Source organism: Bufo gargarizans, chromosome 1 (assembly GCF_014858855.1).
Source record: "Bufo gargarizans isolate SCDJY-AF-19 chromosome 1, ASM1485885v1, whole genome shotgun sequence".
Classification (NCBI taxonomy): Eukaryota; Metazoa; Chordata; class Amphibia; order Anura; family Bufonidae; genus Bufo; species Bufo gargarizans.
The window spans coordinates 488,228,204-488,372,382 of NC_058080.1; the positions used below are offsets into that span (position 1 = coordinate 488,228,204).

General features: G+C 44.5%; 1 protein-coding gene across 3 annotated transcripts; it reads right to left on the reverse strand.

Moving 5' to 3' along the window:
- Positions 1–17,874: 17,874 nt before the first annotated feature.
- Positions 17,875–103,355, reverse strand: CEP78 (centrosomal protein 78). Of its 3 annotated transcripts, none has more exons than XM_044273819.1 (16): positions 103,237–103,355; positions 101,409–101,681; positions 89,088–89,263; positions 86,775–86,847; positions 83,894–83,997; positions 82,314–82,488; positions 79,209–79,322; positions 78,398–78,462; positions 67,305–67,404; positions 45,234–45,366; positions 44,409–44,439; positions 39,144–39,290; positions 37,733–37,810; positions 31,083–31,249; positions 24,141–24,288; positions 17,875–20,578 (listed from the first exon to the last, which is right to left on the reverse strand). In XM_044273819.1, the coding sequence occupies exons 2-16, from the start codon at positions 101,659–101,661 to the stop codon at positions 20,186–20,188; spliced, it is 2,157 nt and encodes a 718-aa protein (XP_044129754.1). In that variant the 5' UTR covers positions 101,662–101,681; positions 103,237–103,355; the 3' UTR covers positions 17,875–20,185. The 3 variants fall into 3 exon arrangements, with proteins under 3 accessions (XP_044129754.1, XP_044129751.1, XP_044129762.1); XM_044273816.1 differs by having other exon boundaries at positions 89,088–89,266; XM_044273827.1 differs by lacking the exon at positions 103,237–103,355 and having other exon boundaries at positions 89,088–89,279; positions 101,409–101,525.
- Between the last annotated feature and the right edge of the window lie 40,824 nt (positions 103,356–144,179).

Below are 144,179 nucleotides of genomic sequence, written 5' to 3' on the forward strand. Positions count from 1 at the left end.
TGCGTGCGGACTCGTGGCGCGCCTGTAGTGGATCAGCTTGGGCAGGGCCGTCCTTAATATTGATTGGACCCTGGGCGACAATTTACTTGGGCTCCCTGGATCCCGCCTTCCCACACCCTAGCAGGCAATCATGCCCTCTACCACTGTATATAATATAGCTTACAGTGAATGACTGTAAATACTTACAGTTCTGAAGACTCCAGCAGGGTCAGGGTCAGTGCTCTGGGCAGCTGGGCTCAGGCTGGAAGTGGGCACCTCTCTGCAGTTCAGGAATAAGACTGGGGCTCGGCTCACCCTAGCGTTACAGTGCACCCCACAATATGCAGTATAGCACCCTATAATGTATAGCACCCCACAGTATGCAGTATAGCACCCTATAGTATACAGCACCCCACAGTATACAGTAGAGCAGTATAGCACCACTCATCTTAACGGAAATAAGCAAAACACGCCATATCAGCATGGCTTCGTGAGGGATCGATCATGTCAAACAAATTTAATCAGTTTCTATGAGGAGGTAAGTTCTAGACTTGACAGCGGCGAATCAATGGATGTCGTGTATCTGGACTTCTCCAAAGCATTTGACACTGTACCACATAAAAGGTTAGTATATAAAATGAGAATGCTCGGACTGGGAGAAAACATCTGTATGTGGGTAAGTAACTGGCTGAGTGATAGAAAACAGAGGGTGGTTATTAATGGTAAATACTCAGATTGGGTCACTGTCACTAGTGGGGTACCTCAGGGGTCAGTATTGGGCCCTATTCTCTTCAATATATTTATTAATGATCTTGTAGAAGGCTTGCATAGTAAAGTATCAATTTTCGCAGATGACACTAAACTGTGTAAAGTAATTAACACTGAAGAGGACAGTATACTACTACAGAGGGATCTGGATAGATTGGAGGCTTGGGCAGATAAGTGGCAGATGAGGTTTAACACTGACAAATGTAAAGTTATGCACATGGGAAGGAATAATGCAAGTCACCCATACTTATTAAATGGTAAAACGCTCGGTAACACTGACATGGAAAAGGACCTAGGAATTTTAATAAACAGCAAACTAAGCTGCAAAAAACTGTGTCAGGCAGCTGCTGCCAAGGCCAATAAGATAATGGGTTGCATCAAAAGGGGCATAGATGCCCGTGATGAGAACATAGTCCTACCACTTTACAAATCATTAGTCAGACCACACATGGAGTACTGTGTACAGTTCTGGGCTCCAGTGAACAAGGCAGACATAGCAGAGCTGGAGAGGGTCCAGAGGAGGGCAACTAAAGTAATAACTGGAATGGGGCAACTACAGTACCCTGAAAGATTATCAAAATTAGGGTTATTCACTTTAGAAAAAATACGACTGAGAGGAGATCTAATTAATATGTATAAATATATCAGGGGTCAGTACAGAGCTCTATCCCATCATCTATTCATTCCCAGGAACTGTGACTGTGACGAGGGGACATCCTGTGCGTCTGGAGGAAAGAAGGTTTGTACACAAACATAGAAGAGGATTCTTTACGGTAAGAGCAATGAGACTATGGAACTCTCTGCATGAGGAGGTGGTGATGGTGAGTACAATAAAGGAATTCAAAAGAGGGGCCTGGATGTATTTCTGGAGTGTAATAATATTACAGACTATAGCTACTAGAGAGGGGTCGTTGATCCAGGGAGTTAGGCCTCATGCACACGACCGTTGTGTGCACCCGTGGCCGTTGTTCAGTTTTCCGTGATTTTCTGCGGATCCATTGACTTTCAATGGGTCTGTTGAAAACTCTGAAAATGCACCGTTTGTCATCCGCCTCCGTGATCCGTGTATCCTGTCTGTCAAAAAAACTCAGATCCGACAGTATATTCTAACACAGAGGCGTTCCCATAGTGATATGGAACTCTCTGCCTGAGGAGGAGGTGGTGATGGTGAGTACAATAAAGGAATTCAAGAGGGGCCTGGATGTATTTCTGGAGCGTAATAATATTACAGGCTATAGCTACTAGAGAGATATCGTTGATCCAGGGAATTATTCTGATTGCCTGATTGGAGTCGGGAAGGAATTTTTATTCCCCTAAAGTGAGGAAAATTGGCTTCTACCTCACAGGTTTTTTTTTGCCTTCCTCTGGATCAACTTGCAGGATGACAGGCCGAACTGGATGGACAGGTGTCTTTTTTCGGCCTTATGTACTATGTTACAATATACAGCCCCCCAGTATATAATCCCATACAGCAGCCCCCCCAGTATATAATCCCATACAGCAGCCCCCCCCAGTATATAATCTCATACAGCAGCCCCCCAGTATATAATCCCATACAGCAGCCCCCCAGTATATAATCCCACACAGCCTCCCCAGCATACAATCCTCAGACCCTCCCCAGTAGTTACATCCACCTCTCCAGCGCTAACAGACTCACTCCCCTCTACAGAGGCTGCTGACTGATGATTTGTGGGCACCTGTGCACTCAGGGGTAGGGATATCTGATGCAACATTTTGCGCTGCAAAATTTCTATGCCCCTAAGTGCACACGCGCAGTGTACGAAGTACTTCTATCGCGGCGCTGCAATAATTCTTTGCTAAGCTGGTGGATGTGCGCTTGCGCAGCGCCGTGCACACCCTCCTCTAGCCGATTCCTTGACGATCTCCTCACTTCTGGTGGCCGCGTCACTTCCTATATAGACTTTTGGCAAGGCATAGAGATTTGGCAGAACACCGGTGTTCTGTAAGGGCATTAAAGGGTTTCTGTCACCAGAAATACCTGAATTAAACTGGCTGACATTATCGATGTCAGCTGAACCTAAATAGCCTATTCCTAGTTTTATCCATGCCCCCGTTACTCCATAAATGTAACTTTTATAATATGCTAATTATCCTCTAGGAGCACGGGGGGCGTTGCTGCTGCTCCTAGAGGCTCCGAACTCCAACCTCTGTCACCTCCCCCCAAGTCTTGATTGACAGGGCCAGGCAGCATTTGCATCCTCCTACCGGCACTGAGTGCATGGTAAATCTCACGCCCGCACCGTGCCAGGCAGGCGCAGTAAGGAAGTCGGCAGCAAGTGAGCGTCCTTCCTTCACTATGCCTGCGCCAAATACTGAACGGCACGGCGCAGGCACAAGATTTACCATGCACACAGGGCCGGCAGGAGGATGCGAACACTGCCTGGCCCTGTCAATCAAGACTTGGAGGGAGGTGACAGAGGTGGGAGAACTGAGCCTCTAGGAGCAGGAGCAATGCCCCCCTTGGCTCCTAGAGGATAATTAGCATATTATAAAAGTTACATTTATGGAGTAACGGGGGCATGGATAAAACTAGGAATATGATAGTTAGGTTCAGCTGACATTAGCACATCGCTAATGTCAGCCAGTTTGATTTAGGTATTTCTGGTGACAAACTCTTTAAACCCTCCTGAAGGAAATCTAGGATCTTGGACATAGGTTGGGTACTAAGAGAATTACTAGTACAGTCGTTTTCAAAATAATAGCAGTGTGTTGAACAAAGCTCAAAAAATCCTTCTAATAGCTTTTATTTCCACACACACAAATGCATTGGGAACACTACACATTCTATTCCAAATCAAAACATGAAGAAAATATATCAAATTTGTGTTGTTCTTCTAAAAAAAAAATTTGAAGAAAAGTGAATATTAGACTGTTCAAACAAATAGCAGTGTTTGAAGAATGTTTGAAGATTTTGCTTTCCTTTGAATCACTTAACTAATATGTAGTTGTATAACCGCTGTTTCTGAGAACTGCTGTACATCTGTGTTGCATGGAGTCAACCAACTTCTGGCACCTGTGAACAGGTATTCCAGCCCAGGATGATTGGACTACATTCCACAGTTCTTTCTTGGTTTTGCCTCAGAAACTGCATTTTTGATGTCACCCCACAAGTTTTCTATTGGATTAAGATCCGGGGATTGGGCTTGTTTGTCTGGAACCAAGATGTTGCACATTTACTGGTGTTTGGGGTCGTTGTCTTGTTGGAACACCCATTTCAAGGGCATTTCCTCTTCAGCATAAGGCAGCATGACCTCTTCAAGTATTCTGATGTATTCAGACTGCTCCATGATCCCTGGTATGCGATAAATAGGCCCAACACCGTAGTATGAGAAACATCCACATATCATGATGCTAGCGCCACCATGCTTCACTGTCTTCACAGTGCACTGTGGCTTAAATTCAGTGTTTGGGGGTCATCTGACAAACTGTCTCCGGCCACTAGACCCAAAAAGAACAATCTTACTTTCATCAGTCCAAAAAATGTCTCTTTAGGCCAGTCAATGTGCTCTTTGGCAAATTGTAACCTCTTCAGCACATGTCTTTTTTTCAACAGTGGGACTTTGCGGGGGCTTCTTGCAGATAGCTTGGCTTTACATAGGTGTCTTCTAATTGTAACAGTACTCACAGGTAACTTTAGACCGTCTTTGATCTTCCTGGAGCTGATTGTTGGCTGACTCCTTGCCATTTTGGCTATTCTTCTATCCATTCAAATGGTAGTTTTTCGCTTTCTTCCACGTCTTTCAGGTTTTGGTTGCCATTTTAAAGCATTTGCGATCATTTTAGCTGAGCAGCCTATCATTTACTGCACTTCTTTATATGTTATCCCCTGTCCAATCAACTTTTTAATCAAGGTATGCTGTTCTTCTAAACAATGTCCTGGAACGGCCCCTTTTCCTCAGCATAGAGAAATGCACTGTAACCACCATGTACAACATTTGCTGCCTTCCTTCCTTAAATAAGGGTAGTAATTATCACCTGTTTTTCAAAGAATAAATGACCTAACTAATTGAACTCCACAATGCTATTATTTTGAACATGCCCCTTTCAATTAGTGATTAAATTACACAGAATCGGCAGCATGCATGTCGGGACTGTTGGATTTCTATTACTCTACTACATCTGCTAGTAAATTATTTGCCATGTAAAAATCTAATTTCTACCAAACACAGTGATTGATCAGGTTAGTGATGTCTGACTGCTATTATTTTGAACACAACTGTACCTTTGGAAAAACAAAGGAAAGCCATCCAAATTCTAAGGTAGATACTAGAAGTACCATAACTGGCTTCCTGCTGGATAGAAGGGTAGAAATAACTTAATCTGACAAACCCCTCTCCTTCAAAATCCTCCTCTCAAGTTCAAAGCAGTTAGGTGAAGACTCTCTAACTCAGGTTAATCTCAAGGTGTCAGCCTGACGCATCCGAGATAAAATCTACCAATTTAAAAATAGTAGGAAAAACAGACAATAATTGATCTCTAAGTTTTTTCTGAATATGTGCCTCCAATTCCTGCAACCATAATTTTAAAGTGGTTTTCCGGTATTTTAATATTGACCCTCAGGATAGATCATTAACCCCTTTCCGACCGCAATCTGTATATATACGTGATAGCTGCACATACTCCGTGCAGCTACCACGTATATATATGTTCAGGCAGCTCTTTAATCCAAGCGCTGCAAAGCTTCTGCCCCTGCCCTCTATGCTGTCACGGACAGCATACAGTGCAGTAATGCCGGCAAGGGACCAATCAGAGTGGTCCCTTGCCGGCAATCGATCCGATTGGTTAGTTAGTGTTAAAGCAGTGTTAAAATGCCGGTTTCAGGCTCTGATCTGCGCTCTGAAATCAGTGTCCTCGTGGGCCCCCCCCCCACGATCCATGCAGCCCCCCCCATCTGTGCAGCGCCCCCCCCGCCCCCGATCTGTGCGTGCAGACACCAAATCCCCCCCCCTCCGATCTGTGCAGCCAATCTGTGCCCCCTGCATGTGTTCCCAGTGCTGCGGCGCTGCCCCCTCCTTGAGTCCGCCCCCTGCCGGCGTGACATACCTCCTCCCCCCCCCCCCCCCCCACTTCCAGCGCTGACCCCCGTCTGCCCCCTGCTGTTTGATGGCGGCGGCTCTATTCCTGAGCCGCCGCCATCATCAGAGTGTCAGCTCTATGCTGACACTCTGCTGTAAGTTCTGTAACCCCATAGATGCCGCGGCAGTGGCATCCATGGGGTTAATAGAGGGAGGGGGCTCCCTCTCTCCACCATCGGGGCTGCTGCACTGCGATGGTAGCCCCGATGGTTGCCCTGGCAACCGGACGCTTTGCAAAAGCGTCCGCTGTTGCCACCTACAGGGCATCTGAATGTATTACACTTTACTTTGCAAGAGCATTGCAAAGTATAGTACAGCCATCAGCCCCACTGGATCTTCATGATCCAAGAGGGACTTGATAAAAAATGAGAAAAAAAATAAAAATAAATAAAAATGTAAAATTAAAAAAAATTGCCTTTTCCTATAAAAAAAAATATGAAAAATTAAAAAACTACACATAAAACATATCACCGCGTCCGTAACGACCGTCTCTATAAAGATATCACATGATAGACCCCGTCCGATAAACAGCATAAAAAAAAAAACTGTAAAAAAAAACGTATGGCATTCCTTCCCTTCTGCGCCCTGCCGTGTGCCCGTACAGCAGTTTACGACCACATGTGGGGTGTTTATGTAAACCGCGGAATCAGAGTAATAAATATTGAGTTTTGTTTGGCTGTTAACCCTCAATGTGTTAAAGATTTTTTTTTTAGAAAATGGAAAATCTGCCAAAAATGTGAAATTTAGAAATTTCATCTCCATTTTCCTTTAATTCTTGTGGAACGCCTAAAGGGTTAACAAAGTTTGTAAAATCAGTTTTGAGTAACTTGAGGGGTGTAGTTTCTACAATGGGGTCATTTATGGGGGGTTTCCACTATGTAAGCCCCACAAAATGACTTCAGACCTGAACTGGTCCTTAAAAAGTGGGTTTTGGAAATTTTCTTAAAAATTTTAAGAATTGCTTCTAAACTTCTAAGCCTTCTAACGTCCTAAAAAAAATAAAATGACATTTCAAAAATGATGCCAACATAAAGTAGACATATGGGGAATGTTAAGTAATAAATATTTTATTAGGTATGACTTTCTGTTTTAGAAGCAGAGAAATTGAAATTTGGAAAATTGTGAATTTTTCAAACTTTTTGGTAAATTTGGAATTTTTTCATAAATAAAGGTGAAATATATTGACTCAAATATATGACTATCATGAAGTACAATGTGTCACGAGAAAACAATCTCAGAATGGCATGGAAAAGTAAAAGTGTTCCAAAGCTATTACCACATAAAGTGACGCATGTCAGATTTGTAAATTTTGACCTGGACACTGGGGCATCAATGACCCTTGGTCATGAAAGGGTTAATATCAGATAGGCAGGGGTCAGAAACTCTGAAACATAAGTCAAAACATAATAGCTATATAGGAAAGATGAAAGATTGTAGAACTTTTTTTATTTTCTAATGTTCAGGAAATAAACCAGCAAGCAAGATGTGCACAGGCAGACATGAACCACATGAACCCAAAACTCTATTAAGCACGAGATACTACCTGTGGTCTAAAGGTTGAACATTACTTACAGCAAAACCGAGCACAGTCTAGCTACTAAAGTTCATGAAAACACCTCAGTATGCACATTCATTTGTGTAATTATGATAAAAAGGAAACTGCTCTTTTTTGCCTTTGTGAGGCTACTTTTTACATTCGCGTTTTGGGCGGATCCGTTACAATAATACAACCGCATGCATCCGTCATGAACGGATCCGTTTGTATTATCTGTAACATAGCTAAAACGGGTCCGTCATGAACTCCATTTAAAGTCAATGGGAACGGATCCATTTTCTATTGTGCCAGATTGTGTCAGAGAAAAAGGATCCGTCCTGGCACACAATGCAAGTCAATGGGGACAGATTCATTTTCTCTTACACAATCTGGCACGTTTGGCTCAGTTTTAGTAAAGCGGACAGCAAAATGCTGTAGGCAGCGTTTTGGTGTCCGCTTCCAGAGCGGAATGGAGACTGATCGGAGGCAAACTGATGCATTCTGAGCGGATCCTTTTCCATTCAGAATGCATTAGAGCAAAACTGATCCATTTTGGACCGCTTGTGAGAGCCCTGAACGGATCTCACAAAAGCAGAAAGCCAAAACGCGAGTGTGAAAGTAGCCAAAAAGGAAAATACATTGAAAAATTTATTTTATGCTGACTATATACAGGTCCTTCTAAAAAAATTAGCATATTGTGATAAAGTTCATTATTTTCTGTAATGTACTGATAAACATTAGACTTTCATATATTTTAGATTCATTACACACCAACTGAAGTAGTTCAAGCCTTTTATTGTTTTAATATTGATGATTTTGGCATACAGCTCATGAAAACCCAAAATTCCTATCTCAAAAAATTAGCATATCATGAAAAGGTTCTCTAAACGAGCTATTAACCTAATCATCTGAATCAACTAATTAACTCTAAACACCTGCAAAAGATTCCTGAGGCTTTTAAAAACTCCCAGCCTGGTTCATTACTCAAAACCGCAATCATGGGTAAGACTGCCGACCTGACTGCTGTCCAGAAGGCCATCATTGACACCCTGAAGCAAGAGGGTAATCAAGGCACCTCAGTGGGAAGTCTGTGGGAAGGAAAAAGTGTGGCAGAAAACGCTACACAACGAGAAGAGGTGACCGGACCCTGAGGAAGATTGTGGAGAAGGACCGATTCCAGACCTCGGGGGACCTGCGGAAGCAGTGGACTGAGTCTGGAGTAGAAACATCCAGAGCCACCGTGTACAGGCGTTTGCAGGAAATGAGCTACAGGTGCCGCATTCTCCAGTTCAAGCCACTTTTGAACCAGAAACAGCGGCAGAAGCGCCTGACCTGGGCTACAGAGAAGCAGCACTGGACTGTTGCTCAGTGGTCCAAAGTACTTTTTTCGGATGAAAGCAAATTTTGCATGTCATTCGGAAATCAATGTGCCAGAGTCTGGAGGAAGACTGGGGAGAGGGAAATGCCAAAATGCCTGAAGTCCAGTGTCAAATACCCACAGTCAGTGATGGTCTGGGGTGCCATGTCAGCTGCTGGTGTTGGTCCACTGTGTTTTATCAAGGGCAGGGTCAATGCAGCTAGCTATCAGGAGATTTTGGAGCACTTCATGCTTCCATCTGCTGAAAAGCTTTATGGAGATGAAGATTTCATTTTTCAGCACGACCTGGCACCTGCTCACAGTGCCAAAACCACTGGTAAATGGTTTACTGACCATGGTATTACTGTGCTCAATTGGCCTGCCAACTCTCCTGACCTGAACCCCATAGAGAATCTGTGGGATATTGGGAACAGAAAGTTGAGAGACGCAAGACGCAACACTCTGGATGAGCTTAAGGCCGCTATCGAACCATCCTGGGCCTCCATAACACCTCAGCAGTGCCACAGGCTGATTGCCTCCATGCCACGCCGCATTGAAGCAGTCATTTCTGCAAAAGGATTCCCGACCAAGTATTGAGTGCATAACTGAACATAATTATTTGAAGGTTGACTTTTTTTGTATTAAAAACACTTTTCTTTTATTGGTCGGATGAAATATGCTAATTTTTTTAGATAGGAATTTGGGGTTTTCATGAGCTGTATGCCAAAATCATCAATATTAAAACAATAAAAGGCTTGAACTACTTCAGTTGTGTGTAATGAATCTAAAATATATGAAAGTCTAATGTTTATCAGCACATTACAGAAAATAATGAACTTTATCACAATATGCTAATTTTTTTAGAAGGACCTGTATATTGGTGACCTATAGATACCAAAACTAAGTAGCCAGCAGCAATTACTGTTGCCTTTTGTCTGTATTTAATATGGGGGTTTTTCAATTTTTAGATGTTTTTGTATGTTTTAGATGTTTAGATGTATGTGAAAGATAGCATGAAATCTAATTTGATACAAGTTAGCGAGAGCATAACTCGTGTAGGTGTGATATATAGACCATCTAGCCAAGTCAAAGAATTAGATGATCTACTAGTTGAGGAAATAGCTAAAATTACATTGAAGGAGGAAGTTATCATCTTCCTGATGTAAACTGGGAAACCAAAAAAGCTAGTTCTGCCAGGAGTACAGATGTTCTAAATACCCTACTGGGATTATCTCTACAGCAAGTAGTTGAGGAGCCAACCCGGAAGGAGGCCATTTTAGATTTAGTATTCACAAATGGGAATTTGGTATCTGATATTACTGTAGGGGAAAGCTTGGGATCTAGTGATCACCAGTCAGTGTGGTTTACTATAAGTACAGTGACTGAGTCACACCACACAAAAACTAAAGTTTTACATTTTAGAAAAACTGACTTTTCTAAAATTAGATTAGTGGTATACGAGTCCCTATCAGATTGGAACAGTTTCAATGGAGTCCAGGAGAAATGGGTCTACTTAAAAGTGGCACTATTGAAGGCACCAGATAATTGCATTAGGCTAGTCAGTAAAAGCAAAACAAGGAAGAGGCCACTGTGGTAGACAGCAGAAGTGGCCAAAATCATTAAAAACAAAACAAAAAGATAGCATTTAGTAATTATAAAAAATAAAAAACAAGGATGACAGGCAAATTTATAAGATTAGGCAGAAAGAGGCCAAACAAGTTATAAGAGCTTCTAAAGCACAGGCAGAAGAGGAATTAGCTCAGTCAGTGAAAAAAAGGGGATAAGACATTCTTCAGATACATAAATGAAAAAAGGAATTACAAAATTAAAAACAAAAGAAGGAAGGTATATGGAAGAAGATAAAGAACTAGCTGACTGCCTCAATGAAAACTTCTGTTCAGTTTTTAGAAAGGAAAATTAAGGAGACCTCAGTTAGGAAAGAAGACTAATGAATCTTTTGATGCATGTGTCTTTACAGAGGAAGAGGTTCTAAGTCAGCTGTCTAAAATTAATACAAATAAGTCACAGGGGCCTGATGGGATACACCCAAAGCTATTAAAAGAGCTCAGCGGCGAACTAGCAAAACTATTAAAAGATTTATTTAACCAATCACTGGCAACAGGAGTCGTCCCAGAAGATTGGAAATTGGCAAATGTTGTGCCCATTCACAAGAAAGGTAGTAGGGAGAAATCGGGCAACTATAGGCCAGTAAGCCTGAAATCAATAGTGGGGAAATTAATGGAAACCATACTTAAGGAGAGGATTGTGGAACATCTAAAATCCCATGGATTGAAAGATGAAAAACAGCATGGGATTACTTCAGGGAGATCATGTCAAACTCATATTATTGATTTTTTTGATTGGGTGACTAAAATAATAGATGGCAGAGGTGCAGTAGACATTGCTTATCTGGACTTTAGTAAGGCTTTTCATACTGTCCCACATAGAAGGCTTATCAATAAATTGCAGTCTTTGTGCATAGACTCCCATATTGTTGAATGGATTAGGCAGTGGCTGAGGGACAGACAACAGAGGGTTGTAGTCAATGGAGTATATTCAGACCAAGGTCTTGTTACCAGTGGGGTACGTCAGGGATCTGTTCTGGGACCCATATTGTTTAATATCTTTATCAGCGAAATTGCAGAAGGCCTCGATGGTAAAGTGTGTCTTTTCGCTGATGACACAAAGATTTGTAACAGGGTTGATGTTCCTGGAGGGATACACCAAATGGAAAACGATTTAGGAAAACTAGAGGAATGGTCAAAAATCTGGCAACTAAAATTTAATGTTGATAAGTGCAAGATAATGCACCTGGGGCGTAAAAACCCAAGAGCAGAATATAAAATCTGTGATACAGTCCTAACCTCAGTATCTGAGGAAAGGGATTTAGGGATCATTATTTCAGAAGACTTAAAGGTAGGCAGACAATGTCATAGAGCAGCAGGAAATGCTAGCAGAATGCTTGGGTGTATAGGGAGAGGCATTACCAGTAGAAAGAGGGAGGTGCTCATGCCGCTCTACAGAGCACTAGTGAGACCTAATTTGGAGTATTGTGCGCAGTACTGGAGACCATATCTCCAGAAGGATATTGATACTTTGGAGAGAGTTCAGAGAAGAGCTACTAAACTAGTACATGGATTGCAGGATAAAACTTACCAGGAAAGATTAAAGGACCTTAACATGTATAGCGTGGAAGAAAGATGAGACAGAGGGGATATGATAGAAACTTTTAAATACATAAAAGGGAATCAACAAGGTAAAAGAGTAGCGAATATTTAAAAGAAGAAAAACTGCTGCTACAAGAGAACATTGTTTTAAATTAGAGGGGCAAAGGTTTAAAAGTAATATCAGGAAGTATTACTTTACTGAGAGAGTAGTGGATGCATGGAATAGCCTTCCTGCAGAAGTGGCAGATGCAAATACAGTGAAGGAGTTTAAGGATGCATGGGATAGGCATAAGGCCATCCTTCATATAAGATAGGGCCAAGGGCTATTCATAGTATTCAGTATATTGGGCAGACTAGATGGGCCAAATGGTTCTTATCTGCCGACACATTCTATGTTCTATGTTTCTAATACCTGGAAGTCTATCTTGACTGAAGAAAAATACAACAAAAGTAGCATTCAAAACTGCACACTGTTCTTCTGATATGTGTAAATAAAACTGTTGCTTTATTTATGTCCATGTTACAGCTGACTATAAGACACTCTACTATTTCCCTGCCTGAGCATTACTTTCCAAAAACTAAAACATACATAATGACGTAGAGATTTGGGGTAAGTTTCACACAAAGCAAAAAGCTGCCCAACATAATTTGTCCATTGATTAAAATGGGATCTTTGATGTAGTGGAATGAACATCAAGGGAAATAAAAGGAGTTTGTTTATTCCTTTATTATTTCTGCACAGAAACCGCAACAAGTGGGCGCTTGATGATAAGCACCATTGTATGAGGCTAAATTCATGTAACGGAAAACCATGTAAAATTTTGTGACCATACCCTTATTTGGTACTTTTTTTCCTGAACAGAGGGACAAGATAAATTGGATCATATATACAGTTAGGTCCATAAATATTGGGACATCAACACAATTCTATCATTTTTGGCTCTATACACCACCACAATGGATTTGAAATGAAATGAACAAGATGTGCTTTAAGACTAGACTGTCACTTTTAATTTGAGGGTATTTACATCCAAATCAGGTGAAAGGTGTAGGAATTACAACAGTTTGCATATGTGCCTCCCACTTGTTAAGGGACCAAAAGTAATGGGACAATTGGCTTCTAAGCTGTTCCATGGCCAGGCGTGTGTTATTCCCTCATTATCCCAATTACAGTGAGCAGATAAAAGGTCCAGAGTTAATTTAAAGTGTGCAAATTTCATTTTGAATCTGTTGCTGTCAAGTCTCAATATGAGATCCAAAGAGCTGTCACCATCAGTGAAGCAAGCCATCATTAGGCTGAAAAAACAAAACAAACCCATCAGAGAGATAGCAAAAACATTAGGTATAGCCAAAACAACTGTTTGGAACATTCTTAAAAAGAAGGAACGCACCTGTGAGCTCAGCAACACCAAAAGACCTGAAAGACCACGGAAAACAACTGTGGTGGATGACCGAAGAATTCTTTCTTTGGTGAAGAAAACACCCTTCACAACAGTTGGCCAGATCAAGAACACTCTCCAGGAGGTAGGTGTATGTGTGTCAAAGCCAACAATCAAGAGAAGACTTCACCAGAGTGAATACAGAGGGTTCACCACAAGATGTAAACCATTGGTGAGCCTCAAAAACAGGAAGGCCAGATTAGAGTTTGCCAAACGACATCTAAAAAAGCCTTCACAGTTCTGGAACAACATCCTATCGACAGATGAGACCAAGATCAACTTGTACCAGAGTGATGGGAAGAGAAGAGTATAGAGAAGGAAAGGAACTGCTCATGATCCTAAGCATACCACCTCATCAGTGATGCATGGTGGTGGTAGTGTCATGGCGTGGGTATGTATGGCTGCCAATGGAACTGGTTCTCTTGTATTTATTGATTATGTGACTGCTGAGAAAAGCAGCAGGATGAATTCTGAAGTGTTTCGGGCAATATTATCTGCTCATATTCAGCCAAAGGCTTCAGAACTCATTGGACGGCGCTTCACAGTGCAGATGGACAATGACCCAAAGCATACTGCAAAAGCAACCAAAGAGTTTTTTTAAGGGAAAGTTGTAATGAGTGGAATGTTATGCAATGGCCAAGTCAATCACCTGACCGGAATCCGATTGAGCATGCATTTCACTTGCTGAAGACAAAACTGAAGAAAATGCCCCAAGAACAAGCAGGAACAGTTGCAGTAGAGGCCTGGCAGAGCATCACCAGGGATGAAACCCAGCGTCTGGTGAGGTCTATGCGTTCCAGACTTCAGGCTGTAATTGACTGCAAAGGATTTGTAACCAAGTATTAAAAAGTGAAAGTTTATAATTATTATTCTGTCCCATTACTTTTGGTCCCTTAACAAGTGGGAGGCACGTATGCAAACTGTTCTAATTCCTACACCGTTCACCTGATTTTGATGTAAAGATTTTTAAATTAAAGCTGACTGCAGTTAAAGCATATCTTGTTCATTTCATTTCAAATCCATTGTGGTGGTGTATAGAGCCAAAAAAAAATGTGTATTGTGTCGATGTCCCAATATTTATGGACCTGACTGTATATGTATATATAATATCCGAAAAAGAGAAGCACTCCAACACAGGATAAAATAAATAACAAAAGTTTATTCACCCATGGTGTAGCGACGTTTCGGCTCCACAATTGAGCCTTTCTCAAGCAATAAAAGGGACTCAGTGAACAGAATATATACCCCCACATCATTAACAAAGTGTCACATGATCATTGCAAAACATAAAATTTTTAACCATTTGATACATCAACAAAATGAATAAAGTGTCTCTGTGCCATTAATCAAGTGTTACAACTTATTAGTAATGTACATACCATATATACACACAATTCAAATACTGTATAGGAATAAGTCATCATAAAAATACATATAAAAAATTATTATGGGTGAATAAACTTTTGTTATTTATTTTATCTTGTGTTGGAGTACTGCTCTTTTTTGGACATTATACATTTGGGTAAGCTTTTTTTACCCAGAGCGTGCACCCTGCCATTTCCAATTTGGATCGGTGCTGCCTCCCATTTTTCCTTTATAATATATAAAACAAAATTATCTAATATATAAAGCTTGAGTGTATGTCCGCTAAAGGAATCCGCACCGTCGCATTTATAGTCACGAAATTTGGCACACGGGTACATCAGGTGTCCGGGAAGGTTTTAGACCGGGTCTCAGCTCTCTAGCACGTACCTTTCCTGAGATATTCCCCGAAAAATGCATTAGCCAATAGAAGCCTGGTCACATGACCCTTATCAGCCAATAGAAGCTCACAGGCCCTCAGTCTCCACATACACACAGTTTTACACCAGGTTTACATAACAACCCAGCCATTTTTCTTCACTGCTGTAGGCAAGCTTTAAAGGGCCAGGGCGCTGTGGATGACACTCTTAAGGGAGTGGAGTGCTGTGGAGGTCATAGTTCAGGGGGCAGGTAGGGTGGCCATTCAGGCCACCCTCAAATGACAAACTTAAAAAAACCCTACGCAGCTGACAGGGATTAAAAAATGAAGGTAAAAATCAACTTCTGTCAGCTGCAGGGGTGGGAGGGAGGGTGACTTTCTCCCTACAGCTCACGCTCAGACAGCACAGTGAGTCTTAAAGCAGGACTGTCCGGCCTAAAACTGGACCTCCAGCCACCCTAGGGGCAGGTTGCTGTGGAGATCAATGTTAAGTGGCAGATTGCTGTAGAGGCCACTGTTAAGGGGACGGGGAGTGGTGGGAATCCCTGTTAAAAAGATAGGGTACTGTGGAGGTCACTGTTAAGGGGGCGGGATGCTGTAGAGGTCACTGTTAAGGGGGGCGGGATGCTGTAGAGGTCACTGTTAAGGGAGGCGGGATGCTGTAGAGGTCACTGTTAAGGGAGGCGGGATGCTGTAGAGGTCACTGTTAAGGGAGGCGGGATGCTGTAGAGGTCACTGTTAAGGGAGGCGGGATGCTGTAGAGGTCACTGTTAAGGGAGGCGGGATGCTGTAGAGGTCACTGTTAAGGGGGGCGGGATGCTGTAGAGGTCACTGTTAAGGGGGGCGGGATGCTGTAGAGGTCACTGTTAAGGGGGGCGGGATGCTGTAGAGGTCACTGTTAAGGGGGGCGGGATGCTGTAGAGGTCACTGTTAAGGGGGCGGGATGCTGTAGAGGTCACTGTTAAGGGGGGCGGGATGCTGTAGAGGTCACTGTTAAGGGGGGCAAGGAACGGTGGAGGTCACAGTTAAGGGGACGGTCCACTATGGAGGTCAGTGTTAAGGGGCGGGGGTGCTGTAGAGGTCACCGTTAAGGGGGCAGGGTGTTGTGGAGGTCACATTTTAAAGGGAACCGAGCTCTGTGGAGGTCACTGTTACGGGGGCAGGTTATTGTGAAAATCACTGTTAATGAGACGGTGTACTGTGGAGGTCACTAATAAAGGGGCAGCCGCTGTGGAGGTTACTGTTAAAGGGGAGGGAGCTCTGGATGTTACTGCTAAGGGGGCAAGCTGCTGTGGAGGATCTCCTTTTCTTAGGGGGTTATCCCTACTATAGATCATACTTGACGCGGGTGTCTGGGAGCGGGGTAAGTATGATCTATCGCAGGTGCCTGACATTTAGAGGAGCATTTTTAGGGTTGGATTAGCCCGACTACGTTTTTTGCTTTTGGATGAAGAATTTAAAACACACCTGTATAATACACTTCGTATCCACACAAAAGTTAATTCTTACAGTCAGTTAGAAAATACAAGTGCTACTCTAAGGCCCCTTTCACACAAGTGAGTTTTCCGTCCGGGTGCAATGCGTTCCGTGAATGCATAGCACCCGCACTAAATCCTGACCCATTCATTTCAATGGGTCTGTGTACATGAGTGTTTTTTCACGCATCAGTTCTGCGTTGTGTGAAAAACGCAGCATGTTCTATATTCTGCCTTTTTCACGCAGTCCTGGCCCCATAAAAGTGAACAGGGCTTCAGTGAAAAACGCATTGCATCCGGAAGCAAGTGCGGATGCAATGCGTTTTTCACTGATAGTTGCTATATGTTGTTTGTAAACCTTCAGTTATTTATCACGGCGTTAACGCATCAAAACGCATTGCACTCTCGCGGAAAAAACTGAACGCAATTGCAGACAAAACTGACTGAACTTGCTTGCAAAATGGTGCGAGTTTCACTGAACGCACCTGGACCTAATCAGACACGCTAAGGGAAGACAATCCGTAGCATTGTAAAGTAGCATAAAACAGGGAGATTTATCATCTCCCCCACGCCAGAAAAGTGGTATTAAAAAGTCGTAAGCAGTGTGTGAGGTTTTATGCCGCCCAAAAGGAGACGTGACAAGAACGGGAAAGGGACAGCAACACACTGCATAAAAAAATCAGCAGCATAAACTGACTTGAAATCTGCAACACGTCACTCTGGATTTCACCCTTTGCAATGCATAGGGCAAAATGTGTGGCAAATCCACAGCTGATTTTCTAAAAAATCTGCATGCGCTACAATTGGGTTTTTCACAGGTCTTGATGCCGATTTGTTGCAGCCTTTGCTGCATAAATGCAACAAAATCTGACCTGTGTGGCCATAAAAATGCCCACTAAAAATGCCCCACTCCACTCAAACATTTTTACACATATTTTTGCAAGTTTCTTTATATATTCATATTTCAGGACCTACATGCTACCTACCCAACCAATCATAAGTCCTCAGCTACACAACAGAGTACTCTCTGATGCTCAAGCTTCATTCACTGATCTGATCTACTCCAATGTAAAATGTCCTAAAAAAAAAAAAAGTGACAAGAAAAAGTGACGCCATTTAGCTGAATATTCTAAAGACAATATACTGTCTTTAGAATATTTAATGGTGAGGTGACAACATTGTACTTAAAATATAAAGCATCCCATTGGTATAATGCATAATTGTGCTTTGTGATTTAAATGTCATTTTCCTCATCCATATTCTTTTCTATATTGTACTTTCCTGAATATGCAGTGAAGAAATGTTAAAAAAATACAAAAACTATAAAAACAGTTTTATTTAAGTTGACAACTTAGAAACATATTGCATTAAACATTTCATAAGGTAAAAAAAGAACACACAATGTACCAAACAAATTGAATTTAAATATATTCACAGCATCTTATAAAAGTTTTATTCTATTTCCATTTTTTTTTATACATTTGGTTCGGTTTTCCTAGTACAGTAGCAGAAAATGAAAAAAATAACTGGAAAATGTAATGCAATTGAGCTCAGATTAACAAAGCCTAGGCAGTGCACCCTTTTTTGGGGGTTCTGCAACAGGGTATATGGTGAGGCAGGGTCATATTAACACAGGGTGGCATCTCCTCGTGCTGCCACACTAGCATGGTAACAGTCATACAGGTGCTGGATATCCTCCTGTGGTGTGTAAATTCAGGCTTTTTTTAACTTGGAACTGTAGTTTAGCCAAGGTAGTTGATGGCTGCTGTGCATGGGAGATCTGTCACCTCATCCAGTCTCAGATCGATGGAAGGTGGTCTGGTGATCAAGCTGGCCAGAGGGGCTGCTGGATACCCTGCAGAGCATGTTGTATAGTGCAGACAATGTGTGTTATGGCGTTGGAATACCATGTATCCTAAGTAAAAAAAAAGGCAGTGGGACTAGTTCCACGATGTCCTAGACATACCGAGTACATATCACAGCTTCTACTGCCCTCATGTATAGTGAAGAGACGCACAGCACAAAAAACAGGTATGGTGTGGGGTGCCATTAGCTACCATTGCCATTCCAGTATAGTATTTGTGGAGGGAACATTGAGCAGCCTTTGGTATGTCCAGGACATTGTGTAACCAGTCCTATCGCCTTTGTAGACCGAGTTAGGTGGTCTTCAAACTAGACAATGCTCGCACTAAACAACATGCTCTTCGGGGTATCCAGCAGCTCCCTTGGTAAGCTTGATCACAAGACCTCTCCAGCATGCACAGCTGCCAACAACCATCCTGGCTAAAATATGGGTCCAAGTTGAAAGTAGTGTACTCTTGCATGGGGGGGGGGGGGGCTACTCCTGGTGGATCCCTTCCAGTTAAAGACAAATGGGAAAGAGATCTGGGTGCTATCTCCCAAGAGCAATGGAATGATACCTTAGCCTTAATACCCAGCCTGACTCTTAATGAAGCGCAGCGCCTGTCTCAGCTGTATCTATTACATAGGGTCTAAAGGGCCCCTGCCTTCCTCTATAAAATTGGTCTTCGCCCTAACTCCTGTTGCCCTCGCTGCGGGGCTGAGAATGCCTCTCTGGTACATATGTTCTGGGATTGTTCTAAGTTAGGTACATACTAGTTTGGTTTAATGATTGGGTTTTATTATGATGTATGTACGCCCTGGATACATTGTGATTAATGTGTACTCCTTGGAAATAATAACACAACAACAATGTATTTATATTTAAAAAAGGGAACAAATTTATTTTATTGTACATGCCGTTGGATGCTGAATTATATAGTATGTGTATATGTCGTACACTGTGTTTTACTCTTTCAATAAAAACTATCTTGATTTAAAAAGAAAGTAGTGTACTCTGTCCAGATATATGCCCTGCTGCAGAAAGCAAAAGGGTCCACCACCTTGGCTGTGTGAATATTGACCAAGCATCACCTGCAGATTTTGTCAATCTCAGCTCAAATGCGTTACATTTTCCAGGTGGTCTTTTCCCATTTTCTGGTAGTTTATGTTTTTATTGTAAACACTACTATTGAAAAAACTGTTGACAGGCCTCCTGTATCCTGCTCCAATGATCAAGGATGCAAGGGCCTCCATTGTGTCCAACAGTGGACAAATAAAAGGGTCCAGCATATGTTAAATTCTTTCATAGCTTTATTCAGGCACAAATAAACTTGTTACATGCGGTTGCTGATGCCAAATGACGCTTATGTGTTTTATAACATAAGAACTGTCCTTCATAGTGAAAGACTGTAATGTATGCCGGACCCTTTCATTTTTCCTCTTAATATTACGATTTGCAGAATATAGCAAAATTATACATACCAATAGGTTTGAGGGGGCAGAAGTTGGGATTTTGGGAAGTTTCCCTACATCATTGTAGTGTATTCCTAAAACTTTTCTGCTGCTAAAAGCTGAAATTTTGATTAAATTATGTAGCTTAATTGTTGTTTATGCAATTTGAGTCACTTTATATTTCCAGATTTTTGGCATAACATCTTGTTAGACCTCAGCTCTCTAATTTGACCCCCTGTGTTTACCCCCTATCCACTCAAGGTTATCTAGGATCTCCGATTCTACACTGGTATCAGAAAAAATTTGAAGTTTTGTAAGTATTTTGATTTCCTAAGTCATGGGGATGAGCTCTGCTTGTTGCGCCTTTTTGAAGACTGTTTTCGAAGCTTACTGCTGGCGGATTCCTTAGAACTGCTACTGGCATGACTTTTTCTACTTCTGCTAGAATCTGATGCTGAGCATTCACTATCGGCCCTTTTACTGTCAGACAGGATAGCTTTTTTCAAAACGTGTGCATCTTTGGTATTTTGCTGTTCAGCAGCAACCCTGCTGTTCCTGCATGCCTCCACATCCTTTATAGAAAGATCAAGGCCCACTTCTCCTTTGCTCTTCTCGCTGTTGGTAGGAATTTCATCAGATGCACAAGGTGGAGGGTTAGTTGTTGCATCCGCTGTAAAGGATCTCTCTAATGAATCTGCAGGAGCAATCTTATTATCGCTAATGTCAACCTGAAAATGACAAATTTAAACAGAAGACACATGAAAAAAAAATCAAGGCCTCAATTTACACTTGAGTATTTGGACAGTATCTTCAGGATTTATTTTTATTATTTAAATCAAAACCAGAAGGGAAACCGAAATACACATATGTATATTGCTTTTTGCATCCTCTTCTGGATACTGACCAAAATGCAAGTGTGAACAAAGCCTAACTCACAAATGACATTTATAGTCGAAGCTCAAGTGTTTAAAAAAAGATTAACAATCTTCAGCAGTTAAAGGGTTTCTATCACCTCATTTTGACCTAGGAAGGGGTCATCCAGACAACCCCGAAACGCGTATGGTTAATACCTTGTACAGGCATGCTGGGACAGTAGTTCCCCTGGATTTTGGAATCGAATAGCTGTGACTGAGAATGACGAACACCGGAGGAATCCCTGCACAAATAGCCACAAACACAGTTTCGCGAGCGGATATCCAGGTGACGTCGTGTCCACAGCGTATCCTCCTAGGTCCGGACAAAGGATAAGGTTATACCGGCCAGGTAAAATAAATCAACATAGTTGCTTAAACAGGTGGGACGCCACCTTGGTGCACGGCTGCACTTTGTGACTACCGATCCAAGACCGGCAAACATTTAAAGTGGATCATAAGACTTTCCACATCACATGGAACTGCAGTTTTTTCAGACCGAAATAAGGGTTGCGGTTTCTTGAAATCCAAGCCGCATAGATCGCTGCTATAATGATATGAATCACATTGCTGCTATTGATCAGTGTTTCTCTCATGTGCATTTATGTGATTTTATAGTATTTTATATTGTTTTATTATATCGGTATATTTTATTGTTATCGTGGGAACCATCCCTTATTAAATAGTTTGACCAATTTCTCCATACTGAGTGCCTGGTTTAATCTTGGTATTTTTTGTCATTTTGACCTAATTAGCTCTCAGACACTAACGATCTGCTAGTGTCTGATCTACCTAACCATGCTATTATCAGACCTTTGTGTGGATCCATTTCCCTAAAAAACGAACGTTTATTGATATGCTAATGAGCCTCTAGGTGCTATGGGGGAGTCTTTTCAGCACCTAGAGGCTCGGTCTACTCACACTCTATGCCGCCCAGCTCGTCTGTCCAGCCCGCCCATCTCCTCTGGAATGCCATCCTCCATCTCAGCCAGCGGACGAATTCTCGCGCCTGCGCCGTGTGCGTCTGTATTCGGCGCAGGCGCAGTGACTGTCTGAATGCTCCCTTCGCCGGCATCTCCACTGCGACTGCGCCATCTGTTCCTCGGAGCGCTCTGACGTAATCGGCACAGGCGCAGTGAAGATGTCTGTCCAGGGAGCGGTCAGACATTCATTGAGCCTGCGCCGAATACAGACGCTCACAGCGCAGGCGCCAGAATTAGTCCGCTGGCTGAGAAAGAGGATCGCATTTCAGAGGAGATGGGCGGGCTGGACAGACGAACTGGGCGGCAGAATGTGAGTAGACTGAGCCTCTAGGTGCTGAAAAGACGCCCCCATAGAACCTAGAGGCTCATTAGCATATCAATAAAAGTTCGTTTTTTAGGGAAACGGATCCACACAAAGGTATGAGAATAGCATTGTTAGGTAGATCAGACACTAGCAGATCGCTAGTGTCTGAGAGCTAATTAGGTCAAAATGAGGTGATAGAAACCCTTTAAGAGCCTCATCTATAAGGGTATGACAACATGGCGCGGTTGTGGCCTGTATGATGCACAACGGGCTCTAATTAAACTAATGAGGTCTGCACCGTTTAGTTGGTCTGCAATACCTCATGGCCATTAACAATGCAGACCAATTAAAGGGAACCTGTAAGCTACAGGCATCATATTATAAAGCAGGAGGAGCAGAGCAGAATAATATATAGGGGGTCAATTATATATCAGTCGCGCTGCAATCTGCAACTTTCCCTGCTCAAGCCAGGTGTAAAAAAGTGGGCGCTGCGTGGGAGGGAAGGGCACTCTGGCCCATCTCATTTATCATTTTCTGGTTTCTGGCTTGTATTTAGAACCGGCGCTGGATGCGCCTCTACATAACTTCGGTGATCAACTGCCAGAGCAGGGGCTTTATTAAGAATGCCGGTCTTAATACATGACCCCATAGTTTTATGGGATAAGATTCAGTATAACTTGTATTTCATTCATGTAAATTCCTGCTCATTCTGGGCTTTGAAGTGCAGGCGGCGGTTCTATCAGTGATTGACAGCCTTTCCTCTATGACTGTGTATACAGAAATAGCTATCAATCACCGATAGAACCGCCTCATGGAAGGAGCAAGAATATAAAAGGAATAAATGACAGGTTATACTGAATATTTTTCCATAAAACTGTATATTAGTCTGCTTTGCTCCTCCTGCTCTATAACATGCTCCCTGCTCAAACACCATGTTTAACATGACAGATTCCCTTTAAACAGTGCGGACTAGTTTAATTAGAGCCTGTTGCCGCTTGTCTGGCTACATGATACTGGCCTGCCACACTAGAACACGACTGCGCAGTGCAGTTATACCCTTAATGGTGAGTCACTTAAAGTTGCAACACAAATAAAGAAATAATCAGCTCACTGCCGTGTCCATATGAGCACCCATGTTCCTTCCTGATCCTCAGTGCAAGGATGATCCTGGGTATATCAACTTCTACGTACCTCACTTAAACTTGCTTTACTCATCTTGAACTAATAATGTTGCTGTTATATATTTTCTCCTCCAATCATGTCTAAAGTTACATTCAAAATGATGTGGATTGCTACCAGAGAACAATGCATTGTGGGAGCTCAGCAAAGGAGGTGTTAAGAGGCTGACCGTTTTTAACTGCAAGCAGAAGAATACTGAAAGCAGCTAAATGTGTGAAAATAAATAAATAATTGCCAACAGATAACAGCCCCAATATAGGATCATCATCTATTACCTAGCTCTGGAGGATCTGTCATGTTCCTACCCACTGACTTCAATAGGAAGTGGAAAAGAAAACTGAACACTTGCTGTCAAGGGCCCCAATACAAATTACAGTTGACAGCAGAGGGGCAAACAAGCAGGACACCTTCTGCTATTTCTATGGTTAGGAATGATGTGGGTTGGTCATAATCAGTGACGGTCAGCTAACTCTGCATGATTACGCATATCGAGATAGCGGTCAGTCAGCGTACAAAACAATGACCTGAAACACAGTGCAATTAATAATGCCATCATACCGAACACCCATTGATCATGAAAACAGGAACCCCTGAAATGGATTTGTTGGTCGGTCAAGCATGAGAACTGCTGTTCCAGTCATCTCTGTAGGACTGCTGGAGATAAGAGCATACAAGCAATTGACTATTTCCATTAGTCCTGTAGAGCAGCAGTGCACAAGTTCAAACTGCCGTTCCATTCATATCGGGGGTTCCGACAGGGTGCAGGGCCCCCATTCTTGTGACTGGTAGAGGTGGAAGCATTTGGACCCCCACTGATCTAATAGCTATTGCCTATATTGTGGCTAGAGGATAACTTGAATGTAACAAGGATACCCCTTTAATAGTGACAAACTACTTCTATGTTTAGAATTACCTGGTCAACCAAGTAGGTTCTTTGTAGGTTATGGAATATCTCAGATGAAGGTTGTCGAGTTCTTTCAATTGTAGAAGACAATTGAGGCTCTCCGGGTATGGCAAAGTCTGACTGATCAATGCCAGCCAAACTTGCAAGCTGTCCCAACCTAAAAAAACAAACAGCTTAATGGTTATCAAAATTAATCTGTACCAAGCCAAAAAGAACTAAAAAAAAAATATATACTTAAAAGGAGACATGCAAAAAATAAAATTAAATGTTTAATGTCATTTAAAGACAAATGTGTGACTATTGTCTGCAATACTATATCAGTACTACTGCGGAGAAGGAATTCAGATTGTTATTTTTCTTTCTACTGCCCCCTGTTCTTCAGCTGTCAGCGTTCAAAGCTGCACTGAAATATATTGTCAGGACTGCTGTGCATGCGCACAGCTTTAAGCACTGACAGCAGGGAAACCGTGGGCAGTAAAAAAATAAATAGCGATCCAGGCTCTTTATTTCCAATACTACTCATGTGGTACTGCAATTAACACTCCAAGATCGTGGTGACATATTGCCTTTAAAGTATGTGTTCTTTTAGTCTCCATTAACATCTGAGTTGTCGTTTCTGTAATGAAAAAGGAACCACAAAGCAGTGTCAATTCCGACACACACACAACAGAAAGCACTGACTTATACTGGAGGCCATCATTTGGCGGGAAGAATAGTGCTATAGGGTGTGCTATTTATTCTATCAAACATCAAAAAATCAGATGAAGCCTCCAACAGTATAGGAACAAAGTTACAAGCTGTCCATGGGGTTGCCTGTCAAGAGTCAGGAGCTCATGAATATAAGGACTCCTGAGGTTGTGGACTGTACCGAGAGGACTCCAGCACTTGGCTCACTCTGGAGGTGCTCAATAATATATCTACAGGGCCAGTGTTTCAATCAGGGTCTCTGTCACCAGGTTATGTTGCCCTCAGACAGCACCCATCTGAAGGAGTGTCAAGATTTTGATGACAAGTCCTCTTATGACAAGTCACAGCGCTGTCCTCAAGATGCTTTTGATCATGTGTTTTCAGCTGGCTGCACATGAGGACACCATATTGACAAAGTCCCCCTCAAATATGTTGCAATCAGTTTGGGTTTTAATTGATAAACCTATAGATCAACATTAAAAACTATTTCTAATAACCATTCTGTGAGATTGTGTGGACCTGGCATGTGAGTGATAAACAGATAAAAGGAGGTAACCTGGAGGCTAATTTCAGTGACACGGTGTCACTGATAATAAGGAATGTTCTAATGTGCCCACTGCAGTTAAATATTACCTTTTCATAATCACAGGCTGGAAAAGATAAGGGTATGTTTTACAGCTACATGTACATGTGTTCACACCAACATTATATGATACTAGAGAAAAGTGTTAACTAGCTATTTAAATAGATTTGAATGGCACTCGGGTTTCATAGGTAAAGGCCATTTTACATGGGCCGAGGATATGGGCAATTATCAGTTATGAGCATTCCCAATAATTGGCTTGTGTAAATGTGCCACCAATCACTTGATGAACGAGCAAACCTACATGTAAATGCATAGGAATAGAGAAGCAAAGTTAAAGGGAGTCTGTCACCAGATTGTGACCTAATAGATCGCTTACATAGCGCTCTAGCATGGCAGTCTATGATTCTAATGGTACCTTTGATGTTTGCTTGTGATGTTCCCCCAAGGCAAAAACAGACTTTTATTCAAGGGATCGCAAGTGCCCAGGGAGGGGTTCACCTCGTTGGAGCCCAGGCTGTTCTGCCTATTTTCGTCATATCCCCGCCCCAGCCTCTTCCTCTGCCCGCCCCGCTCTTCCTTTGCGTCCTCCTTCTCTGCAGCGAGATCCCGCGCCTGCGCTATCCATTGCTTGGCTGGGGCATGCGCACTGCGATGCCCATTGTGGGCACGGCATCGCAGTAGCTACTACGCATGCGCCGGCCAAAGGCGAGAAATAGCAGCGAGGAGGCAGACCAGAGACACCCACAATGGGCATCGCAGTGCGCATGCCCCGGCCAAGCAATGGATAATCCAGGCGCGAGATCTCGCTGCAGAGAAGGAGGACGCAAAGGAAGAGCGGGGCGGGCAGAGGAAGAGGCTGGGGCGGGGATATGACGAAAAGAGGCAGAACAGCCTGGGCTCCAACGAGGTGAACCCCTCCCTGGACACTTGCGAGCCCTAATTTACATATGAATAAAAGTCCGTTTTTGCCTTGGGGGAACTTCACAAGCAAACATCAAAGGTACCATTAGAATCATAGACTGCCATGCTAGAGCACTATGTAAGCGGTCTATTAGGTCACAATCTGGTGACAGACTCCCTTTGAACGGTGCCACTCAGTACGGATACTAGAATAACTCCTCAATTACTGCTAAATGTATGCCTCAGACCGGTGATGAAGCAAATGCTAATATATATTCCAACACTAAATCAATACAAGCAGAGAGAGCAGACTACATTTTATTTGCAATCTGAATTATCTGAGTTGAGCTTTTCTATCCTAGAAATATTTGCCAGTGTCCTGAAGAGATGACATCTTGCCTTAGTAACACTGCAGACATCAAACATTCATATAAACAAATTACAGGGATGACCTGATATGCACCGTCGGTCGGCCACCAGGATAGTTAATGAATACCAAAATTAGGTGGTGTGCATAACAATAAAGTAGGCCTGACACTGCTAGTGTACATACTGCGGCCAAGTGTTTACTTGGCGCTGCTCTGCTGCAGACTCTAACCACGCAAAGTCTGTTTGTATTCCTCAACATTTCCATGTCCTGCTTCTAATTTTAACCCTTAGGTTACGGGAAGTTTTCTGGCTTTTGTGTTTTCATTTTTCTTCCCCGTCTTCCTGAAGCCATAACTTTTTTATTTTTCCATTCACATATACATATGAGGGCTTGTTTATTTTGGGGGACAAGTTGTACTTTCCAATGCCCCCATGTAATATGGCATACCATGTAGTGTTGAGCGCGAATATTCGAATATCGAATTTTTTTCGCGAATATCGGCACTTCGCTAATTCGCGAATATTTCGAATATAGTGATATAAATTCGATATTTCGAATATTCGTTTTTTTTTTTTTTTTTATATATTTTTTTCTTTCCCACTTCCCTAAAGTTGTTCTTACCTGTCCTTTGGATTCCTGGCTGCTCCAGTCAGTGCCCGTTGCCGCTTCTGCCGACTTCCATGCTCATGGAGCGTCCCCATCACCATGGGAACATCTCCATATACTAGAATGTACTGTCGGATTTGAGAATTACGTTGAAATCGCAATTCGATTTTTTCAAGTTATAATAATCGAATTTCGATTTTAACTTAGCACTGCTATATGCCATATTAGGCTAACTAATATGGCATATAGCAGTGCTAAGTTAAAATCGAAATTCGATTATTATAACTTGAAAAAATCGAATTGCGATTTCAACGTAATTCTCAAATCCGACAGTACATTCTAGTATATGGAGTCGTTCCCATGGTGATGGGGACGCTCCATAAGCATGGAATATGGCTTCAATGGCTTGGTAGAATTAGCGAATTGACGAATATATTCGTTATATTCCACAAAACGAATATAACGAATGTATTCGTCATATTCCACAAAACGAAGATAACGAAGTATTCTGCATCTTCATTTTAGCTACCTATTCATCAATTTCGCTAATTATAGCAATGATATAGGAAAGTTGACTATAGAGACAGCTAAGTTTAATTCGCTATGCGATTATATGACTGCTTTTTTTTTATAAATAGTATAATTATAATAATTATCAGGTATTATAATTATTCTATTTATTTTTAAAAAAAGCAGTAATATAATCGCATAGCGAATTAAACTTAGCTGTCTCTATAGTCAACTTTCCTATATCATTGCTAGAATTAGCGAAATTGATGAATAGGTAGCTAAAATGAAGATGCAGAATACTTCGTTATCTTCGTTTTGTGGAATATGACGAATACTTCGTTATCTTCGTTTTGTGGAATATGACGAATACATTCGTTATATTCGTTTTGTGGAATATAACGAATATATTCGTCAATTCGCTAATTCTACCAAGCCATTGAAGCCATATTCCATGCTTATGGAGCGTCCCCATCACCATGGGAACGACTCCATATACTAGAATGTACTGTCGGATTTGAGAATTACGTTGAAATCGCAATTCGATTTTTTCAAGTTATAATAATCGAATTTCGATTTTAACTTAGCACTGCTATATGCCATATTAGTTAGCCTAATATGGCATATAGCAGTGCTAAGTTAAAATCGAAATTCGATTATTATAACTTGAAAAAATCGAATTGCTATTTCAATAGGAGAGTAGCCTTTAAGTTAAAATCGAAATTCGATTATTTAAATCGCATATTAATCGCGATAACAAGAATAATGACGAATATTCGATTTCGGCTAATATAAAACGAATATTCTATTGAATATTCGCGAATTTCGTCGAAATCGAATATGGCACCTGCCGCTCATCACTAATACCATGTAGTGGGAAGCAAGAAAAAAGTTCAAATGGAGTGAAATTGGAGGAAAAAAAACGCTATTCCGCCACAGTTTGACTGGTTTTGTCCCTACAGTATTCCTTTTGCGGCAAAACTGACCTGTGCCCTTTATTCTCTGGGTCAGTACGAGTACAACAATACCACATATGTATAAATACTGAAAAAATAAATAAAACCTTGAAAACATTTTTTTGGGGACAAATCATCATATTCTGACCCCCATAACTTTTGTATAATTATGTATACTGAGCTGTGTGAGGGCTCAATTTTGCGGGATGATCTGTAGTTTTTATTGTGGAGTGTGTGTGTCTTTTTGATCACACGTTATACAATTTTTGGGGGTAAGAGAAAAGATTAAAAAAAATGGCAAATAGGCCAGTTTTATACTTCATCGTATCTGAAAAATATTTTTATATTTTAATAGTACAGGCGTTTTCTGATGCGATGATACCCATGATGTTTATTTTTGTTATTATTTATGTATTTACTTTTTTATTCTAAGGAAAGGGGGCTGATTTAAATTTTTATATTTTTTTTATATTGTTTTTTTAAAATAAATTAATTTGTAGCCTCTTTAGGAGGCTACAATATCCACTACTTTGTTTTTTATTGAATATTTCTATACTCCCATAGGGAATATAGAAAAACATAGATTACTGATTTCCTATGTTGGCCTGCCACCGGCTGGCCAACATAGGAACTGCTGCTGTAATATGGTGGGTCTCTTCAGAGAGACCAAGCCTATTAGAATGAATTACCGTCATCCCCGACTGCACCACACGGCATCACACTTGATCATGGCATCTAAAGGCTGTAATGTCCGTGATTGGCATTTGGCATTATTGCTGGTCACTGAGATTAGCCACAGGCATCTGCTGTTAAAAACAGCAGAGACCTGCCAGCTACGGCGGCTGCTGAATGCGCTATGTTTACAGACCGCATCAGCGCTGTTCATGTACGGCACTAGTAGCGAAAGGGTTAAAGTGAAATATCACCTCTCATGGCTGATTAGTATGCTTTAGTTTTACTATAAACTACAATTTGGAAAAAACATAACCCACAATCCACACCTGTCTTCATTTCTAATAAAACACCAGATGTGACTTATGTGAATTGATAAAAGTCTTAGGGCTCTTTCACACTTGCGTTGTTCTTTTCCGGCATAGAGTTCCGTCGTCGGGGCTCTATGCCGGAAGAATCCTGATCAGGATTATCCTAATGCATTCTGAATGGAGAGAAATACGTTCAGGATGTCTTCAGTTCAGGACCGGAACGTTTTTTGGCCGGAGAAAATACCGCAGCATGCTGCGCTTTTTGCTCCGGCCAAAAAATCCTGAACACTTGCCGCAAGGCCGGATCTGGAATTAATGCCCATTGAAAGGCATTAATCCGGATCCGGCCTTAAGCTAAACAGCGTTTCGGCGCATTACCGGATACGACGTTCAGCTTTTTCTGAATGGTTACCATGGCTGCCAGGACGCTAAAGTCCTGTTTGCCATGGTAAAGTGTGGTGGGGAGCGGGGGAGCAGTATACTTGCCGTCCGTGCGGCTCCCGGGGCGCTTCAGAGTGACGTCAGGGCTCCCCACGCGCATGGATGACGTGATCGCATGGATCACGTCATCCATGCGCATGGTGCGCTCTGACGTCATTCTGGAGCGCCCCGGGAGCCGCGCGGACGATAAGTATACTGCTCCCCCGCTCCCCCGCTCCCCACTACTACTATGGCAACCAGGACTTTAATAGCGTCCTGGCTGCCATAGTAACACTGAACGCATTTTGAAGACGGATCCGTCTTCAAACGCTTTCAGTTCACTTGCGGTGTTACGGATCCGGCGGGAACTTCCGGCAAATGGAGTACACGACAGATCCGGACAACGCAAGTGTGAAAGAGCCCTTAGTAAGTATTAAAAGTATGAACTGTTGAAAGACTTCATAGGACAATCTGCACATATAAAAGCAGCAAACTATTGCACCACAAAGTGCAGTGCAATCTGCAGGCAGCATGTTATAGAGCAGAAGACGCAGAGCAGCTTGATATATAGTTTTGTGGGAAAAGATTGACGATTAAGGTGTAGTGTAGCTTTGTCAACGTCAATGGAGCTACACAAATAATCTGACCGGCAGGGGTGCGAGGTGTCTGATCCCCTCCAATAAGTTTTCAATATGATAATATACATAACCTTTTAAATCAGCCTAAGTGTAAATGCTACAAAAGTAGCATTCACTATAATCCATGATACGCTGACATTGCAAACGCTCAGTATTTCTTAAAATGCCATTTTCCTTTGAAAAAAGTCATACATCATAGGAAATCCATGTGTGCATTTCTCTGTGCCGATTACCATACTGATTGAAGGGGAAAGGAAAGAAATCACTCATTCCATTGTGGGCAGCTCCCCATACATACCCAGCATCTTTTAAAAGATCCAGGAAAGCATGGAATTTATTAAATGATTTTTCTATGCTGTCAAGAACACCATCATCCTCAAGGAGTACGGAAGTTACATTGCGTGCTTCAAGGGCCTCAGAGAGAGTTTGATTTATTTGTCGTAATCGAGCATTTTCAACTTCCAGCTAGAAGAAAGAGCATAACATGAAATGGTTAAATAGTAGCATTTCTCTTGCTGCTATCCTTGTGCCAATAAGCTTGTATTGCTCTTTAATCAAATAATTGTTATTGTCTGCCCCACAAATTAAATCGGAATAAGGGTCCATTCACACGTCCGTAGTGTATTGCGGATCCGCAATACACCCGGCCGGCACCCCCCATAGAACTGCCTTTTGCGGACAAGATTAGGACATGTTCTATTTTTTGCAGGGCCGTGGATCGGAAGTTCGGGGCCGTGGCATGGAAATGCGGATGCGGACAGCACACTGTGTGCTGTCCGCATCTTTTCTGTCCCCATAGAGAATGAATAGGTCCGCACCCGTTCCGCAAAATTGCGGAACGGATGCGGACCCATTTGCGGACGTGTGAATGGAGCCTATATGTTAGCTTTCTTAAATATATATCTCAACAACTTTTCTTCACCAGAAACACAAGAGTTTTGTATAGGTTTCCTAGTATGACTAAAAATACAACACTTCTGCCAACTTTACATCATTTTGACAGGCTCCAGAATTTGCTCAAGATGCGCATGTTGGAGTAAGAAATGCCACTTTTAGTCCAATCATTTTCAAAATATATGCCGGTTTTTAATATTATGAATCCTAAAATGCTAGTCAAGCATGTTTTAAACCTAATATAATTGTGTTTCCCTGTTAAATAAAATCTTCATCTGTAAAAAGCAAGCCAACTATTATAAAGTGACACTTTTTTTAAATCAGATTCTTTTTATTTAAGATTTTCCAATTTAACAACAGACAGAACACTGTCCCCCACTGTCCCCCCCAGTCCCCCTCCCCCCAACATATCCCATGGGACAAGAGCAAGTGTACATCATCGCATCATAATATCCGACAAATCATTGCCTTAGTTTTACATATCACATTACTGTAACTCAGAATCGTGCAGTTGTGAACAATGTGTTACGTTCTAGAGGAGTATGTGGACATACAAAAGTATACAAAAGATCCTCCTTTTTTCCTGAGACCCTTAAAGTTAGTTATCCTACGTACTTTCAAGTATTCTCTCCGCCCCCCTCTTTCCACTCATTCCTATACATCCCTCCCTCATTCACTCACTCCCTCTCTCATTCCTTTACATCTGTAGATTGTAGTGTTGAATCCATAGTGACCATATCTTTTCAAACTTTTTTAAACAGTTCCTTTTCTGGTATACATAGTTCTCCAAACTAATCAGCACGTGTATTCTTTTTTCCAGTTCTCCCCTTGATGGCGGTTGTCTACTTAACCAGTGAAATGCTATTACTTTCCTAGCCTGACACAATACTCTAATGACAGCCAATCTTTTCTCAGGCAGTGAATATGGTATATTCACACATCCTAACATACATTCCGTCACTTTCATACTGAGTTCAACATCAAAAACAGTTTTCACCAATTCACCTACCCCAACCCAATATCTCCTCAGCCTAGGGCAATTCCACATCAAGTGAATGAGATCTGCGTTCGCTACATCGCACCTCGGGCAGCAATCGTCACTCCTGTACCCCATTCTTTTCATCAGGACCGGAGTTTTGTATACTCTGTGTAGTAACAAGAGTTGAGATACCCTTTGAGCCTCACTAACCGCAACCTGAGTAAAATCCTCTAGGACAGTATCCCATTGTTCCTCCGTTAAGTCAGGGGCATCCCTCTTCCATTTATCATACAGCTGAAATTGTTGCTTCTTAAATTGCGCTTCCATAAGACATAAGATATCACTCCTTTTGTACCTCCACTAGATTTCACCAGGTCTATTACCAAATTTTTCTGCGCAGGGCAGACCGCTATCACCTGGTCCTGAGCACGTAACGCGTGTCTAAGTTGCAGATATAAATAGAATTGGGACTTCTGCAGCCCAAACTCCTGCTGCAGGCTAGAGAATTCTTTAAGTACATTATTATCAAACAATTGACCCATATATTTCAGTCCTAAAGTATTCCATACCTTTACCCCACTAACCTTGTTTACTTCAGTATACATAAAATTCGGACATATAGGAGTGACATCTGAGTAGCCTTGAATACCTATGATTTCTTTGGCCTTCCACCATGTGTTGTGAATGGAATGAAGTGCCTTGAATGCATTACCCTTTGCATGAAAAGTACCCTCCTCCAGAGCAGACTTCAGGTTTTGACAGCCCACGAGAGACTGAATAATTTTGCTGGCTGTACCCAAGTCATCCGTCGACTCCCATCCTCTCATATGCTGCAATTGTGCCGCCAGATAATACATCCTTGGATCAGGAACCCCCAAACCTCCCCCTGTCTTTGGCCTGCACAGAGTTTCCAATTTAATGCGGGGGGTACCAGATAAGGTCCCTGAATATTGCATTAACTACATAGAAGATCCTAAGAGGAAGCCATACAGGGGCATTATGTAGCACATAGAGAAGTTGTGGCATCAGTATCAGTTTTATCAGTTTCGTCCTGCCTATGATTGATAGTGTTAGTTTTGTCCAAGCATTAACCTTCTGTCTAAACTTCTGTAACAGCGGGGTAATGTTCAATTTCTCAAACTCTAGCTCACTGCGTGAAACCTGAATACCCAGATATTTGAAAGAGTGGACAACCTGTAAACCCTCCACACATGAACTGGTGTTAGTGACATCTACCTTCAATGGCATCAGCACTGACTTAGTCCAGTTGATGCAGAGGCCTGACATTTTCCCAAACCCATTGATCACTTCCATTGCCACCGGGAGAGACCCCCTCCAATTATCCATAAATAATAACAAATCATCGGCATATAGTGCCACTTTCTCCTCTAATGAACCATATGTGAAGCCTTTTATCCCCACCGACGATCTTATAGCTTCCGCTAGAGGCTCAATGGCTATCGCAAATAGCAGAGGTGACAGAGGACACCCCTGCCTCGTTCCCCTATGGAGTGTGAAGCTATCTGACAATATTGCCATTTACCCTAATCCTAGCTGATGGTTTATTATATAAGAGCTGGATCCACCCTATAAATGACTGGCCAAACCCTAACTTCTTTAATATCTTCCACAAGTATCTCCATTCTACGCTATCAAAGGCTTTGGCCGCATCTAGAGATGCGACCGCCGCCTCCGAAGCTTGTCTCTGGATATTTAGGTATAAGCGCCTCATATTGACCGCCGTAGACATATTTGGCATAAAGCCAGCCTGATCAGGGTGAATAAGAGAAGCTATAACCGAGTTCAAACGGTTCGCTAGAACTTTTGCCAGTATTTTAATGTCTACCTGAAGTAATGTGATTGGCCTATATGATTCAGCCTCCAAAATATCTTTACCCGGCTTCGGGAGAACCACAATTGTTGCCTCAGTCATACTAGAAGGTAGTCTTTTCCTTGTCATTGCCTCCTTAAAAACCTCCAATAATTGGGGTAGCATAACTGAGGCAAAACGTCTGTAAATCTCCACCGGCAAGCCATCTCCACCCGGGGCTTTATTATTAGACATACTGGACAGTGCCAATTCCATCTCAGTGATCGTTATAGGGGAGTCTAACTTAACACGCTGATCTGAAGTGAGTGTAGGCATACGCAATCCCTCAAGGAAGAAGTCCATGTCTTCATCAGAAGCGGATAAACGAGACACATACAGATCGGAGTAGAATCCCCTCATAATCTCCAGTATTCGCTCCTGAGCAGTACATAGATCTCCAGCTGAATCCCTGAGAGTTGCTATATAATTAGACGGACGCTGAGCCCTTGAGATCAAAGAAAGCATCCTTCCTGTCCTTTCTCCTTCCTCATAATACATTTGTTTTTGGAAGAACTGCTTGTTCCTAGCATTAAGTAATAGCCTATCATTCAGCTCTTTCTGTGCCCCCTTCCATAATTCTCTATGCCTATCAATTGGTTCATTTATATACAGGTCCTTCTCAAAAAATTAGCATATTGTGATAAAGTTCATTATTTTCTGTAATGTACTGATAAACATTAGACTTTCATATATTTTAGATTCATTACACACCAACTGAAGTAGTTCAAGCCTTTTATTGTTTTAATATTGATGATTTTGGCATACAGCTCATGAAAACCCAAAATTCCTATCTAAAAAAATTAGCATATCATGAAAAGGTTCTCTAAACGAGCTATTAACCTAATCACCTGAATCAACTAATTAACTCTAAACACCTGCAAAAGATTCCTGAGGCTTTTAAAAACTCCCAGCCTGGTTCATTACTCAAAACCGCAATCATGGGTAAGACTGCCGACCTGACTGCTGTCCAGAAGGCCATCATTGACACCCTCAAGCAAGAGGGTAAGACACAGAAAGAAATTTCTGAACGAATAGGCTGTTCCCAGAGTGCTGTATCAAGGCACCTCAGTGGGAAGTCTGTGGGAAGGAAAAAGTGTGGCAGAAAACGCTGCACAACGAGAAGAGGTGACCGGACCCTGAGGAAGATTGTGGAGAAGGACCGATTCCAGACCTTGGGGGACCTGCGGAAGCAGTGGACTGAGTCTGGAGTAGAAACATCCAGAGCCACCGTGTACAGGCGTGTGCAGGAAATGGGCTACAGGTGCCGCATTCCCCAGGTCAAGCCACTTTTGAACCAGAAACAGCGGCAGAAGCGCCTGACCTGGGCTACAGAGAAGCAGCACTGGACTGTTGCATGTCATTCAGAAATCAAGGTGCCAGAGTCTGGAGGAAGACTGGGGAGAGGGAAATGCCAAAATGCCTGAAGTCCAGTGTCAAGTACCCACAGTCAGTGATGGTCTGGGGTGCCATGTCAGCTGCTGGTGTTGGTCCACTGTGTTTTATCAAGGGCAGGGTCAATGCAGCTAGCTATCAGGAGATTTTGGAGCACTTCATGCTTCCATCTGCTGAAAAGCTTTATGGAGATGAAGATTTCATTTTTCAGCACGACCTGGCACCTGCTCACAGTGCCAAAACCACTGGTAAATGGTTTACTGACCATGGTATTACTGTGCTCAATTGGCCTGCCAACTCTCCTGACCTGAGCCCCATAGAGAATCTGTGGGATATTGGGAAGAGAAAGTTGAGAGACGCAAGACCCAACACTCTGGATGAGCTTAAGGCCGCTATCGAAGCATTCTGGGCCTCCATAACACCTCAGCAGTGCCACAGGCTGATTGCCTCCATGCCACGCCGCATTGAAGCAGTCATTTCTGCAAAAGGATTCCCGACCAAGTATTGAGTGCAGAACTGAACATAATTATTTGAAGGTTGACTTTTTTTGTATTAAAAACACTTTTCTTTTATTGGTCGGATGAAATATGCTAATTCTTTTAGATTTGGGTTTTCATGAGCTGTATGCCAAAATCATCAATATTAAAACAATAAAAGGCTTGAACTACTTCAGTTGGTGTGTAATGAATCTAAAATATATGAAAGTCTAATGTTTATCAGTACATTACAGAAAATAATGAACTTTATCACAATATGCTAATTTTTTTTAGAAGGACCTGTAGTTAGCTTCCGCTGCCTCCACTGCACGCGTTAAAGCCTGCACCTTAGCTCTAGTTTCAATAAAGTGACACTTAAAGGAAACCTGTCACATTGAACAAGGTGTCCGAGCTGCAGGCAGCATTTTATAGGAGCAGATTGTTATATAGTTTTGTGGAAAAAGATTCGGAAAAGCTTGTTTTTCATTGATCTAAATTTCTGCTCATTCGGGGATTTGACATCATGGAGGCGATCCTATCTGTGACTGACAGCCTTTCCTCTATGACTGTGTATACAGAGATAGCTGTCAATCACTGATAGGACTGCCCCCTTGACTTCACAGCCCAGAATGAGCAGGAATTTAAATGAATGAAATACAAGTTATACTGAAACTTTTCCCACAATATATATCAATCTGCTCAGCTCCTCCTGCTCTATATCGTGCTGCCTGCAGCTCAAACACAATATTTAAAGTGACAGGCTACCTTTAAGGCAAACTGTGTTACACCCAGTGTAGGGCCTGTGAGGACAACGCATGGCAGAGCAATTTTGCTCTCCTCTCTCCTATCCCAGGCCAAAAACAAAATACAAAAAAACATTTCGAGACATGCACAACATACACCAGTGTTCCTGCCCTTTCTATTTAAAAAGCCATCTCAGTCTACCAACTTTAGGGTCCATTCACACGTCCGCAAAATGGGTCCGCATCCGTTCAGAAATTTTGCGGAACAGGTGCGGACACATCCATGTTCAATGGGGCCGGAATGTGCTGTCCGCATCCGCATTTGAGGATTCGCACTTCCGGATATTCAGGCATTTTCTATGAGAGTGCCGGCGATGTGCGGTCCTCAAAATGCAGAACGCACATTGCCGGTGTCCGTGTTTTGTGGATCCTCAATTTGCGGATCTGCAAAACACATACGGACGTGTGAATGGACCCTTACCATTTGATTTAGGTTATAATGACAGGAGATGGACAAAGTAAAACCACTGTGCATGTACTCTTGTGTGTATGGGGATTAAAGTTCTAACTGGATTAAATGCATTACTTGATTACCTCCATTATCCTGTCATCAGCTCTTAATCTTGTTTTTCTTTCCTGCTCCAACCTCAGCTGGCATTCCTGAAATGCAACCTGTCAACCAGAGAGGTAACACTTTAGACAGTGCTTACAGTATATTAGTAAGGCACTTCTCACAGTCAAGTACTTCTCACAGTCAAGTCACATCTTGTACTTGACCTATTGTGACAACTGCAAGCCAGAATAAATCATTACGTGAATAACAGCACAGCAGAAAAAAAAGCACATTCCTGTCCAGATTAAAGGGGGTTCTCCTCCTTTTTCTTACTGATGATCTATCCTTTGGACAGGTCATCAGCTGTTTGTGAAGGCAGCGGTGCTTCTTGCAGGCCAGTGTCGTCACGACTCTGTCACACGGTCTGGGCGCAGCTCAGCCCCATTCACTTGGCCCAGCCCACGCCACAATCATGACGTCACTGGCCTGGGGGAAGCAGTGAGAAGGCTGCAGTGCTACTGTGAGCACGGCTGCCTTTTCAATCAGCTGATCGGCGGGGGTCCCAGGTGTCGGACCCCCGCTGATTGGATAGGTCATCAGCATCCAAAGAATAGATTATCAGTAAGAAAAGGTCAGAGAACCCCTTGAAAGTAGGCATGATGCATTTATTCTGCTGCAAAAAGATATTCTGGGTGGAAAAGCTTAAATTTTTTGATGCACCAGCGGTGGAACGAACACCTGTCTCAAGAATGGGACCCCGTCTCGCACTACTGTCAGTCTCTCTCCGTTATGCGCATGCATCAGCATGAGAAGAGGCCCCATTTTCGAGACAGCAGCGGGTTCAGACACCATGCATATGACTGTATCTGTTTAATGGTCTGCAAATCGCGGATCCGGAAAAAAAGGATACCAGCTGTGCACACATCCCTCCCTATGTGGAAAATGCTTATTCTTGGCTGCAAAACTGACAAAAATAGGACATGTTCTATCTCTTTTGTGGGGCAGTGGAATGGACATACAGATGCAGAAGGCACGCGGTGTGCTGTCTGTGTTCTGTGCAGCACCATTGACCTAAATGGGCCCGCAGCCAATCTGCAAAAAATGCTGATGAGATGCGGAACAAAAACACTGTTGTGTGCATGGGGCCTTAGTCAGCACATTCTTTAAAATGACATATGTGCGCGTCGCCGTGGCTGAAAATACTAAAATACGAAAATAAAAAATGCAAACAGCAATGCTATGTTCACTATATAAATGCATAAGTGGGACTTAGCAAATACATCTTGATCGAAATTATCTGTGTAAGGGGAACTCCTTAGAATAGGAAACGACTCTGTATGATACTCTCCTTGTGCCAACAGGCCTCAAATGAATTCAGGTTCCGCATATATATTGCACTAATAAAGCCTGTGGGAAAGATGGGTTTGTTAACAGTGCACGAGCCCATGTTACCTGCAGGCGCTTGTAGTCCGTTGTGCTGCTTTTCATGTGAAGGCCACACACAACAGGTTCTTCAATAATGAGGTCTGATGAACTCTCGGATTCATCACTGTCTGTAGAGCTCCCGCTGTGCATCAAGACATTTAATGGGGTTCCTTTCTAATGACAAAAATTTATGTTGTGAGTATTCACTCACACATGATAAAATAAAGAAACTTTGTAGGTGGTCTGTTATAAAAGAAAAGGTCATTGATCTCTACTTAAGATTCATAAAAATAAAAAGACAACTTTCAACTTTTAGTAGCCCAATAACAATGGCTACTTGTGTCTCACGGCAAGTTATAATAAATCAGATAGCATACAAATAAGAATAAAATAAAAAAATAAAATAAACACTAAAAATAAAATAAACACTGCCTACCAGTAGCCCGAACTACTCCTGTGGGAATAAAGACATAGGCAATGCATTTATAATGATCAAAATTAGAGATGAGTGAATTTCAGGTTATGAAATTCAGTCACGCTTTGTTTACTGGTAAACGGTAAATTGCATTATAAATTCCGTTACCATGGACCATAACGCAATTCTATGACGGAATGCATAACGGAATGCCTTCAGAGGCATTCCGTCATAATGGAAGTCCATGGGCTGCAAAACGGACCCGTCCCGTTTCCGTTATGCAGGAGAAGACTGCCCTGCATAATGGAAACGGGAAAGATCTGTTTTGCAGCCCATAGACTTCTATTATGATGGAATCCATAACACAATTCACCTTTTACCGGTAAACAAAGCGTAAACGAATTTCAAAATATGTATTAATCTCCAAAGAGGAAAGATATAGAAAAAAGGCACAAGTACTAAAGGCTAGGAAAACCACCAACCCCATCATGTCCTCTAGCAAAACACACGAATAAACAGTGACAATGCTAGCCCAAAGGAAACTATATGGGAACCTACAAATATGTAAAGCAGAAACAAAATATATAAAAGGCTCACAACACAATTGACAGTGGGGTGGGGAGTTACAGGGAAGATATCTTTCTACAATCGAAGTGAGCTCAACTAGGGAACTTAGATGACTCTGAAGGATTCCCAAGGCTGCCAGGCAATAAAAGCTTCAGAGCAATTATACTATTCTGCAATCAGTTCCTTTATTCTCATCATATGAAGTAATTCAGAGACCCACTCACCGAGAAAGGGAAGTACCCTAGACCTCCAGTGCCATGGGATTACCATTGTAGCTGCTATCAAGAAATATCTCAACAGGTGTGTAAAATGAGACATAAATGGTCAGAACCCGCTCCCAGAAAATTCTTATGGGCAGGGTCCTCTCCCCCTCTCTACGAATTTGCTAAAGGGGCTCTCTCACTTCAGCAAGTGGCATTTATCATGTAGAGAAAAATAATATAAGGCACTTACTAATGTACTGTGATTGTCCATATTGCCTCCTTTGCTGGCTGGATTCATTTTTCCATTACATTATACACTGCTCGTATTTATGGTTACAACCACCCTGCAATCCATCAGTGGTGGTTGTGCTTGTATCGGAAAAGCCACCAGCCTATGTGTGCTACCATGGTCCCTGCCACCAAATAGGCCAGCGCTTTTTCCTATAGTGTGCAAGCACGGCCACAGCTGAAGGATTACAGGAGAGTCGTAACCATGGAAACAAGCAGTGTATAATGTGATGGAAAAATGAATCCAGCCAAAGGAAGCAATGTGGACAATCACAATACATTAGAAAGTGTCTTGTATTAACTTTAGCTACATGATAAATGCCACTTGGTGAAGTGAGACAACCCCTGTAACCCCTTAATGAACAATGATGTACTGTGTACGTCATGATGTGGTGTTAGTTACTGCATCTTGACGTACACAGTAAGTCATGAGATCAAAGTACACTTGCAAACGGGTGTCACGGACAGCAGAGCTTCCCGGGCACCCGGCGGGGACCAATCAGCGTGTTCCTTGCCTTTAAATCGCTGCAATTGGTCAGTTAGATTTGACTGACCAATGGCAGCGTTCAGCACCGCAGCTCCGAGCAGCTCAGTGAGTGTAGAGATGATCTGGGCTGCGCTACTGTGTTGATCACTCCCCCTTCCCCCCTCCCACCAGGTGCTGCTCTGCTGTGCAGCATCCCGGTGGTTACCATGGCAACTGGACGCCTTATACAGGCATCCATGCTTGCCATAGTATGTAAGCCTGACAGGCTCCTGACAGAGGCAGGAGCCTGATCAGGCTTACTGTGAAAGAAAATACACTGCAGTAAACACACTGCATATACACACATTTATAATTCGGTAAAAATGAAGAAGAAAAAAAAATACTCTAAACATGACCTAACATTTCAGGTGAACACCAGGAAAAAAAAAAAACTGTGCAAAAAAACTGCAGTTTGAAAAAGGCTCAGGCTTGAGCAGAAACTAGTCACTGATGATGCTATTATGCCTTGAATAAACGTCTCTTCATATCATCAAGAAAGTGAGTGCTGGTCCTTATACGCTATATATGAAGTACAATGTGTCATGAGAAAACAATCTCAGAATGGCTTGGATAGGTAAAAGTGTTCCAAAACTATTACCACAAAGTGATACATGTCAGATTTTCAAAAATAAGCCTGGTCACGAAGGAGCAAAATTGCCCTGTCATTAAGGGGTTAATAGTTTATTTTATTTTTTAATTGTATTAGTATTTTTTAGGTTATGTATGTGTAACCCTCTCGATATACAGCACCGTGGAATTAAAGGCACTTCAAAATAAATAATCATTAAAGTGTAACTGTCATATTTTGTATTTATTTGCTAGTTTATTAGAGCTAGGCATGTATACCTGAGTTACTCTGTCAATGATTGCGTGTAATTACCTTATAATAACAGCTTTCATTAATGTCTCCTGTCCCTTTCCACTGGTCCCTTAAAAGACCGTTGCTATGGCTCATCTGTCTCTGGCTAGGAAGGCAGAGGGGCGGTCCTTCACACTGCATGCCTGCACTAGGCTTCAGAGTGAGGAGGCGTGTCTCTCAGTAATCCAATCTGATTGGATGGCAGGAAGCTGCTGGCTACAGCAAGGTTGTATGTGACCTGAGGGAATGCAGTTTTGGCCTCAGAGAACTGGCAGAGGGGCCATCTTGAGAAGGTCCTCATATTGTAGAGGTTAAAACAGCTGTAACTAAGGTAACAAAAAAAAATCAAAGAAAACAGTGGTATGTGAAGAAACTAAAGATTGCTTAATGCATAATGCTGCTGCAGCAGTAACATATGTTGAAATTGATCTTTTGATAAAAACATGATGGTTACACTTTAAATGTGGGGATATTCCCACCAAATATGACTGGGATGCCAAAGAGATACCATAAGACGGAACAAGCCTATCCTCTTGATAGATCTTCTGTATCTGATTGGTGGGTGTCTGACATCCGGGACCCGCACCGATCAGCCGTTTGAGAAGGCACTCCTGTGAGTGCTGCAACCTTCTTGCAGCTTTGCCTAGGCCAGTGAAGACACAATCATCTGTCATTTGGCCTAAGAGCAGCTCATCCCCATAGAAATGAATAGGGCTAAGCTGTGAAACCAAGCACAGCCGCTGTACAATGTACGGCACTGTGCTTGGCGAGCACGGAGAAGGCCGGGGAACTCACAGGAACGTGCCTTCTCAAGCAGTTGATCGGCGGGGGTCCTGGGTGTCAGACCTTCATCTATCAAATACTGATGGCCTATCCAGAGGACACAGTGGTTTTGCCCTAACCACAGCTTGTGCCACACAGACACAGAGCAATAATGTATTAGCATACAGTAGTTTTGGAATACATTATAAGTATAAAATCATTTTGTAAAAAGAATAAAAGTGGAATTAAAAAATTTTATTAAAAAATATGTCTTATCATTGGTTCAGGCTGCTCTTCTATCATCCCTCTGCACATAAAGTGGGAGAATTTTCATAACTGGTGTAATGTAAAACTGGCTTAGTTTCCCACACCGAATAATCATATTCCACCATTGATTTTCCAAACAAGAGTTGAAAAGTGAAAGGTGGTTGGCGATTGGTTGCTATGGGCAAGTTTTGATAAATCTTCCCCACTGAAATGAATGAAGCTACCACGCCATTAAAAACAGGCAAAGGGGAACTGCATCTATCAGATGTTTATAGAATAGGCCGTAAATGTCCAAGATACCCCTTTAATCTAAAAGGTAATTCTGTTAATTGTCTTAATATTTTATTTATCTGAAGGCACATGTCTAAAATACATTCTATATGTACTGCACGACTCTTTACCTGTGTCACCAATACTATACATGACAAAACTCCTGTCTGCTACACAGAAGGCGATTCATTTGTTTCTGCCAGTTCTTTTTATACAAGCATGTTTATCTTATACTAGTGAGATCCTCTCACAAGCAGTGTATTCTGTGGTGGTGCTGCCCTCTGGTGGAGAACAACAATGTTATCATCAAATCCTTGATGGATACTAGAAAGAGTTTAAGAATGGAGTTGTGAACATGTTTGTAAGGCCTCATGCACACGACCGCTGTGTGTTTTGCAGTCCACAAACCGCAGATCCGCAAAACACGGATGGCGTCCGTGTGCATTTCGCAATTTTGCAGAACGGCACAGACAGCCTTTAATATAACTGCCTATTATTTTCCGCGAAACGCGGACAAGAATAGGACAGGTTATATTTTTTTTGGCAGACCACGGAACGGAGCAACGGATGCGGACAGCACATGGAGTGCTGTCTGCATCTGTTGCGGCCCCATTGAATGGCCGTGTGTATGAGGCCTAAGGCTGGATTCACTGTGCTGTAGCTAGTCTGCTACACAGCCTAGCTTCCTAATTTTTAACTACAAATTGCTACGGTCTTGCGATGTGGCTTTTAGGTTGGGTGTTTTTTTAGATTTTAAATACTTATTTTTAACATGTTTCAACTGTGAAAACCAAGCCAACAGCCACATTGCTAAATTGTGGACATTTGTGGCAGTAATTGCCCACAGAGCACAGTACCGCTATGTGTACACCCAAGCTACACTAAGCCATGCTGAGGTGACCTGGGAAAAATAGCCCAATCCACTTCATGACAACTGACACCCTATAGATGTGGTGGTCAAACAAATAGCGTCCCTACAAGCCTTAGATTAGGAAACAAAGTAATAGTATGTAGGTGCTGCAATATCTCCTATATATTAAACAGCTGATACAAGAAGGAAGGCTGGTGCGACAAAGACTCACAAATAAAAAGTTTGTCACCCAAGTGTATGCAAACAGATAAGCCAATACTTTACCTGCTCAGGAGTAGAGACTACCGAAATTTCTCTGGGGAAGAAAACAAAACAAATTAAGCAAAAAAGAAAAAGAAAAAGAAAAAGAAAAGACAGCACATGATGGCCAAAAAAAAAAAAGAGAGAAAGGCGGGCACCACTTCAATGAGCCGACTGCACAATGAGATCAAAGACAACACATTTAAACAGCAATACACAAATCCATGGAGTACAAGATCTTCTAAATCCTCATCCATGGCAGTCACACCTGATACATTGCTAAATAATACAAAACCCACAAAACCCTCTGACTGCAGCTTCCTCGGGGGGAAGTGAAGGCATATCCTAGCGATGGGCTTTATTTTTATAAGATGGGAATAATCCTTTAAATCAAGCATGCTTAACCTGCAGCCCTCCGGCTGTTGCAAAACTACAATTCCCAGCATGCCCGAACAGCCTACATCTATCAGCTTACAGCAGGGTATTGTGGGAGTTGTAGTTTTACAACAGCTGGAGGGCCACAGGTTGAGCATGCCTGCTTTATATAATGCCAAGGTCACATATTAACATATTACAAAGGCAGCACTTACCATATGTTGTCATGTCGATAATAGACAGGCCAATCCTATTGTTTTCCTACTGCTATCTCCCTCCCTCCAAAATTGTAACCTGGCTAGCTTTACATAAGCGATGGAGCTGAAGGCAAGCTTAGTGTATGACACGGGAGTTTCCCTTGTGACATAGGCATCAGCTGGTTATGGTTCTGCCACGCTCCTCTTTTCTTCTACAGGGCCCACTACGCTCTTTATACCGCATAGCACATAGTTATATATTGTGATTTTACAGTACCTGTGTCTGTTGGCTCTCTCTGCAGTTCTCCATGGGAGGAAATCTTTCTCTCCTGGCGTCTTTGGTTCAGGGGCATAGAGTTCCTTAGATGTACATTTTCTTCTAGAAACAAATGTCTTCTTAGTTGCCAAACCTGTGGAAAATATCAAAAGTAAGAAAACTTTACGATTTCTCTATTGCCATTTAGACTTGCCATAAGAGTTACAAAATTGTCACAGAAAATGAATGTAGAACGTCTTGCAGCACTACGTGAGAAGATACACTATGGCATTAAAGGGGCTGTGCAGTTTCCGATATTGGTGATCTCTCCTCAGGATGGGTCATCAATATCTAACACTGCACAACCACTTTCATTCAAACAATGTATAGGTTTTCAAACTAAAATGAATGAATTGTAGCACCAGAAGCACTGAAAATTTAAAGGGCTTGTCCAATAGTTAAAACAAAAATTACTATACTCTACATCAGGGGTGCATAACCTATTTTGGTCTGAGGGCCACATTGTGATTAATATTTAGTTTATACGTTGATGCATTCATATAGCTATACCACACAGGAGCAGATGGAGCAGTGATTATGAACGGTTCCTTCCCAATAACCGCCTGCTCACCAGTTGAGGTGACGAGCTTCATTTACCTTGCTACTCCCATCTCTCATCCTCATACCCATTCATTGTTTCTGGACTGTACTGCATGACAGATCATTTCACTCAATCGGCAGCACACTTACCGTACATAGGCCGATTATCAGGAACAAGCATTCATAGTAACGTTCGTACCGACAATCAGGCTGTGTAAACCCGCCATTGAATTGCCAATTAATTCATACTACAATTTCCATGCAACACTGCATGTTTTGAATGGCACAGAGGCCTACTAAAAAGATAGAATAATAATCATGAAAAATACGAGAAAGTTCTTCATGACAGGATTGGGAGTACAAATATATGCAGTGTATTTATGTATCCTGCTCACAATAAACAGAACTAGGTTTACATACCAGTAACAGTTAAATAACATACTGCACAATACAGTACTACATAAATGTTAATTAGCAATTAGTAATTAGTAAAATCAACTTTAGGACTGCAAATGCAAAAGAAACTAGGTGTTGATTTCAGCAACGTTTTAGTTAAAGGGAACCTGTCATCACCTTAAGGCCCCTTTCACACGGGCGAGTTTTCCGTGCGGGTGCGATGCGTGCGGTGAACGCACTGCACCCGCACTGAATCCTGACCCATTCATTTCTATGGGACAGTGCACACGAGCGGTGATTTTCACGCATCACTTGTGCGTTGCGTGAAAATCGCAGCATGCTCCTCTTTGTGCGTTTTTCACGTAACGCAGGCCCTATAGAAATGAATGGGGTTGCGTGAAAATCGCATGCATCCGCAAGCAAGTGCGGATGCGGTGCGATTTTCACGCATGGGTTCTAGGTGACAGTCTATTCACTGTATTATTTTCCCTTATAACATGGTTATAAGGGAAAATAATAGCATTCTGAATACAGAATGCTTAGTATAATAGTGCTGGAAGGGTTAAAAATAATAAAAAAGTTAACTCACCTTCTCCTCTTGTTAGCGTAGATGCCGGTCTGTTCTTTAGCTGTGGCTAAAGGACCTTTGATGACGTCAGATCACATGCTCCATCACCACGGTGATGGACCATGTGATTGGAGCATGTGATCTGACGTCACCTCAGGTCATTCAGTCCACAGCTAAAGAACAGACCGGGATCTACGGTAACAAGAGGAGAAGGTGAGTTAACTTTTTTTATTATTTTTAACCCTTCCAGCACTATTATACTAAGCATTCTGTAGTCAGAATGCTATTATTTTCCCTTATAACCATGTTATAAGGGAAAATAATACAATCTTCAGAACATCAATCCCAAGCCCGAACTTCTGTGAAGAAGTTCGGGTCTGGGTACCAAACATGCGCGACTTTTCTCACGCGAGTGCAAAACGCATGACAATGTTTTGCACTCGCGCGGAAAAATCGTGCATTTTCCCGCAACGCACCCGCCTCTTATCCGGGCAAAAAACATGACGCCCGTGTGAAAGAGGCCTAAGGCCCCTTTCACACGAGCGAGTTTTCCACGCGGGTGCAATGCGTGATGTGAACGCATTGCACCCGCACTGAATCCTGACCCATTCATTTGAATGGGTCTGTGCACATGAGCGTTGTTTTTCACGCATCAGTTCTGCGTTGCGTGAAAATCGCAGCATGTTCTATATTCTGTGTTTTTCACGCAGCCCTGGCCCCATAGAAGTGAATGGGGCTGCGTGAAAAACGCATTACATCCGCAAGCAAGTGCGAGTGCAATGCGTTTTTCACTGATGGTTGCTAAGAGATGTTGTTTGTAAACCTTCAGTTTTTTATCATGCGCGTGAAAAACGCATCAAAACACATTACACCCGCGCAGAAAAAACTGAACAACTGAACTCAATCGCAGATCAAACTGACTGAACTTGCTTGCAAAATGGTGCGAGTTTCACTGAACGCACCCTGAACGCATCCGGACCTAATCCGCAACGCCCGTGTGAAAGAGGCCTTATGCTGCCCATACTAACATCAGTATAAAGTAGAGACAGGTGAGCTGATTTCAGCGGTTTGTCATTTATAAGTTAAAAGTAAGTGGTTGCCGAGAACCAACATCACAACCATTGCAGACTGGGCCTGGAAAAGAGTCACGGACACCTGAGAAGAGTCGTGGTTATTCATGTATTCCTGCTCTCCTGCCCACCTGCTGATGACTGACAGTCTTCTACCTAGTTGTCTCCCTTTCTATCTAGGAGAGAACTGCAAACCATCAGCAGATGGGTGAGAGTGCAAGAAATTATAAATAACCATGACTCCTCTCAAGTAGATCTGACTCTTCTCAAGGCCTGGGCCAGGGGTCGAGTGGAGGGGGAACGCATGGGAACGGCGTTCCTGCACTTTTTTCATGGCAGGAACGCCGTTCCCTTTCAGCCTCAAGCCAGGAGAACACGGCTGAATCAGATTCACAGGGGGAGACGGAGCGCACTGTGCAGGGCAGGTTAAGGGAGGAGGGGCGGCTTCAGTTGAGAGGAAGCTGTCTGTGCGGTGCCGCTGCCTGCGACTCCTCTCATGGCGCCCTGCCCCCTAATGACATCATCTCCTTCACTACAAGATCATTTAGAATGTCTTTTAGAAAAGTTTGTCCTGGGATTCGAACTCACGACCTCTACACATCAGAGCCATGAAAGCCATCTAGGTAAATGCTTAAAAACCTCATTTACCCTCACAGCCATGAAAGCCATCTAGGTAAATGCTTAAAAAAAAAAAAAAATATAAGACTTCTAATTGTACCTAGTGTACTGATATCTAGTGTACAACCATACACATGACAGCTGCCCACTGTGTATGGATGTAGCAGAGCTGGGTGTGTTGGGGCAGCTGTCATGTGTATGGTTGTACACTAGGTATCAGTACACTAGGTATAAGTAGAAGTCTTATTTTTTTTTTTTTAAACAGCTACCTTGACAGCTTTTATGGCTGTGAGGGTAAATGCCTTGCCTCTGATGTGTAGAGGTCATGAGTTCGAATCCCAGGACAAACTTTTCTAAAAGTGTTTTTTTTTTTTTATAAGACTTCTACTGATACCTAGTTTACTGATACCAAGTGTACAACCATACACATGACAGCTGCCCACTGTGTATGGATGTAGCAGGGCTGGGTGTGTTGGGGCAGCTGTCATGTGTATGGTTGTACACTAGGTATCAGTACACTAGGTATAAGTAGAAGTCTTAGTTTTTTTTTTTTAAGCAACTACCTCAACAGCTTTTATGGCTGTGAGGGTAAATGCCTTGCCTGTAATGTGTAGAGGTCATGAGTTCGAATCCCAGGACAAACTTTTCTAAAAGTGTTTTTTTTTTTTTATAAGACTTCTACTGATACCTAGTTTACTGATACCAAGTGTACAACCATACACATGACAGCTGCCCACTGTGTATGGATGTAGCAGAGCTGGGTGTGTTGGGGCAGCTGTCATGTGTATGGTTGTACACTAGGTATCAGTACACTAGGTATAAGTAGAAGTCTTAGTTTTTTTTTTTTAAGCAACTACCTCAACAGCTTTTATGGCTGTGAGGGTAAATGCCTTGCCTGTAATGTGTAGAGGTCATGAGTTCGAATCCCAGGACAAACTAAAAGTGTTTTTTTTTCTTTTTCTGATACTTCTACTGATACCTTGTGTACTGATACCTAGTGTACAACCATACACATGACAGCTGCCCCAACACACCCAGCTCTGCTACATCCATACACAGTGGGCAAAGTTACCTACAGTAGAAGTCTTATATATATTTTTTTTTAAGTAGCAAGCTAGACAGCTTTCATAGCTGTGAGGGCATATGCCTTGCTTCTGCTGTGTAGAGGTCATGAGATCGAATCCCAGGACAAACTTTTCTAAAAGTGCTATTTTTTTAATTTATTTTTTAGTCCGCAGCGACACAAATTACAGCATGCTAGATTTTCTGTGCTTTTTTATTTTTTGGAGGGGGGGGGGGGGGGGTTGCAGTGGATCTTGGGTGAGTTCCCACACTTTTTTTCCCAGGACTTGACCCCTGGCCTGGGCTACAATGTTTATGATGCTGGTTCTCGGCAACCACTTACTTTTAGCTGATGTGTGACACATCGCTGACATCAGCATGTCTGTCACTATTTTATACTGCCCTCAGTGAGGTCAGCATAAAGTTGATGACAGGTTCACTTTAACCACCTCCCGACCGCCTAACGCGCCGATGCGTCCGGGAGGTGGTTGATTTGTTCCTCCTGGACGCATCGGCGCGTCATGTCGCGAGACGCGAGATTACGTCACAGCCGGCCCGCGCATGCGCATCGCGGGCCGGCATTTCGCAGCAGAGTATTTCGTCAGCAGCCTGCCGGCCACGATCATTGGCTGGCAGGTTGCTGATTTTAAAAAAAAAACCAATCAGCAGCCATTTAACCCATCATATTAGTAAATATGATGGGGTTATATGGCTGCTGTGCTCCTCTGCTCCTTCTTTTGGTCGGTTGGTTCCAGCAGAGGAGCACACATCACTGTGAGTACCCACTACACCACACTTAGCCCCCAGATCACCCCTATTAACCCTTTGATCACCCCCTTCTTGCCCCTGTCAATCACTAGTGAAAGGAAAAAAGTGATCAGTGCAAACTCACTTTTTTTTCCCACTGGTATTGACCGTTAGGTTTCAGTATAGTTTAGGCCCCTTGGTTAGGTAGTTTAGGGATCGGTTAGCTCCCAGCCCACCGCACCGCAGTCCGTTATTCGCTGATTAGCGTATCGCTAATCAGCATTTGTACTTTTATAGTATCTGGAAGTGATCAAAACTGATCACGGTCAGATCTATAATTGTATTTGTGTCACTTTAGTTCTCCCTCCACCCAAAACGCAGTGTTTGCCCGATCAGGCCTGTTTTGATATTTTTTATCAACCGCAGCGGCCTCCGGTACTTCGCTAGCCTCCCCTTTGTAAGACAGGCTTGCTTTTTTTTTTCTTGGGTAGTCTCAGGGAATACCCCTAAATTTAGTTGCCCACATGTCAAACAGGGGGTATTCCTCTGAAGAGGCCTACAGGCTTCTGACCCAGTCGGATGAGGAGTGGGAACCCTCATCTGATGAATCCAGCGGGTCAGAATACGAACCTGTAGAAAGCAGTGGCTCTCTGACCCAAAGTTCGGACGAGGAGGCTGAGGTCCCTGATAGCAGCAGGCGTACCCGGCCCCGTGTCGCTAGACCGCAGGTTGCGCAGGATCCGCTTCAAGAGCAGCAGAGTGGGGCTGGTGCTGTCGGATTACGTGGTGAGGCATACACCAGCAGCCCAGCCCTTCCTGGACCTAGTACCAGCACTGCCGTAGAACATGGTGAAGTAGCGAGCACCAGAAGGGCAGTTGAAGCTGGTACGGTGGCACGTGCAGTAGTGACCCCGTCGCAGCCACCGCAAAGACGTGCCCGTAGAGCCCCTAGAATCCCAGAGGTGCTGGCAAACCCTGATTGGCAGTCCCCAACTTCAGCCGCACCTGTAGTTCCCCCTTTCACCGCCCAGTCTGGAGTTCGGGTTGAGACAGCTCAGATCGGTTCGGCCCTGGGATTTTTTGAGCTGTTCTTGACTGCGGAGCTCTTAGACTTAGTTGTGGCAGAGACAAACCGGTATGCCACACAATTTATAACCGCTAACCCGGGAAGCTTTTATGCCCAGCCTTTCCGGTGGAAACCAGTCCAAGTTTCCGAAATTAAAACTTTTTTGGGCCGCCTCCTCAACATGGGTCTAACTAAAAAGCATGAATTGCGGTCATATTGGTCCACGAACCCGATTCATCACATGCCCATGTTCTCTGCTGCTATGTCCAGGACACGATTTGAGACCATCCTGCGTTTCCTGCACTTTAGTGATAACAGCACCTCCCGTCCCAGAGGCCACCCTGCTTTTGACCGGCTCCACAAAATTCGGCCCCTCATAGACCATTTCAACCTGAAATTTGCAGATATATATACCCCAGAGCAAAACATCTGCGTAGACGAGTCCCTTATACATTTTACCGGGCGCCTTGGCTTCAAACAATACATCCCAAGCAAGCGCGCCCGGTATGGGGTCAAATTGTATAAGCTCTGTGAAAGGGCCACAGGCTATACACACAAATTTCGTGTCTATGAGGGAAAAGATCAGACCCTGGAGCCGGTCAGTTGCCCTGACTACCTGGGGAGCAGTGGGAAGATAGTCTGGGACTTGGTGTCACCCTTATTCGGCAAGGGGTACCATCTTTCTGTGGACAATTTTTACACAAGTGTGGCCCTCTTTAGGCATTTGTTTCTAGAACGGATTGGCGCCTGTGGTACCGCGCGAACTAGTCGCGCGGGCTTCCCCCAACGGCTCGTTAGCACCCGTCTTGCAAGGGGGCAGAGGGCCGCACTGTGTAACGAAGAACTGCTCGCGGTGAAATGGAGAGACAAGCGTGACGTTTACATTCTCTCCTCCATTCACGCAGACACGACAATACAAATTGAGCGAGCAACCCGTGTCATTGAAAAGCCCCTCTCAGTCCACGACTATAACCTTCACATGGGAGGGGTGGACTTCAATGACCAGATGTTGTCTCCGTATTTAGTTTCCCGCAGAACCAGACGCTGGTATAAGAAGGTGTCTGTATATTTAATTCAATTGGCTCTGTATAATAGTTTTGTTCTCTACAGTAAGGCTGGGAGAACTGGATCCTTCCTCAAATTTCAGGAAGAGATCATCGAGAACCTCCTGTATCCAGGAGGTTCCGTGGCCCCATCCACCAGTGTAGTTAGCAGTCTACACGAGCGACATTTCCCCAATGTCGTTGCTGGTACCTCAACCCACCCGTCACCCCGAAAAAGATGTCGTGTCTGTAGCAGGAGTGGAATAAGGCGTGACACCCGCTATTTCTGTCCTGACTGTCCTGACCACCCTGCCCTATGCTTAGGGGAGTGTTTCCGAAAGTACCACACACAGGTACACCTAGCATAGGGATCACATCTCACCAGGATAGGCACACAGGGCTATTAGGGCCCATTCACTCACTGCTGCTGCAAACGTCTCCTTTCACATGGGACAAAGTGCATAACGCACTTCGCCACATCTTTGGACGATTTGCGCTTTGCACATTGACCCATGGGGAAGGAGAGGTTTGTTCTATAAAGGTAAAAAAAAAAAAAAAACACCAGTAAGCAAACACGTTAATGTTTAGTTCAAAAAGTTAAAGTTTACATGTTCTGTTCCAAAGTTAATAAAATTATTGCGTTGTGGCCTGGTTTTTTCTTTCTTTTTTTACCTTCCAGGTGGACCAACCGATCTACTAGCTGCAGCACCGATGTGCATTCTGACAGAAGCATTGCGCTGCTGTCAGATTACACGCAAGTCGATGTATGCGGCGCTGCAAGACGAGATTTTCTCCTCTGCAGTGACAGATACGTTTGCCAAGGCATACGAGCTGAGGAGGAGGAGGCGGCGTTCCTATGCTTTGGCAAACACTTTGTATATATATATATATATATATATATATATATATATATATATATATATATATATATATATATATATATAAAAAAAAAAAAAAAAAAAAAAATCCCGGCAATGATTTATTCATCCACATCGATTGATGCGAATGGAGAAATCTGGTTTGCCAGGGCATACGAGCTAAGTGGGTATGGATGTTGGGCGGAGCTCCTATGTCCTGGCAGACGCCTTTCCCCTCCTTTTTTTTTTTTTTTGGCAGAGATTTTTTCATCCACATTGATCGATGCGAATGAAGAAATCTGTGCCGTTCATTTTTTTCTTTCAGCCCAGAGGCTGAACGGAAAAAAAAATCTCATTACCTGTATGCTCAATATAAGGCCTCATGCACACGACAGTTTTTTTTCACGGTCCGCAAAAACGGGGTCCGTGATCCGTGACCTTTTTTTCGTCCGTGGGTCTTCCTTGATTTTTGGAGGATCCACGGACATGAAAAAAAAAGTCGTTTTGGCGTCCGCCTGGCCGTGCGGAGCCAAACGGATCCGTCCTGAATTACAATGCAAGTCAATGGGGACGGATCCGTTTGACGTTGACACAATATTGTGCAATTGCAAACGGATCCGTCCCCATTGACTTTCAATGTAAAGTCAGGAGTCCCTTTACTTTCACACTTGTGTTCATAATGCAGACGGTGGCTCCGTTCAGAACGGATCCGTCTGCATTATATTGTTAAAACATTTCTAAGTGTGAAAATAGCCTCAGACGGATCCATCCAGACTTTACATTGAAAGTCAATGGGGGACGGATCCGTTTGAAAATTGAGCCACAGTGTGTCATCTTCAAACGGATCCGTCCCCATTGACTTACATTATAAGTCTGGACGGATCCGCTTGCCTCCGCACGGCCAGGCGGACACCCGAACGTAACTTTAAGCGTCCCCATCACCATGGGAACGCCTCTACGTTAGAATATACTGTCGGATATGAGCTACATCGTGAAACTCATTTCCGACAGTATATTCTAACACAGAGGCGTTCCCATGGTGATGGGGACGCTTTAGGTTAGAATATACTGAAAAACTGTGTACATGACTGCCCCCTGCTGCCTGGCAGCACCCGATCTCATACAGGGGGCCGTGATCAGCACAATTAACTCCTCAGGTGCCGCACCATACTTACCTGCTTGCTGCTGCGATGTCTGTGACCGGCCGGGAGCTCCACCTACTGGTAAGTGAAAGGTCTGTGCGGCGCATTGCTAAAGAACTGTCCCTTACCAGTAGGAGGAGCTCCCGGCCGGTCACAGACATCGCAGCAGCAAGCAGGTAAGTATGAATCTTCTACTGTTGTACTATTGCTAAGTAAACATGGCAACCAGGGCTGCAGTAGCTTCCTGGTTGCCATGGTTACCGATCGGAGCCCCAGCGATTAAACTGGGACTCCGATCGGAACTCCGCTGCCACCAATGATGGGGGGGGGGGGGGAATGGGAGGCCGCACACTGCCACCAATGGTTGTTACTACTATAGAGAGAGGGGGGGCCGATGGTGGGCGCACACTGTGCCACCAACGATTTTTAACTATAGAGGGAGGAAGGGGGGGGGGCGATGGTGGGCGCACACTGTGCCACCAACGATATTCAAACTGGGGAGGGGGGGGGGGGGGGGTCTGCCCCCTGCTGCCTGGCAGCCCTGATCTCTTACAGGGGAATATGATAGTACAATTAACCCCTTTAGGTGCCGCACCTGAAGGGGTTAATTGTGCCATCATATCCCCCTGTAAGAGATCGGGTGGTGCCAGGCAGCAGGGGGCAGTCTTGTACAAAGTTTGCAGTGTATTCTAACTAGAAGCGTCCCCATCACCATGGGAACGCTTCTGTGTTAGAATATACTGTCGGAAAGGAGTTTTCACGAAGTGAAAACTTAGATCAGAAAAAGCTTTTATGCAGACGGATCTTCGGATCCGTCTGTATGAAAGCAACCTACGGCCACGGATCACGGACACGGATGCCAATCTTGTATGCATCCGTGTTCTTTCACGGACCCATTGACTTGAATGGGTCCGTGAACCGTTGTCCGTCAAAAAAATAGGACAGGTCATATTTTTTTGACGGACAGGATACACGGATCACGGCCTCGGCTGCAAAACAGTGCATTTTCCGATTTCTCCACGGACCCATTGAAAGTCAATGGGTCCGCGAAAAAAAACGGAAAACGGCACAACGGCCACGGATGCACACAACGGTCGTGTGCATGAGGCCTAAGGAGAATAGCAGAAACTCCTAATGCTGGCCATACATGTAATGATTGCGGAGACCCTCAAATGCCAGGGCAGTACAAACACCCCACAACTGACCCCATTTTGGAAAGAAGACACCCCAAGGTATTCGCTGAGGGGCATATTGAGTCCATGAAAGATTTACATTTTTGTCCTAAGTTAGCGGAACGTGAGACTTTGTGAGAAAAAAACAAAAACAAAAAATCAATTTACGCTAACTTATGCGAAAAAAAAAAAATTCTATGAACTTGCCATGCCCCTCATTGGATACCTTGGGGTGTCTTCTTTCCAAAGTGGGGTCACATGTGGGGTATTTATACTGCCCTGGCTTTTTAGGGGCCCTAAAGCGTGAGAAGAAGTCTGGGATCCAAATGTCTAAAAATGCCCTCCTAAAAGGAATTTGGGCCCCTTTGCCCACCTTGGCAGCAAAAAAGTGTGACACATCTGGTATCGCCGTACTCAGGAGAAGTTGGGGAATGTGTTTTGGGGTGTCATTTTACATATACCCATGCTGGGTGAGAAAAATATCTTGGTCAAATGCCAACTTTGTATAAAAAAAATGGGAAAAGTTGTCTTTTGCCAAGATATTTCTCTCACCCAGCATGGGTATATGTAAAATGACACCCCAAACCACATTCCCCAACTTCTCCTGAGTACGGCGATACCAGATATGTGACACTTTTTTGATGCCAAGGTGGGCAAAGGGGCACATATTCCAAAGTGCACCTTTCGGATTTCACCGGTCATTTTTTACAGATTTTGATTGCAAAGTACTTCTCACACATATGGGCCCCTAAATTGCCAGGGCAGTATAACTACGCCACAAGTGACCCCATTTTGGAAAGAAGACACCCCAAGGTATTCCGTGAGGGGCATGGTGAGTTCCTAGAATTTTTTATTTTTTGTCGCAAGTTAGTGGAATATGAGACTTTGTAAGAAAAAAAAAATAATAAAAAATCATTATCATTTTCCGCTAACTTGTGACAAAAAATAAAAAGTTCTATGAACTCACTATGCCCATCAGCGAATACCTTAGGGTGTCTACTTTCTGAAATGGGGTCATTTGTGGGGTTTTTCTACTGTTTGGGCATTGTAGAACCTCAGGAATCATGACAGGTGCTCAGAAAGTCAGAGCTGCTTCAAAAAGCGGAAATTCACATTTTTGTACCATAGTTTGTAAACGCTATAACTTTTACCCAAACCATTTTTTTTTTTGCCCAAACATTTTTTTTTTATCAAAGACATGTAGAACAATAAATTTGGCGAAAAATTTATATATGGATGTCGTTTTTTTTGCAAAATTTTACAGCTGAAAGTGAAAAATTTCATTTTTTTGCAAAAAAAATCGTTACATTTTGATTAATAACAAAAAAAGTAAAAATGTCAGCAGCAATGAAATACCACCAAATGAAAGCTCTATTAGTGAGAAGAAAAGGAGGTAAAATTCATTTGGGTGGTAAGTTGCATGACCGAGCGATAAACGGTGAAAGGAGTGTAGTGCCGAAGTGTAAAAAGTGCTCTGGTCATGAAGGGGGTTTCAGCTAGCGGGGCTGAAGTGGTTAAGAAACGCTAATAAAATCAAATTGAACATTAACATTCAATGTTAAACAAAAATTTCTGAAATACATTTTTGAGGTATTTTTCCCTGCAGAGAACTTCTACAAAATGCTGTATTTCAAAAACATACCCCAGTTGAAATAAAATGCACGTGTATCCTTTATTCAAAAATTTCCATAGACTTTCATCCAGCTTATGCAGCTGGTATTTTTTTCTGCAAAAACATTAAAAAAAAAAAAATACAAAAAAAAAAAAATGTTAAAAACAAGGCTGTGTGAATTAACAAATTAAAATCAATGGTTAAGTGTGCTATGCACATGTGAAATATGAAAGATGCGTAGTATTTCACACTTCCATGTCCTTGATGACAACTATAGTTGACAAAGGCTCTGGATGGGCCAAAATGCGTCCCACGTAACAGATGCTGTGATGAAAGCATATTGAAAAAAGCGAGTGCCAGGATTATCTGCTCTCAAAAGACTGGCAAAGCATCCCTTCCACGTGCACCACCACAAGACCGAGTGCCAACAAGATCTTCTACTCATGAGGACATCCATAACAAGGTGGTCAGTAGTTTGTCCGTGAAGTGTTTGGTCTGTGCCTTCTGGCCTCCATGTGTCATCCGTATTCCACGTTCATTGTAGGCCGAAAAAACTTTTCCAGAACATCTCAGTGCTCCAGACTAAATAAAAAATAACCAGGAGCCATTGGCTCCTAAACTAAAAGATTTAGGAGCCAAATTAAAAAAATTTGTCGCCAAATTTAAAATGCATATAATTAAAAAAAGGAGAAGATAAGACGAAGGTTACAGTAGTGAGCCAGCAGTACATATAGCAGAATACAGCACCACATAGCTCTCACATCCAGTGCCATCTTTTGGGGGACAAGGTGACAAAAAATGGCGAATTGCACGGTTTTGATTTTTTCTGTTACGGCCTTCACCAGAGCGGAAATATTTTTTTATATTTTAATAGCTCACACTTTTTGGGATGTTGCGATATGTTATATCTTTATTTTTTATTGTTTGCAAATTTTATATATACAATTAGGAAAGGGGGCAATTTAAACTTTTAGTATTTTGGTGTTTTTAAACTTATTTTTAACTTTTAAATAACCATTTCCGCACTTAGGGGCTATAACCTGGATCTTTTCATCCCTTGTCCTATTCACCCCGACAGAGCTGTATTAGGGTGACTAGGACTTCACACGAGCCCTGCTGCCCTGTGCATAGTACACACAGCAGCAGGGAGATTACCATGGATGGCTTCAGTAGCGTCCTGGCTGCCATGGTAACCAATCGGAGCCCCAACATTGTAATCTGCCACTGCCACCAATGGAGGGGGGGCCTGTGGCCACTGTGCCACCAATGATACTAGGGGGGGGGGGGAGTGCACTGCAGCACCAATGATACTAATACTAATACAATGAATGTAATTAACTAATTTATACAAGTGTCAGCTGCAGCATCACAGACCCGGTCTCAATAACAATTGCCGCAGATCCCATGCCCTGTTATTGAGGCCGGGTCTGTGATACCGCTGCCTATACTTGTATTAATATGTTTTACATTCATTGGTGGCGCAGTGGCCACAGCTCCTCCCCTCCTCCTCCCTGCTATCTCCCCATTGGTGGCCGCGTCACAGTGGGGAGGGAGGGACTCCCTCCTTCTCCACTGTGCTAGCAAAGAGAACATGGCGCATGCCATGTTCTTTAACGGGTACTAGGCTGCGCAGCAGCGCGGTGGTCCAGTCGCAAACATCTGCAAATTTTCATGCGCATTGGCGACCGTTTTGGTCGCCATCTGGAGCCCTGCATCTCCTACTAGTGGTCTGTGAAGACCGCTGACAGAACATGGATGCCATTCATGATCAGTGGTTTTCATAGACGCATAGACTTAAATGTGGGTGTTGTCTCTGTGGTTCCATGGACCAGTGGAAAAAACTACTCATGTGTAAATAAGTACATTAAAGTCAATGGGTAAGTGTGCCATCCATGGAGAACACAGACAGCACATGTGTGTAATTCACTGACATGTGAAAGAGGACCTAGTGTGATTTCTGCGGTTGCATATTTTTAAGGGATCGATCGATATTATGTATTTTGACCGTTATCGGTATCGGCATCTATTTTGCAGATATTCCGATAACTTATTGGGAACACAGATCGCGCTGCTGACAACGCTCTCCGTGTTCCCTCAGCAGCACAGGGGAGAAGGAAGCAGTGTCTCCCTCCCCTCTGTGGTGCTGCTGCCGCCAATGAGAGGAAGGAGGACAAGAGAAGGGGAGGGGCTGTGGCTACTGCGCCACCAATGAAGATACCTCTCTCATTAATTCATATACAGGAGGCAGGAGTTGGCTGCAGAATCACATAGCCGGCTCCCGGCCTCTATGAGCAATAGCTGCGATAGTTAACCCCTCAGGTGCCGCGGATCGCAGCTACCGCACATAGAGGTCGGGAGCCGGCTATGTGATTCTGCAGCCAGCTCCCGACTCCTGTATATGAATTAATGAGAGATTTCTCTTCATTGGTGGCGCAGTGCGCCCCCCCCCCCCCCCCAAGCCCCCAGTATTAATCATTGGTGGAGCAGTGCTACACCCACCCCCACCCCAGTATTAAAAACATTGGTGGCGCAGTGCGCCCCCCCCCCCCAGTATTAATCATTGGTGGCAGTGGCCACAGGATCCCCTCTCCCCTGCTCCTCCGATCGGAGCCCCAGCAGTGTAATCCTGGGGCTCCGATCGGTTACCATGGCAGCCAGGACGCTATTGAAGCCCTGGCTGCCATGGTAAGTTCATGCTGCTGTGTGCTCAAAGCACAGAGCAGCAGGGACAGTGTGAGCTCCTATTCACCCTGATAGAGCTCTATCAGGTTGAATAGGACAATGGTTCTAGTCCCTAGAAAAACAAAATATTAAGTATGAATGAAAAAAAGATTTAAAGATTTACAAAAAAAAATCCACGTTAACAATGAACATATTAATTTTCTGCAGATTTGTGTAGGAATTTTTTTTTTTTTTCAAAAATGAAAATTCCCAGAATATCGTTATAAATTATTGGCTATCGGCCTGAAAGTTCACAAATTATCGGTATCGGCCCTAAAAAAAAAAAAAATCTATATCGGTCGATCCCTAATATTTTTCACAAGTTTTTGGATGTTCGGTCTCAGTTGTGGCTAGTTTCAGAATTGACTGAAGATTCTCATTAGTAAGTCTGCTCCTAAATTTTGATTTGCTAATGTTTATAATAAAAAATGCCTGCTCGCAAGAGTATGTTGACCCAAATAGGCAGGCATAAATAGCTGCTCTTTCACACAATTTTGGATAGTCATCTCCTGGCACACATTTATAGAAGTTAAGTAAATCCTCTTCCTTAAACTTGTTTCGTAGACTGTCACATGACTGAAGATCACAGAGTTTGGAATTCTGGGGGTGCTTCATCAGGAGTAATTGAAAAGAGGTCTGCAAACATTTCAAAACCCCTTTTTCTCATTTTTTAAATCAGTGAAGTGGTGCTCAAATATGGACTGGAGATGTGCAAGTTTTTCTATATACTCAAACACATTTGCGTCACTGACAAATTTTTGTCTACATGCTGGGAAATGCACAAGATTGCAATTTTCAAGGTGAGATTGGAACACATTTTAGCTTGGATTGGAAAGCAAAGATATAGTTACAAAAACTACTAACAAGCTGATTTTTCCCTTGTAGTTTTGAATTCAGTGCATTCAGGTGTTGTGTGATGTCTACCAAGAAAGCAAGGTCACACAGCGACTTTTAGTTCTTCAACTATTTTATCCTTCCGAACAAGAAATAATTTTATTTCTTCTAACAATTCAAAAAAAACACTGCAAGGTTTTCCCCCGGCTCATCCACCTTACTTCTGTATAAAAAAACTGGTCCTGATATTTAGCATCAATCTCTTCTAGAAAAGATTTAAACTGCCGATACAATTTTATGAAGTTGACAACAACTTTCATTACATTTTCAAATCCAAGCTCTTTTCCCACACAGGGATTGTTGGTGGATGATGCAATGAAACTGAATCAGCTTTTACCATGGTGATGGATCATGTGATGGACCATGTGATGACCGGAGTGATGTCACCACAGGTCCTGTTACTGCACACAGCTAAGATGAAGACAGAAGAGATGCCGGCTGCGCGATCAAGCGGATTAAGGAGAGTTAAATTATTATTATTATTATTTTTAACCCCTCCAGCGCTATTTTACTATGCATTCTGTATTCAGAATGCTATTATTTTCCCTTTTAACCATGTTATAAGGGAAAATAATAATGATCGGGTCTCCATCCCGATCGTCTCCTAGCAACCGTGCGTGAATATCGCACCACATCCGCACTGGCTTGCGATTTTCACGCAACCCTATTCATTTCTATGGGGCCTGCGTTACGTGAAAAACGCAGAATATAGAGCATGCTGCGATTTTCATGCAACGCACAAGTGATGCGTGAAAATCACCGCTCATGTGAACAGCCCCATAGAAATGAATGGGTCGGGATTCAGTGTGGGTTCAATGTGTTCAACTTACGCATCGCATCCGCGCGGAATACTCTCCCGTGTGAAAGGGGCCTAACAGAGAAACCATACAATTTTTGGAGCCCATCATGGCTGGAGCTCAATCAGTAACAATTCCAACTAGCTTACTTAAATCTAGATCCATCTTGGCACATAATTCCAATACACCACTTAAAGGGGTTGTCCAGGTTCAGAGCTGAACCTGGACATCCCTCCATTTTCACCCCGGCAGCCCCCCTGACATGAGCATCGGAGCAGTTCATGCTCCGATGCTCTCCTTTGCCCTGCGCTAAATCGCGCAGGGCAAAGGCATTTTTCTGAGTTCCGGTGACGTACCGGGGCTCTCTATGGGGCTGACAGGAACCCCGGTGACGTCACCGGCACTGATGGGCGGGATTTGGCTCTGCCCTAGCCAGTAAAACGGCTAGGGCAGAGCTAAAGCCCGCCCCTCAGAGCCGGTGACGTCACCGAACACACTGCTGGGCGGAAGTTACCGCCCGGCAGTGTGTTATTGTAAACACAAGAGCCTGTGCCCTGCGCGATCTAGCGCAGGGCACGGGAGCGCATCGGAGCATGAGATGCTCCGATGCCAGGCTCAGGGGGGCTGCCGGGGTGAAAATAAGGGTATGTCCGGGTTCAGCTCTGAACCCGGACAACCCCTTTAACAAATCACTTCCCTTTGTTTGCCCTTGACATTCCAAGTAATCCCTCAAAAATGTGAAACTCTGTGGTGACCCCCCGAATAAAAAACATTAGTTGAGCAGTGGAACAGATCTATGTTGACTCATCTGCTGCCAGAAAAAAGAAACTCATTTTTTTTGCCTTTTCTTTCTTTCTTTCTTCTGTCTGTCCTGAAACGTCTTCAGCCATATCAGCAATCCTGCGTTGAACAGTCATACGACTGAGATTCCAATTTTTTTTTTAACAGACTCTGGGCATAGTTTTTTACAAAGTCACCATCTATGAATGGTCTAGAAGACTTTGCAATCAATTCTGATATTTCACAACTAACTTCCACAACCATTTCACTTTCTTTAGATATCTTGGTGAACATAGTCAGCTGTACAGTTAGGCTGCGCTGTAAAGGTAAGATCTTTTGTTTTTGCAATTCTCCCTTAAATTGCTCAAAATTGGAATGTTTAGTTTCGCAATGCCGCTTAACATTGAATTCCTTTGGCACTGCAACTACACTTTTGCAAATTAAGCAAACTAGCTTTCCTCTTTCTTCAAAAAAGAAGAATTTTTCTGTTCAGGTCTCATCTGCAATTTTCCCTTCTTTGCACTACCCGCAGCATTCATTTTAGGTATGTGCAGCAAAGACACTTAGCTGTCTCAGATCTGTGAAAAACAGATCACATATAGATTGGTGAACAAGAAACTTTAAAGTTTAACTGTCATTCTTTTTTTTTATTTTTGTAATGGTTAGGGGCAGTGATACTGACCATTTTTGTAATATACTTTAATTATTGAAATGAGAAAAATAGCAAAAATGGTCAGTATCACTGCCCCTACATATTACACAAATAAAAGAAATTAAAAGAATGACTTTCAGATAAGGTTAAGGCCTCGTTCACACCAGCGTTCAGCCTTTCCGTTCTCCTGCTCCGTTATAGGAGCAGGAGAACGGAAAGGACGGATTGGGCACATAACTGAGGCGAGCGGAGCCTACGGACCCCATAGACTATAATGGGGTCCGTTAGGTTTACGCTCAGAAGATAATTTTGGAGCGGAGACAAAAGTCCTGCATGCACTACTTTTGTCTCCGCTCCAAAATCATCTTCTAACCGTAAGCCTAATGGACCCCATTATAGTCTATGGGGTCCGTAGGCTCCGCTCGCCTCAGTTATGTGCCCAATCCGTCCTTTCCGTTCTCCTGCTCCTATAACGGAGCAGGAGAACGGAAAGGCTGAACGCTGGTGTGAACTCAGCCTAAACTGTGCACCAAAAATGACACTATAACCTTAATAGGCTACTTTCACACAGCTCAATACTGGAGGAAAACGCTTCTGTTTAGTCCCCATTCATTGTTAATGGGGACAAAACTTAACTAAAGGGATTTGTGTGCACCAGAATGCATTCCGTTCCATTTCATTGTGTTCCCATGACGCACACAAAAGCGCAACAAGCAGCGTTTTTGAGTGCGTCTTGGGATGCGGAGCAAGACGGATGTAAGTCAATGGGGACAGATTCGCTTTCTCAGACACAATAGAAAACGGATCCATCACCCATTGACTTTCAATGGAGTTCATGACGGATCCGTCTTGGCTATTTTAAAGATAATACAACCGGAACCGTTCATAACGGATGCAGACGGTTGTATTATCATGACAAAAAAGTGTTTTTACTGATCCATGACGGATCCAGCAAAAATGGGGGGAAAGTAGCCTTATTTGGGTCAGTACAAATTTTGGCGATACCAAATTTATATACCATATTTTCTGCTTTATAAGATGCACTTTTTTCTCCCAACTTGTCAGTGAAAATGTATGTGCGTCTTATATAACGAATACTAGTAAGTGCTTCATTATGGAAGAGCTCACTAGTATGCAGGAGTCGCGGGGAGCAGTGAGTCTATTCTGGGCTGCGCTTCTGTGTCCTGACTGCGTACAAATCGCCAGAAAATAGTGTGCGCGCTATGACCTGATGCTGCATGTGGCGTGAGCCCAGAGAGAATCAGGGAGTGTGACTGCAGGAGAGATTACTGGACCTGGAGAGTAGCAGCGGAGCAGGAGAGGTAAGTGAATTTATTTATTTTATTTCTAAAGGCCTCTGATATGGGGGGGGGGGGGGTCTGATCGTAGGTCTAATGTGGTATGTGGGTCTGAGTTGAGGTCTTTGATATAGGGGGGTCTGATAAAGATTTTTTTTATTTTTCCCCCTCTTCTAAATCCTAAGTGCATCTTATCATCAGGTTCATCTTATAGTGGTAGTGCTTGGTATTGCAGCTCAGCCTCATTGACTAAAATGGGGCTGAGCCGCTACTAATCCATGTGACCGATGTTCAGTGATGTCACATTACCTAGGAAGAGGCTGCGGAGCTTAAAAGGGGTATTCCCATCACATACAAAGGATATGCCCCCATTGTCCAATAGGTGCGGGTCCCACCTCTGGGACCCACACCTACAACAAGAACAGAGCGGGGAGAGCTTTGGCTAAGGGACCCCAGATTTCCCGGGGTCCATCCACCACCAAGTGCTGCTCTCTGCTGTTCCCATAGAAGTAAATGGGAGCGCACAGCACACGTGCGGCCCCTGCTGCCATTCATTTCTATGGGGCAGATGGAAATAGCCCAGTGCTCGGCTATTTTCAGCGGCCCTGTAAAAATGGAGGGCGGCTGCGCATGCACAGTGCGCCCTCCGTTCATTTCCCCGCTCTGTTCTCAATGTAGGTGCCCCATTGTCTGAGATGGCAAAACCCCTTTAATACCTCTAACAGCTGATAGGCGGGGGTCTGTGGTGTCACACCCCTACAGATCTGATACTGTGCTGTAAAAATGACATGATGTCATTATTCTGCGGCTCAATCTGAATACATCAATACCAAATTAGTATAGTTTTTTTTTGTTTTTACTACTTTTAAAAAATAAAAAGTTTTGAAAGAAATAACATTTTCTTTAAATCGCCATTTTATAACAGTAATAACTTTTTTATATTTCCATCTACAGAGCTCTTTGAGGGCTTGTTTTTTGCGGGACAAACTAGTTTGCATTGATAACGTATTTCGGTGCATACAACTTTTTGATCACTGTTATTCCATTTTTTGGGGGAGAGATAAGGTGACCAAAAATGGCAAATCTTGTTTTTATCTTTGTTTCGTTACGGTGTACACAGCCCAGGGAAAATATTTGTATATATTAATAGTTCAGAGATTTTTGGACGCAGCAATACCCGTTTAAGTTTATTTAATTGTTTATTTTTATACGTAAAATTGGGAGGGGGCGTAATTTATTTACATAACTTTTTGAGGGGCTAGAACCTGGGATCTTTTGATCCATTGTCACATTCACCATAACAGATATCTATTATGATGAATGGGAGTCTGCCACTCTACCTGATGAGCTGTGCTATCTCTAAGTCTCCCATACAAATGAATGGTGTGGCTGCATGCAATCTGACCAGCTGCTCTGTCCATTTAGGGGGGCTCCACGGAGTACGTTGCCCCCATACTCTTAATCAGTGGGGGTCCCAGCAGTAGGACCCCCATTGATCTAATCATTATCCCCTATGATAACTTTTTTGTAAACGGAAAACCCCTTCAATAACAACACCTCTGATAAAATGTATTTTATGACTGCCATCCTGTTCACATATAAGCTCATTCCACAGCTTCACACAAAAGCACTCATTGGTAATCATAACTGCCATGCAGTAACCAATAAGCGTTGTCCAATAAGCAAGGAAAGCGCTCATTGGTTAATGTACTGTAGGCTGCTGGGACACAAACATGGAAACTAATGACCAGAGCACTTTCCTCACAACCTGAGGTGCTTGGTAAAAGGTTGTGTGGAGACTGCTGTTTTCTTTTGGAGATCGGGTAAACAATGAAGAGCAGGCAGCGCTGGAACGGCGTGCGTCTTCTCTTTAAACAGCTGATCGGCGGGGGTGCCAGCTGTCGGACCCCCACCGATCTGATATTGATGCCCTATCCTGAGGATAGGTCAACAATAAAAATAACTTGGACAACCCCTTTAATAGGCTTGGTTCTGAAGAGATCATTAACAAAAGGAACATTGATTAAAACATTTAAACATACAAGTCCATACACATAACAGACAATAAAATATGCAATTTGATATCTTAATTTTTGCTCCTTACTAAGATTCTGTTCACACTAGCATCATGTTAAGAAACCGATCGGTCACAAACCCCACTGACATTAATAAGGTCTGTCACTTTCTAGACGTCTGCACAGTGCTTTGTTCTTGTAGTAAAAAAATATAACTGAATTCACAGGTGTGAACAGAGCCTATGGGCAGGGGGTTATTTGCTTCTGCCAGTGAAATGGAAGGAATCCTGTAGATGCCAGTGCACTACTGATATTGCTGGAAATCATTGTGATTAAATTATTAATATTACTTTACCTGAATGCCTCCAAATTACTGGAGCAAAAAAAATAATAAATAAAATAAATAAATGTAAAAGCAAATAATAATAAAAAAAAAACAGTAAAATCAAAAGAACAGAATACATGAAAAATTAACACAACAGAGCAATGGCTCTTTCCTATCTACATTCAGAGCTATTACTTGCACATTTGGCCTGAAAATTGCTAATATTTCTTATCACGTACGTACATGTATTCACATACAAAGTGGTGGCATACTGCTAGGATATATGATCACTGGGGGAATGACCAATGAGACTCCCTCCATCTGCTACAGTCCCTTCTAAATTTCTTCCTGCACATTGCCACTACCGGTCCAGGTGCTGTGAAGGTCATCAGTATCAAAATCCTGGAAAACCCTTTAAGGCTGGGGCTATACAGCGAGATTGCGGTGTAGCAGTGCAGTCACTGAACTGAATGGGGTGGCAGCGCGACTTAAGTGAAAGGGACTTCTGGCCTTATGTTGTCAATGGGGATACATGTGGTCCCACTGCATATAACAGTGATATGCTGACACATGTAATGAATTAAATACTCCTTTAAGCAACTGTAAGTTGGTAAATTAAAATGACATATTTCTATACATTAGCAAAGGCACACATACCAATGCGAATGGTGTTCTTTCCCTTTAGTCCATTTCGTAATGCTGTTGACCGTTTCATTTTTGACCCTTCCTTTGACGATGGTGAGGCAAACCATTTGTACTATTAAAAACAGAAGACTGGCAGTTATTTATGTGACCGTTCCTGGAAGTCCTAAATGCTGAGTCTACCCCATTTTTAACCAACTTTGGACATACAGAATATAGATCTATATATGCAGTGTTATTGCTTGCTTTCTGTGATAATTTTAAATTATAAATACAATTTTAAATTATAATAAAAATGGGAAAAAAAAACATTTAAAGGAACTGAAATTTAGGCTAAAAATTAGAAAGATTTGAAAAAAAATAAATAAATAATTAGAACTAGTCTGAAATTTCCATTACTAAAAATCTCTGGTTAAACTAACCATACACATTAGATCTGCTGTAGGTAGGCCAAACCTGATTTTGGCGGGTTCAACCAAACATCTAAAGTGTATGGTGTCATCCTTACTTTCCACCAATGTCTGATGTTTCAACTGCTCGATCCTTTTGATCTTAGGTAGATAAGCCGCTGCTAGTGGCTTGCTTCCCTTTCCCCATTCACTAAATATGCATGCTTTGTCAAGCTAAGGATGGACATAAAAAGGATCAGAGAGAGATAGTTGTCCTACAGTTCTCTCCCGTGTATGACCAGCTTTATACTATTGTTCCAATGGGCTTCAGAGAGTGCCATGGTTAATTAATTCTGTTTCTGCTCCATCAGAAGATGCTTTAGTAGAGAACTATATATTGTGGGGATTCGCTCTGGTAGTTGGGATAAGTGGGTGTAGTACAGAGGCAAAGTATTAGTTCGCAATTCAAATGTCCGTGTTTATTCACACATAAGGTCAAACAAAAACACTCTTTGCAAAGTTGGTGTTTGTTCACACAGAGTAGAAAGTTCGTTGATAAAAAAACAAAAGACAAACAAACATCACCTTGTCGGCGGTTCTGCCTCCAGCAGTCCAAATGCAGGCTTAAAGTGTCAATCAGCATTAGCTGCCGCTGACAACTGAAAATGCCATCTTTTACTTCACAGAGGCCCAATGTTAATCAGACTTCAGCTTACAGCCCCAATCAGACCCCAATGTTAATAAGACCCTCATTCAGACCTCAGATCAGCCCCCAGCTTCATGTCAGCCATCAGCCTCATATGGCCCCCAGCTTCATGTCAGCCATCAGCCTCATATGGCCCCCAGCTTCATGTCAGCCATCAGCCTCATATGGCCCCCAGCTTCATGTCAGCCATCAGCCTCATATGGCCCCCAGCTTCATGTCAGCCATCAGCCTCATATGGCCCCCAGCTTCATGTCAGCCATCAGCCTCATATGGCCCCCAGCTTCATGTCAGCCATCAGCCTCATATGGCCCCCAGCTTCATGTCAGCCATCAGCCTCATATGGCCCCCAGCTTCATGTCAGCCATCAGCCTCATATGGCCCCCAGCTTCATGTCAGCCATCAGCCTCATATGGCCCCCAGCTTCATGTCAGCCATCAGCCTCATATGGCCCCCAGCTTCATGTCAGCCATCAGCCTCATATGGCCCCCAGCTTCATGTCAGCCATCAGCCTCATATGGCCCCCAGCTTCATGTCAGCCATCAGCCTCATATGGCCCCCAGCTTCATGTCAGCCATCAGCCTCATATGGCCCCCAGCTTCATGTCAGCCATCAGCCTCATATGGCCCCCAGCTTCATGTCAGCCATCAGCCTCATATGGCCCCCAGCTTCATGTCAGCCATCAGCCTCATATGGCCCCCAGCGTCATGTCAGCCATCAGCCTCATATGGCCCCCAGCTTCATGTCAGCCATCAGCCTCATATGGCCCCCAGCTTCATGTCAGCCATCAGCCTCATATGGCCCCCAGCTTCATGTCAGCCATCAGCCTCATATGGCCCCCAGCTTCATGTCAGCCATCAGCCTCATATGGCCCCCAGCTTCATGTCAGCCATCAGCCTCATATGGCCCCCAGCTTCATGTCAGCCATCAGCCTCATATGGCCCCCAGCTTCATGTCAGCCATCAGCCTCATATGGCCCCCAGCTTCATGTCAGCCATCAGCCTCATATGGCCCCCAGCGTCATGTCAGCCATCAGCCTCATATGGCCCCCAGCTTCATGTCAGCCATCAGCCTCATATGGCCCCCAGCTTCATGTCAGCCATCAGCCTCATATGGCCCCCAGCTTCATGTCAGCCATCAGCCTCATATGGCCCCCAGCTTCATGTCAGCCATCAGCCTCATATGGCCCCCAGCTTCATGTCAGCCATCAGCCTCATATGGCCCCCAGCTTCATGTCAGCCATCAGCCTCATATGGCCCCCAGCTTCATGTCAGCCATCAGCCTCATATGGCCCCCAGCTTCATGTCAGCCATCAGCCTCATATGGCCCCCAGCTTCATGTCAGCCATCAGCCTCATATGGCCCCCAGCTTCATGTCAGCCATCAGCCTCATATGGCCCCCAGCTTCATGTCAGCCATCAGCCTCATATGGCCCCCAGCTTCATGTCAGCCATCAGCCTCATATGGCCCCCAGCTTCATGTCAGCCATCAGCCTCATATGGCCCCCAGCTTCATGTCAGCCATCAGCCTCATATGGCCCCCAGCTTCATGTCAGCCATCAGCCTCATATGGCCCCCAGCTTCATGTCAGCCATCAGCCTCATATGGCCCCCAGCTTCATGTCAGCCATCAGCCTCATATGGCCCCCAGCTTCATGTCAGCCATCAGCCTCATATGGCCCCCAGCTTCATGTCAGCCATCAGCCTCATATGGCCCCCAGCTTCATGTCAGCCATCAGCCTCATATGGCCCCCAGCTTCATGTCAGCCATCAGCCTCATATGGCCCCCAGCTTCATGTCAGCCATCAGCCTCATATGGCCCCCAGCTTCATGTCAGCCATCAGCCTCATATGGCCCCCAGCTTCATGTCAGCCATCAGCCTCATATGGCCCCCAGCTTCATGTCAGCCATCAGCCTCATATGGCCCCCAGCTTCATGTCAGCCATCAGCCTCATATGGCCCCCAGCTTCATGTCAGCCATCAGCCTCATATGGCCCCCAGCTTCATGTCAGCCATCAGCCTCATATGGCCCCCAGCTTCATGTCAGCCATCAGCCTCATATGGCCCCCAGCTTCATGTCAGCCATCAGCCTCATATGGCCCCCAGCTTCATGTCAGCCATCAGCCTCATATGGCCCCCAGCTTCATGTCAGCCATCAGCCTCATATGGCCCCCAGCTTCATGTCAGCCATCAGCCTCATATGGCCCCCAGCTTCATGTCAGCCATCAGCCTCATATGGCCCCCAGCTTCATGTCAGCCATCAGCCTCATATGGCCCCCAGCTTCATGTCAGCCATCAGCCTCATATGGCCCCCAGCTTCATGTCAGCCATCAGCCTCATATGGCCCCCAGCTTCATGTCAGCCATCAGCCTCATATGGCCCCCAGCTTCATGTCAGCCATCAGCCTCATATGGCCCCCAGCTTCATGTCAGCCATCAGCCTCATATGGCCCCCAGCTTCATGTCAGCCATCAGCCTCATATGGCCCCCAGCTTCTTATCAGCCATATGGCCCCCAGCTTCATGTCAGCCATCAGCCTCATATGGCCCCCAGCTTCATGTCAGCCATCAGCCTCATATGGCCCCCAGCTTCATGTCAGCCATCAGCCTCATATGGCCCCCAGCGTCATGTCAGCCATCAGCCTCATATGGCCCCCAGCTTCATGTCAGCCATCAGCCTCATGTAGCCCCCAACCATCAGCGCAATAAAAAATAAAAAATAAAAAAAAAAAACCACTTACCTCTTCTGCTCCTGGACGCCGCCACTCCTCACCTCCCGTGTGCTGTGTCTTCATCCTGTCGCAGCTGTACTGTGAACCTGCACGCAGTGTGAGGTCACAGTGCTTCCTCAAGCTGTGCGCAGCCCCGCACAGCCGAAAGCCTAAGACCAGGAAGCGGTGAGTACAGAGACTTCACCGCTTCCCGGTCCTAATGAGCGCTTCCATAATGGAAGCGCTTCATTAGTATTCGCCCCAAAAGACGCATATATATTTTAGTGCAATGCAAGACGTCTCCTGCAGTCTCTTTTTTTTTTTTTTTACCAGCAGGAGATAAAAAAAGAAAAGAAAAGGACCAGCCATGTTAAAATCCAACACGGCTATGAGGGGAAGAGTTGGGACATCAACCATACAGTATACATAAGATAAACAACAAGTTTGGATGACTTCCATAAGATTTGTAGGACACTCAAACATTTTACTGGCCTATACAGCAAAGTTGGCCTGATGGGTCTTTTTGGAAGCAATGGCCCAATTAACCTTAAAGATTCTGTCCAGTTACTACTCAACACTCAAATCCTTTTATAGTATCAAGTAACATGCCGTGTATTATACAGCTGAGCAACACGAATCCCTTTTACAAATCCCCACAGGTTAAGAATATAAAGCCTGCAGAAATAAATCCCTCGTGTTCTGCCTTGTTTGATGAGAAAGGATGATAACTTAACATAGTAAATCTCCAAAAGTCCAAACAAAAGCATGCATTTTCTTTTAGGCTAAGTTAGTCAGCACAGCCCTGGCAGCATCCAAAACCAAAACGTTCATTAAATCTCTGTGATTTCTGCTTCAGACATGTGTAGTGTGAAACAGTTATGCTACATTAATGGCCATTAAAAACAGACTCGCTGTCAGTTTTCATGGCCATTATGAATCCATTTGTGCATCCATTTTCTGGCCTTTTTTCTTCTTTTCATGGCTATTAAAAATAGCCAAAAAACCCTGCAGTGCCCTCAGGACACAGCCACAGTGCTCATAGTATCTATATTGGCTCAACTGTACTGTCCCCAGTAGTGTCTATAATGTCTGCCCCTTAAGTAGCTCTAGTATATATAAAGGCCCTCCAGTGCCACCCTGTACAAAAAATATCCCCAATAGTGTTTCCCTAGTATAAAACCCCACCCAATTGTGCACTCCTGTACATACAATGCACCCTAATAGTGCGCCCTTAGTATAAAAAAGGCCCCTAAAAATGCCTTCAGTATAAGTTAGGCCCGCTCCCATACCAGCACCAATTTTTCTAGTTAAAAAAAAATACCTTATCCACTTGAATGTGCTGACACTCCCTGTGCAGTGAAAGGACCTGACACTCCCAGCGTCATGACCTTACACAGCGTGTTAAAGTGTGTGTGTTTGTGTGTGTGTATATATATATATATATATATATATATATAAAATGCTGAGTGTATGTATGTGTATTTATGTCCGCTAAAGGAATCCGCACTGTCGCAGTTACAATCACGAAATTTGGCACACAGGTACATTAGGTGTCCAGGAAGGTTTTAGACTGGGTCTCAGTTCTCTAGCACGTACCGTTCCTGAGATATTCCCCCCCCCCCCCCCCAAAAAAAAGAATTAGCCAATAGAAGCCTGGGGGTGCTGTAGAGGTCACTGTTAAGGGGCGGGGTTTTGTGTGTTGTGGAGGTCACATTTTAAGGAAATGGAGCTCTGTGGAGGTCACTGTTAAGGGGGTGGGTTAATGTGTAAATCACTGTTAAGGAGACGGGGTACTGTGGAGGTCACTAATAAAGGGGCGGCCGCTGTGGAGGTCATTGTTAAAGGGTAAGGCGCTGTGGACGCTACTGTTATGGGGCAAACCGCTGTGGAGGTCAATGTTAAAAGGGCGGGAACTATGGAGGTCACTGTTAAGGGAGGAGGGGACTATGGGGGCCACTATTAAAAGGGGCAGCGGGGTACTGTGAAGTCACTTAAAGGGTTTCTACCACTTAGGTGTCACATATTTAGCTGTCAGACACTAGCGATCCGCTAGTGTCTGCTCTGGCCAACCATCCTAATATAATTGCTTTTGGGTCGGTGGTTTGGCTAAAAAAACTACTTTTATTAATATGCTAATGAGCCTCTAGGTGCTATGGGGGCGTCATTAGCACCTAGAGGCTCCGTCTACCTTCAGAAACTGCCGCCGCCGAGCGCGTCCCTCCAGCCCGCCCATCTCCTCCTGAATGCGATCCTCCTTGTGAGCGTATGTATTCTGCGCATGCGCAGTGAATGTCTGACCGCTTCCTTGCTCAGACATCTCCACTGCGCCTGCGCGATGACGCCATAGTGCTCCGAGGAACAGGCGCAGTGGAGATGTCTGAGCAGGGAAGCTGTCAGACATTCACTGCGCATGCGCCGAATACAGGCGCTCACAAGGAGGATCGCATTCAGCAGGAGATGGGCGGGCTGGAGGGACGCGCTGGGCGGCGGCAGTTTCTGAAGGTAGACGGAGCCTCTAGGTGCTAATGACGCCCCCATAGCACCTAGAGGCTCATTAGCATATTAATAAAAGTAGTTTTTTTAGCCAAACCACCGCCCCAAAAGTAATTATATTAGGATGGTTGGGCAGAGCAGACACTAGCGGATCGCTAGGGTCTGACAGCTAAATATGTGACACCTAAGTGGTAGAAACCCTTTAAGGTAGTGGGGTACTGTGGCAGTCACTGTTAAAAGGGCAGTCGCTGTGTCACAGTTAAGGGGGTGGGATGCTGTGGAACTCACTGTTAAGGGGGCAGGCTGCTGTGAAGGTCAAAGTTAAGAGGGTGGGCTGCTGTGGAGGTCCCATTTTAAGGAGAAGGGGCATTGTGGGGGGGGGGGGGGGTCAGTGTTAAGGGGCGGGGTGCTGTAGATGTCACTGTTATAGTGGATACTGTTGATATCTTTTAACGACACACACAAACATTAAATGAAATAGATGAAATATTCAACTAGTGTATTTTTTTTTAACCCCTTAAATGGCACTTTAACCTGATTTCAATGGGGTGCGCCTGGCAGTGAAAGAAAAAATATATATATTTTGACGCCCACATGTGAATAGCTCCATAAGACTGCAATGGCTCTGAAAACAGCCTGCACTACCATTTTTCAGTGTTGTGTGAATGTAGCCTTATAGAAGGTATGATTCATTCAGTGGTAACCTCTAACTTTTACAGTCCAAATGTTATAAATTAGTTACTGCAGCCTCTCTATCTTCTGCCCAACCTAAAACATTGGGTGGGACAGTTGCGGAGGCAAACTTTAGAAACCTAACAAGTATTCTTCATGTGTACTACTGGACATGTGCGCGATACCTGCTTGGTGTCAGATGGACCCAAGGCAACTGTCCCACCCAACGTGCAGCACAGTCTCTATATTGAATGTCAGATGAGAGGAAGAAAGGGGGTCCACCCATGAGAGCTGGTAGTTAAAGAAAACCTATTTTTAGGATAAATCCAGTTTAAATGGTAGTCAACAAAAATTAAGCAATTTATAATGAAAATGTCCAAAAACAACACACAAGAGATCACATGAGAATAATAAACAAATCAGACATTCTCACCATAAAAATACAACAGTCTGCAAGGCCAGATTTCCTCTGTAAAAACAAACGTGAAAGAATACAAAAAAACTGACAAGACTAAAGAAAAGCAAGACAAAACACCAGAGAACACACAAAAGGGAGGAAATGGAAGTACCTTCACCTCTACTCAGCTCAACTTAATAAATACCAAATCTATAGGTATGTCAAGAAACCACACAGGGTAAGGATCCAAGGAGTCTCAGAAACTAGACCATGCATGCCATTGGATAGAAAATCGGGGTAAGGGTCCATTCACACATCCGTATGTGTTTTGCGGACACAGGCAATGTGCGTTCCGCATTTTGGCCCCAGCAGGTGTGTGACAATCACTCTAAGGCAATGCAAAGCACAGTGCCCCAGATCTCTGACAAATTTCTTTTTCTTTTTTTTAGAGGGAAAAAAACTATTTTTTCAAAATAAATAAATAAATAAATAAATAAATAAATAGTCACCCTCCACCTCAGACACTTTATCCGACTTGAAAATCGTAAAAACTGGTGCTTCATAAATATGCTACTCATTCTGACCCCCATATTTCTCTGTGTATTTACACCAGATAACTAGGGACTTTTTGGCCTTGGAGGATTTCCCCCTCCCACTTGTCCTCCCCTTTCCCTGGTTACTCATGGTTGAAGTTTATTTGTTTCATAAAATGTTAACAAAGCCCCCTAAAAATTGAAGAAAAAAAAAACAACAAAAAAAAACGTGCACATTGCATAAGCGAGTCTCCAACTACCATTGTGTATGCAACGCTATGGACGTGAGCTCTAGGCTCCCTCCGTCATGCAGCAAATGTGCGGCTACTGTAGATCTCATACAAGTTATGTGTTCTGCTTGAATGCCGACTAGCTAACTATATACAGTCATGTGAAAAAATTAGGACACCCTTTGAAAGCATGTGGTTTTTTGTAACATTTTTAATAAAAGGTTATTTCATCTCCGTTTCAACAATACAGAGAGATTAAAGTAATCCAACTAAACAAAGAAAACTGAAGAAAAGTCTTTTCAAGATCTTCTGTAAATGTCATTCTACAAAAATGCCTATTCTAACTGAGGAAAAAGATAGGACACCCTTGCCCCTAATAGCGAGTGTTACCTCCTTTGGCTGAAATAACTGCAGTGAGACGGTTCTTGTAGCCATCTACCAGTCTTCGACATCGGTCTGAGGAAATTTTACCCCACTCCTCAATGCAGAACTTTTTCAGCTGTGAGATGTTTGAGGGGTTTCTTGCACGTACAGCCCTTTTCAAGTCACCCCACAGCATCTCAATGGGATTCAAATCTGGACTTTGACTTGGCCATTCCAGGACTCTCCATTTCTTCTTTTTCAGCCAATCTTTGGTTGATTTACTAGTATGTTTTGGGTCATTGTCATGTTGCATGGTCCAGTTCCGCTTCAGCTTTAATTTTCTAACTGATGGTCTCACATGTTCTTCAAGCACCTTCTGATACACAGTAGAATTCATCGTGGATTCTATGATGGTGAGCTGACCAGGTCCTGCTGCAGCAAAGCAGCCCCAAACCATGACACTTCCACCTCCATGCTTCACAGTTGGTATGAGGTTCCTTTCTTGGAATGCTGTGTTTGGTTTACGCCAAACATGTCCTCTGCTGTTGTGTCCAAATAATTCAATTTTGGACTCATCTGTTTAAAGAACATTATTCCAGAAGTCCTGGTCTTTGTCAACTTTATCTCTGGCAAATGTCAGTCTGGCCTCGATGTTTCTCTTGGAAAGCAAAGGTTTCCTCCTTGCACACCTCCCATGCAAGTTAAACTTGTACAGTCTCTTTCTGATTGTAGAGGCATGTACTTCTACATCAACAGTAGCCAGAGCCTGCTGTAGTTCTCGAGATGACACTTTAGGGTTTTTGGAGACCGCTTTTAGCATCTTGCGGTCTGCTCTTGGGGTGAACATGCTGGGGCGACCAGTCCTGGGCATGTTGGCAGTTGTTTTGAAAGCCCTCCACTTGTAGACTATCTTCCGGACAGTGGAATGGCTGATTTCAAAATCTTTTGAGATCTTTTTAAATCCCTTCCCAGACTCATAGGCTGCTACAATCTTTTTTCTGAAGTCCTCTGACAGCTCTTTTGCTCTCACCATGGTGCTCACTCTCACTTCAACAGTCAGGAGCACACCAAACTAAATGTCTGAGGTTTAAATAGGGCAAGCCTCATTCAACATGCAGAGTAACGATCTACTAATTATGTGCACCTGGTGTGATATACCTGTGTGAGATCTGAGCCAATTTAAGAGGGAATACATGTGAGGGTGTCCTATCTTTTTCCTCAGTTAGAATAGGCATTTTTGTAGAATGACATTTACAGAAGATTTTGAAAAGACTTTTCTTCAGTTTTCTTTGTTTAGTTGGATTACTTTAATCTCTCTGTATTGTTGAAACGGAGATGAAATAACCTTTTATTAAAAATGTTACAAAAAACCACATGCTTTCAAAGGGTGTCCTAATTTTTTCACATGACTGTACAAGATAGACCTTCCAGAAAGTATATTTATCGTACTAACTACAACTGTCCATAGCAGAGGAACACATTTCCAACATTACACTGAAATGCACTTCTGAGATAAAAAATAAAAATACAAACAAAACAGTGAACATTTTGGCCTCTTTCACACGGGCGTCATTTTTTTTGCCCGGATAAGAGCCGGGTGCGTTGCGGGAAAATGCGCGATTTTCCCGTGCGAGTGCAAAACATTGTCATGCGTTGCACTCGCGTGAGAAAAATCGCGCATGTTTGGTACCCAAACCCGAACTTCTTCATAGAAGTTCGGGCTTGGGATTGATGTTCTGAAGATTGTATTATTTTCCCTTATAACATGGTTATAAGGGAAAATAATAGCATTCTGAATACAGAATGCATAGTAAACCAGCACTAGAGGGGTTAAAAAAAATAAAAAAATAATTGAACTCACCTTAGTCCACTTGATCACGAAGCCCGGCATCTCCTTGTGTCTCCTCTGCGCTAAGCGGCTGAACAGGACCTGGGGTGAGCTGCTCCATTAAATACAGGTTAAGGACCTATGATGACGTCACTCCGGTCATCACATGGTACGTCACATGATCTTTTACCATGGTGATTCACCATGGTAAAAGACCATGTGATGACCGGAGTGACGTCATCGAAGGTCCTTAACCAATATTTAATGGAGCAGCTCACCCCAGGTCCTGTTCAGCCGCTCAGCGCACAGGAGACACAAGGAGATGCCGGGCTTCGTGATCAAGTGGACTAAGGTGAGTTCAATTATTTTTTTATTTTTTTTAACCCCTCTAGTGCTGGTTTACTATGCATTCTGTATTCAGAATGCTATTATTTTCCCTTATAACCATGTTATAAGGGAAAATAATAATGATCGGGTCTCCACCCCGATCGTCTCCTAGCAACCGTGCGTGCAAATCGCACGGCATCCGTACTTGCTTGCGGATGCCATCCGATTTTCACACACCCCATTCATTTCTATGGGGCCTGCGTCACGTCGAAATCGGACAATATAGAGCATGCTGCGATTTCAACTGAACGCACAAGTGATGCGTTAAAAACAACGCTCATGTGCACAGCCCCATAGAAATGAATGGGTCAGGATTTAGTGCGGGTGCCATACATTCGCCGCACGGAAAACTCGCCCGTGTGAAAGGGGCCTTTAACACACCGCACCATACAAACATAGGAGCATACCTCAGAATGTGTGTCATGGGCATTCAAAAGTACTCTTTCAATAACAGGCTTTAGCATTGAATGGTCTGAAAGACAAAAGTATGCATTGTCTTCCTTTTTCAACTGCAGAAAATACAGCACATATGCATATGATACGTATACAACAAATCTATAAAATAAAAACTGATGGTACACTAGCTTTACCTTTGGGGAATTTTTTGTACTGGATTTTACAAATTTGGGTTAAAATTCTTTTTTTTTTATTTTTTTTTTTTAATACAGACGAATTTAAAAATTTCTGCAGTTTTGGCTCTACAGCTTTTCTTTTCAACGTAAATGCAGACTGCATTGCCTTCTGTTTTACATTGAATCCGAATCAGACAGCGGCTGTGACAGCTCCATGTGTGGACCACATCTCTGAACTCCTGACAGCTCATAAACCCTCATTTAAACCATATTCTTATCAAACTGATAAGAAGGAAGCTATAATGGGTGTCTATGAGCTGCCAGGAGTTCAGAAATGAGGGCTACAGTCTGAGCCATCAGAGCAGTTCTTTGAAGGAAATCAACGTGAAGGGAGAGCCTGCTAGTCTACATATACACAGAAACTGAAAGCTGTACAGGAAAAGCTGTTGATAGTTTGAATAAGACCAACTGAAGAAAATTATTTTTAGGCTAAAATGAGTAAAATGCAATGATTAAAAAAACAAACAAAAAAAAAAAAAAAAAACTCTGAAGGTGTCCATACCCTTTCGCTATCTGATGAGGCAAACCATCTTTGAATATAAAATCTGTACTCCTTACAATTAAGCATAAAGAAACAGTTCCATACCTATAAGTGGATTCTTCCTTATATCCAAGACCATCAGAGTTGTATTAGTTTGCAGTGCGTGAAGGAAAGCTTTCGCACCATCATTGGATATTCCACACTGTCGCATATCTAATGCTGAGAAGGAAAACAAAGAACATAACTGATTATGTACTTTTATAAAGGGCTCTTTCACACCTGCGTTATTGTCTTCCGGCATAGAGTTCCGTCGTCGGGGCTCTATGCCGGAAGAATCCTGATCAGTTTTATCCTAATGCATTCTGAATGGAGTGAAATCCGTTCAGGATGCATCAGGATGTCTTCAGTTCCGGAACGGAACGTTTTTTGGCCGGAGAAAATACCGCAGCATGCTGCGCTTTTTGCTCCGGCCAAAAAAACTGAAGACTTGCCGCAAGGCCGGATCCGAAATGAATGCCCATTGAAAGGCATTGATCCGGCCTTAAGCTAAACGTCGTTTCGGCGCATTGCCGGATACAACGTTTAGCTTTTTTAGAGTGGTTACCATGGCTGCCGGGACGCTAAAGTCCTGGCAGCCATGGTAAAGTGTAGCGGAGAGCAGGGGAGCAGTATACTTACCATCCGTGTGGCTCCCGGGGCGCTCCAGAATGACGTCAGAGCGCCCCATGCGCATGGATGACGTGATCGCATGGCACGTCATCCATGCGCATGGGGCGCTCTGACGTCATTCTGGAGCGCCCCGGGAGCCACACGGATGGTAAGTATACCGCTCCCCCCTCCTACTATGGCAACCAGGACTTTAATAGCGTCCTGGGTGCCATAGTAACACTGAAAGCATTTTGAAGACGGATCCGTCTTCAAATGCTTTCAGTACACTTGCGTTTTTCCGGATCCGGCGTGTAACTCCGGCAAGTGGAGTACACGCCGGATCCGGACAACGCAAGTGTGAAAGAGGCCTAGGAGTACTTTCACACTAGGGTTGTTAGAATCCGGAAATCCGGATGCAAACGGATATCATTTTTTTTCCGGATCTGGATTAAAATACTGGATCTGTCTTTCTGGTATAACCGGATCCGGCAATGCGTCAATTTCCGGAACATTTGGAACAGGATCCGGCATTAATAAATTTCAATGGAAATTAATGCAGGATCTGGCAAGTGCGGTAGTGTTCCGGAATTTTGGCCGGAAAGAAATTCGTACAAGGGACGGAACGGAAGACATCCTGATGCATACTGAACCGATTGCTTTCCATTCAGAATGCATTGGAACAAACGGAAGTGTTTTTTTCTGGTATTGAGATCCTTGCATGGATAGTGCGCTCTCCATTTACTGCTATGGGACGTCTGAAAGTAGCCTAGCGCTCGCTCGGCTAATTTTGGATCTCTCCTAGCAGTGAAAGTAGAACACATGCTTATGTGCAGTGTGCAGACCTTCAATTTGAGGGCCCTGTTCTGGATATGCCAAAGTCAGAAATGCCGTTAAAGTCAGAAATGGGCCAACCCTTTAAAGGGTTGTTCAGGATTTTACTACTGACAGTCTATCCTCTCCAGCCTTGATCCTTAATGCTTTATTTCACCAAGACAAATGCGACGTTTCGATCAGTGTGATCTTTCTCAAGCAATCTAACATTGTGAACTCAAAGCCAGATACATATACCCTACTAAGTTGGTCATCTGACCTAATCAATTATGCAAATACATCATTAAAAAAGACTGTGCGTACCGCCCCTACTTCTGTTCGTCTAACAGCGGGGTTAATCTAATCCACCATTCTTAAACTTTATCTATTGTGCATACATAGAAATAAAACTCCATCGACTTACTGTGGTGTAAGGTGTGAACCTGGGGAATCCGCTGCTGTGGCAACTGTAACTACATGGAAGGCCGATCGCCTCGCTTACTTCGGCGTTTCTCAATATCCAATGCGCCTGCGCCTACGTGTCTATCCCATGACGTCAGCCTCAGGACAGTAGTTACAGTTGCCACAGCAGCGGATTCCCCAGGTTCACACCTTACACCACAGTAAGTCGATGGAGTTTTATTTTAGTAGGGTATATGTATCTGGCTTTGAGTTCACAATGTTAGATTGCTTGAGAAAGATCACACTGATCGAAACGTCGCATTTGTCTTGGTGAAATAAAGCATTAAGGATCAAGGCTGGAGAGTGCTGCAGTTTTCTGTTTCAATTGTACCTAGATTTGGGGAAGCATAGGACTGGCTTCTGACACGGCGAGCACCACCACAGTAAGGAAACAACTAATTTTTGTAGTGCTGCTACATTTTTTAAATTTTTTATTTGACAGTCTATCCTCAGGATCGGCCATCAATATCTCAGGCACGAGGAGCCGACACCCCACACCCCTACCGAACAACTGTTCTGAACTAGCTCAAGGGCTGCAAGTCCTCGTGGGAACTACACAGCTCTGTCCACTGCGTAGTGGATGGAGCCGATTATTGCAGCAGTCCCATTCACTTCAATAGAAGCAATGCTGTAGTAACCAGCTGACACGTGTGGCTGTATACACAGATTCTGGGAGTGGAGGAAGCAGAGTAAGATTATTACAGCACTGATGGAAGTTCTGTCAGGCTGGTGGACTGCATGATTTTTATATTAGAAGGGTTGTCTCATAAAGACAAGCACAGCCCTTATATCCTTTTAGCACATATGAATGTAATAGAGGGATCCCCAGCTCAGGACTCTACCTCTTTAAGCTCACGCTCTGGTAGTATCATCACATATGATACTGTTTATTCCTGCTTCAGAGCTATTGTATGGTAAGGCACCCTTTGGGGGGAGTACACCCTTTTAAAAGTAAAAGAATAAATACATTTAGGCCTGCATCTATAGATAACAGGATAGTTTATTTTAGGGGTGTAATAGTTTTTATCTGCCTTGGGCACCAAAATACTTTTTCTCAGCAGTAGACAATATTCACTATACCATGGCTGATTTCCCATACAAATGGAGCTGCGTTACAACCCCACTACAGTGGAAAAGTATAGTGTATATGCGATTATATATATATATATATATATATATATATATATATATATATTATTAAAAAAAAAGCACATGGTTTAATTTAGCTGGCATTTACTGTAATGGCAAAGCTGTTGAAATTTGTAATAGTCATTTACTTCCATCCATTACCTTTTAACCACAGGTCCTCCACAAGAACATCTGCTATTGCTTTTGCTCCTTGGTCTCCAACCAGTGTATTACAATTCAAGGAGATTCGTCTCAACCCCGTCATACAGTCAAGGTCAGGTCGTCTATATCTTAAGCTTTCCGCCCAAGCCTCACTGTGCCTTTTAGTTGCCTGATGCTTAAAGAAGAACACAAGGTATCTCAGAAAGAAAACAAGCAAGCTATACATTCTGTACTAATGACGCCATGTTTACAGAAAATGTATCAATGGAGAAAGACCTAATCTAATAGATACAAAACTAGACATATAATCCATGTATTGGATCTTAAAAGAGGCGGTCCCACAAAAATGTTTATCCTCTGACCTGTTAGAAACTGTAGTGAAGGTACGTGTAATTTTGTTACCAGTGACTGCAATTGTGAGTTATAACCTCTCTTCTGATCCTCAGCTGACTCACGTGACATGCACTCTGACTTTCCAAATAACACAGCATCTTCTGTGTGGACAGAAAGCCAGTTTCTCTATGTGTTCCTATGGGGGCCTCAATGTCAGTCTCATAGGAATGCATAGAGAAATAAACTTCCTGTCCTGTGTCAGTTGGAGATTAGAGTATTGGTCACATGACACAGCTGAGGATCAGAAAGGAGGTTGGAACTCACAACTACAATCACTGATAAGAAAATTACCTTCACTACAGATTACATTATGTAATTTTCTAACAGGTCAGAGAATAATTTTTTTTTGTGGAAGTGCCTCTTTAAAAGGCATTATCTAAAAATTCCCTCCCCCCATACGCCCGGGCCCCTCACACAGATTGTACTTACCTCTCTCCCTGGGATCTGCATCGCTTTGCATACCCGACACGGCCGCCGCTGCATCTCCCTGTTGCAGCTGATGCTAGGGAGGCTTGTTCCCATCACAGCCTGCTATTGGCTGCCAAGCCACCTCCCCATTAATCCCCCCAACACCGGATGTTTTCATACACGTGATGGGGAGATGCAGCGGCAGCCGTGCCGGTATCCTAAAAAACTCGGGTGCTGAGGAGCGAGGTAAGTACAACCTCTATCAGGGGCCCGGGCGTATGGGGGAAGGGGGCATTTTTGGGGTTGGATAAGCCTTTTAAGCATGCGACAGACATAATGGCCTCTTTCCACCACAAACATACACCAATTCCAGTCTGTTTCTGAATCTTTCTCTTATAAGATATTACAGTTTCTTATATTCACTTGTACTATTTATTCATTTAAAAAAATAAATCAGCAGTTACTTTTTAAGTAGGACACTGGAGGCAAAACTTGCCATGTTATGCTCATGAAAGGGCAGTGCACAACACAGGAATAAAAAAAAAACACCAGAATACCCAGGTCATACATTAGTCTTACAAAGTGTGTATCAAAAATGTTCAGAGTGATCAGTGTTTCAAGGTTATCATATATTTAGAAGAAAATCAGTTGACCACCTTGGGAGACTATGATGTATAAACTCACTCACCAAGCACTGACTAAGAAAAACGAATAGACATACTGTATATTATGCTGCAAGTCATCTGTGCATACTACAATAATTCTAAGGTTTAAATTACCTTTATAACACTTGCTATCCATTCAGCTCCATGCCATGTCAGATTACACCCGGTAAAATCTATAACCTTGATTGTTGGTGAATTCTTCACACTTTTGCAAATTACTACATGGACAGAATATAACTGAATAGATAAAAATGCTACAAGCATGCAAATTACAAAAATACAGACACATTAGTTAGCCTTATTTTTTCATCGCTATCATTAAAGCTTGTGCAACAACCAGGTACAATTTGTCTTCTTCCTATCATTATCAGGGATGGACACGCTGCACCGAATAACTACTAGTAACCTGAGAGAATGTCCCACATTTACTAATGCTGTCCAACGGTTACACAGCGTAAACTTAAAGGCTATGTACACCTTCAGAGGCAATTTTTGTTTCCGATTATTTTTTACTCATTTTTGACTAAAAAATCAAATTTTCAATTGGCCTTTATTAAAAATATTGAGCTGTTCTATCACAAAGGGTTAACTGCTTTTCTAACTGTGTGACTGGTACTTTTTACTTTCACTTTGTGGGGGAGGGGGGGGTCATCTAATAAACCTCATCTCTAAACTACTAAGAGGTCATAAACACTTATTTAAACTACATTCTTTTCAGTAAGATAAGAACTGAGCTATAATGAATCTTTAGAAGGTCAGCAAGCAGAGATAAGGAGCCTGCCAGCTCCCCAACTGACGGAAAAGAGACTGGCTGCTACTAGAGCATCTCAGCTATGTACAGAAAAAATGGCTCTATATTTTAAATAAAAAACAATTAAAAAAAATATTTTTTAGCGCAAAATGAGTACAATGCAATAATAAAAAAATAAAAAAACATTACCACCAAAGGTGTACGTGACCTTTAAGTCCATGCAGTCACAAGAATCGCCAAAGGTATCACAGAGATAGATTTGGCACATCTTACATGGAATTAGACACATTTTCTATTACTTATGACATAAGTGGTTTTTAAAAACAAAAAACAAAACAAACAACTTACCTTTTAAATGTCCTCCCAATCCAGCACTGCCATCTTTCCCCTGGTCCTGCAGCAATGAGATCATGTACATCGCTCACGTGACCCTGCTTCCAATCACTGTCCCCGGCGGTCATGAGTGTTTGAATGGTCCACTGAGGCCAATGAATGCACCAGCAGTCAAGTGAACGATGGGTGTGACATTACTGCAACTTGACCTGCAGGGACTAGAGTGGCAGGACATTTAACAGGTAAGTTCTTTTTCTTTGTTTTAGACAGTCCCCTGCTCAAATTTTATTCGAAATTTGGAAAACCCCTTTAAATTGCAACTAAAAGCCATAGCATGGCAATATTAAATCTGTACCATGCAGTAGAGTGGATTGGAGCTTTAGTCTCATATGTTTGGCATGTACATTGTGCAGCTCTGGGTCGGGTCACAAAGGGCAGTGCCAACGCAGGTGTAAACCACAACGGCATGCGGTCGCTGCACTGTTTAAATGCGTTATTAAGTGGCCACATGATTCATGCGTGGTAAAACTGCTGATTTCCTCCAAAAACCGCAGAAGCTGCATGATGTCACCATTCTCGGACACATCGTGACCATGTTACTTCCACAGATGAAGAGATGAGAATCTTAGCAGTCACAGGATTAGAAGTGCATATATCTGATACAGTGCAGTTATTTAAAGAGGGATTGCTTCATTGAAAGTTCAGTAAATCACATACTGGAGCACATCAAAACAGCTGATTGTAGAAGACATTGCAGAGTCAGAAATACTATTTCAAATTTATACTTTTCTAATCGCCATGGCAACCACAGATTCTGTCAGACCCTCAATATAAAAGCAGCAAGTCACTAAAGGAAATTCTGTCGGGGAATGAATGAATGACTCACTGCGCCCATTGCTTTTGCAATCTGTATGGTTACATTTTGGCCTGAGAAGTAGAACATCAAGTGCCAGTAACATAGCCCGACGGCGTTGGATATGCAAATTGATACAATTATTTCAACCAGTAATCAGCATTGAGCCTCTATCTTTCTATATGAGTTCATACAAAAGAAAAAGTCACACGAGCTGCTGACAACATTTAAAATGTTTCCCATATTTGAATACTACAGTCAGATCTTAGTTGGAATTACCCCTGTTTGCTGCAAGAGTGTGAAGGAAATTATGCAAGAGAACCAGGGAATATTCAAGTGCTAACAGTTTTACCCTGAATCTATCCGCAGGATACGGTTTAAAACAGTCTTTAATCTGTGATTTATAACAGTCTGTAGTCTGCTCGAGACATACCGTATTTTTCAGAGTATAAGACGCACTGAACTATAAGGCCTGTTTCACACTGGCGTTACTCATTTCAGCAAGCTGTTCCATCAGGAACAGCTTGCCGGATCCGTAACTACCGTGTACAGGTGTGCGCTGCCTAAAGTCTGCCCGGCCCAATTTTCTATGATGGGGACCGGTGGAGATCCGGCCGCAGCACAGCAAATATGCCAAGAGGCGGCCGGACAAATACTGCTGCACTCAGTGATTTTTGTTCGGCCGCCTCTCTGAATATTTGCCGTGCTCCGGCCGGATCTTCCATGTTGGAACAGCCTGCTGCTGTGTGCGGTCAGGACACCATAATAGAAGTGGTCTTTAGCATTCAGACTATAAAATTCACTGCCTCTTTTTCCCCCACTTATGGGGAAAAAAAGTGCATCTTACAGTCGGAAAAATACAGTAAAACTCAAAAGAAGCCCTTCTTTTTCAGATTTCAGATTTATATTGTGTAAATGTTAAAGGCAAAAGGTTTCTGCTGCCCTATCTGAGGGGACAGACGCCGATTTCAGCACTGGGTCACTTTTTTTATAAAACATATAAAATCACAAAAAAACTGAAAAGTTTGTGAAATACCGTATTTACTTCACGCACTTACTTTTCAGGCCTTCATCCCCACATGAACAATATGGTAAAGCTAAGCGCTCCAAGGATGACGAGGAATCTAGTCCCTTAAGCAATAGAAAACAAGTGAAAACCCAAATACAAACCTAACAAGTAGCTAAATATTGCAGAAAACTTAGGCCCATTTCACACAACTGTAGTTTTGCTCAGCATCTGATCGCCATATTTTGCAGAATGGATGCGGACCCATTCATTTCAATAGGGCCACAAAAAATACAGACATCACACTATGTGCTGTCCGCATCCGTATGTCCGTTCAGCAGCTCCGCAAAAAAAAAAAAACATGTGCTATTCTTGTCCGTTCTGCGGACAAAAATAGGCATTGTTACAAGGGGTCCGCAAAAAAAACAAAAACGGATGCAACACGGACGTCTTTTTTTTTTTTTTGCAGATGGCAAAATACATACAGTTGTAGGAATGCACCCTTATGGAACTATCAAGCAAGTATTTATTTAATCTGGTTTGGTTCTAGTCACGAACAATAGGAAACATAACAAGCACATGTATAAAATTACTCCTCCACTCTTCTGTAATATCGCCTACGTTAAAGGGGTTATCTGAGAGAATCAAAAATTTCGGACAAGTCCTGCAATAGCTTAAAAGAAAAATGTTGTTATACACACACCTCTTTCTTCTGCACCAGTCTCTGTGTTGCTTGTCTGGTACTTCTGCCACTTCAGTGGTGACATACTGGTATACCAGGTTAGGCTACTTTCACACTAGCGTTCGGGTTTCCGTTCGTGAGCTCCGTTTGAAGGAGCTCACGAGCGGACCCGAACGCAGCCGTCCAGCCCTGATGCAGTCTGAATGGAGGCGGATCCGCTCAGACTGCATCAGTCTGGCGGCGTTCAGCCTCCGCTCCGCTCGCCTCCGCACGGACAGGCGGACAGCTGAACGCTGCTTGCAGCGTTCGGGTGTCCGCCTGGCCGTTCGGAGGCGTGCGGATCCGTCCAGACTTTCAATGTAAGTCAATGGGGACGGATCCGTTTGAAGATGCCACAATGTGGCTCAATCTTCAAGCGGATCCGTCCCCCATTGACTTTACATTGAAAGTCTGGACGGATCCGTCCCAGGCTATTTTCACACTTAGCTTTTTTTTGCTAATATAATGCAGACGGATCCGTTCTGAACGGAGCCTCCGTCTGCATTATTATGATCGAATCCGTTCAGAACGGATCCGCCCGAACGCTAGTGTGAAAGTAGCCTTAGACCACCAAGGACAGTGATTGGCTGCATTGGCTCAATGTGCACGTGAGTAGAAGATGACTTTTTTTTAATTTAAGGCTTTTGCAGGGTTTGTCTGAGATTTTTAACTATCTCAGACAACCCCATTAACAGTAAATTAAATTTAAAGGGAACCTGTCATACTGAACATGCAGTGTGATCTGCCAGCAGCACAGCATGGTTAAGCATACTGACGCATATTTGGGGCGAAAATATTCAGTATAACTCAGTATGCTGTAATACTAGTCATATGCTATATCTTTAATGTGTCATGTTATTCATTGATATTCATGGCCCCGATTGGGGTATGTTTGTATTTTGTCATGACCATGTTGGATAACTTCTCTTAGCTATCCAAAACAATAAAAACACAGATGACAAAAACATATTCAGTATAACTTGCAGTTTATTGGTCTAGTCCAACTACCTAACCATTTGAAGGTTGTCCAGTAGGCAGTACTGCTGAGTAACCGTCTTCCGCCCACTGGACTGCTACAGTAAGCCCCAAGTGAGCAGAGATGCAGTACATGAACCTGCACAGCTACTCCAGCTGCCCACAGATCGGACTACATTGTCAACTTGACAGTTTCCCTTTAGAGGGTTTGTCTCATAAGGAATACCTCTATCCATTTCCCCTATGGCCTTAGAACAGGCATGTCCAAAGTGTGGCCCTCCAGCTGTTGCAAAACTATAACTCCCAGCATGCCTGGATAGCTTACAGCTATTAGGGCATACTGGGAGTTGTAGTTTTGCAACCGCTGGAGAGACGCATTTTGGACATGCCTGCCTTAGAACCTCACTGGCTGGAAAGAGAGATATATGTGACAACAGTCCGTTATCTGGCAGACTTAAGCCCTGTGGTTTGAGTGATATTCAGCTACATGGTTACCATGTAATACTACATTTCCCCTGCAGCAGTTTCAGAAATGTGCCACGGCTTCCTCCATAAAATCAGCTCTGATGAGACATCTCACCTCCAACACCGACAGCCTCCACGTATGACTGAACCACTTTGAGATATAACCACATTAGAAACATTAATGCAGTTACCGGTAATACTTGCCTTTGCTAAAGTTTTTAAATCTCTTTCCCTTAAAGGAAGTCCATGGAGCTCCAGCTCTCTTAAAGAACTGGACACAGTCAAGCAGGCTGTAATTGACCTACACAGTTGGAAGGTCATGTCCTTGGACCGAATAGGTGGGATTCGTCTCCGAAAGTGGACTCCATATTTCTCAGAATCTGCTAAACAATTAAACTATTAGAAGAGTTAATTTCTTGATAGCTTTCACTGAGCAGAAAAATGAAATTACATATATTTTAGTCATATGAAAATAAGAGGAATTAAAGTCAACTGAATAACATTGTACAATACACCACTACAGACAAAACAGCCATGTTTAGCAAGTGTTACAGGACCTACCTGCATACTTCCCCAAGCCTGCCTTTCCCACCACTCCCTCCATATTTAAGCAATTCTTACCATTTTTGGACCACTAAAGCAGAATATTTAAAAGGGGTTCTCCAGGAATTAAGAAAGTGAAAATACTTAAATATTACTTTATTATAAATATATTCCCAAATACCTTTCATAAGTTATAATGGCTCGTTTTGTCTGGGGAGCAATCATTAGGAGAAACAAAATGACTGCCGTCCTATTAGTGCACACAAAACCTGTCCTAATCACACAGCAGGACAAGTTACTTCACAACACTGAGGTAAAGAGCTTATCTGCTTGTCAGGGAATATGATCTTGAATACAGCTGATAAGATCTTCAAGAGGACCTTTTTCACACGCAGTACAGGTAGGAGTAGACGCCAGGGTTTCTCAGTGGGTGTCTCCTTCTCCCTGGCTGTGACACGCTCCGCTGTGCTTGCACTGCAGCACAGCCAGAGAGAAGGAGACACCCACTGAGAAACCCTGGTGTCTCATTCTCCCGGTACCGATGCTCAGTATTAACATACTGGGTGCAAAAACAGCAAAGGGGCACAGCAGGCAAGCGAGGGGTATTTGAAAAAAAAAAAACAATGATGGCAGCATAAGTGTCGTGTACCCGCAAGTAAAGGTGCTTAATTAAACCAAAAAAAAAAAAAATACATAAAAAGGTTCCTGTTTCTGCTGAATCTCTGAAGGAATGGAGCTCATGAATGTGGGCTGTGGTATCTTAATTTTCTTAATTCCCAGAGAACCCCTTTTACGAAAGTTTATGACAAATGTCCAGACTCTGATTCCAATGTCTGGATAACATTGCCTTGGCTTGAGATATTCTATATATTGATTATGGGCCAACAGCAAGGATGTGCTTAAAGAAACGTATATACATGATATGAAGATAATCTTTTTATTGGTGACTATATATTCGTGAATTATCCTCTCCCATGCTCATCTGTGTTATGTAACTGAGCGCAGTGGCGTAGCGCGGGGGGGGGGGGGGGGGGCTGTTGCCCTGGGTCCCGAATTGCAAGGGGCGCCAGGCAGTAAAATGAGTGCCAATGGAAGCCTATGGCTCCCGTCCCCTATGTTATGCCTCATAAGCTTCGGGCCAAGCCTGAAGCCTATGAGGCAGTTGAATAGCGCAGGAGATCACGATTACCTCACTGTGACCTCCCGCGCTGGGTCTTACGAGATGACGTGAAACAGGAGGGCATGGTGTTGTGTTCGTGACCACTTGCGCCAGGACACCCAAACACAGGGCACAAGCGGTGACGGAATGAAGAACAGAGGTATTTATTTTTTTATATATGCACATCCTAAGGCAGGCAGCACTGGGGGCACTATGGAGGTTGGGAAGATGGAGGAGGATACTATATAGAGAGATAAGGGGCCAATATACTACTAACACAGAGGGGGGCCAATATACTACTAATACAGAGGGGGGCCAATATACTACTAACACAGAGGGGGGCCAATATACTACTAACACAGAGGGGGGGCCAATATACTACTAACACAGAGGGGGGGGCCAATATACTACTAACACAGAGGGGGGGCCAATATACTACTAACACAGAGGGGGGGCCAATAAACTACTAACACAGAGGGGGGGCCAATATACTACTAACACAGAGGGGGGGCCAATATACTACTAACACAGAGGGGGGGGGGGGGGGACGGCAATACACTACTAATACAGAGGGGGCCAATATACTACTAATACAGAGGGGGCAATTATATATAATACAGAGGGGTGCGACGGATCTTTATAAATATTTGGACCACTGTTTGAGGACACGTGACTGGATGCAAGAGGTATGTGCTGCTGTATTCAACTCTAATATATGTAATCTCCATCCACATATTTCTTTCATGGTACGGTTGGAAAAGGGGGGACTTCAGGCCACACTGAGCGTGATCTGAATTCTAGGGCCTCCTATCTATCTATTAGATTATCTACACTCAGAGAGTTATTATTGTGAGAGAGACAGAGACTTCCTGTCAAGACATAAGACACCGTAAGTTGAGAAGTCAAAAGAAGACATTCATTAAACCAATTACACCACTATTGTGGCATAAATTTTTTTGCCACCTTTTAAGATTCTCGGCACCTTTTCAAAGTGCAGAGAGAAAAGGAGTGGGGCCCAGCTGGATGGGGGGTAGCCTTTGCGCCTCCGTCCGGATTTACTATGACTTTCACCAGAGAGTGGCAGAAGTTATAGCGGAACTGTACACCAGCCTGTAGCTGGCGTAGACTTTAGTATCTAGTGCACGGCAGGGCAGAGATGTGCCTGATTTATTAAGAGGCATCTACCTCCTAATAAATTAGACGTATATTACGACAGTGCTAGGGGAGCATGGGTACTCCAACTTTGGTAAATGTCCCTCAGAGTGTTGGTCACATGACACAGCTGAGAGCCAGAAATACCGTCACCAGTAAGATTACTGCACATAAAGAATTTTTGTTGTAGTGCTTTTTTTTTTTTTTAAATAATACAAAGCCACACCCGATCCCATCGTTCACCCCCCTTTGTCAAAATGGAGGCATAACGTATTGTTTTAGCTGCAAGGATGACGTCCCATATACCACTGCAGGCAATAACTGGCCTCAGAAGTGTATGGAATGAGACAGCTGAGGTCAGTTATTGGCTGTAGCAGTATACGGGATGTCACTGCTGCAGGTAATACAATATACAGTCCTGATCAAAAGTTTAAGACCACTTGAAAAATGGCAAAAAAAATCATATTTAGCATGGCTGGATCTTAACAAGGTTCCAAGTAGAGCTTCAACATGCAACAAGAAGAAATGGGAGTGAGACAAAACATTTTTTGAGCATTCAATTTAGCCACTTCAGCCCCGCTAGGTGAAACCCCCTTCATGACCAGAGCACTTTTTACACTTCGGCACTACACTCCTTTCACCGTTTATCGCTCGGTCATGCAACTTACCACCCAAATGAATTTTACCTCCTTTTCTTCTCACTAATGGAGCTTTCATTTGGTGGTATTTTATTGCTGCTGACATTTTTACATTTTTTGTTATTAATCAAAATGTAACGATTTTTTTGCAAAAAAATGACATTTTTCACTTTCAGCTGTAAAATTTTGCAAAAAAAACGACATCCATATATAAATTTTTCGCCAAATTTATTGTTCTACATGTCTTTGATTAAAAAAAAAAATGTTTGGGCAAAAAAAAAAAAATGGTTTGGGTAAAAGTTAAAGCATTTACAAACTATGGTACAAAAATGTGAATTTCCGCTTTTTGAAACAGCTCTGACTTTCTGAGCACCTGTCATGTTTCCTGAGGTTCTACAATGCCCAAACAGTAGAAAACCCCCACAAATGACCCCATTTCGGAAAGTAGACACCCTAAGGTATTCGCTGATGGGCATAGTGAGTTCATAGAACTTTTTATTTTTTGTCACAAGTTAGCGGAAAATGATGATGATTTTTTTATTTTATTTTTTTCTTACAAAGTCTCATATTCCACTAACTTGCGACAAAAAAAAAAAAATTCTAGGAACTCACCATGCCCCTCACGGAATACCTTGGGGTGTCTTCTTTCCAAAATGGGGTCACTTGTGGGGTAGTTATACTGCCCTGGCAATTTAGGGGCCCAAATGTGTGAGAAGAACTTTGCAATCAAAATGTGTAAAAAATGACCGGTGAAATCCAAAAGGTGCACTTTGGAATATGTGCCCCTTTGCCCACCTTGGCAGCAAAAAAGTGTCACACATCTGGTATCGCCGTACTCAGGAGAAGTTGGGGAATGTGTTTTGGGGTGTCATTTTACATATACCCATGCTGGGTGAGAAAAATATCTTGGTCAAATGCCAACTTTGTATAAAAAAAAAAATGGGAAAAGTTGTCTTTTGCCAAGATATTTCTCTCATCCAGCATGGGTATATGTAAAATGACACCCCAAAACACATTCCCCAACTTCTCCCGAGTACGGCGATACCAGATGTGTCACACTTTTTTGCTGCCAAGGTGGGCAAAGGGGCACATATTCCAAAGTGCACCTTTCGGATTTTGCAGGGCATTTTTTACACATTTTGATTGCAAAGTTCTTCTCACACATTTGGGCCCCTAAATTGCCAGGGCAGTATAACTACGCCACAAGTGACCCCATTTTGGAAAGAAGACACCCCAAGGTATTCCGTGAGGGGCATGGCGAGTTCCTAGAATTTTTTATTTTTTGTCGCAAGTTAGTGGAATATGAGACTTTGTAAGGAAAAAAGAGAAAAAAAAATAAAAATCGTCATTTTCCGCTAACTTGTGATATATATGACCGCAATTCATGCTTTTTTGTCAGGCCCATGTTGAGGAGGAGGCCCAGAAAAGTTTTAATTTCGGAAACTTGGACTGGTTTCCACCGGAAAGGCTGGGCATAAAAGCTTCCCGGGTTAGCGGTGATAAATTGTGTGGCATATCTGTTTGTTTCGGCCACAACTATGTCTAAAAGCTCCGCAGTCAAGAACAGCTCAAAAAATCCCAGGGCCGAACCGATCTGAGCTGTCTCAACCCGAACTCCAGACTGGGCAGTGAAAGGGAAAACTACGGGTGCGGCTGAAGTTGGGGACTGCCAATCAGGGTTTGCCAGCACCTCTGGGATTCTAGGGGCTCTACGGGCACGTCTTTGCGGTGGCTGCGACGGGATCACTACTGCACGTGCCACCGTACCAGCTTCAACTGCCCTTCTGGTGCTCGCTACTTCACCAGGTTGTACGGCAGTGCTGGTACTAGGTCCAGGGAGGGCTGGGCTGCTGGTGTATGCCTCACCACGTAATCCGACAGCACCAGCCCCACTCTGCTGCTCTTGAAGCGGATCCTGCGCAACCTGTGGTCTAGCGACACGGGGCCGGGTACGCCTGGTGGTATCAGGGACCTCAGCCTCCTCGTCCGAACTTTGGGTCAGAGAGCCACTGCTTTCTACAGGTTCGTATTCTGACCCGCTGGATTCATCAGATGAGGGTTCCCACTCCTCATCCGACTGGGTCAGAAGCCTGTAGGCCTCTTCAGAAGAATACCCCCTGTTAGACATGTGGGCAACTAAATTTAGGGGTATTCCCTGAGACTACCCAAGAAAAAAAAAGCAAGCCTGTCTTACAAAGGGGAGGCTAGCGAAGTACCGGAGGCCGCTGCGGTTGATAAAAAATATCAAAACTGATTTTTTTATCGCCGCAGTGCGTGTAAAGTGATTGTGCAGTGAACCAAAAAAAATTTTTTTTTGTCACTGCGGTGGGGCGGGTGTGGGCGAACACACGTGTGGGCGACCGATCAGGCCTGATCGGGCAAACACTGCGTTTTGGGTGGAGGGCGAACTAAGGTGACACTAATACTATTATAGATCTGACCGTGATCAGTTTTGATCACTTCCAGATACTATAAAAGTACAAATGCTGATTAGCGATACGCTAATCAGCGAATAACGGACTGTGGTGCGGTGGGCTGGGCGCTAACTGATCGCTAACTACCTAACCAAGGGGCCTAAACTATACCTAAAACCTAACGGTCAATACCAGTGAAAAAAAAAAGTGACCGTTTACACTGATCACTTTTTTTCTTTCACTAGTGATTGACAAAGGGGTGATCAAAGGGTTAATTGGGGTTCAGGGGGGTGATCTGGGGCTAAAGTGTGCTGTTTGGTGTACTCACTGTGAAGCCTGCTCCTCTGCTGGATCCAACCGACGAAAAGAACCAGCAGAGGAGCAGGCAGCCATATATCAGATCATATTTACTAATATGATCTGATATCTGGCCTTTGATTGGTTTTTTTAAAAATCGCCAGCCTGCCAGCCGCGATCATTGGCTGACAGGCTGGTGACCCGACCCCCCCTCTACGAAATGCCGGCGCTAACTGCGCATGCGCGCGCGCATATTCGCGTCATCTCGCGTCTCGCGAGATGACGCGTATATGCGTGACTGTGCGCAGCGCTGCCGCCTCCGGACCGCACATCTGCGTTAGGCGGTCCGGAGGCGGTTAATGAAAACAACAAATAAACTGAAACAGGCTGTTTTTCAGCTGATCAAAAGTTTAGGACCACACCTCCAAAAAAACTAAGCCCCCCCCCCCCCCCCCAAAAAAAACAGAAATCCAGCTACCAAACATGAACTCAGTAATGAGTAGCTCTGCCGTTATTGTTTATCACTTCCAAAATTTCGGCATGCTTGATGCAAGCGTTTCCATGGAGGTGAGTGGGAACATTTCTCCAAGTGGTGAAGACGGCCGCACGAAGGCCATCTACTGTCTGGAACTGTTGTCCATTTTTGCAAACTTTCCTTGCTATCTATCCCGAAAGGTTCTCAATTGGATTTAGATCAGGGGAACACGCAGGATGGGCCAAAAGAGTGATGTTATTTTCCTGGAAGAAGTCCCTTGCCCTGCGGGCATTGTGTACTGTAGCGTTGTCCTGTTGAAAAACCCAGTCGTTACCACACAGACGAGGGCCCTCAGTCATAAGGAATGCTCTCTGCAACATCTGGACATAGCCAGCGGCTATTTGACGCAACTGCACTTCCTGATTCTCCATTGTTCCACTGAAGGAAAAAGCACCCCAGACCATCATGGCGCTCCCTCCACTGTGGCGCGTAGAAAACATCTCAGGTGGGATTTGCTCGTCATGCCAGTAACGTTGGAAACCATCAGGACCATCAAGGTAAAAAAAAAATCTCAGAGAATAAAACTTTCCCCTCACCCATGACGGCACTCAGTGCGACTCAGGACCTCCCATCAGGACAGGAAACCTGAGAAGATAAAAAGGAACACACCTCCTCCCAACACCAGTACAGGTTTCCTGTCCTCCGGATGGGAGTTCCTGAGAAGCATCGTAGCGATCGCTGCATGACATACCTCGAGGAAGAGCGCTGGGGGGGGGGGGGGGTCTGTGGCATGGCCGTGGGAAGACCTATCCCTGGGGAGCGGTAGTTCTGTGGCCGTGCCGGAAGCCGCTCCCCACAAGTCTGCCTGCGCCCGCACTCGCTACCGGTCCTGGGGGAGCCGCTGTGGCCGTGTTCAGGCGGCTCCCCACGCCGACATGCCCTGGCTAAAGATGGCGCCCGCACGTCTAAGCGCTTATGCGCATGCGCGGGGCCGTCCTTCAGAGGGCTGGCTGATGACGTTGGGGGGCGGAGCTCTCTCCCGACGCGCAGGACCCGGAAGTGAGGGCCGAGGCGCGTCTTTTAAACTATAAATGCGGCAGCAGGTGCAGGCAGCCAGCGGGGCACAGGTTTTGTGCTGAAGTAGGAACCAGCTGGAGCATGTCGGACTCTACTGATGGACGTGCTGAACCCCTGGACCCCTTGAGGCCTGCAAGTCCGGTATTGGCCTAAGGACGGGGAGAGGAAGATTCACTGGGTGAGAACATTCCTTTTTTACTAATAAGGTGTTTCTATCTTAGATTCCCAAGCCTCCTAAAAAGTCATCTTCCAAATCCAAGCACAAGGAGTGTGCAGACTGTAAGACGACTATCTGCATCTTATCAGAAATCCCTATGCACGGCTTGTATAGACAAGCTGGTAGCGGAACAGTCCCAGACCCTTACAAGATCTATGAAGTCCCTAATCAAAGCGTCCTTCAGGGCGTTCAGTAAAGGCCGTGCCAGATCCCCGGATAAAGCCACGGAATATGATAGTATGGAAATGGACTCATCCGATAGTGAAGCCAGAGAATCTGGACAGTTAGACTCCAGTAATTCAGACTCCTCGGACGAGGAATACTCAGGGAAGTCCTTTTTTTCACCTGAGGATACGCAGCCGTTACTAAAAGCGGTCCGGGCAACTATGCAATTGGAGGACATTAAGCAGACCAGATCGGTTGCGGATCAGGCCTTTCAGGCTTTAGGCCCTAAAAAGCATAGAGTTTTTTCGGTACATGAGAGCATGCAGGCGATTATTAAAAAGGAGTGGAAGAATCCTGATAGAAAGTTCTTCATACCCTCCTCTGTTAAAAGGAAGTACCCCTATGAAGAAAAAGTGTCCTCAAGTTGGGATAGGGCCCCTACGGTGGACGCACCAGTCGCCAAGATTGCAAAAAAGTCTGCCCTCCCCTTCGATGATTTAGGCGGTCTCTCGGACCCATTAGATAAAAAAGCGGATATATATCTTAAACGGGCTTGGGAGACGTCGGCCGCCTGTCTCAGGCCGGCAGTCGCAGCCACTTGGGTTTCCCGGTCACTGAGACTATGGATCGACCAGCTAGAAACGCACCTTAAAGAAAAAAGGCCTAGAGAAGAGCTCCTAGCCTCTCTCCCCTCCTTCTCAAAAGCAGCTGATTTTTTGACGGACGCCTCCACCGATGTGATGCGCTTTTCCGCCAGAGCCTCTGCTATGACAAATGCGGCTAGAAGGGCTATCTGGCTTAGATCCTGGAAGGGTGACCAGGGATCCAAGGCCAGACTCTGTGCCCTTCCGTGTGAAGGCGACAGGTTATTTGGGTCATCTTTAGATGACATACTGGAGAAGGCCTCTGACAAAAAAAGGGGATTTCCTGTCCCTCAGAAGCCCCCCTTTTTTCGTAGGCCCCAGCAGAGTTTTAGGAGACAAAGGGGCAAGCCCTATGATAGGAAGGAAAGGGATCGGTTTCGGAGGAAATCTAGCGGCTTCCTTTTTAAAACCCAGGATAATAAAAAAGATAAGCAGCAATGACGCCAGTCCCCAGGTTGGGGGAAGACTCTCCTCCTTCCTCCCGGCCTGGTCAAAGATCACCCAGAACAAATGGGTTTTGGGAGGGATAGCAGAGGGATTCAGGCTGGAATTTCTCTCCTATCCCCAAAATTTTTTCACCTGCACTCCAACGCCGAAAGATCCCTTAAAATCCACAGTGTTAGAGGCAGAGGTTCAGTTGTTATTGGACAAAGGAGTCGTTTGTCAAGTTCCAAAAGAAGAGGAGGGCAGGGGGTATTACTCCCCACTCTTTCTGGTAAGAAAACCCAATGGGACTTTTCGGATGATTTTAAATCTAAAACAATTAAACAAGTTCCTGAAATACAAAAGATTCCGGATGGAGACGATAAAGACAACTATAGACCTACTATACAAGGATTGCTGGATGGCAAGTATAGACTTAGAGGATGCTTATTACCACATCCCTATTCATCCCTCCTCCCAAAGGTATTTGAGAACGGCAGTCCAAGTGAGGGGCCAGTTTCTGCATCTCCAGTACAGGGCCCTCCCGTTTGGGGTCTCACAAGCCCCGAGAATTTTTACAAAAGTAGTGGCGGAGATGGTGGCATTCCTCCGATTGTCCAGGGTAGTGTTAGTACCCTATCTGGACGACTTTTTGTTCATAGCCCAGACAAAGGTACAATTACAGACGGATCTTGTCCTGGCGTGTTCTCTATTGAAGGATCTGGGATGGAAGGTCAATCGAGAAAAATCTTGCCTAACCCCCTCTCAAAATTGCATATTTCTAGGGATGCAGCTAGACTCCACGGCTCAGAAAACATTCCTTCCTCAAAAGAAGGTAGTTGCAATAAAAGAACATGTTTGGATCCTTTTCCGCTCCTTCCGATGCTCCATCAGGAAGGCGATGACAGTATTGGGGCACCTGACGGCCACGATTCCCGCCGTACCGTTTGCTCAGATTCACACAAGATCGTTACAGTGGGATATCTTAAAGACATGGAATGGTCTCCCACAGACGCTAGAGGAAAAATTTCATCTCTCCTCCAGAGCAAGGTATTCCCTCCTATGGTGGACATCCGAGAAGAATCTTTCGGCAGGAATGCCCTGGTCCTTCATAGAACCCATACGGATAACAACAGACGCCAGTCCGTGGGGTTGGGGGGCTCATTCAGACGGGAATTACTGGCAGGGAAGATTGGATTTAAGAACCAGAGCCTGCACGTCAAATTACAAGGAGCTCAAGGCAGTAGAAAGGGTTCTAAGAGTGGCAGTTCCAGATGTCTTAAACAAAAAAATGGTCTTTTACTCGGACAATTCGACAACGGTGGCCTACATAAATAATCAGGGCGGAACAAGGGTACCATCCCTAATCTTCCTCTGCCAGGAAATTTTCCAAATAGCAGAAGACAGGAACCTGCTCCTATCAGCAGTACATCTGAAGGGAAAAGAGAACACGGTGGCCGACTTCTTGAGCCGAGTGGAACTCAACCAGGCAGAGTGGAGTCTGAACGGAGAAGTTTTTTCCCAGATTGTCTTAAAGTATGGGGCCCCAACTATAGACCTCTTTGCTACCCGGAAGAACAGGAAGACGGAGAGGTTTTTCTCTTTAAATCACACAGAATCCTACAGGGGTGGACAGTCTGGCCCAGGACTGGAGCCGGGAACGCAGCTACGCCTTCCCACCTATGTCTCTAATTCCACAGGTGCTGAAGAAGGTGAGGAGGGAAGGAGCCTCTATAATCCTTGGTGCTCTCTTGCAAAGTCCAAACGAACAGTTCTGTGGCGTTCAAGAAGACGAGGTCTTTGAAGACGTTTTTTGTTTTTGAAGCCCTTCAATCTCAGATGCCGTCTGATGGTTATGGGGCTGCAGTCAGCACGAGTAAGGGCCTTAATTTGGGTCGAGGATCGTTCAGTGTCTTGACGGACAGCCAATTGGATCCTCCGGCTCAGTGCTGATGAATTTTTTTTGGGGTCTTCCACTTGACTTTTATGTTCCATAACCCTCAGGATCATTTAAGAAATTCCAAATTACTGTCTTACTGTGTCCCACCTCAGCAGCGATGGCACGCTGTGAGAGGCCCTGCTTATGCAGTTCAACAACCCGACCACGTTCAAAAAGGGAGTTTTTTCCCTTTGCCATCACAACGTGTGACTACCTGACAGAAAATGACAATGAATCCACATCTTTGCACAGATTTGGCCTTTTGAAGGCATGTGGTCCTAAAATTTGGATCAGCTGAAAAACAGCCAAACAGTTTTCAGTTTATTTGTTGTTTTCATTAAATTGAATGCTCAAAAAATGTTTTGTCTCACTCTCATTTCTTCAGGCAAGGCAAGACAAACTTTTATCATTTTAAAGGTTAACCACATCCCTAAAGTTGGCCTGTAATAACAAGAACTTGGAAAATAGTGAGGGTTAGACTTTATCATTAACAATTGATAGGTGTAAAAAGATAAACTAAGGGTACTTTCACACTTGCGTTTTTCTTTTCCGGCATAGAGTTCCGCCACCACAGGGGCTCTATACTGGAAAAGAACTGATCAGTTTTATCCCCATGCATTCTGAATGGAGAGTAATCCGTTCAGGATGCATCAGGTTGTCTTTTATTCAGTTATTTTGATCAGGCAAAAGAGAAAACCGTAGCATGCTACCGTTTTCTCTCTGGCGAAAAAAAACGGAAGACTTGCCTGAATGCCGGATCCGGCATTTTTCCCCATAGGAATCTATTAGTGCCGGATGCGTCTCACAAATGCTTTCAGTCACATCCAGATCGACGGACCCAGCGGGAAGTTCCGACGACGGAACAGCTTGCCGGATCAAACTGCCGCAAGTGTGAAAATAGCCAAACAACCAAAATGTAGGAAATGGCTAAAAGGGATGCCAAATGTGCATAATGGATGCACAGGATCTGTTTTACTTGATCAATTTTTTTTTTCTTTACTTCTCTGATCTTCTGACAGGTCAGAAGAAAGGAAAAATAATGAAGATGTGAACTCAGCCTAAGGGCTCATTCAGACGGCCGTATGCTGTCAGCAAAAATACTGAATGCTATCAGTTTTTTTGCGGATCTGCAAAAAAAATGATAGCATTCAGTATTTTTACGGACCCATAGACTTCAATGGGGCCATGTCCTGATTTTCACGGACAAGCATAGGACATGTTTCATTTGTTTTGCGGAACAGTGGAATAGAAAAGGGCCCCATAGAAGTGAATGGGCCAGCATCTAATATGAAAAAAAAAACGGATCCGCATTTTTTCAGATAGCGTACGGCCGTCTGAATGAGCCCTAAAAGAAAAACTTTCTGCAAGGAGATTTTACCAACCTGATTCCCCAAGTCCGGGCTGATGACAGCTTTTAATAGCCACACATGTCAAGCTTTTGTTAATTTTCAGCGTATTAAGAACGGGCGGCCAATCAGATAATTTTACTCTATCTGCATTAAAGCTGAGGGAGCCTTGTCGGAGATTGGCTTTCACAGCTTGCAATGGAACAGAGTCTTGTAAGACACACAAGTAGTCGTAATGGGATCGGAAGTCCATGGCCCCTTGGCGGCGTATTTTCACTGAATCAATCATCGTTGGATTTGAATTTCTCTCTGTAACAGTAAAAACAGACAGTAATAATTAAAAACTAAAAAAAAGTGACTACCACTGCTTCTCCAGCTGTGATGCATCCATATTTTTGATGAGGAGCAGCATGCTTCATAAGCACCCTGATTCTGCAGGACAGTCCCACGGTCCAGGCACAAGATCATGGCGACAGATTAAGTGCTGAACCCGGACATACCCATATTTTCCCCCAGGCAGCCTCACTAAGATGGGCATCGGAGCATTTCATGCTGGCTTCCACCCAGCAGTGAGCCCGGTGATGTCACCGGCACTGATGGATAGGCTTTAGCGCTGCCCTAGTTTGTAAAACGGCTAGGCCATCACTAGAGCCGGTGACGCCACCGAACACACTAGAAGCCTCCGCCCGGCAGTGTGTTATTATCAACAAAAGAGCCCTTGCAGCATCGGAGCATGAAACGTTCTGATGCTAACATCAGGGGGGCTGCCTGGGTAATATTCTGGATTTGTCCGGGTTCAGTTCTGAACCTGGAAAACTCCTTTAACAAACCCCATTCACTCACAACTTAAAGGGAACCTGTCACTTGGATTTTGTGTATAGAACTGAGGACATGGGTTGCTAGATGGCCGCTAGCACATCCGCAATACCCAGTCCCCGTAGCTCTGTGTGCTTTTATTGTGTAAAAAAAAAACCGATTTGATAGATATGCAAATTAACCTGAGATGAGTCCTGTCCCTGACTCATCTCAGGTTAATTTGCATATACCAGTGCACACAGAGCTATGGGGACTGGGTATTACGGATGTGCTAGCGACCATCTAGCAACCCATGTCCTCAGCTCTATACCCAAAATCCAGGTGACAGGTTCCCTTTAAAAAGACAGCTGCGGGTTCCAGACGCACTGCGGTTACCCAGATCCTCTGCACACCCGATCTGCTGTAGAAATGCGGCAGCGTTTCACTGCGGATTTCATTCATTGTCATGCATTAATAGAAATCCACGGCTCAATCTACACAAATTTAGGAGCTGATGTACTTCAAGAAAAATTGTATCATGTGTTAACACGTCCGTGTGTGTTTTGCGGATCCACGGATCAGTGGATCCGCAAAACACGGACATCTGCGATGTGCATTCCGCATTTTGCGGACCGCGCATCGCCGGCACTTTTGCAATTGCGGACAAGAATAGGACATGTTCTATATTTTTCGGGATCGGAATTGCGGACATTTAAGCCCCATTCACTCGACCGTATTTTTGCTCTGCATCCGATGCACATTATGCGGACCCTTTCATTTCAATACGGCCACAAAGAATGCGGACAGCATACCGCATGTGTCTGTTCCACAGTCCTGCATAAAGGTAGACTCTGTCCTATGTCAGATTGTTACAACATGAGAGAGCCTTTATTATAAGCCCCTCTGATGACCTACGCTTCTATGCTCTGTTCATCCTATTACAGACTGTCCCTGACACAAGCAGAATATAGACACTCAGCACGGCCATATATAACTCACCCCAGTGTGTAACGGTAGCTATATAACATAAAGATGGCGGCTATAAAGCCGCACAGTGCACTGTACTCACCTGCTGCAGGAACCTCCGGTCTAATCTATCAGCGCCCAGGGCAAACACCTCAGTCCTGCTCCTTCACGGCATCCCGTTCCCTTGGTTTCCTAACCGTCCCTCAGAGCCCGCCCCCTGCTTCCTGGTCTCCTCCCACTGACCCCGCTTCCCCTTCCTCAGACGTGCTGCCCTGAGCCCGACGTTCCCGCCTCTTTTCCCTCCTCACGCAGTCTCTTCCTCTGTAGACTGTAGCTGAGGTAGTGGCCGCTAGTGCTGAATAACAGCCATTATCCCACTGTTGTTATGATAAAATAAGTGCCATACGATGTGTTATTCGGTAGGTGTCAAGTGTGAGGAGTAACACAGGAGTCGCAGAACCGGTGTGCCTTTTATTACCACCATAATACGAGGTGGCGTTTCTGGTGACCCGGGTTCACATCTGCGCAGAGGTCCTGTCAGGAGCCTCCATAACAGATTCTGCCAACTATCTGGCCACATACCACTGCGTGCAGCAGAATGACAGGAATCCAATGGGCACCATTCTAATCACCTGCTGCTATTGATGGCAGGCATGTGCCATATCCAATGCTGTCCATTGTTATAGTGGGACTAGGGCTGGACGATTTGGACAAAGAATAAATCTTGATTATTTCAACTTTATGGAGGAGTATCAATAATAAACTGAATATAGAGAGGGTGTCCTATGTATAGGGGTGACTCAGTGCTCCAGACCCTAAATAGGACATGGAGGGGGGGTCAGCCAATGGCAGACAGGACAAGCCTCCCTAGCATCGCGGGTGACGCTAGGAAGGGAGCGGGGACCCAGGTAAGTATATTCGGGGGAGGCGGCATATTGGGGGTCTTTTTATAGGATTGGATAACCCCTTTAAGTCATTTCAAACTTAAACTGGTACATAAAAATAGTAAAGAATCCCATGTCCTAGGGATGTAACATTTGTAGTTCCACAGATTATGTATACATGTTGCTGGGATCCCTGTGACATCATAAAGCTGCCATATATGTTATAAATATGTGACTAGTGTGTTCTGTGGCATGCACATTTGAGAAAGGATCTGACTGAGCTGAAACGCGTTTTTGCGGACGTGCGGGACAAAACCCCACAGAAGCACCCCTTAGTGCTTCTGTAGGGTTCCTTTACGCACCATTCTGCATCTCCGGATTTGCGGACCCATTCAAGTGAATGGGTCCGCATTCCGTGATGAGGAATGCCCACGGAACAGCGCCCGTGTATTGCAGGTCCGCAATACGGCAACGGGCAGCACACCTTCGTGTGCAGGAGGCCTAATTGTGTTAACTGGCTAAAACATAGAAAAGAGAATGTGATTTAATTTTTAAACTTTAAAACCATTTTAAAACATGGTTCCGAAGTTGACTTCTGTACCAAGTGGTACCTTGGTACTGAAGCCGACTTCAGATCCATGTTTTAAAATAGTTTTAAAGTTTAAAAATAAAATCCTGAAGTTATTCCCGAAGTCCCGCAAGACTTCGGGAATAACGACTTTGCCTTGCTGGAGCCCATACATTTGAATGCTTTACGGAGACGAATCTCCTTACAGCATTCAAACAAAGTTTTGAACAAAGCGACTACGGATCTAAGATCTGAAGCTCGCATCGCTCAATACTATTTAGGAGTTTTTTTTGTTTGTTTTTTCCAATCTGGTCTTCCCTGCATCCCCTTTCTATACTTGTAAGGTTGTAGGCCCTAAATAGGACCTGTCACCTCTCCCGACATGCCTACTTTAGTAACTGCCTATCAGTGGATTGATGTACACCCAGGTCTTCATCAATGCTTTTGCAGCCTTTTCCAGCTTCATGTACCTCTCTAGAACATGTCTTCTGGAAATTATTTGCATCAAGATATCGTTCACACTAACCAATCTTTTTTGAGAAGAACATATTTGCTAATAAACAGGCTTTGTGTGCCTATATTTAAACGGCAAAGCGCCTATGAAATTCACAGTTCCAATCTTTTCTTCTTAAAGGGGTTGAAAGCAGATTATAAGCTAAAAGGTCAGACTTTTGTATAGTATTTGGTAAATAAATAAAGCCAGACTAAATAACAGATGTAACTGTGTATGAATTGTAAACCTGCCATAAACGGTTGCTACTAAGTAGACGGCTTACAATATAAATAATGAAGAGGCTGTGACACTCACCTGAGAACTGTGGCCCCAACAAACAGATGTTTGGCCTAGATGCTGAGATTTGTACCTACCAATAAGATAATGATAGAGTATCCCTGTTATGAGCAACAGGGATTTCATGCTGCATCTTCCTCTCCTGTGTACTAACATTGTTAGTGTCTATGCATCCGAGCCTGGGTGAGGTTTTCGCCTAGCCTGGCTTGTAAGGAGCTATTGATTGCTTATTAAAAGTCCAGACCTTTTGTCTGTCTGGTTCTTGGGAATAGTTTTATCTATATGCATTTATTTCCACAATGTAGTGGGGAGGGGGGGGGGGGGGACACCCTAGGACACCCTCGGACACCCTCTCTATTCCAAATGGGGTGGAATTATAAAAAAAAAATAATCACAATTCTCCCACAGTTTTATTGGTTTTGTTTTTACAGCTTTTCCTATGCGGTAAAACTGACCTGTTACTTGCATTCTCCAGGTCACTACGATTACAAATATACCATATGTATGGTTTTTCCTGTGTTTTAATACAGAAAAAAATAACTATGGGGGGAAAAAAAATATGTCATCACCATATTCTGTCATTTTCATTGTTATCATTTTTGGTTGTATATGACTTCTTAATGACTTTTTATTACTTTTTTTGTGGAAAGTGAAGCAACCAAAAACTGTGAATTTTGATACTTTTTTCGTTTTTATTTTGTATAGGATAAATATTTTGGAATTTTAATAGTTCAGGAATTTTTGAATGCAGCAATACCCAAGGTTTATTTTTTTAAAACTGTTTACCGTATGTACTTTTATTTAAATTTTACAGAAAGGGGGGGATTTAAACTTTTAAAAACTTTTGTTTTTTTTACACTTTTTTTTTAATTCCTCTAGGTAACATGCAATCATTAGATTCCTTCTCTAATAGACTCCAATGCATTATCATTGGAGTCTTTTAGAGTTACACTGTTTCCGTGGAGCCCTGCCACAGGCAGGCTCACCATAGGAACTAATTGGTGGCATCCCTGTACCACTCCCAAGTACAGGGGCTGTCGCACACTACATACGGTGGGGAGCCGGAGCACGGCTGGGAGTGCGCGCTCCCGGTTTTTATCTTCCCATTTGACCGTGGCATCTGAAGGGTTAAAAGTCCTTGATTGGCCGTACTGCTGGTTGCGGACATTAGCCCCGGGTGCCTTCTGTTTAAAACTTTAATATTTAAAGTCCCAACCTGTGGCAAACATCGCCACTTATCGAATGTCTTTCTTGTCTGTACCTCTTCCCCTCCCCCCTCAACCTCCCATTAGCCCTTGCTATTGTTTGACCCCACTTTTCCTTGTACCATAGTCATCTATGTATTGTATGTAAATGAGGCTGTTGGAGGTTTGAAACCAGGTGCGCATGCCTAGTAAAGTCAGTTGACTCCCAAACTGTGTCGTCCAGTCACTGGGGAAATTGTCTCTTAAATATTGACCTGTTTCTTCAGCTACAAGGGGATTTAAAGTGAAGATATTGAGGGTATACCTTGAAGCTCCACAACACGACCGCTAAAGTATATATACATAAGGCAGTCGGGAACGGGTTAAAGAGAATCTGTCAACATCATTAGTGTTAATTGTTCATTTTTGTAACGGACAGTGGGGGTGGACCCACTGTACCAACTAACCGGTTTGGCTTTGGGATAGACATAGTGATGTTGTCCTGGCGGTTACCTAGGGCTGGGCAATTATGACAGAAATACAAATTGAATGATTATTTGGGGGTGTGACTCGAGGCATGGCTTATAGCAGGGGCTGTTATACAACACCAATGGTTTGATCATTTTTTGAGTTCTGTGCTTTTTAAAAGTATAAGGCGATTTTTTTCTCTATTGGGGATTTTTCTTTGCATCATAATTTTCAGATTTTCTTTTCATTCAACAAAGCCGTATGAAGGCTTGTTTTGTGCAGGACAAACTGAAGTTTTTATTGGTATAATTTTTGAGGCACAAATAACATTTTGATCACTGTTCAACTTTTTTGGGGGGGGGGGGACAATGTGAATAAAAAATTTTGAATTGTGTGTTTTTATAGTTATGTTTTTTTCTGTTACAACATTCACTGCACAGGAACATTTAAAAAAATATTTTAATAGTTCAGAAATTTTCAGTCAACCTTATTGTTTTGTTTATATTTTTAAAATATGAAATTGGGAAAGGGGGGGTGATTTAAACATTCCCTGCTGAGCTGTGCATTGAGGTTACCAAATGCCCCAATCGCTGTTGAATGCAGCATCTGAGGGGGTCACATGACCAGATTTAGCGTGATCACCGGTGGCAGCGGCAGCCATGTCACAGTGGAGAGGGAGGGACTTACTCCTTCTCCCCTTAGCTAGTAAAGAGAACATGGTTGGAGATGAGAGCAGTGCATGGCATGTTCTCTATTAGGCTGCACAGCTGCTTCCCATCTCTACTGCAAGAGTCGTACTTAAAGCGGCAAAGAGCCGTGGTTTGGCCACCCCTCTAAAAAAACATTATTTCTTGAAATATATTTACCGCTTTCCAGAGTGAAAGTCCACTGCAAAGAAAATTTTAGAAAATCATATTTGAAAAAAGCCAATGTGCCATCAAGAGTTCATTGCAAAATGTTTTCTAACATAATTTATTACGGGAAAAAGCTAGTTCCTGCTACTCTGGTGGTTCGTGCCCAGTTTATTTACAAGTCATTATCTCAGGCCGGAGCCGAATTGTTCTTTGTTAAGAAGAAAGATGGCTCAATCTGACCATGCATCAATTTCCACAGTTTAAATAAAATAACTGTGAAAGAAAATATCCATTACAGTTGATCCCAAAACTTTTCAACATGCTTTGTGGTGCCAGGATCTTCACCAAAAAGATCTGCACGGAGGTTACATTCTAATCCGTGAAAGGGACGAGTGAAAAACTATTCTTAAAGGGAATCTGTCACCTATTTTGAGCATATAAAACTGTTAACATAGCAATGTTCCATAAATTACCTTCATTCCAGCATGGGTCTTCTTGCTTTTATTCAACTTTTCATTTAGATCAAAAAGCAATTTTTCTGATATGCTAAGTAAGCCTCAAGGTGCCCAGAGGGGCGTTATTACTCTCCTCTAGTGCCCAGTAGCCGCCCCCCTGCAGTGCCAGGCCTGCCTTTCTTCCAAGCCCAGCACGCCTCCTAAGAAATAAATTTACTCCCACATCCTTGCCGAACCGCGCCGCCCCCTCCACTACGTCATGTAATTTATTCACCCCACAATCCTTGCGTCCTCCTTTCTTAGCCTCCAAAATCCCACGCAGGCGCAGTATCGCTGACTGCCTGCGCCTGTACAATACTCAGAATCCTGAGGCAACAGCGCTCTGATTACGTCACTGGGCTCGGCCCATGCCCAGTGACACTATTGAGGCTGTTGCCCTCTGGAGCAGGAGTATCGTACAGGCGCAGGCAGTCAGCGATACTGCAGCTGCGCGAGATTTCGGAGGCCAAGAAAGGAGGACGCAAGGATGGTGGGGTGAATAAATTAGATGACGTAGTGGAGGGAGCGGCGCCGTTCGGCAAGGATGTGGGAGTAAATTTATTTCTTAGAAGCCGTGCTGTCTTGGAAGAAAGGTGGGCTGGGCACTGCAGGGGGGCGTTACTGGGCACTAGAGGAGAGTAATAACGCCCCTCTGGGCACCTTGAGGCTTAACCACTTAAGGACCACAGGTTTATACCCCCCTAGTGACCAGGCCCTTTTTTACAAATCGGCACTCCACAATTTTAGCGGTTTATTGCTCGGTCATGCAACTTACCACCCAAATGAATTTTACCTCCTTTTCTTCTCACTAATAGAGCTTTCATTTGGTGGTATTTCATTGCTGCTGACATTTTAACTTTTTTTGTTATTAATCGAAATTTAACGATTTTTTTGCAAAAAAAATGACATTTTTCACTTTCAGTTGTAAAATTTAGCAAAAAAAACGACATCCATATTTAAATTTTTCGCTAAATTTACTGTTCTACTTGTCCTTGATAAAAAAAAAATGTTTAAAAAAAAATGTTTGGGTAAAAAAAAAAATGTTTGGGTAAAAGTTATAGCGTTTACAAACTATTGTACAAAAATGTGAATTTCCGCTTTTTGAAGCAGCTCTGACTTTCTGAGCACCTGTCATGTTTCCTGAGGTTCTACAATGCCCAGACAGTAGAAAACCCCCACAAATGACCCAATTTCGGAAAGTAGACACCATAAGGTATTCGCTGATAGGCATAGTGAGTTCATCGAACTTTTCTTTTTTGTCACAAGTTAGCGTAAAATGATGATTTTTTTTTTTTTTTTCTTACACAGTCTCATATTCCACTAACTTGTGACAAAAAATAAAAACTTCCATGAACTCACTATGCCCATCACAAAATACCTTGGGGTGTCTTCTTTCCAAAATGGAGTCACTTGTGGGGTAGTTATACTGCCCTGGCATTTTAGGGGCCCATATGCGTGAGAAGTAGTTTGCAATCAAAATCTGTAAAAAATGACCGGTGAAATCCGAAAGGTGCTCTTTGGAATGTGTGCCCCTTTGCCCACCTAGGCTGCAAAAAAGTGTCACACATCTGGTATCGCCGTACACAGGAGAAGTTGGGCAATGTGTTTTGGGGTGTCATCTTACATATACCCATGCTGGGTGAGATAAATATCTTGGTCAAATGCCAACTTTGTATAAAAAAATGGGAAAAGTTGTCACTTGCCGAGATATTTCTGTCATGGTCTTACCTCCTTGCTGTTCCCTTCGTTTGACATGTGCTGGCGGCCATCTTGGTTTCTGGGTTTTCTTGTAGCCTCCCACCCTGCGGCTCCTCCTTCCCACTGGGAGGAGCTGGATGCCCAGCTCATATATATAGGAGGTCTGTGGCTTCAGTTCCTTGCTTGGTCCTCCTGTGTTCACATGCTTCCAAGACTGCTGCTGCTTCTGGTTCCTGATCCTGGCCTCGTCTGACTACCCCGTTGGTTCCTGATTCCGGCTTCGTCTGACTACCCCGTTGGTTCCTGATTCCGGCTTCGTCTGACTACCCAGTTGGTTCCTGTTCCTGGCTTCGTCTGACTACCCTTCTGGTTCCTGACCTCTGTCTCCGCAAGACCCTGCTTCGGTTTAGCCATCCGTTCGGACTTTGCTTACGGCTTGCTCTCCAATAAAACCTTCTTATTTTCCACTTATCTCTTGTTGTACGTCTGGTTCATGGTTCCATGACATTAGGACCAAGCCATGAATTCTGACGGTACAGGGCCACCCTCGCTACCTACGCTGGTTGCCAGACTTGATCAGCAGGATCACCTGTTGGGTCGGTTCGCTGTGGCGTTGCAAACCCTGCTTGAACGCACGGCTCATTTAGCTTCCGTTGCCGATGGGTCGGTTGTCGCTCCTGGGCCCGCTCCTACTGCCGCTCCGGTTGTTGCGCCAGAGTCTACCCTGACACCTGTTGCTGCGCCTGTGGTGTTTCAGGGTATGACCGGTTCTGCCCCCCTTCCACAGCGCTTTGGGGGAGAGCCAACTCAGTGCCGAGGTTTCCTTAACCAGGTGGGCATTTACTTCGAGTTGCTGCCACATGCCTTTCCTACTGAGAGATCAAGGGTGGGCTTCTTGATCTCGCTGCTCTCGGACAAGGCCTTGGCCTGGGCCAGCCCTTTATGGGAGAACAACAATCCGGTGGTTGCCGAGTTTTCCGGTTTTGTTGCTTCTCTTCGGAAGGTATTCGATGTGCCGGCTCGTGCTGCCTCTGCTGCGAAGCTCCTTATGTCCATCAGACAGGGTTCACGATCCGTAGCTGAATACGCCATTGAGTTTCGTACCCTGGCAGCAGAGGTGGGCTGGAATAATGAGGCTCTGGTCGCTGCTTTCTCTCATGGTCTCTCGGATGCCTTGAAGGATGAGGTTGCAGCTAAGGACCTACCAGTGGAGCTCGAGTCTCTTATTTCTTTCCTGATTTTGATTGACACCAGACTCAGGGAGAGACCTTCCTTTAAGGAGAGCCTGCGGAGGTCTCCTAACAGATTGGCGCCTACGTTTGCTGTCCCACCCGTGCCTCCCTCTCCTCCCACGCCTCCTGGGGATGACTTGTCTGGGGGTGAACCCATGCAGCGGGGGTTTGCTCGCCTGTCTGAGGGGGAGAGGGTACTCCGGAGACGCGAGGGCCGATGCATGTACTGTGGTCTCGGTGGGCATTTTCGGTTGGCATGTCCGAACCGTCCGGGAGAACGCTCGCACCTGAGGTCCTGTCGGGGGCAGATCTTGGGTGGAGTCTCCTCGTCCCCGGTTTCCCGTGTTGACAAACCACTGATCACGGTTGTCCTCTCCTGGGTCGGGGGCTCGGTGACGACCCAGGCGTTGGTGGACTCTGGTGCTGGTGGTTTGTTCATTGATAGAGTGTTCGTTGCCGCCAATTCCATTCCTCTGCAGCCTCGAGGTTCCCCACTGGCTCTTGAGGCGATAGACGGCAGACCCCTTCTGCCGCCACACGTGACTCATGAGACCCTTCCAGTGGGGATAGCCATTGGTGCCGTTCACAGAGAGTCGGTCTGTCTCCAGGTTATTTCGTCTCCACACTACTCGGTGGTCTTGGGGTACCCCTGGCTCCAGAAGCATAATCCGACTTTCGATTGGAGATCGGTCGAGATCCTCTCGTGGTCACCGCAGTGTGGGGCTAGTTGCATCCATGGGCCTGTCAAGTTGCTGTGTACTTCCTCGGACTCTCTGTTGCCTCCTGAATACGAAGAGTACCGGGATGTATTCGATAAGGTGCGCGCGGTTGCCCTACCTCCGCACCGCCCATACGATTGTGCCATAGAGTTACAATCCGGTGCCGTTCCTCCTCGTGGCAAAGTCTATCCACTGTCGGTAGCGGAGAATGAGGCCATGGAGGAGTACGTGAGGGAGGCGCTTTCACGCGGACACATTCGCAAATCCTCGTCCCCGGCAGGGGCTGGATTTTTCTTTGTGAAAAAGAAGGGCGGCGAGTTGAGGCCTTGCATCGATTACAGGGGTCTCAATCGCATCACGATCAAGAACGCTTACCCGATACCCTTGATTTCCGAGCTGTTCGATCGCCTCAAAGGGGCCACGGTCTTTACCAAACTCGACCTGAGGGCGGCATATAACCTGGTAAGGATCAAGGCGGGCGATGAGTGGAAGACCGCGTTTAACACCAGGACCGGTCATTATGAATCCTTGGTTATGCCCTTTGGGTTGTGCAATGCGCCCGCAGTCTTCCAGGAATTCATCAACGATGTTTTCCGTGACCTGTTGCAGCAGTGTGTGGTGGTCTATTTGGATGACATCTTGGTATATTCTGCATCCATGGAGGCCCACATTCTGGATGTCAGACGAGTGTTGCAACGCTTACGAGAGAACAAGCTGTTCGGTAAGCTTGAGAAATGCGAATTTCACCGATCCCAGGTAACCTTCTTAGGTTACATCATTTCCGCTGAGGGGTTCTCCATGGATCCTGAGAAGGTTTCGGCTGTCTTACAGTGGCCCCAGCCCAGTGGGCTTCGTGCCCTGCAGCGCTTTTTGGGCTTCGCCAATTATTATCGGAAGTTCATCAGGGACTTTTCCATGCTAGCCAAGCCTCTCACGGATCTGACCAGGAAGGGCAGTAATCCTCAGGTCTGGCCGCTCGAGGCCATCCGAGCTTTTGAGGCTCTAAAGTCCGCCTTTGTGTCGGCTCCGATTCTGTCGCATCCCAACCCTGGGTTGCCTTTTGTCCTCGAGGTGGACGCGTCTGAGACGGGAGTAGGCGCCCTCCTGTCTCAGCGTAGAACACCAGAGGGTCCTCTGCTTCCTTGTGGGTTTTACTCCCAGAAACTGTCTTCCGCGGAGTGCAACTATCAGATTGGTGACAGGGAGTTATTGGCCATCGTGCAGGCCCTTAAAGAATGGAGGCACTTGCTCGAGGGCTCGGTGGTTCCGGTTCTCATCCTGACGGACCACAAGAATCTGACCTACCTCTCTGAGGCCAAGAGATTGACACCACGTCAGGCCAGATGGGCTCTGTTCTTGTCACGTTTTAATTACGTGGTCTCCTACCTACCCGGCTCCAAGAACATCAGAGCGGATGCCTTATCACGGCAGTACTCCGAGCTGTCCGGGGAGGAGTCGATTCCGACTACGGTCATACCCCCGAATCAGATCCTGGCCGCTATTCGCACCAGCCTGACTTCTCCTCTGGGTGAGCAGATTTTGGCGGCTCAATCTGGTGCTCCCTCTGGGAGACCCAACGGCAGATGTTTTGTGCCTGAGGAGTTGCGCACTCGGTTGTTGCGAACCTACCATAACTCCAAGGCCGCGGGGCACCCTGGAAAGAATCAGCTGTCCTGGGCGGTTTCACGTCTGTTCTGGTGGCCTTCTCTACGTTCCGACATCGCCGCATATGTAGCGGCATGCTCCGTTTGTGCCCAGAGTAAGTCCCCTCGGCACCTTCCGTTGGGCCTTTTGCAACCCATAGCCACCGGGGAGCGTCCATGGTCACACCTGGGGATGGATTTCATTGTGGACCTCCCTGCATCCCGAGGCCATACGGTCATTCTCATGATTGTGGATCGGTTTTCCAAAATGTGCCACTGTGTTCCTCTCAAGAAGTTACCCTCTGCACAAGAGTTGGCCTCGATTTTTGCCAGGGAGGTCTTCCGGTTGCACGGTTTGCCCAAGGAGATTGTGTCGGATCGGGGGAGTCAGTTTGTGTCCAGGTTCTGGCGCGCCTTTTGCTCCCAGTTGGGGATTCATCTCTCTTTCTCCTCGGCCTACCACCCTCAGTCCAATGGGGCCGCAGAACGATCCAATCAGGCCTTGGAGCAATTCCTTCGTTGCTATGTCTCCGATCACCAAGACAATTGGGTTGACCTCCTGCCTTGGGCTGAGTTTGCCAGGAACACGGCGGTGAACTCTTCCTCTGGGACGTCTCCCTTCATGGCCAATTATGGGTTCCAACCTGCCGTGTTACCGGAGGTATTCTCTCCCCAGGATATTCCGGCTGTGGAGGATCACCTTTCCGTCCTACGTGCTTCATGGGTACAGATCCAGAGGTCCCTTGAGGTCTCTGCGCAGCGCCAGAAACTCCAGGCTGATCGCAGACGAGCGCCCGCTCCTTCCTACCAGGTCGGAGACCGCGTATGGTTGTCCACCCGCAACCTCAACCTTCGAGTGCCCACTCCCAAGCTGGCGCCTCGCTTTGTTGGTCCCTTCCGAGTGCTTCGCAGGGTAAACCCGGTAGCCTATGCCCTTGCGCTTCCTCCTGGCATGCGGATCTCCAACGTGTTTCATGTCTCCCTGTTGAAGCCACTGGTGTGTAATCGTTTCACTTCCTCGATTCCTCGGCCTCGTCCGGTCCAAGTGGGCAATCGTGAGGAGTATGAGGTGAGCAATATCCTGGACTCACGCCTGGTCCGCGGCCGGGTGCAGTTTTTGGTCCATTGGCGTGGTTATGGTCCAGAGGAGCGTTCCTGGGTTCCCTCCGCAGATGTCCATGCTCCTGCTTTGCTCCGAGCCTTCCACGCACGCTTCCCTCAGAAACCGTTCCTTACTCCGCGGAGGAGGGGCCCTTGAGGGGGAGGTACTGTCATGGTCTTACCTCCTTGCTGTTCCCTTCGTTTGACATGTGCTGGCGGCCATCTTGGTTTCTGGGTTTTCTTGTAGCCTCCCACCCTGCGGCTCCTCCTTCCCACTGGGAGGAGCTGGATGCCCAGCTCATATATATAGGAGGTCTGTGGCTTCAGTTCCTTGCTTGGTCCTCCTGTGTTCACATGCTTCCAAGACTGCTGCTGCTTCTGGTTCCTGATCCTGGCCTCGTCTGACTACCCCGTTGGTTCCTGATTCCGGCTTCGTCTGACTACCCCGTTGGTTCCTGATTCCGGCTTCGTCTGACTACCCCGTTGGTTCCTGTTCCTGGCTTCGTCTGACTACCCTTCTGGTTCCTGACCTCTGTCTCCGCAAGACCCTGCTTCGGTTTAGCCATCCGTTCGGACTTTGCTTACGGCTTGCTCTCCAATAAAACCTTCTTATTTTCCACTTATCTCTTGTTGTACGTCTGGTTCATGGTTCCATGACAATTTCTCTCACCCAGCATGGGTATATGTAAAATGAAACCCCAAAACACATTCCCCAACTTCTCCCGAGTACGGCGATACCACATGTGTGACACTTTTTTGCAGCCTAGATGCGCAAAGGTGCCCAAATTCCTTTTAGGATGGCATTTTTAGACATTTGGATCCCAGACTTCTTCTCACGCTTTAGGGCCCCTAAAAAGCCAGGGCAGTATAAATACCCCACATGTGACCCCATTTTGGAAAGAAGACACCCCTAGGTACTCCGTGAGGGGCATGGCGAGTTCCTAGAATTTTTTATTTTTTGTCGCAAGTTAGTGGAATATGAGACTTTGTAAGGAAAAAATAAAAAATCATCATTTTCCGCTAACTTGTGACAAAAAATAAAAAATTCTAGGAACTCGCCATGCCCCTCACGGAATACCTTGGGGTGTCTTATTTCCAAAATGGGGTCACTTGTGGGGTAGTTATACTGCCCTAGCATTCTAGGGGCCCTAATGTGTGGTAAGTAGTTTGAAATCAAAATGTGTAAAAAATGACCTGTGAAATCCTAAAGGTGCTCTTTGGAATGTGTGCCCATTTGCCCACCTAGGCGGCAAAAAAGTGTCACACATGTGGTATCGCCGTACTCAGGAGAAGTTGGGGAATGTGTTTTGGGGTGTCATTTTACATATACCCATGCTGGGTGAGAGAAATATTCTGGCAAAAGACAACATTTCCCATTTTTTTTATACAAAGTTGGCATTTGACCAAGATATTTATCTCACCCAGCATGGGTATATGTAAAATGACACCCCAAAACACATTCCCCAATTTCTCCTGAGTACGGCGATACCACATGTGTGACACTTTTTTGCAGCCTAGATGCGCAAAGGTGCCCAAATTCCTTTTAGGAGGGCATTTTTAGACATTTGGATCCCAGACTTCTTCTCACGCTTTAGGGCCCCTAAAAAGCCAGGGCAGTATAAATACCCCACATGTGACCCCATTTTGAAAAGAAGACACCCCAAGGTATTCATTGAGGGGCATGGCGAGTTCATAGAATTTTTTTTTTGGGGCATAAGTTAGCGGAAATTGATTTTATTTTAGTTTTTTCTCACAAAGTCTCAATTTCCGCTAACTTGGGACAAAAATTTAAAACTTTCATGGACTCAATATGCCCCTCAGCGAATACCTTGGGGTGTCTTCTTTCCAAAATTGGGTCATTTGTGGGGTGTTTGTACTGCCCTGGCATTTGAGGGTCTCCGCAATCATTACATGTATGGCCAGCATTAGGGGTTTCTGCTATTCTCCTTATATTGAGCATACAGGTAATGAGATTTTCTTTTCCGTTCAGCCTCTGGGCTGAAAGAAAAAAATGAACAGCACAGATTTCTTCATTCGCATCGATCAATGTGGATGAAAAAATCTCTGCCAAAAAAAAAAAAGGAGGGGAAAGGCGTCTGCCAGGACATAGGAGCTCCGCCCAACATCCATACCCACTTAGCTCGTATGCCCTGGCAAACCCGATTTCTCCATTCACATCAATCGATGTGGATGAATAAATCATTGCCAGGATTTTTTATATTTTTTTTATATATACAAAGTGTTTGCCAAAGTATATGAACACCGCCGCCTCCTCAGCTCATATGCCTCTGCAAACGTATCTTTTACTGCAGAGGAGAAATCTCGTCTTGCAGCGCCACATACACTGACTTTTGTGTAATATGACAGCAGCGCAATGCTTCTGTCAGAATGCAAATCAGTGCTGCAGCTGCTTGATCGCTTGGTCCACCTAGAAGGTAAAAAAAACAAAAACAGTTTTTTTTACCTTTATTGGACAAACCTCTCCTTCCCCATGGGACAATGTGCAAAGCGCAAATCGCCCAGAGATGTGGCGAAGTACATTATGCACTTTGTCCCAGGTGAAAGGAGAGGTTTGTGGCAGCTCTGTGTGAAAGGGCCCTAAGACCCCTGTGTGCCTGTCCTGTGTACGCAATCCCTATGCTAATAGTGTACCTTGCGGAACTTGCGGAAACACTCCCCTATGCATAGGGCAGGCTGGTAAGGACAGTCAGGACAAAAAAAGGTGGTGTCACGCCTTATTCCACCCCTGCTACAGACACAACATCTTTTTCTTGGGGAACGTTGAGTTGGGGTACCAGGATAGACAGACGGGAAGTGTCTGCCATGTAGCCGGCTCACTACATCAGGGCCTTGGGGCACGGACCCTCCTGGATACAGAATTTCCGAAATGATCTCTTCCTGGAATTTTAGGAAAGATCCTGTTCTCCTAGCCTTACTGTAGAGAACAAAACTATTATACATCGCCAATTGGATCAAATAAACAGACACCTTCTTATACCAGCGTCTGGTTCATTGAAGTCCACCCCTCCCATGTGAAGGTTATAGTCGTGGACAGAGAGGGGTTTCACAATGACTCCAGTTGCCCTTTCAATTTGTACAGTCGTGTCTGAGTGAATGGTGGACAGAAGGTAAACGTCCCTCTTGTCCCTCCACTTCACCGCGAGCAGTTCTTGGTCACACAAGGCAGCCTTCTCCCCCTGTGCAAGTTGGGTACTAACGAGCCGTTGGGGGAATCCCCGGCGACTAGGTCGCGCGGTGCCACAGCATTGAATTCCGACTATATGTAAGTGCCGTAAAAATTGTCCACGTATAAGTGGTACCCCTTGTAGAATAAGGGTGACACCAAGTCCCAGACAATCTTGCCACTGCTCCCCAGGTAGTCAGGACATCCGACCGGCTCCAGTTTTTAGTCTTTTCCCTCATAGACCCTAAAACGATATGTATAGCCTGTGGCCCTTTCACAGAGCTTATACAGTTTGACCCCATACCGGGCGCGCTTGCTGGGGATGTACTGTTTTATGCCAAGGCGCCCGGTAAAATGTACTAGGGACTCGTCTATGCAGATGTTTTGATTAGGGGTATACGCATCTGCAAATCTGGATGACAAATGGTCTATGAGGGGCCGAATTTTGTGGAGCCGGTCATAAGCAGGGTGGCCTCTTGGATGACAGGTGCTATTGTCAGCGAAATGCATAAAGCACATGATGACCTCAAAACGTGCCCTGGACATTGCAGCAGAGAACATGGGCATGTAATGTATTGGGTCTTTAGACCAATATGACCGCAATACATTTTTTTTAGTTAGACCCATGCTGAGGATAAGGCCCAAAAAAAAATTAAACTCGGAAACGGTGACTGGTTTCCACCGGAAAGGCTGGGCATAGTAGCTTTCCGGATTGGCGGTAATAAACTGTGTGGCGTAGTGGTTGGTTTCTGCCACAACTAGGTCATAGAGATCCGCGGTGAAGAACAGCTAAAAAAACTGAAGGGCCGATCCTAAATGAGCCGTCTCCACGCGAACTCCAGACTGGGTGGTGAAAGGGGGCAATACGGGTGCGGCGGAATCAGGGGATTGCCAATTAGGATTTGCCAGCACCTCTGGGAGACTAAGGGTTCTACAGGCCTGTGAACGCAGTGGCTGCGACTGGGGAGTTATTGCACGTGCCACCGTACCAGCTGGAACTGCCCTTCTGGTGCTCGCCACTTCACCAGGGAATACGGCAGTGCTGGTAGAAGGTCCAGGGTGTGCTGCGCTGCTGGTTATGCCGCACTATAAGCAAGATCAGCACTAGCACCACTCTGCTGCAAATGAGGATCATCATGCAGGGTTTGCAGAACTCTGACGTGGGATCGGGTACACCTGACCGTAGCAGGGACCTCTACCTTGTCATCTTCTCTAGCGGTTAGAGTGCCACTGCTGTCTACAGGTTCATATTCTGAACCACTGGATTCAGCGGATGAGGCGTCCCCATCGCTTTCATCCATCACGGCCAGAATCCTGTAGGCCTCTTCAGCGGAATACCCCTTGTTTGACATTTTGGGTTCACTAAATTTAGGGGGTATTCCTCTGAGACTACCCGGGAAAAAGAGCAAACCTACCTAGTAAAAAGGAGTGCTTGCGAAGTAAAGCTGAAATCGCTAATAAAGATCCAAAAAGCTCAAAAGTGATCTTTATAGCGGTGCAGCGATTTTACAGTGTTTTTGCAGTAATCAGAAAAAAAAATATTCTGTCACTGCAGTGGGGCGGACTGAACGCAAGTGTGCGCACAAGATCAGGCCTGATCAGGCGAACACTGCGTTTTGTAGAGCCTAAGGTGACCCTAATGAAGAAAAAGGAAATTCAGCAGCTCTCACCTGCCCCTCCTTCAGCTGTGAGCACGGAAGGCCCGTCACAGGTAACGGGCAGCAAATGCGAAAAGAGGTTGAAAGAAATCCAGCTCCACTTGAATGAAGGAATGTAGATTTATTTTGCTTGCGGTAAAAACTCATCCATGAATTACAAAAATATCAGTCTTGTCTAAGCTTTTCGGGCTACCAGAGACAATTCCAGCCCTTCCTCATGACACAGAAAGACATTAAAAGTGAGACCTTTTAACCCCTTCAAGACACAGCCTTATTTCACCTTAAGGACCAGGTCATTTTTTGCAAATCTGACCAGTGTCACTTTAAGTGCTGATAACTTTAAAACGCTTTGACTTATCCAGGCCGTTCTGAGATTGTTTTTTCGTCACATATTGTACTTCATTTTTTGCATAAAAAAATACCTAATTTACCAAAAATTGTGAAAAATTTGCAAATTTCAAAGTTTCAGTTTCTCTACTTCTGTAATACATAGTAATACCCCCAAAAATTGTGATGACTTTACATTCCCCATATGTGTACTTCATGTTTGAATTATTTTGGGAATCATTTTATTTTTTGGGGATGTTACAAGGCTTAGAAGTTTAGAAGCAAATCTTGAAATTTTTCAGAAATCCAATTTTTAGGGACCACTACAGGTCTGAAGTCACTTTGCGAGGCTTACATAATAGAAACCACCCAAAAATGACCCCATTCTATAAACTACACCCCTCAAGGTATTCAAAACTGATTTTACAAACTTTGTTAACCCTTTAGGTGTTGCACAAGAGTTATTGGCAAATGGGGATGAAATTTGAGAATTTCATTTTTTTGCCTAATTTTCCATTTTAACCAATTTTTTCCACTAACAAAGCAAGGGTTAACAGCCAAACAAGACTGTATCTTTATTGCCCTGACTCTGCTGTTTACAGAAACACACCATATGTGGCCGTAAACTACTGTACGGCCACACAGCGGTGCGTAGAGTGAAAGGTGCGCCGTATGGTTTTTGGAAGGCAGATTTTGCTGGACTGGTTTTTTGACACCATGTCCCATTTGAAGCCCCTGATGCACCCTAGAATAAAAACTCCATAAAAGTGACCCCATCTAAGAAAGTACACCCCTCAAGGTATTCAAAACTGATTTTACAAACTTTGTTAACCCTTTAGGTGTTGCACAAGATTTAATGGAAAATAGAGATACAATTTTGAAAATGTCACTTTTTTGGCAGATTTTCCATTTTAATATTTTTTTTTGCAGTTACAATGCAAGGGTTAACAGCCAAACAAAACTTATTATTTATGGCCCTGATTCTGTAGTTTACAGAAACACCCCATATGTGGTCGTAAACTGCTGTACGGGCACACGGCAGGGCGCAGAAGGAAAGGAATGCCATACGGTTTTTGGAAGGCAGATTTTGCTGGACTGTTTTTTTTGACACCATGTCGCATTTGAAGCCCCCCTGATGCACCCCTAGAGTAGAAACTCCAAAAAAGTGACCCCATTTTAGAAACTACGGGATAGGGTGGCAGTTTTGTTGGTACTAGTTTAGGGTACATATGATTTTTGGTTGCTCTATATTACACTTTTTGTGCGGCAAGGTAACAAGAAATAGCTTTTTTGGCATAGTTTTTTTTTATTGTTATTTACAACATTAATCTGACAGGTTAGATCATGTAGTATTTTTATAGAGCAGGTTGTCACGGACGCGGCGATACCTAATATGTATACAATTTTTTTTATTTATGTAAGTTTTACACAATGATTTCATTTTTAAAACAAAAAAAATGTTTTAGTTTCTCCATAGTCTAAGAGCCATAGTTTTTACAGTTTTGGGGAGATTATCTTAAGTAGGGTCTCATTTTTTGCGAGATGAGATGATGGTTTGATTGGCACTATTTTGGGGTGCATATGACTTTTTGATCGCTTGCTATTACACTTTTTGTGACGTAAGATGACAAAAAATTGCTTTTTATTTTTTACGGTGGTCACCTGAGGGGTTAGGTCATGTGATATTTTTATAGTGCCGGTCGATACGGACGTGGCAATACCTAATATGTATACTTTTTTTTTATTTATATAAGTTTTACACAATGATTTCATTTTTGAAACAAAAAAAATGATGTTTTAGTGTTTCTATAGTCTAAGAGCCATAGTTTTTTCCGTTGTTGGGCGATTATCTTAAGTAGGGTCTCATTTTTTGCGGGATGAGATGATGGTTTGATTGTTACAAATTTGGCGTACATGCGACTTTTTTGATCACTTTTATTACCTTTTTTTGGGAAGTAAGGTGGGCAAAATTTCTATTTCATCATAGTTTTTTATTTTTATGGTGTTCATCGTTCGGGAAAAGTAACATGACCGTTTTATACATCAGGTTGTTACGGACGCGGCGATACCAAACATGTGTAGGGAATTTTATTTTTCTCATGTTTAATCAGTGATAAATGTGTTTTTTGATTTTTACTTTTTTTTCACTTTCTTAACTTTTTTTTTTACCCAGACCCACTTGGTTCTTGAAGATCCAGTGGGTCTGATGTCTGTATAATACAGTACAGTACAATATATATTGCACTGTACTATATTTTACTTACACTGAACAGATCTATGCTTTTAGCATAGATCTGTTCAGCACCATGGACAGCAGGACGCCTGAGAAGGCGTCCTGTTGCCATGGGAACCTTCCCCGTCTGCTCAGTTATGGTCAGAACTGCGCAGACGGGGAAGGGTGAGGACGGGGCTCTGGGGGGGGGCTGCCTGGGAGCTCTCTCCCTCTCCAATCGGGGGGCTGCAAAGGCACAGCAGCCCTCCGATGGGAGAGGGAGGGAGCTCCCTGAGCTGTTAACCTTTTCCATACCGCGGTCCGTACGGACATCCGACATCACCGATGTCAGCCGTTTATACCAGGGTGTCAGCAATGTGCTGACACCCTGGTATACCCACTGTACACCAACGTTTATTATAATGGGAGGCGGGCGGGGGATCGCGATCCTGCCTGCCGCACCGCCCGCCTCCCGCAACTGCCGCACCGCCCTGCACCGCCCACAAACCGCCCCCCTGCACCCCGCCACATAAATGAATTCAGGGGTGCAGGGGAGGGTTAAAAAATTAGATTTTTGGCAATTTTTACGTTTCTGATCCCTGCGGTCAGGGACCGCAGGGTCAGAAACTACATAAAGCGCCGCAAACCACAGGTCTGAATTGACCTGCGTTTTGCAGCGATCGCCGATAGGGGGGGTCACAGGACCCCCCTCGGCATTGAGCCTGAGTGCCTGGCTGTGTGTAACAGCCGGCACTCAGCGCTGTCACCATGTCTGCAGACATGGTGACAGTTGAATGCCATGACGAGTATACTAGTCATGGAGCGCTAAGTAGCAGTGCTCCATGACTAGTATACTCGTCATAGGTACAGTATATTGTCACACTATCTCCTTCTCTGATCGCTTCCCTGACAGGAATGGGGACGATCAGAGAAGGAGAAGCACATAGTCCCTCCCTAACCCCCCCTTACCTGCCCCGATGCGCTGCGATTGGTCCCTCTGCAGTATTGGACTAGACACATCTCCCATAGATTGGGTAAAAGAGGCTATGGCGCAAAACTTGTAGAGGAGGCCATACAACAGGTCTCAACCATTGAAAGGGGATCCCTCCTTTATCCTAGACAGGAACATTTATTGCAAAAGGAGGCTCCACTTTCTGATACAGGTACAAGTAGTAAAAATAAAAACAAAAATCATAATATCAAGGACAAGGGCAGAAGAAACTATCTGTTTGTGACACAATACAGTACAGAATACCAACAAATATGTCATATTGTAAAAAAGCATTTTCCAGTACTGTCATATGATAAAGAATGAACTGACATAGTTGCAGATGGGGTAAATGCGCAGCTAGAAGGGCGCCCACAATTGCTAACTATGTCAGCCCCAGCCTGTATCAAGAAATGAAAAAATCGCAACCAGTGTGGCTTAGGACCAAGGGGAGCTATAGGTGTGGACATCACAGGTGCATTTGCTGCACGCACACCAAAACTTTTTCTTCAACTGCAAACAACAGTCTTCCCAATGAAAGCGTATCTCAATTGCAATACAACCCATGCAGTTGATTTAATTACTTGCACAACATGTAAATTGCAATACGTGGGCTTGTACTATCAATGCAATAAAATCCAGGATACGCAAACACATCTCTGATGTGCCCCACCATGGCAACCGCAATGTATCTGCAGCTAGTCTGTACTTTGCTGTTTGCCATGGTGGGGACACATCAGATATGGTGGTACAGGGCATAGAAAAAGTCTTTTTGCCTAAACGTGGAGGAGACTATAGAAGAAAATTATTAAACAGAGAGTCTTTTTGGATATTTTCATTGAACCCAACCTGAGGGGCTCAAAAAACGCTTAGATCTGATCCTGCAGCAATAATTTAGTTACTAGTAATTCAGTGCAACAAATCACCCCCTCCTCCTTTTCCTGGGAGTATTATAGGAGCAAAATTTCTTCTGCTGATCTGACTTCCATCACATTCCACCATATTCTACCTAGTAATCAGTATGCATTCAGCATACACCTTATGCGTATCCTTCTTATTCACTTCTTTGCATAGCTGTTATTTTTCACTATGTATATGTATGGTTCAATGCTTTTTGTTTTTTTCTTTCATTATTTTTCATGAGAAGAGTTAACTGAAGGTGTGGCACCTTTTCTAGGGGGCGGTTACAGGCCTGTGGAGACAATTAGTCAATACAGGCGCACCCTCCCCTTTAAAAGGTCTCACTTTTAATGTCTTTCTGTGTCATGAGGAAGGGCTGGAATTGTCTCTGGTAGCCCGAAAAGCTTAGACAAGACTGCTATATTTTTAATTCATGGATGAGTTTTTACCGCAAGCAAAATAAATCTACATTCCTTTATTCAAGTGGGGCTGGATTTCTTTCAACCTCTTTTCGCTAAGGTGACCCTAATGTACTGATATAGATCTGAATGCGATCAGTCTTGATCACTTACAGATACTATATAGTACTAGTGCTGATTAGTGACAGCGATGACGCTAATCAGCGACTAATCGGTTACTGCGGTGCGGTGGGCTGGGCGCTAAACTACCTAGCAAGTAGCTAACTACCTGGCAGGGATGAGGGACCCTTACAGGGGGGGTGATAAATGACAGGGGGGTGGATAAGGGGGTGATCAGGGAGTCTAATATGGGTGATCAGGTGCTAAATAAGGGGTTAATAAATGACAGGGTAATATCTAATGTGTAGTGTGGTGATTTGGTGCTACTTACAGAGCTGCCTGTGTCCTCTGGTGGTCGATCCAAGCAAAAGGGACCACCAGAGGACCAGGCAGCAGTTATATCAGACGCTATTTTCAAAATAGCGTCTGACATAACCATTTCATTGGTCGATTTAAAAATCCACAGCCTGCCAGCCAATGATCGCGGCCGGCAGGCTGCAGATGAACTTGTGAACTACGCGATCCTGTGAACGCGCGCTCCTGTGTGTGTGCGTGCGTTCACAGGAAATCTCGGCTCGCGCGAGATGACGCCAATCTGCGTTAGTGTGACCTGGGAGCGCCGCAGCAATGACGCCTTTCGGCGTTAGTGTGACGGGAGGTAGTTAATTAGCATATCAGAAAAATCGCTTTTTGATCTAAATGAAAAGATGAATAAAAGCAAGAAGGACCCATGCTGGAATGAAGGTACTTTATTGAACATTGCTATGTTAACAGTTTTATATGATCAAAATAGGTGACAGATTCCCTTTAATGGCCATTATGAGTATTTGGTCACGCCATTTGGCCACAGCAGCACGCCAATGGTTTTTCAAGACAAATTTTTTTGTTTTCATTCTAAACACATGGATGGTATTGTGTCTCAGTGCTCTTTGGATCACTGAAATCAGTCTCAAGGAAAGCTACTTAACCACTTCAACCCCGCTAGCTAAAACCCCCTTCATGACCAGGCCACTTTTTACACTTATGCACTACACTACTTTCACCGTTTATCGCTCGGTCATGCAACTTACCACCCAAATTAATTTTACCTCCTTTTCTTCTCACTAATAGAGCTTTCATTTGGTGGTATTTCATTGCTGCTGACATTTTTACTTTTTTTGTTATTAATCAAAATGTAACGATTTTTTTGCAAAAAAATGACATTTTTCACTTTCAGCTGTAAAATTTTGCCAAAAAAACGACATCCATATATAAATTTTTCGCTAAATTTATAGTTCTACATGTCTTTGATAAAAAAAAAAAAGTTTGGGCAAAAAAATAAAATGGTTTGGGTAAAAGTTATAGCGTTTACAAACTATGGTACAAAAATGTGAATTTCCGCTTTTTGAAGCAGCTCTGACTTTCTGAGCACCTGTCATGTTTCCTGAGGTTCTACAATGCCCAAACAGTAGAAAAACCCCACAAATGACCCCATTTCGTAAAGTAGACACCCTAAGGTATTCGCTGATGGGCATAGTGAGTTCATAGAACTTTTTTTGTCACAAGTTAGCGGAAAATGATGGTTTTTTTTTCTTACAAAGTCTCATATTCCACTAACTTGCGACAAAAAATTCTAGGAACTCGCCATGCCCCTCACAGAATACCTTGGGGTGTCTTCTTTCCAAAATGCGGTCACTTGTGGCGTAGTTATACTGCCCTGGCAATTTAGGGGCCCAATGTGTGAGAGGTACTTTGCAATCAAAATCTGTAAAAAATGACCGGTGAAATCCGGCTGCAAAAAAGTGTGACACATCTGGTATCGCCGTACTCAGGAGAAGTTGGGGAATGTGTTTTGGGGTGTCATTTTACATATACCCATGCTGGGTGAGAGAAATATCTTGGCAAAAGACAACTTTTCCAATTTTTTTATACAAAGTTGGCATTTGACCAAGATATTTATCTCACCCAGCATGGGTATATGTAAAATGACACCCCAAAACACATTCCCCAACTTCTCCTGAGTACGGCGATACCACATGTGTGACACTTTTTTGCAGCCTAGATGCGCAAAGGTGCCCAAATTCCTTTTAGGAGGGCATTTTTAGACATTTGGATCCCAGACTTCTTCTCACGCTTTAGGGCCCCTAAAAAGCCAGGGCAGTATAAATACCCCACATGTGACCCCACTTTGGAAAGAAGACACCCCAAGGTATTCAATGAGGGGCCTGGCAAGTTCATAGAAAAAAAATTTTTGGGGCATAAGTTAGCGGAAATTGATTATTATTTTTTTTTTTTCTCACAAAGTCTCACTTTCCGCTAACTTAGGACAAAAATTTAAATCTTTCATGGACTCAATATGCCCCTCAGCAAATACCTTGGGGTGTCTTCTTTCCAAAATGGGGTCAGTTGTGGGGTGTTTGTACTGCCCTGGCATTTGAGGGTCTCCGCAATCATTACATGTATGGCCAGCATTAGGAGTTTCTGCTATTCTCCTTGTATTGAGCATACAGGTAATGAGATTTTTTTTTTCCGTTCAGCCTCTGGGCTGAAAGAAAAAAATGAATGGCACAGATTTCTTCATTCGATCAATGTGGATGAAAAAATCTCTGCCCAAAAAAAAAAAAAGGAGGGGAAAGGCGTCTGCCAGGACATAGGAGCTCCGCCCAACATCCATACCCACTTAGCTCGTATGCCCTGGCAAACCAGATTTCTCCATTCACATCAATCGATGTGGATGAATAAATCATTGCCGGGATTTTAATTATTTTTTTTTTATATACAAAGTGTTTGCCAAAGCATAGGAACGCCGCCTCCTCCTCAGCTCGTATGCCTTGGCAAACGTATCTGTTACTGCAGAGGAGAAATCTCGTCTTGCAGCGCCGCATACACAGACTTGCGTGTAATCTGACAGCAGCGCAATGCTTCTGTCAGAATGCACATGAGTGCTGCAGCTAATTGATCGGTTGGTCCACCTGGAAGGTAAAAAAAGAAAAAAACAGGCCGCAACGCAATAATTTTTTTACCTTTATAGAACAAACCTCTCCTTCCCCATGGGTCAATGTGCAAAGCGCAAATCACCCAAAGATGTGGCGAAGTGCGTTATGCACTTTGTCCCAGGTGAAAGGAGAGGTTTGCAGCAGCTGTGTGAGTGAATGGGCCCTAATAGCCCTGTGTGCCTGTCCTGGTGAGATGTGATCCCTATGCTAATAGTGTACCTGTGAGTGGTACTTCCGGAAACACTCTCCAAAGCATAGGGCAGGGTGGTCAGGACAGTCAGGACAGAAATAGCGGGTGTCACGCCTTATTCCACTCCTGCTACAGACACAACATCTTTTTCGGGGTGACGGTTGGGTTGAGGTACCAGGAACGACATTGGGGAAATGTCGCTCGTGTAGACGGCTAACTACACTGGTGGATGGGGCCACGGAACCTCCTGGGTACAGGAGGTTCTCGATGATCTCTTCCTGAAATTTGAGGAAGGATCCAGTTCTCCCAGCCTTACTGTAGAGAACAAAACTATTATACAGAGCCAATTGAATTAAATATACAGACACCTTCTTATACCAGCGTCTGGTTCTGCGGGAAACTAAATACGGAGACAACATCTGGTCATTGAAGTCCACCCCTCCCATGTGAAGGTTATAGTCGTGGACTGAGAGGGGATTTTCAATGACACGGTTGCTTGCTCAATTTGTATTGTCGTGTCTGCGTGAATGGAGGAGAGCATGTAAACGTCACGCTTGTCTCTCCATTTCATCGCGAGCAGTTCTTCGTTACATAGTGCGGCCCTCTGCCCCCTTGCAAGACGGGTGGTAACGAGCCGTTGGGGGAAGCCCGCGAAACTAGTTCGTGCGGTGCCACAGGCGCCAATCCGTTCTAGAAACAAATGCCTAAAGAGGGCCACACTTGTGTAAAAATTGTCCACAGAAAGATGGTACCCCTTGCTGAATAAGGGTGACACCAAGTCCCAGACTGTCTTCCCACTGCTCCCCAGGTAGTCAGGGCAACCGACCGTCTCCAGGGTCTGATCTTTTCCCTCATAGATCCGAAATTTGTGGGTATAGCCTGTGGCCCTTTCACAGAGCTTATACAATTTGACCCCATACCGGGCGCGCTTGCTTAGGATGTATTGTTTGAAGCCAAGGCGCCCGGTAAAATGTATCAGGGACTCGTCTACGCAGATGTTTTGCTCAGGGGTATACAAATCTGCAAATTTCAGGTTGAAATGGTCTATGAGGGGCCGAATTTTGTGGAGCCGGTCAAAAGCAGGGTGGCCTCTGGGACGGGAGGCGGTGTTGTCGCTAAAGTGCAGGAAACGCAGGATGGCCTCAAAACGTGCCCTGGACATAGCAGCAGAGAACATGGGCATGTGATGAATTGGGTTCGTGGACCAATATGACCGCAATTCATGCTTTTTAATTAGACCCATGTTGAGGAGAAGGCCCAGAAAAGTTTTAATTTCGGAAACTTGGACTGGTTTCCTCCGGAAAGGCTGGGCATAATAGCTTCTCGGCTTGGCGGTTATAAATTGTGTGGCATACCTGTTTGTTTCGGCCACAACTATGTCTAAGAGCTCCGCAGTCAAGAACAGCTCAAAAAATCCCAGGGCCGAACCGATCTGAGCTGTCTCAACCCGAACTCCAGACTGGGCAGTGAAAGGGAAAACTACAGGTGCGGCTGAAGTTGGGGACTGCCAATCAGGGTTTGCCAGCACCTCAGGGATTCTAGGGGCTCTACGGGCACGTCTTTGCGGTGGCTGCGACGGGGTCACTACTGTTCGTGCCACCGTACCAGCTTTAACTGCCCTTCTGGTGCTCGCCACTTCACCAGGTTGTACGGCAGTGCTGGTACTAGGTCCAGGGAGGGCTGCGCTGCTGGTGTATGCCTCACCACGTAATCCGACAGCAGCAGCCCCACTCTGCTGCTCTTGAAGCGGATTCTGCGCAACCTGTGGTCTAGCGACACGGGGCCGGGTACGCCTGGTGCTATCAGGGACCTCAGCCTCCTCGTCCGAACTTTGGGTCAGAGAGCCACTGCTTTCTACAGGTTCGTATTCTGACCCGCTAGATTCATCAGATGAGGGTTCCCATTCCTCATCCGACTGGGTCAGAAGCCTGTAGGCCTCTTCAGAAGAATACCCCCTGTTTGACATTTGGGCAACTAAATTTAGGGGTATTCCCTGAGACTACCCAAGAAAAAAAAGGGGAGGCTAGCGAAGTACCGGAGGCCGCTGCGGTTGATAAAAAAATATCAAAACTGATTTTTTTATCGCCGCAGCGCGTGTAAAGTGAATGTGGGGCGGGTGTGGGCGAACGCACGTGTGGGCGAACGATCAGGCCTGATCGGGCAAACACTGCGTTTTGGGTGGAGGGAGAACTAAAGTGACACTAATACAATTATAGATCTGACCGTGATCAGTTTTGATCACTTCCAGATACTATAAAAGTACAAATGCTGATTATCGATACGCTAATCAGCGAATCAGTGACTGCGGTGCGGTGGGCTGGGCGCTAACCGATCCCTAAACAACCTAACCTAGGGGCCTAAACTATACCTAAAACCTAACGGTCAATACCAGTGAAAAAAAAAAGTGACAGTTTGCACTGATCACTTTTTTCCTTTCACTAGTGATTGACAGGGGCGATCAAAGGGTTAATTGGGGTTCAGGGGGGTGATCTGGGGCTAATATGTAGTGTTGGTGTACTCACTGTGTAGCCTGCTCCTCTGCTGGATCCAACTGACAAAAAGAACCAGCAGAGGAGCAGGCCAGCCATATAACAGATCATATTTACTAATATGATCTGTTATCTGGCACTCTGATTGTTTTTTTTAAAAATCATCAGCTTGCCAGCCGCGATCATTGGCTGGCAAGCTGATGACGCGACCCCCCCTTGACGAAATGCCGGCCCGAACTGCGCATGCGCGGGCTGGCAAAGCGCGTCATCTCGCGTCTATGCGTCAGTCTGCCCAGCGCTGCCGCCTCCGAACCGCACATCTGCGTTAGGCGGTCCGGAGGCGGTTAAGAAGGATGTTCCACATTATCAGGCAAGCCACAGGTTTTAAGCAATATGGAAAAGAAAAAGGATCTGTCTGCTGCCAAAAGGCGTTAAATAGTGCAATGCCTTGGGCAAGGTATGAAAACATTAGATATTTCACGAAAACTTAAGCATGAAAACTTAAGCATTCATCATACTGTGAAGAGATTTGTGGCTGATTCAGAGCACAAACAGGTTTGTGCAGACAAAGGCATAATGAGGAAGGTTTATGCCAGACAAATTCTTCAGATTAAGGCCTCATGCACACGACCGTTTTTCGGGTCCGCATCCGAGCCGCAGTTTTTGCGGCTCGGGTGCGGACCCATTCACTTCAATGGGGGCCGCAAAAGATGCTGACAGCACTCAGTGTGCTGTCCGCATCCGTTGCTCCGTTCCGAGGCCCCGCAAAAAATCTATAGCATGTCCTATTCTTGGCCGTTTTGCTGACAAGAAAAGGGATGTCTACAATGGGTCGCCCGTTCTGCAAATTGCGGAAGGCACATGGGCAGCTTCCGTTTTTTTGCGGATCCGTGGTCGTGTGCATGGAGCCTAAGAGATGAACTGCTAAAAGCCATTACAAAGCAGCAGTTATTTGAAACAGCTGATGCCTCTAGGGTCCCGCGAACCTCAAGGTGTAGGATCCTCCAGAGGCTTGCAGTTTTGTATAAACCTACTATTCGGCCAGTACTCACTAACAGTTTGTCACGGCGGACGTACACTTTGTACAAAAGATAACACACCAACCAGGCTCTGGACGAGAGACAGGGAAAGGGTCACCTCCTAGCTTATCCCTGACCTCTTTCCCTGCACTGCTCAGCCCACAGCAGACCTTGAAGGTAGGTGTGCTAGTGTCCTCCAGCCTGGGCTGACAAAACCCTGAACTCCCTAAGATGGTGAAGTGGGGAGATGGGAGCAGTCTGCTCGCATAGAACCTGGATGGAATAGAAGACACAAACAACCGAACTAGAAATGACACTTATCTCTGAGAGCAGAAACTGACAGCCAACCTTCCCTCCAAGCTTCCCAGACCAGAATGAACAGTATAATCCGCTCAGGGCACTGAGCAGTGTGCTATTTAAACTAAAGACCCCACCCAGTGCACCTGATAAGAGGCGGATCCAGCACGGCTCCAAAGCAACCACTAAACTCGTGCTGCTATCCTGGCTGACCTCCGCACATCGTCAGAGTGGGGCATGACACAATTGCAGTGGCCCCAGACGTAAATGAAGACTACTTTTCAAGTCTTGCTTACTGATGAGTGCTATGCAACCCTAGTTGGTCCAGATGGATGGAGTAGTAGATAGCAACCATGTCTCAACAAGGCTGTGATATCATCATGGAGGTGGCGGAGTCATGTTTTGGACCAGAATCCTGGGGAAAGAGCTGGTAGGGCCCCTTTTAGGGTCCCTGAAGATGTCAAAATGACTTTGGCAAAGTATATAGAGTTTCTGACGGACCACTTTCCACGGCATAGGCGTGCGCACGGGGTGTGCCTGGGCACACCTTAATCATCACCTCCGTGCAGCACTGCCATCTGCCAAGTGCCAACTCCTGATCCCATGCTTTACATAGGCTCCAGGCGAGTGTACTGAAGCCTATGAGACAGTAGAGCCCTAGAATGGATTTGCTCCAGGGAGGTATGCTGATCGGAGGAAGAGGCGGAGTCTCGTCATACAGGGGGCGGGGCCTCAAGAAATGCAGGAGATTCAACAGAGCACGTTGGAGAGAGGAGCAGAAGCTACAGGTCCGTATGTGGAGGAGAAGATTGGCTGTTTTGTGTACTTGGGGGGCTTTTTGCAGGGGCTGAAGGGAGGAGGAATAATCCTTGTATTGGAGACTGTATGTTAGAGGGGTCTGAAGAGAGGGGGGTGAAGTGATATTATTTACATGGGGACTGTATGCTGGAGGGGCTGAAGGCAGAGAAAGTGATGTATTTTACATGAGACTGTATGCTGGAGGGGCTGAAGGCAGGGGGAGTTTTGTATTTTACATGGGACTGTATGTTGGAGGGGCTTAAGGTGGGGAGTGATGTATTTTACATGGGACTGTATGCTGAAGGGGCTGAAGGCAGGCAGCGAAGAGAGGAAGGGTGATATTATTTACATGGGACTGTATGCTGGAGGGGCTGAAGGCAGGGGGAGTTTTGTATTTTACATGGGACTGTATGTTGGAGGGGCTGAAGGCAAGGAGTGATGTATTTTACATGGGACTGTATGCTAGAGGGGCTGAAGAGCGCCATAATTATTACTATTAGGGTCCATTCACACGTCCGTAGTGTTTTGCGGATCCGCAATACACCCGGCCGGCACCCCCATAGAACAGCCTATTCTTGTCCGCAGCTGTTCTATTTTTTTCCAGAGCCGCGGACCGGAAGTTCGGCAGGCCGCTCCGGAAATGCAGATGCGAAGAGCACACTGTGTGCTTTCCACATTCATTCCCTCCCCATAGAGAATGCATGGGTCCGCACCCGTTACGCACAATTGCGGAATGGATGCGGACACATTCTGCGGACGTGTGAATGGAGCCTAATACAGAGGGGGCCATTATAATATTAAGAATAATAATAACACAGAGGGGCCAGTATATATTATAATTATACAGAGGGCACTACTGGGGGAGGGGAGGTCTGTTATCTGACGATGATAGTAAAGTGAGAAATCTAAACATTTTTCTGTGAAACTCTGCAGAGTCGCGGCTGAAAGAAGGTATCATGGCGGTCTTCTCTCCGAATGAAGACGTTGAGGAAGGTCTACATCACAGGAGACGTCACTGGATGTAACGGGTATGTGCTGCTGTACTCTACTGTATAGTGTGTACCATTATATGTAATGTCCATCCACATATCTGTTTGGGGGGGGGGGGGCTCTAGGATTTGGCCCACACTGTCTAAGCCTGGCCCCAGACTTCAGGTCACACTGTGTGTGTTCTGAATTCTGGGGCCTCACACCCATCTACTACATTATCTGTACTCAGAGTTACCACTGTGTCATCTGTGGTGTTACATAGGACTGCAGGTGACATCTGCTACATTATCTGTACTCAGTTATCACTGTTATCTGTGCGAACTCACTCTAAGCCACTGGAACTCTGCCCTGTATGTTCCCTGCTGCTTGCTACCCCCCGTCATTTACACCCCTGTATAATGTACCCTGATACCCCTCAGTTATATGATGCCGTATAACTGAGGAGTATCAGGGTAAATTACAGGGGGTAATATAACTGAGGAGGGCTATCGGGGATATTATACAGGGGGTAATATAACTGAGGGATCAGGGTAAATTATACAGGGGGTAAAACTAAGGGGTATCAGGGTACATTATTATACAGGGGTAATATAACTGAGGAGGGCTATCTCAGGCGACATGATGAAGGGGAAATATAACTTATATAATATAAGTTATATTACTCCTGTATAATTTACCCTGATACCCCTTAGTTATATTACCCCTATATAATAATGAATAATGTACTCTGAAACCCCTTAGGGTATTTGTGTGTGTATATATCTATATATATATATATATATATATATATATACACACACACACACACGCACGCGGTGTGTGTTTGTGCTTTAGGGTGCACACCCTAATGCAATAGGCTGCGCACGCCTATGTTCCACGGTACAAAAAGAAGAACCGAGCCTTCCCCTCGAGTCAAATTCAGTTTTGAGAACTGCAAAAGTAAACCAAGCATCTGTGATAATATCTTGTAGGCAGAGAAACTGCCCAATAATCTTACAAAAACCTCTGGAAGAGCATGACATTGTGAATGGATTAATGAAACTTATTTACCCAAAAAATTAAACATATACAGCCTTATTCTACATAATTAAAAAACTAATCTTTATTTCATGATGGAATAACCTTTGGATGGTAATATATTTTCCTCAAAAAGCATTTTATATTAAAAAAAATCTGATTTAAATGTAAAAAAATCTGATTTAAATAAAAAAAATCTTAATGATGACGGTTTCCTCTAATTACTACTCCCTCTGGGTATACCCCTTGTCTACCTGGCCGTTAGCGCTTGGGATTATGCCCCTCTATCCCCCTGTATGTGCTATACTGAGGTATTCTGGCCCTGAATATACCCAGGTTACTCTTCATGTTCAGGTCATTGCCATGGAGATACCTGTTTGCACCACTCATGGGTGACGCAAGTTGGATGTCAGGTGACCGGATGTTTATATGCGGCACTCTGTGCTCCTCTTGCCACTGGCAGGTGGCTTGGATTGCGCTCCTTGAGTTGTAATTCAGGGCGGCTCAATCACTTACCTCATTCATCTGCTACGGCGCTTCCCTATCATGTGACCAGAAGTGCTTATGAGGCTCTGTGCGTTCCAACCACCGGAAGTGATAGGGGGATGCATTCCACGGGCCAGTCCGTTCGACCGGAAGTAGATCGCATATGGTATGCGCTCCATTTACCGGAAGCCGGAACCCGGGATGCGTTCCAAGCACTAGTCTGCGCTTTACATGTGGATCGCCCAGTATTAATGACCCAGTGCAAAATCGGAAGTGATGTCTTGCACTGAGTGACACAGGAATTGGCAGTGGGGTATTTAAAGGAGGGAGTGGGACCATTATGATATCAGACCTTTGGAGGAGCCGGTATGGTTACCCAACAGCCTGACAACTACAGGGAGTGCAGAATTATTAGGCAAATGAGTATTTTGACCACATCATCCTCTTTATGCATGTTGTCTTACTCCAAGCTGTATAGGCTCGAAAGCCTACTACCAATTAAGCATATTAGGTGATGTGCATCTCTGTAATGAGAAGGGGTGTGGTCTAATGACATCAACACCCTATATCAGGTGTGCATAATTATTAGGCAACTTCCTTTCCTTTGGCAAAATGGGTCAAATGAAGGACTTGACAGACTCAGAAAAGTCAAAAATAGTGAGATATCTTGCAGAGGGATGCAGCACTCTTAAAATTGCAAAGCTTCTGAAGCGTGATCATCGAACAATCAAGCGTTTCATTCAAAATAGTCAACAGGGTCGCAAGAAGCGTGTGGAAAAACCAAGGCGCAAAATAACTGCCCATGAACTGAGAAAAGTCAAGCGTGCAGCTGCCAAGATGCCACTTGCCACCAGTTTGGCCATATTTCAGAGCTGCAACATCACTGGAGTGCCCAAAAGCACAAGGTGTGCAATACTCAGAGACATGGCCAAGGTAAGAAAGGCTGAAAGACGACCACTGCACAGAACAAGACACACAAGCTGAAACGTCAAGACTGGGCCAAGAAATATCTCAAGACTGATTTTTCTAAGGTTTTATGGACTGATGAAATGAGAGTGAGTCTTGATGGGCCAGATGGATGGGCCCGTGGCTGGATTGGTAAAGGGCAGAGAGCTCCAGTCCGACTCAGATGCCAGCAAGGTGGAGGTGGAGTACTGGTTTGGGCTGGTATCATCAAAGATGAGCTTGTGGGGCCTTTTCGGGTTGAGGATGGAGTCAAGCTCAACTCCCAGTGCTACTGCCAGTTTCTGGAAGACACCTTCTTCAAGCAGTGGTACAGGAAGAAGTCTGCATCCTTCAAGAAAAACATGATTTTCATGCAGGACAATGCTCCATCACACGCGTCCAAGTACTCCACAGCGTGGCTGGCAAGAAAGGGTATAAAAGAAGAAAATCTAATGACATGGCCTCCTTGTTCACCTGATCTGAACCCCATTGAGAACCTGTGGTCCATCATCAAATGTGAGATTTACAAGGAGGGAAAACAGTACACCTCTCTGAACAGTGTCTGGGAGGCTGTGGTTGCTGCTGCACGCAATGTTGATGGTGAACAGATCAAAACACTGACAGAATCCATGGATGGCAGGCTTTTGAGTGTCCTTGCAAAGACAGGTGGCTATATTGGTCACTGATTTGTTTTTGTTTTGTTTTTGAATGTCAGAAATGTATATTTGTGAATGTTGAGATGTTATATTGGTTTCACTGGTAAAAATAAATAATTGAAATGGGTATATATTTGTTTTTTGTTAAGTTGCCTAATAATTATGCACAGTAATAGTCACCTGCACACACAGATATCCCCCTAAAATAGCTAAAACTAAAAACAAACTAAAAACTACTTCCAAAAATATTCAGCTTTGATATTAATGAGTTTTTTGGGTTCATTGAGAACATGGTTGTTGTTCAATAATAAAATTAATCCTCAAAAATACATTGTGCCTAATAATTCTGCACTCCCTGTAATTGTAAGTAGGGTCAAAGTTCCCCTGCTCTGTCTGCTATTATGTCTAGTTTTGCTGGTGACATTGAATGTGCCCCCCTTGCTATTTAGGATATCTATTTTGGTTGTTGGTACCTGCGACCTAGCTGGATACTCCCTATCTCTGTTGAGACTGTGAGTTTTTTGTATTATCCGGGTGGCTAGTGGTGGTGGTCACTATTTAGTATGCTCACTATCGTTACTCTGTGTCTCTTTCCCACAGATGTGTCTTTGAAAATGTGACTGTTTGAAGCAACCACCTCCCTCCTCTATGGTAGCTGTATAGAGGACTCCTAACTGACTCTGTCCTCCTTCGTTCATCAAATGATGATCCCTTGTTAATTTAGATGAATACATAATGGACACCGATTCATCAATGTTGGTGATCCTTACCTATATGACGGATATCACGCTATAGTAAGGGTATCCGTTATCATTGATATCGGTTACTTGATCTTATCTACCCCCTGATGATCCCACACAGTGGGGGAAACACGTTGGGGTTCCTTATTGTGCATTATGTTTGGGGTGTTTCTCATATACCTCGGTGTACTTTGTACCTTTGATCAATACGTGTATCAGTAAGGTTGTATACAAAGTCCACCTACTTATCCTATGTCTATAGGGGAGTGTATGTGTTTAGTGTTTTGTGTGTATGTTGTCTTCCACCGTTAGGCACCTACCCTACCCTTCCTTAATATCCTTGGTAGGGATTATTAGGAGTTATCTAGTCCAGGTTCGAGGACAGGGAGTCCCCACCATCAGGGACCGTCCCTGGGCTGAGCAAAAAAATTATATTCGAAGGCCATATATGCAAGGGCATTATATGTGACTAATAAGCAATGCATGTTGATATGACGGAAGAGGAGGAGGAAGATGAGAAAAGGAAGATTCAATAATATACCCTTGTTTGTGGTGAAAATGGTGCATGGGAATACAGTCTCTTAGCTACATTAAAAACAACGCATGTGAAGTGCCTTTATGTTTATCAGCATTCCTCTGGTGGAGTCGAGAAGTAGTCGATGCATGCCTTGTTCATTTTTATATGAGTCAACCTGTCAGCATTTTCAGTTGACAGGCGGATACGCTTATCTGTTATAATGCCACCAGCAGCACTAAATACACGCTCAGACAAAACGCTGGCGGCAGGGAAGGCCAGCACCTCCAAACTGTAAAGCGCCAGTTCGTGCCACGTGTCCAGCTTGGACACCCAGTAGTTGTAAGGCACTGAGGGATTATTAAGGACGCTGACACGGTCCGCTATGTACTTCTTCACCATCTTCCAAAATGTCTCTCTCCTTGTGGCAGTAGGCCGCACATCAGGATGAGGGTGCTGGTGGGGTGTCATGAAACTGTCCCAGGCTTTGGAGAGTGTTGCCCTGCCTCTGTTGGAACTGCTGTATGTTCCCCTTGTCTCCCCTCCTCGGTTGGACTCTGCCGCCAGCATTGTCAGATGGAAAATTTTGGAGCAATTTTCCAACAAGGAAAACTTTGCTGTCGTTATCAGGAGGATGACTCTCATTCTCCTCATACTCTTCCTCCTCTTCTGCCTACCCACGCAGAACAGATGGAATTAAACTTCCATGGGTACTACTACCCTCTGTAGCTGAGCAAACATCTCCTGCTCCTCCTCCTCCTCGTCAGTTTCCAATTCGCGCTGAGAAGACAAACTGAGGGTGGTCTAGCTATCATCAACCTGTGTAATGTCTTCCCCCATTTCCACCTCTTCCACATGCACAGCGTCGTCCTTAATTGTGAGCAGCGAGCGTTTTAGAAGACACAGAAGTGGGATGGTGATGCTGATAATAGCATTATTGATGTTTACCATCTGTGTTGATTCCTCAAAGTTGCGTAAAACCTCACAGAGGTCAGACATCCATGCCCGCTCCTCGCTTGTGATAAGTGGAAGCTGATTGGAAAGGCGATGACAATGTTGCAGCTGGTATTCCACAACTGCTCTCTGCTGCTCACAAAGCCTGGCCAACATGTGGAATGTGGAGTTCCAGCGCGTGATCACATCGCACAACAGCTGGTGAGCTGGCAATTTCAAGGGCAGCTGCAACATTGACAGACTGGCTAAAGCTGTCCGTGACTTGCGGAAATGTGCACACACGTGGGGCACATTCACCAGTAGCTTAAGCAAATTGCGGTATGTTTTTAGAAACCGCTGAACCACAAGCTTGAATACGTGGGCAAGGCATGGGATGTGTCTAATGTTGCCTAGCTCCAAAGCCACCATCAAGTTACGGCCATTATCAGACACAGCCATGCCTTTTTCTAGGTTGAGTTGAGAGAGCCACAGCTCAGTCTGGTCTCTTATCCCCTGCCACAGCTCTGCGGCGGTGTTCTGTTTGTCACCTAGGCAGATCAGCTTCAGCAAAGCCTGTTGCCACTTCCCCACTGCAGTGCTACACTGCTTCCAGCTACCGACTGATTACTGACTAGTGCTGCACGCGGATAATTCGGAGGTGGAAGTGGAGAAGGCGGAGGAGGAGAAGTGGGGGTTGGAGCCACTAACATAGGTGGTGGTGGAAACCCTGATAGAATTGGGGCCAGCAATCCATGGCATTGGTAGCACCTGTGCCATCCCAGGGTACGAGTCGCTCCCGGCCTCCACAACATTCACCCAGTATGCCGTCAGGGAAATGCAGCGTCCCCGGCCGAAAGCACTTGTCCATGTGTACATGGTTAAGTGGACCTTCCCAGTAACTGCATTGGTCAGGGCACGTGTGATGTTAAGGGACACATGTTGGTGTAAGGTTGGCACGGCACACCTTGAAAAATAGTGGCGCCTGGGGACTGCGTAACGAGGGACGACCACCGACATCAGGCTGCGGAAGGCCTCAGTGTCCACAAGCCTAAATGGCAACATTTACAGGGCCAGTAATTTGGAAAGCTGCGCATTTAGTGCTATGGCCTGTGGGTGGGTGGGTGGGTATTTGTGCTTGCGTTCAAATTCCTGGGGTAATGACATTTGGACGCTACACTGGGACAGGGAAGTGGATGTGGTCGCTGATGGTGCTTGCAAAGGTCCAGGTGCAGGGCAGGAGGCATCCGGTATTGCGTCTTGGACAGGGGATTGGCCAGCACGTAACACAGGGGAAGAGGAGGCAGTGGTGTGACCCGCAGACACAGATTGTGGACCCAGGCATTCGGCCCACCTATTAGGATGCTTTGATGCCATGTGGAAGATCATGCTGGTGGTGGTGAGGTTGCTAGTGTTCACGCCCCGGCTCATTTTGGTGTGGCACAGGCTGCAAACTACAATTCTTTTGTCGTCCACACTTTCCTCAAAAAAGCGCCATACTGCCGAACACCTACCCCTTGGCAAGGGAGATTTATGCAAGGGGGTGCTCTGTAGAACATTGGCGGGCCTGTTCGGTGGTGCCCACCTTCTACCTTTTGCCACCCCACTGCCTCTTCCAGCCTGTTGCAGTGCTGCAGATCCCTCCCCCCTCTGTACTGCTCTCCTCGCTTGGCTTGTTGCCACCTTCCCAGGTTGGGTCAGTGACCTCGTCGTCCAGCACCTTCTCTTCCACTTCCTCACTCTGATCATCCGCCTGATTTGTTGACCTAACCACAACCTCAGTGATTGACAACTGTGTGTCATCCTCTTCCTCAACCTCTTGAGACAGTAATTGCGGTTGAGTCATTGGCAACTGTGTCTCATCATCATTCACCTCATCAAACACTAATTGCTGTTCCCCAGCATCACGTTCTTGTGTCTCTGGATGCTCAAAAGGTTGGGAATCGGGCACAAGATCTCAGGTCCCTCTTCAAGCGTGCTTGGCGAGAAGGCCAAATCAATGGCGATGCAAAGAGGTCCTCGAAATATCCGAGTGTGGGATCACTTGTTTGGCCAGACTGTAAATGGTGTGAGGAAGGAGGATCAGGGTGAGGATTGTGTGGACCAGTCTGCTGGCTACTGAGACTGACTTGGTGGAAGAAAGGATGGTGCTTAACTGACTGGAAGTACTATCTGCTGCAATCCAACCGACCACCTGCTGGCATTGGGCTGACTTCAAGAGTGGTGTCCTGCGCCACCCTGCAAACTGGGACATGAAGCTAGGTATCTTGGATGATTGTTTTTCTTGTGCTCTGGCATCAGACACAGTTTCACCAGGCCACGGCCTCTGCGTGCACCATCAGCATCACGGCCATTTCCCCGTCCCTTAATGCCTGCCTTCTTCTTATTAAATGTTATATGTTATAAGGGACTGTTTATAGGAAAAATGTGGATAAATTATGGAAAAAATATTATTAAAATTGTTTTCGCTGATATTTTTCCCAATATCTGGCCCTGACACACGCTATTGCAGCGCAGATGTGACAATTCACTGCAGACACCGTTTATAGGCAAAGTGTGGATAAATTATGGAAAAAATATAATTGTTTTCGGTAATATTTTTCCCAATATCTGGTCCTGATACATTCTATTGCAGCGCAGAAGTGACAATTCATTGCAGACACCGTTTATAGGCAAAGTGTGGATAAATTATGCAAAAAATATAATTGTTTTCACTAATATTTTTCCCAATATCTGGCCCTGACACACACACGCTATTGCAGCGCAGATGTGCAGCGCATTACAAGGAATATTACACATAACATTGAGGATTATATAAAAGCATTAAAGGTGACAGAACCAATCAGTACTTAAAAAATACCCTTGGTTCTTCCACTTTAATTAATTTTCACCTATCCCAAAATATAACATCATGACCTATTCTAACAAAAATAATATAAACCCTAGTCATTTAACAGAAAACCACTTTGGAACCATTGGATATAAAAAAATAATAATAAATATATATATATATATATATATATATATATATATATATAAAAACTGTGCATTGGACTAACAAGAAGTGTCTTTCACAGAGGTCTTCTTAACTTCTGATCTTCTTGGATACAAAGTCTCTGTTGCAAAGTCAGTTGTCCATATCTTAGTGTTCTGTACACCATATTGCATGGACCTGTTGTGCCGCAACAGATATGTTGTTTCTAGCACTTTACAGTTCTATATGTAACGGGGCGCCGAAGGCGCACTTGGTCTCCCACTAGCTGCAGACCTGCTGCTTAGCTTCTGGAGCAAGGATCTGTGTTCGTCCTCGTTCCCAGGGCGGCTTTGCTAGCTGGGAGTCTCCCTGCTCCTAGGTCTGCCTTGAGCACCGAGCTGATTCCTCGGTGCTCGACTTGCCTGTCTATCGGTCATGTGACGCTGGCCACATCACATGACCTTCACTCCCCACTATAAATACAGACAACCTGCTGGCTACAGGTTGATTGTGATTTTGGTCCCTTAGGCTGTGTATTATTATTGTTATTTAGCTTTGGATTTGACCCTTGATCTGCTTCCTGACACCTCCTCTGCCTGCTCCCTGAACCTTGACAATACCTCTTGGATTTTGACCTCGGCTTGCTTCTGGATTTTGTCTTTGCCTCTTCTCTTGTACTGACATGACCCCGGATTTTGACCTCAGCCCGCTCTCGTCTCTGTCTCCTCCCTCGTACTGACGTGACCTCCTGGACTGACCCCGGCTAGTTGATACGCCTTGCCCTTCCGTTTTTGGTGGTACCTTGCTTGTTCCACCTTTTTGTCCTCTCTAGTGCTACTTCTCATTGGCTATCCGCTTCCCTGCTGTCGCTATCTGTCACTACCAGAGCTTTGAGCCGTTCTCACAGCTCTGTTTCTCCACCCCTGTGATGATGTCACTACTAGAGCTTGGAGGAGTTCCCTCTGCCCTGTTTCTCCGCCCTGTGATGAGGTCTTTACTTTCTGTTTCCTTCCTCCCAGCTGTCCCTCCTGTGTTTGATTTCGCTGCCTTTAAATCACCCCTCCTCCTTTGTAGAGGTGCGGATTATACTTTTCATTTGAGCTGTATCTCTCGCTTGAGTATCTTCATCTGTGTGATATCTTTTCACTGGATCTGTGTTCTGCTGAAGCAAGTACTCCGGATATTTTCTGCTGACTTTGGATCTGTTTTCACTGCAGCTGCAGCTCCTTCAGTTAAGTGTTCAGACATTGTGTGTTTCTGTTTCTTTGCTGACTGGATCCGAGGCGACCCCGGTTCCGTCCATATACTGAGCAGGGCACCGGTGGCCGTGCCCCTTCCACTATTGTAGGGGTTTCAGTGGTCATCAGCCTTAGGTACGCGGGCATGTCTCGATCCACCATCTGGATCTGGACATGTGCTTAGCAGCTTAGGGAGAGCTTTTAGGGTCTGACAGGGGTCACCCTTTATCCTCCCTAGTTTGGGTCCGGTCAGTTGCTATTCACTGTGTAGGCTCTTGTTGCTCACTTACAGCCGTGACACTATCTCTCTGCTTGCACTTACTCAGGTCAGGGACTTTCGCCCAGTTGCGCCCCGTCACCTTGGGCGGGTGGTGCAAGTAGGCAGGGACAGGGGACCGGGTGGCAGCTCAGGGGGTGCACCTCTGCTCATTCTTCGACCCCTGACTCTATTCTGTGACAGAATCGCAGGCCTTAATTTAGCATGTGCCCTCTACAGAGCCTCACCGAACATGTGCAGGGTCTTGCTCAAAAAGTGCAGGATCTTGGGGAGAGACTACAGGTTCAGGTGACTGTCCGAACTCCCCCCACTGTTCAGGTGGAACCACACATTAAAGTACGATCGGTTTTCGGGTGACCGCTGAAGTTTTTTAGCTTTCAATAAAAACTTTATTTTCGACTATGTCCACACTCCTCTGGTCCTGATCCACAGAGGGTTGGTATTATCATTTCCCTGCTTCAAGGGGACCTCGAGGAATGGGCCTTCTCTTTGCCTCCGGATTCCCCTTGTCTTAATTCTGTGGACCTCTTTTTTCCAGGCATTAGGGGTTCTTTATGATGAACCAGACCGAGCCTCTGTGGCAGAATCCATTCTTAAGGACCTCACTCAGGGGAATCGTCCCATGAAGAATCATTGTACGCAGTTCCACAAGTGGTGCGTTCCCTCGGGTTGGAACGAACCAGCGCTCAAGTGTCAATTTAAAGCAGGCTTGACTGAGAAGTTAAAAGACATGTTGGTTTGTTATCCCTGTCCTGACTCTTTAGAGGAGACCATGACGCTAGCCATCAGACTAGATAGACGGATCAGAGAGAGACAGCGAGAGCATTTGTTTTCTCCTCATACCCTTCTTCAACCTGAGGTTTCCCCTATTGAACCCAAGATGCAGGCCCACTCGGACGAGCCCATGCAACTCGGGATGACGCAAAGAGAGCTACGCCGTCGTCGGGGCTCTTGTTTTTATTGTGGGGATCCCAACCACTGGATCCGTCAGTGTCCTAAAGCTCCGCCTTCTGGAAAGTCATCCAAGTGTGAAGGATTCAAGGACAAGGTACTCCCGGAGGTGGTAAGAAGTAAATTATTGTTGCCGGT

What these genes read in the sequence shown, in the direction of transcription:
- CEP78 (XM_044273816.1), bottom strand. Translation starts at nt 101,661, where the DNA reads ATGATTGATTCAGTGAAAATACGCCGCCAAGGGGCCATGGACTTCCGA. An exon ending in GCCCGGACTTGGGGAATCAG is followed by an intron (nt 89,267 to 101,408) that starts GTTGGTAAAATC and finishes TTAATTGTTTAG; the next exon opens with CAGATTCTGAGAAATATGGA. An exon ending in ATTTAAAAACTTTAGCAAAG is followed by an intron (nt 86,848 to 89,087) that starts GCAAGTATTACC and finishes CTATTGCTTAAG; the next exon opens with GGACTAGATTCCTCGTCATC.